Consider the following 144,179-nt stretch of genomic DNA (forward strand, 5'->3'; position numbering starts at 1 on the left):
ATATCTCACCAATATTGAAAATGGGAGTTACAACCCCTGGGTGAACTTCCCCAGTCTCATCATTAATTGGCGAAACCGTGTGACAAAATACGTGTAAATGCCATGTGGCTGATAACTTGAGTTTGGATTGTTGCTACAACTGCTGTTCCCATTGAAAAGAATTGGAACAAAACTTTCTTTTTTGGGTGAATTTACACTTTCACAACAGGCAGTTGGGTAGAAATACACTGATAATGGTTTTGCTGGATTATTCAGCAAAAATGTGTATTTTCTATATATACTTGTGACTACATGCTTTTGGCGGTTAAAAGGCATAATATGTGCTGTGAAAACCTTAGTAATAATAATAATTTGGCGTGTCATGTGTCTGGTTTTCTCGGGAAACATTGTAAATCATGTGTGAGGACAAGGAATGGGAAGACCCACATTTCAAGCTTCTCTGCATCTCCACCTTCCAAAAACCACCAATGATTGAGAAGTAAGACCTAAACATTAAAAAATATAATACCCCACAAAAATTAAAGGGACACACCAGACATCATATGGACTTTAATGCATTTGGAACCTCTATGGTCCCTTCAAATTTTTGGGGAGCCATTTTGTAAATGCATGGCGGAATTCTGCAGTACCCCCCCCATATACATCTGCCCCTTCCCCCGCCCTCCAGCTATTTGTAGGCCAGAAGATGTGTTTGGCCAAACACATCTCCTTGCACGTGAAATACTTATGCTGCCCCTTTAAGGCACAACTACTCGTATTATTTATTGAGTTAAATAGCGCCATCGTTCCGCAATGTATCACAGAGCAAGTAGGACTTCTAGAAACAAAAGTGAAGAGGGTCCTGGTCAAATCAACTTACAGTGCTAAGGACAAATAATAAATATATTGAAATAAAATGAGTCAGAAATACTTTGTTTGGACAATGTACACGGCTTATATATGATTGGCCGGGTGTTTATTACTGACTGTGGAATTTGTATGCATTCCTACGATGAACCGGAGGAGTAAGCATTTGTTTGTGTTCCTAACTGTCACCATCTTTAATTATCTCCCTACTGATATAATGAAACTGTTTTCAGCAGCTGCCGCGGGGAACGGGAAGATTTGGCAGGTTCTTTATAAATTGAGAGCAGAGACTTCTCCGGCGGTCGTTCCTCTATATCCATGAGGATTCTATAGATCCAGCTAATGTAGAAGCTCTGCTTAGATACTATACATTGTTCTAGCTATTTGGATTTATCAAGAGCTACCTTTTTCAAAAATCCAGTATTATTTGACAAAAAAAACTGAAAATTGGGTAGATCTTCCCAAAAACCTGAAAACTGGGTAGATCTTTTGGCTATTATTTGTAGCCACAAAGAAGGCTGGAGAGATACCTATTAGCGTACTGAATTTGATAAGCCCATGGGGAAAAGATCTTTCTCACTCCCAAAGGCCCTGTAAGAGTAATGTTGAGCGGAGCAGAAAAAATATGCTATAAAACTGGAAGCAATGAGTGAGTATTGCCTGCTAAAAGCATCTTTTATCGTTCTTTTATCAAAGTGGTGTGCTTGCATGTACATAATGCATATAGTAGGATGCGCTGCACATGTGTTTTTTAACATAGAGAAATATGTTATTTAAATAGGGAAATGAGATATTTTTACCATATTTTTTCGTAAAATTAGACTATTGATATTGCTAAATATGGAGAGAAATATGTAGTTTAATAAAAGTTATCATTGATAAGTATGAATTTTGTTTACTTAATTTATATATATTCGGTCATTCAGGTAGACTTAGGGCTTTTTCTTATTTTTAAAACCCAGTTATTATAGTTTTGGTTTTGCATGTAATATATATATATGAGTATATATATGAGTATATATATATATACTCAGAACACATTTTCCATGTTGCTACTATAATACACAATGAATAATGTATATCTAACATGGGATGATTTAAAAGAATGGGTTAGATGCTAAGCTTCAAAGTGACTAATGGAAGTTGTATTTTGGGAACGGATACCAGGTTTCATATATATATATATATATATATATATATATATATATATATATATATATATATACATGATGCACAGGGTGTGGTGTTAACCTGCGGTAAAGAAAGCCCAACATTTTAACTAGTCAAAAATAAAATGCCTTCAAAGTCCAATATTGTTGATTTTGGGGGGAAAATAGTATGTTCTCATTGTAGTGTCTTCATTGTATTGTGGATACGGAATCATACATCTAAAAATATAACAAAAAAGCATGCGTCCCCAGCCTCCTCCGCAGCCTTTTTGGATATTTGCCAAGGCGAGCGTTGCCGGTCCGTATTATCAAAAGCTACACAAAAGATTAAGGCAAACATTCAATTAATTAGCTAATTAAGGCCTTGGCCTTTTCACTAAAAAAACTACTTTAACCCTAGAAGTTAAGGAAGTAAAGGAACCAGTCCAGGACACGCAACGTTAACATACAAATATTTAACATTATTAATATTTAATAATGTGATGCGTGTTTATAAAGCGTATATGATTTCACACCTGGAAAAGGAAATAGAATAATTTATATATTGATATTTAACAATTAAACGCAAATTAAGATGGGGGGGAATACATTAATAATCCGATTTTTATCTTAATTATGGATTTTGTACCAAAAATATTGGCAATACCAAACTTGTGACACATGGTGATACCAATCATATAGTTAGTTCAGGTGTCCGTGGGGGTGTAATGTTTCATGGAATCAACCTAAAGGTATCATGCGGTTAACTTTAGTTAAACTTCAAATTAACCCCAGTTCCGGACAATACTGAGAACCGCGGGTGGCCTGTCCTTGTCTACCCTGTGTCTACACGGTGCTCCGCGCTTACGGTTTAAAGACTAGAAGGGAAGAAACAAAGGCACGAGGGTTAAAAGAGCTACAGCACAGACAAGTTTATTATTTAAGGTGACATTATCATGGAAAAAAAATGTTTTTGTGCCTTTAAATCTTGTATAGAATAGGACAGACTGGTTTCGCGTTGGCATACAGCTGTCTTTTATTTACGTTAAACCTGCCTATTCTGTTTGTTAATTAATCATGTAGCAAGTGTCTGGGCTTTCTTATCCGCTGTTCATATGTTGATCAGAGGGTGGCACAGCATTAGCGCTTCTTTAGAGGCAAATGGAGTAATTAAAAAAAAAACCATCATGGTTCTTTCAGGTTCTCAGTTACCTTTAGATGACAATATGCACCTCATTAGAAGAATGACTCTCAAGCGGCTTTTTGTTGACTAAATACTTATTGTCTCCAAGGACAAATGTGATATTCTGATAATTAGAAGACAAGAGCTTTACTTACTTATCACTGTTTTTCTAGGGTGTGATACCACATTTATGGAAAGAAGACTTTATGAGATACACAGACAGAGGGTCTACTCAGTTTGCTCTGCCCAAAAAAAAAAAATGGTGCCTCTTCACATATTGATGTTAATCTGGAATAAACAGGGTTAAACGTTCTATTCTGAGGCTAGTATTGGCGAGTACCGCGGTAGTGGACTCCGTGAAGAAGAGCAGACCAGAGCCCCCGGAAACAAACAACCGGAATGGGTTGAAGACAAGGATCAGAGTCCTTGAAAGGAAAGACGTAGTCCATCGAGCCAGGTCGGAGCCACGAAAACAAAGTCAAAGCCGATTCAGCAAACAAAGCGCCACTCAGAGTCAGAAGAAACCGGGTCACAACGGGTTAAATGAGATCAAAATTAAGCAAGAGCAAAACATAGTGTTACAACAACCAAGTGTAGCAGCAGAATGAAAGTCCCGAACTAATATAGGGCCGGAAACGAGATGATCAGACGGGGTCGCCGGAGGTCATAAATGCATGTCGCTGGCACACTAACGTGACCACTCTTTTTCTGTAGGTGATGGCTGCTTGGCACCCACAGCAAACCCGCCAAGGAGTCGTGGGCATCGGAGGCCAGCGGGACTTGAGCTTCGTGTGACGGGTGAGCAGGTACGTCGTTACAATAATATACGTGGCTTCTCTTGATAAGGTGGTAAGTACGCTGTATCTGGCAGTGCCATGATTTGTTATTCTTCCTACATTCTCATCTTTATGGACATTTTTATTCAGAATAAACAATATGCGATTGTAGCAAATTTTCTTAAGTGTTGTTAATTTGCCGGACACGGTTACACCAAGTTCGGCCCTTCTCGGTGTTTCCTTGCAGTGCTTCGTTTGCCGTGTTAGGTTACTAAATCTCTTGAGTGTTTTGAGTGTACACAAGCTGTACGGACATTCAAGAACTTCACTATTCCACAAGTTGCTACCATCAGCGCTGAGTTAACCCACGTTTCAGAAACGTTGAATTAAAACCACTTTTTTATAGACAATCTTGAGTATTTCGTTTGCTTCCAATGACTTCGTTATCAGTACTTTACCTAGAGTTACAGGCTAACTTGTTAGTTCATTTTCCCCTATTTTATCAGCTACTAAATCTGGTTCTCTTTAAAGCCACCTGAGGATCAGAGCTCTGTATAAACATGACAAACTTCACCCCCATCTCCTGAGGGCTCAGCAAACACAAGTTGAGTTCACAACAGTGAGCGGGGTATGGTTTCGGCACCTGGTAGAACTCAGCAGATGGTAACTGGTTGTGTGCTCGTGTACAGCATGCTTATAGGTATTCCACCTACCCTGTTGAATATTGCACCTACCCTGCTGAAGAAATACCCCACTGTGGAACTAGACGTATCATTATTAGTAGTGTCGAATACCAAAATAATCCCCCAAAATAATTCCTTAATCAGCTAAAACTTTACTTATTCATATGTTGTTATTTATTAATTAATTGTATTATTATTATTATTATTATTATTATTATTGTGGGGTGGGTGGCATAATTAAAATTATATATTTATATATGGCTCAGTCATCTTTTATGCAATTCTAAAAATAATCATAAAACCAAGACAAGCCTAGGTACATACCTCAACCACCCATAATATATTATATATATATATATATATATATATATATATATGATATATATATATGATATATATATATATATATATAATTTTATATATATATATATATATCATATATATACATATACTTTAAACAGCATTACGGAGATTTTTTTTTCAGCGTTCTGAACACCAAAATGTACAATTTTGAGAACGTGACAGATTTGCTTCAAAGTGAAACAGGAAGGATTTCCTTTTACCAGCTTCTACTTGATTGTTATTTTAAGAATGACTCAAAAAAGAGCTGAGATGATAAAGGTAAGGCGCAAACATTACATCACCGATGACCAACGAGGAGAGGGAAGGCACAGGAACTCACATTGACGTCACATGCAGAAAATGTATGGTTCTCAACTACAAAATGTGACAGCAGAGGGTTAACGTTTTCATGAAAAATGTTCAGGTACTCAAAGAGTTAAATGTACATTTGATAGTTAAAATAAATGAGTTAACCCTTTGTACAGTGCTGCTGTTACATAAGTTAAGAAAATGGATAGAATGGCGAGGGCAAGCAGACATTTGTCCCCTACGGATTTCATTGTGCAGATCCAAAGGGATTTTTCTAGAATTGGAGGCATAGAATGTTCCTCGACTCTTATACGCTCCTAAGAAGCTTCTGCGGAACAGTTCTCACCACAAACAGGCTTCCCATAGTGACAACATTTCACACCCCACAGAATCACTAGGTTCATGTACACACCTTACAATACAGTGAATACAGTACTTCCCCAATGAAACTTTGGCTTCAGTCCTATTCGGCCCCTAAAACCCTCCATCTGCTATCTTACAATCTCTTGCAAAGAGCCAACTTTTCCAGGATTCTTGGTCCAGTCTTAGGAGCTCTAATAAAGTTGCACAACTGTCCTTCTGCAACAACCATCTTTGATACACATACACATTATTATCACAGAGCCAACAATTAAATGAAGAGGCAGTCCCTACTTCAGACAAAACAATGAGAAGAAATCAGAGACCATGGAAGAAATAGTTTCTCTACCTTCTTCTGAGTCTACACACCTGTCTATCTCATCAGTAGTAAAATGTTACAAAATGTTCACAATACCGGTTTCACTTTTTTCCATTTGTATTAATTTTTATTATTTGTTTTATTTTTTATTGTATTCGAAATACTTTAAGGTTTAGATGAACTATATAAAAATTACATTTAAAAGTTTTATATCCAATAGGGATATGCCTCGTGTTTTAAGTCAATGTATTGCTCCTTTAGCACTGAAAAGGTTCTATGTGTCACTTGGCCTTTGGTCAGATAGATCCCTGTAAGGATTGTGCTTGGAACGGATTACAAATGTCAGGCTTAGGATCCCAATAGCCTGACCACAGTTTATAAAGCTGGTTACTATGTTCGCCCCCCCCCCCTGCCCTTTGCTTATAAAAGTGGAGGGGGTTTGGGTATCTTTTTCAGTGTTTTCCTGAGGTCAATGACCTACCTAAATAGGAGACATTAGGCCAAGCCTACCAGCCACAGTTTGACCCATGACCCATCAGGAAGAACCAGATGGTAAAAGAAAGCCATCAGGAATAGTTAAACAATAGCTTTATTTTGGATTCCTCCGTTATTGTCAGTCTAATGCTTTATGAAATTAAACGAAAGAATACGTATTATATATCTGAACTTGAGAAAAGTCCCCGATCCTTTCTGCAACAAAGCGATCGCATGAGTTTGGAAACACAAAAGAGGTTAATAAAGCTGTCAGATAGACAGCGCGGTATCATGTCCCGCTGAGTGAGATAAAACAGAAAGTTACCTTAAAACAACTTTTATTTTCTTTTTATTATTAGTTTTTTCCTTATGGTTTTGGCCTTTGGGAAACTGTCCTTTAAATACCACGGCGGGATTGATTCAATGATTGTTGCTACAAGGTACCTGAGTGCTGATAATGATTTAAATGTTTATCATAGGGTCACAAGTGTTATTTCCGGTAGCCCTGATAATCTAAACATTACAAGCACCAGTAGCCAATGCAAATCTTTGGGTCAAACAGTAAAGCATTGATCAAGGAGATTAATTGTATCTGTAGCCTAGATAACAATCCCGTCACTTCCAGCATAGATAATTGGAACAATTTTCGTTCTATTTCTAAGATGTGTTCTTAGAGAATATAGTATTTGGGTATTTATTTCTGAAGAATAAATAGACAGAAGTTCCATATAAATTAATTGTTTTTGAAAATATTTTTATTAGAATAATTTATTTTTTAATTATTAGGAAAACTCAGATTGAATTTTCCTTTCTCTGTTGGGATAGAGAGATACCTCTCCAGTCCGCAAAAGTTATAAAAAAACCCAGTGTGTTTACTGAAAACATAAAATACTTACATTACTAGCTGAAGGCTGTTTATAGTCAGACATTGGTCAACCTCATGAGGGCAAGTAGTCAAATGGTCCAGACGCATTTCTCTTTTTTATTTGTACTTCTAAGCGTTTACCATTTCTTCTCAATAGAAATATTATTTTACAATTTCTTTAATAGAATTTTGTTCTAATTTTCTTATAAATATGTCCCTCGTGAACTGTATTCAACTCCTTGCCATAAATAGATATAAATTATTTTTTTAAAAGACACTTTAAGCTTGGCCGTCTACAGTAGCCCTCAGGGTGGCAGACATTCCAGGATCCAGAACATTGTTCAGTGATACACACTGTTAATTGTTTCATTATATGTTCATTAAAGAATTCCTAAAACATTGACAAGATGATGGCTTCAGGGCACTGTTTTTTTTTTACAACACTCATAATATGACAGATATAAGGTGGACGAAGGCCGAAGGACACAGGTTAATCCTGTTTTGTGGTTTATAACCTCCTGTGACTCAATGTTTCAATGAATCTTAAACATGTCCTCACGAGTATCTTGGTCAACATCTGTGGTTGATGTCACTAAAAGGAGATATTCTTGCTTCATCAACCCAATGCTATACAGTTTGTAAAGGGGTACATCATTTGAGTCTTCAAGAACAGCAAATAGGCAACAGTTTTTGGTTATCCCAGTTGAGCACGGGCATCTACAATAAGAAAAATCTATTCAATGACCTGTTTACAGGCAAGGGTATAGAGAATTCCTTGTATGTTAGCGGCCCTTGAGGACTGGAGTCGTGCTGCTATGTGATAGTATGTCAGGGTAATTATAAAGATGTGTAGATGTGATCTATACCATGTAACTTATTTTAAAGTAATATGGTGGAGGTGACTTAAGGAATAGCTACTGAGGCCAGCTCTTTTTGGAGGAATGTAGGAAGGATAACATTGTCTTTCCCTGTACAATGTGCACGATTAGTGACAGAAAGTCTGGGCTGGAGTAGGGTGACCAAATGGTTCCTTCAGCCTGGAAGGGTTATAAAAATGGATCATGCAGAGAAACAAAAAATTAAACTCAGCCCTGGAACATATATTTTGTGTCCCCAATTGAAGGGGCCATCTGGTCACTGCTAGGAACCATCATAAAACCTCGGTCTTCAATGATCTTTAGTGGTGTTACATACACACACATTGTTGCAGAATACAATGAGTGTTCCACGCAGCTCTAAAGTGACCTCCTGATTTAGACACAATCTATATATCTCGACTTAGGGTCATTAATCACAACATAATTCAGCTATATTTTCTGTATATTGTTTGGTGAACAGCCTGGTGACTTCCTGATTCTCAGGTTAACATTTCCATAATACCTGGTCTGGTTGGAGTTCCTTACCTTATTGTTTTATTCTCCATTCATTCATTAGAAAAAAAGAATTTCCAAAGGCAAAAAAATACTCATTTTTGCCCAGCACACAAACCTGCATTTTTTTCCTTATCGCTAGGGAATACACGAAAACAACTTTTGATTTTTGAAGAAAGAACAAAAGGAAGGCAGTGACATTGTTCTGAATAATTTATAGGCCCTATTGTTCAGAACTAACAGTAGGACACTCGCTTTAATTATCATTGCACCCAGTTTTACAACATTCTCTCAACAGGGCTCCCTGGAACGAAGAATTCATTATTGTTTTTAAATTACGATTGTACTTGGTCCACTAACCCATCGCAAGGCAAAAGGACGTTCATACAATTTAACCCTTTATTGCGACACACAGAAAAAAGCAATGCCAATTCTTAGCACATAGCCCTTTGGCTACTAATAAGTAGGGTTGAGAGTAAACATTTTTGGCTTGGAGTCAAATTAGATTGCAGGCTTTTGAGACAACATGGTTATTTTTCAGAGGGAGCTCAATGTGTATATATTTTGGAGGAAAGAAGGGAGAGGGGAGATGTGATAGAAAACATTTAAATAGTGTAGACCTTATCTGTTCTAACAATGTTTGTGTAAGTATATTTAAGAGACATTGTAGAATGACCACATTGGCCATGTTTTCCAGGACACATAGACGTTTTTCATATCGATGACCAACAAAGATAGAGTGCTGCCCTGTATGTGGAATGTATAAACTCATGGAAGAGAACCAATTAGTCAGTTATACATCCCACATACTACAGGGCAGCATTTCGTCTGGGCTGGTCAGCAATATGTAAAAGAGGATATGCGTCCTAATAAACATGGCTGATGTGGTTACCTTACTCCGGTGGTGTATTTAGCTTTGGGGCTGCCCACGCGGACCTAGGACTAGGCCAGGATACATCACTGGACAACTTTAGACCTAATCTGTCTCGAAATCTTGCGCTCTGATTGTACCCAGCTAATAAAAATGTCTAACTCTCTACTCGTCTCCTGTATTTTCATGGCCAGCATCGCACCACACTCTACTGATAATAGTTTCACACGTCTAATATTTACAAGTGTTTTTCTATCACAACAACATTGTTTATTCCTGGCTATACATTGGCCAAGCTTGTAGAATTCAACTAATTCTTAAACTGATGCTGGCAACTTATTCACAGAAAAATAGAAATGCTTCACCCGACCCATCTGACGCGTTCAGGTGTTATATGAGGCACCCATCTGGGGTCTGTTACTAATAATTCACAGCGTTCCATTAATTTAGAAGCTCGATTCAAGATACTAGGCCCTGACATCTAATTCTTTGTCTTTTCACGGTTGTAATTAGCCTCTGATAATGAAACCCAATTCAAAGAGTACGAAATATCAATGACATTACCACAGAAAGAGCCATTTCAGGGATAACAATTGCTCCCAAAGCTCACATAGTGAGGTTTTCTTTTCTATTCTTATTTTTAATTACATTTCAACCCCTGGAACACGTCCTACTAGTATAAACGTTCTTTCGGTGTAGATACAGAAACCCAAGAGAGAGACTTGATTGTAAATAGTGAACTGTGTTTATATCTTAAAGGAACGCTCCGCTATCCCATACAGCCTCATGAGCAATGGATGCATGTGAAATGCGTTCATTAAACCTAAAAAAAAAAATACTTTTAGGAGAAGCTTCAGCTTCAGAGTTGCAGTGGAACACCTCCTCTGTGGTCTGACATTTAACTTTTAGCAACCAAAGCTTTCACATTAAAATCAGTTGAAGTACATTTTGCGCATGCTCGTTAGAGCAAATCTATAAACTACCATTAAGTGACCATTCCTTCCATACATGATGCAATTTTTAAGTATCCCCCAGTTATGTTGTACCTGAAGTCTAAATAATGTTTTTCTTTAACCCCTGAAGGACAATGGGCGGTCCCTAATCCTAAAAACAATGTATTTTTGAGCCCGTACATGTACGGGCTTTGTCATTAAGGGGTTAATTTTTTTTACCTATAAATGAGTAAAAAAATGTTTTCAGGAACGTGTTTTTTGGGGGGTGGAGGGTATTAAATCCTATACTATGTAATGATGATTGATTCATCTGTGTTTGTAAACCAGTCTCAAAGCAGCCAAATATGAATGTCGGTACTATGAGTGATTCCATAATTATTTATAGAAAAGTAGGGGGTTTTGGGGACAAAAATGATCTTGAAAATGACAGGATTGATAATAATGAAAACTAAACAGAATTGTGGAATATTTCCTTGAACTAGACTAATAGTGATGTTTCTTTAGTAGTTATATATGAAGAATTGCAATTTCTTATATTGAATGTATGCTTCCATCTTTTTTTCCCCTTTTTTTTTCACGCTGCCGTCTTTACGGCATCTCTCCGTTTCAAATTATTTTGAGAAGTTTAAAAAGTAATGAGATAAATATTGGAAGTGGAACGCTGGATTGTAAAGGAATAATGGCCTCAGAGCTACTTGATTTAGGGAGGGGGTTTTATTGCCAGTAAATCCTGAATGGACGGTGCCCTCGGTGCTTCCGTCCCCTACTGGTTTTACTTGCAGTTCATTTTGTGTTCATTCAGAACTTTTCTTTTGCTTTCTGCACAACGTCATTTTAAAGGTGCTGTGCCATTTAGGTAATGACACGTTGGTGCGCTTCGATTATAAACCGTAGCAGGTCTATAATTTTATACTTTCATGTAAATTCGTCGTTTCTGTTGCAACACCGTATCCGCTCTTGCTTTTGCGTTACGTGACAATTAAAGGCACAGTCTATGACACCCCCTCTAAAGGAGAATGCATATTAAACTACTTTATGAGCATTTTAATAGGCATTCTTCCAAAATGAAAAATAAATACAAATAAAACACTTATAGGGCACAGAAGAGGACACCCTGCTGCTGCAGCTGCCCTCCTCCTCCATGATCCCACTATTCTGCCCACTGATTGGCTGCTTGAAACATTCAATTTTTGACAAGAAATTGTTCCCATTGAAATCAACGAAACGACTTTCCACACATGCACCTAATCCCCCCCCCCTAAAGGCAAAGTTTTACGTTCTTAAAAATGTTTTATTTTTATTTATTTTTAATTTTTAGTCGAGTGTCTATTAAAGTGCTTGTAAAGTTGATAAGTAGCATTTAGGAAAAAACAAGTAGTATATGGGACATTTTAGAAAATTTGCCCAGTAAATTGTCAGAAATTGTTGTTTTTATCCATCTGAAACGTGCATTCTAGACTTAAATCCCTGACTCCATTTGGGGATTTTACAAGGCAATGCGAATACACAGAAATCTGCTGGCCCACATGTCCTCCCCGATACTTCAAAGAGGTTATGTGATTGATATGCGTGTTATAAATGGTATAGAAAATAACTTTGAATTATAAAAAAAAGTTACATTGTTATCTCCCGTATAATGTTAAATACAGGACATTTATCTGAGTTAACATCTGCATGCCATGCAAGATAACAACGGTGTTTAAAGGCTGCACCTGTATCATTTCAAAGATTTCTGAATGTTTTGTACTTTCCCAGTTAAGAGTAGTATGCCGTGACATTGTATCTGGCTGGTTGCCAACTTCTTTGGATCTGTATAGTAAAAACAGTTGAGTCCTAATCCTAATCGTATTAAGTATATTATTCATACAGATGTGGTATTCTGTTCAGAGGACCTGAAACCCCCCCGGATCATTCTTTGGAAGACAATCAGACCAGTACTGAAAGAATGATCCCCTCGAATGGATATGATGGACAGCCTAGTGGAGAAGCAGCCTTGGAATACTGGAGAGTTTAAGAAGTGGGGTGGGAAAAGAAGTCTATAGCGGCAACTGAAACTGGATCTTTCCTTGTTGTGATAGTCCTACGGCTCACTGTCTCCTTTTCTATAAACCGTGGAAATTAGGCTGACATATGTACATACTTGGCCACCTACAGCATGTCTCATGTGCCAGCGTTTTAACGCTGATTAGTTACTTAAGCAATTTACAAGCAGATCTGTATGGTACAGATTATTTACGATGTTTTCATCTCCTGATTAGCACAACATTTTCGTTTTAGGTTTACGCTCAACATAAACACTGCATTAAATAATAGCACAGCGGTTGTATATCTTTTATAAGTGCTACACAAGCAAATGTCAGTCCGGGAAATGATACAGATCACGTGTCAACGTTAGCTTAAGCCATATGATTTTTGAATGTCAGAGAGCCCATATGTAACCAATGTAAAGGTGCAGATGTAAGTCGTTACACACTGCACTTATACGGATATCTCTGCGCAATTAGCAGGACGTGGAGTAAAACGATACCCCAAAATGATTTCACGCCTGTTACTTCCTCGCTTTCCGTCTTATAGAGAAGTGCCCTAAGTCACAGCTGTGCCGGTGGCAGCTGGAAGTCTGTCTTCTTGTTTCAGATTGTCCATCATCTCAAAGGCATTGCCCTGCGAGATACATTGACGGGGCTATCAAACTGGTAACTTTGGCTAATGACTAGATGCGTCCTGATGTGCCCTACGAACACTGCTTTATCTACCACATTGATTGTCATTTTCAAACTTTCTGGGTTCATTTGGGTTTATTTCTATAACAAATTAAATGACGAGTTATCATTTTAAGCTAATATTTTTAATCTAAAAAAGTAATGGTTTATTTAAGAAAATTGATCCAATCATTCTGGATAAAAATTACAAATGTTATTATTATTATTATTATTATTAATATCTTGTATTTATATAGCTACTACTCTATTTATATTATTCCCATATAGACAAAAAATAGCTTTTTTTTTAATTATTTTTTTATGAAGTTGTCCAAATAGTAAAAAAAAATCATATTATATAATTCATATGTTAAAACTTGGAGACAAAAAATAAAAAGCAAATGTTTTATGCTTACTTTTGGAAAGTTAATGTGTTTTTTTTTTTTATCATTTTCCACCTTTGTTCTGTAAAACAACAGCAAAAAAAATCAGATACAACAAATGTAACCTGAGCGACCTCATAATTTTGTATATTTTCTACATATGACAGACTTTATGTAAATACATACATTTATTTACACATAAGATTGATTCATATTATACAAATGATTGCTAGTACTTATGAACCCACAAGTCATGCAAATGAGCAATCTATCAAACGTTATGGATATTTTGACATATTTCTAGAGATTTAGAAAAATCCCAGTAATTAGTACTTTCAAAGAAATCCTCTTTAGAAAACATGCCAACGCTGCGGTGAATGAAAAGCATTCAGCGACATAACTGTTTTGGAAATCACTCATTAAACACTCTTACAGTTCCATAATGTCAGTCAGCGAATGAATCATTATGGTGATTATAACATTCATTCACATTGTGGATTGTTTGGTCATTTCTGAAGAGGATCGCAACTGTTACTCCACAGAACAGCATATTCTTTATCTTAGTTCCTCGACATCAGAAAAATGTGTCAGGAAAGAAAACTTTAGAAGCTGTGAAGTGAAAACCTACAGAAGCCACACCTGTGCACGCACATTCATTTGGTTCTAGAATGCTAATGAGTGTCCATTCATTGTATGGAGCCAAGTTCATAAAGAAAAGACATTGGGGAGGACTGGTAACATTCAGCCCAGGGGCCATTCCAGCCAGGTGGCTGTGTAATTAAGCAGCCCAAAGCACCCTATGAAGACAACATGCCCAATGTGAATTGTACAATATGGTGTGAAACACATTAACACAAAGGAGCTGCATAAAATACATAAAAGGAACACAGAAAGGATACAGTCAATGAGTAGATTCTTTTTAAAGGCCTGGCTACGCTAGACACCCTGGTGGTTGCATATGGAATTGCAAGTACAACACATGCCAGAATGAGCGTGCTATGGCAAGCATGTGTTAAAGCTTTGTGTATTAGAGGAACCCAAGTATTGTGCTATAGGCCACTGAATAATATAAGTGGCGTATGTATGTGTGAGTTAAAAGAGCCGTGTACTATAAAATTTCTTTATGTTTAAGTATAGGCTTACTCCTTCTACTTTATTTGAGGTGAATGTGGTCAAATTGCAGAATAAATTCAAAATATGTAGAAACTCAACATCAAGAAATCGATACAAAACCCAGCCATATATAAAAAAAACAAACACTGATTTTTTTTATTATTATTATTTTTTTAAATTAGGACCATATAGTTTGAAGTGTAAAATGTTACCAGGATACTGTCTTGACAGCGAAGCTTTGATTTGAAGTTGTTACTTTTGTAGAGAACAGTCTGGAACTTTATAACCCAGATCAGGTTACAAGTTAAATGTTTTCCTTGGATTGCGTAGGGTCGGGATTGTGTCTTCTTTGTCGAATTCTACCAGTTTGAGGTCCTCATAACGTGGACAGTGATCGTAAAAGAGAACAGATAACGCAGCATCCCAGATTAGACATGGTTTTGTGAGCATTTTTATAGACAAGTATTTAAACTCTAGTTCCTGTCATCAACACTCGCCTAGTTTTCCAGTGTGGGCCGGAACAAATAGATAACATGATAAAGCAAAGCTTTATATACCAGAGGGGACAGATATGCATCAGTTTAGTAGAGATCAGGTCTTCTTTAATCTTCTGAAAGAGTAATTAAGCTTTTTTTTTATTTTGTTTTTTTTTTTTAGGTATCTCAAAGAAAACCTATAAATCTATTTGGGCCCTGAGGAGCTTCTAAAGATGTTTATATGATACAGCCAGGGAAGAGATATTCTAAAGGACAAGTAAAGTCAAAGAAAAAATAAAGAGACTTTGGATACGTGCTACTTTGTATCTAATTCAGGCCCTTCTACTTTAGACAAAATCTACAGCCAATGATTAGGTGTTGATGATGTTTTCTACTGATGAGGCAATTTACTGCTCGGTTATTTCAGCTGGCCAATGTGATAGTCTCTCAATAATGATACTACTGCATTAGTGTAGCCAGTGATGAATACCTGATAACAGGAGGCAGGGTTCTCTCTTGGGTGGTCACAGCCTCCATTGCATGCAGTAGAAGGTGCTGCGTGTCTTTAAGATATGGAGCGTTGGGATATGTTGATATTTCCCGGCACTCCGGATCGAGGACAGTGGCCTCAGTGAGGACAGCTGGGGTTGATGTCCTGGGTCAGACCTAGGTTAGCGTTCAAGATAATTACATCACTGGGCAGCATAGCTATTTTATAAGTAGGTTACATAGTAATGTAACTTAGCAGAAGAACAGGAACGTTGACCCATTTTTGGACGGGTGCCCTTAGTTCTGAGTGAATAGCCTGCAGTAAATCACATCTTTTCTCTAGGATGTTAAGTTTTAGCAGATCTTTAGCAGGTCCAAATTTTTATGTGAAGACATCAGTGGGGGGGTTTTGTGCCTAGAGGTGACTATAGTATATATTGGACCCTGGGCATCCGATATCAGCAGTGGAAATCTCCACCATTCTACTAGATTTTTGACAAGCTTCTAAACATTTACGTTAAAATGATTGGTTCTCAGCAATGCATATCTTGCCACTCAGCCCTGTAGCGTTTAATCAAATCAAAAATCCTACTAGTGCAACAAGTCTCTTTAACGCACGCCTGTTCTATTTCAGAATACGACACTTTGCAACTTCTTGAAATCTTCACCATTTTGACACCTACTCCTTGTTTCTTTCCGACTTCCAACATAACACTCGTGGAAACCATCATGCCCTCAAAGTATGAAGGACTGAAGTCATGTAACATGTAATACATGTGAGCTAAAGACTGCTGTGTGCAAAAAGGATTTTTTTTTACGTATAGAATATAAATAAGTTATCCTATTACCTTGGTTTCAGGTAGATTTATCAAAACGGTTTCTATGGAACCAAATCCATACGCCTTCCACTTATAAATAGAGTGTCACTCCAAATTCCACTTATGTGCCAAGAATCCAACCTTGAGAAATGTCTCCATCTATCAACATAGAAACACATTTTTCCCAAGTAACTATCTTTTTGCATGGTTTCATTAAATCAGGTAGGAACTGTAGCGTGATGCCAAAGATTACAGAAGACATACTTATCGTCGCTAGAGATCATTTAGCATTTTTTTCTATGTTGACCCAATAAAAAGTGTCCACTTCAAATAAGGACTCAATTTAACCAAATGGAAACCAATCTGTCAACATTCTTTAGTCTTCCCCATCCATGTGATTATAAACAGCGAGGTACATTCAACGATTGTTGCCTATCTTTAAATTGCATGTCTTGGAAATCCTGGCTTAGTGTGTATTTACTCCAGGTCCATCAGATAGTTCCTTAACAGCACCAGTATCTATAATCCCCCCCCATGACAGATCAAACAGTATATCAGTTCCTCCAATACTTTAATATACTTAAAAACTATAACATCATGATATCATTTTGGCAACCTTTGCCATGGTTGGATAAGGAGAAAGAGAGAGACACGAGGCAAGAAATCTACTAGTTGTGCCAATGTTGTCACCTTTTGCCACACACAATATTCCACACAAAGCTCCATCTACATGCAGTTTTCCTAAGGTCTTTGAAAGCAACAGATCTCCTTTAAGTTATAAACGTAGCACTGGTGTAACATTTCTGCGGATCTTGCTAATGGTCGTTTATTGACTTGACTTCGATAAATAAGGGATAATCCTTTTTATAAACCTCTGACTGTTGTTTGCTCCCGCGAGATAAAGGTATGAGACATTCTGCATGTCTATTGTTTGCTAAAGAAGTTTCCTTTTGTTGAGTACTGTGTTCTCTCACAAACACTTCAGTCGTTGACTCCAATGCTTTCATTGGATATAATAGCAGGTAAAACACTTTTATTTGTTAATTCCATTGATGAGTGAACCAGGCCTAGCACCAAATTAGAATACAACTAAGCGGGGATCGTGTTCCATGATGTCGCATTTTTCTGTTTAACTGTAAACACATTAAGACATCGCTTCTAATATTCATTATTCAATAAATATTTCATTAACACGTTTGTTTTTGAGTTCTTAAGGCATTTCACTACTAAATTAAATGTTTATATGTATCTCCAGTGCGCTAATTTAGAAACATTAAAAAATATAAGAAGGTCCAACACCTGTTCCATTATGAAGAACCTCGCTGCTCATGCTAGGCCGCTGGTCTGCGGGATGAGTGCTATAGGGGGTCTTATGGGTTTTATCAATCTTGAGGGATTCTAATGGATTAAATTAAAGGGGAACCAATATCATTTTTTTCCTAGGGTGACAACGTCCCCTTCACTGATTATAGAAAATCCCCTTCATTAATATAAAGAAAGTGCAATGAAACATGAGTTGTGTTGATAGCATGAATGTATGAATGTATGAATGTATGAATGTATGAATGTATGAATGTATGAATGTATGAATGTAGGACCTCTATTCATAAGAACAAGGCATTTGAGCCAAAAGAAACAATTGTGTAGCATTAGTTAAGGACTGCTTGGGAGACGATGATTTGAATGTAGTGAAAGTCAAGATCTTGAAGGTGGGGACAGCATATGGCTTCAGCAGGATACAGGTTGAGGGTATAGAAGGAGAGGCTGTAAGCTTCTCCGAACAGGTAGATTTTTTATTAATTGTAGGAGAGAGTCTGGGTCAGGATTCCCAGAGAAAAGGTACAAAGTTGATAAAATCTTAGATACGTGGTAGGGAAGAAATGATAACGGCTTAGAAGAGACGCAAGTTGTGGGCAGAGCAAAGAGAATGATTAGCGCTCAATATAAAGATTCATTTTAAACCTCAAGATGAAGCATTTACTACTTTCTTGTGCAAATTATCATTTTTGTAGTTCACTTTATGAAAAAAAAATACTAGTCATGGCCTTTCATAGCAATCTTGATCACCAAGAGTTCCGGCTCTGCATGCCTCTTCTGAGATCTATGTGTCCACTCTCAGAAACCATTAGAGTATTTCCTTTTCAATGCCGTCAGTATAATTAGTCACATCAGCGAAACATATTGTTTAGCCAAATAGCAATTAAGCCTTTCATAACAAGGAGGAGTTGGGAAAACATGTTGTAAACCCAGACAAATGGACAACATGATCACCAATAACATAAAATCCTATACCGTTATTTTGTTACTCAAACAGGCAACAGTGTAAAACTAGACACAAAAATATACTAACCAAAGAGAAGTATGAAAAACAATTAGTTTAAAACAAAAAAATCCCAAAATTGCATTTCTACACATGCGTTACATCTGTCTACATGTGCTTTGGCATATACTGATCTCGAGTTGAGACCACATGTGTAGCAAAAAAAAGTTGCTGATGGAATCTTAAGAGTTCTATTTATAAAAATAAATTTTATGTAATGTCTTCAAGATCTTTCTCCCTTTTTTTTCTCTTTACATATGTCTTGAGAACTTCTATAAACTTAAATACAGGTCAATAAATTGTTTGGCATCTGTACTCGATTATTTTAGAACTTATGAATTTAAATAATAAGTGTTAAAAAAATATTTTTTCAAAAAAAAAAAATGGAAAAGGGGGGGTTTATCCAGTTATAGAGCCCAATTTTTCAACCTTGTTCCACTTGAACAATTGTATATACTTAGGATAGCAAAAAACGTTGGTCGGATGTAGGTTGTGCTGTTTGAACTTTCTCCGGCCGGTTTAGGAGCGATCGGTATTCCTTTTTAATGCATGGCACACAGTGGAACGGGAATGATTTTAGGCATTTTGGACATGGGAGTCACTCTAGTCAGCCCAGCACACTTAATATTGAACTTCTGCTGTGTGGAATACACAAAATCAATGATTAATCTGAAATGGACATGGCTGGGAAGCTATAATTAGTCTTAATCAGAAGATGCTCTCACACAAATCCATGCGGTCAATAGATGAACGTCAACCGGGAGACGCTTCATTCTACCTACAGCGAAGAGATGACCCCAAACAGAACATCCTGTTTACCAAGTTCCTTGTCCTCGTCTTGTGTCTCTACGTGAAATGAATTTGGTTGGTTGCTTAAGTTACTTTCTTTAGGAGACATCATTAATCATCTCGAGGAAAAACCTTTAAATTCCTGCAGTTCACCTAGGTGTTCAGGGGTAAGAAAGCACTCAACAATCACAGTAAAAAATCAAATAGGACGTTAATAATTAATGGCTTCCCTGATATGTTAGACTTCTTAGCAAAGGGAAAATAGAGTCTTCTAAAAATATATATACTGGTTTGAGAAATTTAGGGTTGTGCAACATTCACAGTTTAGCAAGAAAAATGTATCTTCACTACAACCATTTACAAAGTCATAGAAATGGGAAAACGCAAGAAAAAGTATAGTATTGCCTACTTATACTATATGTATAATACCGTGACTACAGGTCACTCTTGTTTTGAAGGAAAAGCACATTTTGTCCATTGAAATAACATGAAACGGATCAGAAATACAGCGCAGACATGGTTATTTTTTTAAATGACTACTGTAGCTAGAAATGGCTACAATATGTAATATAATATATACATTTTCTTATTTATATATATTAGTATAGGGAACTTCTGTCACATCATTTGGAGAAGAGGTCAGCATTTGATGTTACAGGAAATACCATAACTTCAAAAAGTAAAAAGTAAACACTATGATGTCATTATTTCTCATTGTGATATAAAAATATGTACAGAAATTGGTTTCCAGATAAATCCAAAAAAAAAAAAAACGTTTAATCCTGTTGGTATTGTTTTTGTAATTCTTCGGCAGATTCTATACCATGAAAGAGTACGGTACAAATACCTCACATAATCCTTGAGCAAACCCTTGGCATGTGACCGAAACGCAACAAAACCCCTTATATAATAAGAAGTCCATCTGGTACTATATACATATATATAAAAAAATCCTGGCACATGTCCTGAGAGTTTGATTGAGGACAGACATAGAAATATAGAGTCTGATGGAAGATAAGAACCTTTTGGGTCAAGTTGTTATTTTCCTATTTTTTTTCACCTCAAGTCGTATTATGTCCTTATGCAAACCTTACCAGGTCCGCGTTATCAATCTGCGTAGGGACTGGTATGCACGGCATATGCCGACCAGTGCTGGAACTTTTGATCATACAGATAGGGTTAAACTGGGAAACATTCTTGAAATGTCTTAAAAATGCACAAGGTTCAGAGAAAATCAGCTCCGTTGCTTGTATGAAATACTAATATAAAATGCTGTTGCTCTAAATTTCCACTTTCGAGGGCCAAAGAAGAATTTAATCTCCAGGCTGCACCAAGTCACGTAGAACGAAGCTCTGAACAGATACCTCCTTAGTGTGGCAATATGAAAGTTTTAGGGGAAAAATATATATGGGGTGAACCTATGATGATATCCACCATTAAAAGATAATTTATTACAATATGCAGGGGCAGCCCAAGGCATAATGCCGCCTGGAGCGAAGTTTAAAATGCCACCCCCCCATTATCTGCCCTTCCTCTCCCTCCCTCCCTTCTTCCCTATTATCTACCCTTCCTCTATCTCCCTATTATCTACCCTTACTCTCCCTCCCGAGGGCTCGCAGAGGAGAGAGAGGCACTTTTGAAGCGGGCACTGACAACTTGATAAGCGAAAACCACTCGACGCCTCTCTCTCTCTTCCGCTTTAAAAAAAAAAAAAATAAAAAAAGGGCTTGGGGCAAAGTGCCGCCCCTTCAAAAGTGCCGCCTGGAGCAATTGCCCCACTCTGCTCCATGGTAGGGCCGCCCCTGACAATATGTTATTATTTTTATTAATTTCCAGCTTTTAGGTGATTCCAGGATATCCAGTTATGATATCACATCCCCCACGACACACATTGGGCATATATGCAAATATCATTTGAACTCCCATGATCCCTCAGTGACAATAGCATACGAATCATACATTTGGCCCAAGTTCTAGCATTCTTCATCATTATAATTGTTTGCATACTAATTACATTTCCATTTATCCCAATTAAATATAAAGTTAATTAGTTTTGCATCCTTTACCCATGAGTAAGTCTTGCAAACTCTTACAATGAAAGTTGTATAAAGCAATTTCCTGATTAACTTCATAACTTTCCACCATTCTGTCAACTTTTTTAAACATTTTATTTTCAATTTTTACTCTTTAAATTTTAGAAGGACTCTCTTAATTCCCAAACCCGATATGTCAGTGCAGATTAAGAAGTTAATAATTTAAACTAATTACTCATTTTTCTTTCTACTGGTACATAAACTATTTAACCCCTTAAGGACAATGGGCGGTCCCTAAACCCATTGATAACAATGCATTTTGAGCCCGTACATGTACGGGCTTTGTCATTAAGGGGTTAAGACTCGAGTGCAGGTGCCCATTTCGGGCAAACCTTGGCCAAGTTTCTTGTGTCGAAGTCCATACTGCAAACCCTTCGGCCAGCTGTCCTGTGTGTTGTTTCCCTCCGAAGAGGCTCTTGATAGATGCTTTCCGCATTCCAAGCTTCTCATTCATAAAGAATTTGCACAGGATGAACATAAGAGAGGGTTTCAGATGTGACGCTCTAGGATTCTTCCTCTGCCTTTTTCCTGTATTGCTGGATGTCTTGAAGGACGTTGAGGAAAGTGCTCTTTGTCTTCCATGTTTGACACCTGTTTCGGGGAGCTTTTCTTTTTTCTTACGTGTTCGCGTTTCCATAAGGAAAGCCAAGCTAGGAAACGCGTTTCTCATACTACAGCCACTTATCACTGTGAAAATGAGTTAGGAATCTGCGATCCGCAAAACATTTCTGTTGCCAAGAAAGTCAAATGGTATTCCCATCCTGTAATTATTTTTGTTGTGAAAATAATAATAATAAAAAAAAAGTTTTATTCATTAGTTATAAAAACATTGGTTCAGAAGTAGATTTTATCAGACATAACATGTAAAAGAAAAACATAATCAACTGCATTGTTTGTTGAACCAAAGTAAAGAAGAATAATAGAAGGAAATTCCCTGATCTCACTTTATTAAAGTGACTCTTTAGCCATCTTATACTATTATTATTATTTATTGTTTTATGTAGCGCCACAATATTCCGTAGCGCTGTACAATGGGTAGACAGGGCATAACAAGTAGTATGTAACAAGGTGAGGAGGGCCCTGCTTACCTTAAGAGCTTACAATCTAGACAATATACACTTTAACACATATAACAGATGAGTAGTGGTCTACAAACATATAAGTGGATTGCCTATATGCGTTTGCCCCTTTCTTTTCCGCCCCAGGTAGTTGGCTTGTAGGAGATTTGTTCAGCCAATCACATCTGCTGGCATGTAACACGCTTACCGCCAGTCAGCTCCACTACTGGCTCCTGGGAGCCCCACCCCCAACCCCGTGCACATGCACCGATTCGCTGCTTCCAGTAGCTAATCGTTGGCGTGAAATGTTGGACCAATGGGTTGTGCTGCAGCCTCTCCGAGAGATGATTTATTGATTTTCTTCACCTTTAGTGAATGCATATTACTTACTACATATAATGTACTTATAAAGTTACTTAATATGGGTTCTTTGCCTGGGACTTGGGTTTACCCAATTTATTTTGGGTAATTTTTTACCTTTTTTTAATATATATATATATATTTACCAGAAGTAGGTAGGAACATGTTTGTAATAGACATTTCACTAAATGCTAATTATAGGACCGTGAAGGTCCGCAAGCCCTGTCACAGTTTTAGGTTTCATGTATTGGACGTTTAGCCTTATTTATACTAAACTGAATGATTTGTAGGAAAATATCGTTTTGTGTTTTTGTATGTTGTCACTAACCTTTTATGATAAATGTAAGGGTATTATGCTTATTATTATTATTATTATTAAAGGGGAAAAAAAACGCAGAACTTAATAATCTGTTTTATTTGCCTTACAAGGCTACAGATATCTCTGCGTGTGGCTAGAGGTAATCAATCATTAAATAATGATCCTAAATGGAGTTTTGGAATAATATGACATTTTTTGGAGCTCTCACTAATGGTATTGTTGTGTAAAATGAGATTGACTTGTTTTTCGGAGTGAAGCGCCACATCTGCTGCTCTCCAGTCCGGTGGCGACATTCCAGATGAAAGAGAGACCTTGAAAATTAAAAATTGGGCTTTTCAATTACTGAACTAAGCACCCTAATTACATACAACAGTGTCCCATCTGGCCCAGGTAGTTTATCCACTCTAATCACTCTTGGACTTTGCCCTTTAACAGGCTGATGACTTCATTAAAACTATTATTTTTCGCAAATGCTCCTTTATTGGTAAATGTTTGCTATTCAACAAAGAAATTCATATACCGTACCTAGTATCTTCGATTTCATTCCGTCTCGAATAATCAACATACACATGTCTGTTTTCAAACATATCAAGATAAATATTATACCCCCCCCCCCATTAGCTAAATATCAGAGGAGTAACGGCGAGTAGAGGGACTGATGAGAAACTTTGGGAGTGATATGAAACAGAACCCACGGGATGTAGATACATGGTTTAACATATTTATTGCACGTCTGTTTTTTTTTTAGTAATTTTTAACAATGAATTTGTATTTTAAAAAATTATTATGTGCACAGCCTAACGAGCAAGAACATGCAGTAATATCCCTCGCATGTTTTATTCTAACGAGCAACCTTTATTTTTACTTTAGAAGTTTGTCCATTAAATACGCTGATGATTTTAATAATACTTTGCTAAATCCCTCTAACTCTGCCCTTTTTTGTTTCCGAATGCAGCCAGAACTGTAGATTTACAAAATGTTAAATGATTTCGTTCTGTGGCCAACTGGGATAATTCACAGCATATATACCATTCTTGCTGGGTTAAAAAAAAAAGTAGTTTCCAAAAGATGTGGTTTCCATATGTTTTTAATCAACCTTGATGTGTTTTCAGTTTAAATATCCCCCAAGGGCATAACTAAGGACTGCTTTTTATCTAAAAGGTGGCAGCAATTGTATCTAAACTAACCTTAGAAATGTACCTTTTTTATTTTTAGTAGTACTACAAGTAGCTAGTGCAGATCATCAAGCTCCCACATAATAAATATATGTATATATATATATATATATATATATATATATATATATATATATGTGTGTGTGTGTGTAAATATTTACCATAAGGTTGGGTCAAGACAGTTCATCAATACGTTCAACAAAATGTCCAGTTATGGGCCACTGCCACTCATAACATATCACCTTTACAGCATAATTCATGTAATTAAGAAACCCTTGGAGTGAAGTCTGTTGGGATTTAGAGACCAGCAAAAGTTAGCGCTAGGTATTTAGTATATGATTTGCTAGCAAGGAGAAAGAAAGTTAGTAACAAAGACCTATGTGCTGCTTCTAACTCAACAATTTAATGGTAGCCATATTACTCAATGAATTTAATGTCCGTCTGGGTCTATGAGATCAATCGTAGGCCATGCAATTTAATTTTACATTGTGACTGTACTGATCATTTCCACTTATTTGTGAAAGCATCAACTATCATTTAGTGGTAAAGGGTTAAAAAATGGAATTTAAGAAGAAGCAAGTTCCATAATGGTACTAATGAATATTCCACGGCCATTTTTTTAGGAACCACGTCTGGTGCATAAAACTTAGTCAGGCGTATCTAGAGAACAACTAAAGTGCACTCAGCGTCTACTCAGACCAATACTGAGGGTGAGAATCCACTCTTGACTTTAATCATTGGGGGGGAAACATGCTGGGGTTTCCAGAGGAGTAGAGAAGACCCTGGAATTGGTCAGTCCTGCTAGTCTTATGGGCCCCTAACCTTCTTAGTACATAAATAATAAATCATCTGTGCTGCTCATTATTTTAATACTTATTTATCAAACAGAGTAGTCTCTAATGGTAATGGGGCCCTAGGCATGCCTCCCATGGCCCAGGCTGTATTTGCATTTTGTGTTTAAAAGGAGGGCGGCAGGTTTAGCTCCCAAATTGGGGCCCGAGGCATATTTTGTAAGTCTGTGCAATTTGAGGTTTTGTGAAAGAAAGACTCAGAAGTGCTAATTTTTTCTCTTATGTGGCTTTTTATTTAAAAAAAGGATAATTCTGATGTTTAACCATGTGATGTTTGCAATGCCGCCATCTGACAGATGGCTTCATTTTGCTCATCAAGATGAATGAAAAAACATATCACTTTCTGTAAATATACTCGTGCCATTATTTTCAGTGTACATTAAAGCATATACATTACTGAAAACGTGCCAAATGGGATTGATTGTACCATGAAAAATTAAGTATAGTATTTTGCGCATATAATTCATGGAAATGTCCTGTTATATGTAGTAAATAAATGTACAATTTCAAAAAATATTAAGATCCTCAAGGAAATATAACAGTCTGCCGTTCAAAATAGATGAACGGGTATGAACCACAATCACAAGAGCGTGGCCGTCATATAAGACCACATGGCTGCCACCAAAAAAGTGTAGCGTACTGTCAAACGCAAAACAATTGCCCCGGCCCCCTGGGTGCCCTCAACACCGAATGTGAGGCATAATCATATCCTGGGAATTTTCCTGGTTTTACCCCTGTGGGTCAAGCTTTGTTCACCTGGAAATCCAGATCAGGTTTTTCTTTCTCTTAGGAGGAGAACAACCATTGGTGACACTCACTCCCCACCTACCCTGGTCTCAGGTATGGACGTTATCAGACACAGGGTCATTTTGGCTGGTATGCCCACCGGCCAATCCTGTTAATACAAATGGCCCTTTATTTGCCAATATTAATATTCCTTAAATTCCCTTCCATGTAGCAAGGGACGGAAATCCATGCTGAAATCAGTCCCAACAGGTGCACCAAGATATGGTATTTAACATTATTATGACCGTGACTGTGATAGGAGATCGCCCAAAATATCCATGTGCACATGCTTAAAGAATTCAGGAAGAGGATAAATATTTCTCTTTGGGCGTATCTCGTTTTTTCCCCTAACACATCCGTGGTATCCTGTTTGTTTATGCTACGTTTTATTTCTTTTCGTCATATTAATAGAATTCGTCTTCCAGGTGACGGAAGTCTATGATCTACACACAAAAGAAGGATGTTGCTTCCTCCTCTTCTTCTATCCAATACGTTGGGATGAATCTCGCAGGCAATCTTTGAGGAAACCAAGTTCTCAACAAGGAAATGCCGAATTGGTCGAGGGAAAAAACAATATTACGAAAATGGGTTTCCATCTTTCACATGCATTTCTCAATGTGTTTGGTCATGTTTGCCAGTGTTTTTGTTTGTTATATGTAGCTGTTTTTTTACCGGTGAGGAATGCAGAGATGGTGAAGTGATGTCCAAGTTCAAGTCTATCTGATGGAGATGGAGCCAAGATGGTGTTTTTGCTTTTTGGTGTTTCGAAGGCTATATCCCAACCAGAAATCCAAGAAGCTGGAATGCTGTTTATGTCAATGGTGCATTGGAATACATCTACCCTCATTAAAGAGTACAGCCTACAGGGACATAGAATTTTTGGAATGCAGCAAAACCTCCCAAGCGGCAATCAGTATTATTTTAAATTATGGAATTCTATGATCAGATAATGTTGTATTTCTTAGAAAATTGCTTCTTTTTCATTTCCAGTCTCGGAGGCTATTATGACTTATGGGGCTCTGGAGAGTTATACCGTTTAACGTCCTGGGGACATCATATTTCAACTGCTGAAATCTGAAGAGCTCTTGAGGAATAGGTTGTATTTAAAAAGTACAAAACACAAAAAAATGAAAACACAAAATATTTATATTTAAATGAAATGTAAAAAAAATTATTCTGAGCGAAGTAATACTGAGCTTCTAAATTCCAATGCACTTTGTTTTTTTTTTTAAAAAAAAAACTAATGATGTTAGTTTTGCTCTTCAGCAATAATTTACATAAAATGTACACGCACCATCTCATTGTTAGCCATAAAGTCTGGACACATGGATATCTTCACACAAGCACAGGTGGCTCACTGGAACAATCTATAAAGTTGACCCTTCTCATAGACCCCTTCATGCTAATGATATAGTCACATGTGGTCATGTATGAACCAGTTAAATAAATGTACTGAATTTTAAACATGAGTGTCTTAATTTTTTATAGTGATCAGCGCGACCATCAGCTTGTGCTCCACCTCCATTTTATTATCTTTTCCTCCCTCTCCTTATCAGAGCACCATTCCTCCCTTTCCACCACTCATTCTTCAATATCCGAGTATACTTTGAAAATCCCATCTAAGTATACATATTACATAGATAAATGACCACTTCTGAGCTCACGAGAAGTTCATGGACTCTTGACAGTTGGTAATTTCCTCCGGCCTTAAGGACAGTCCTGACTTTGCTTGGCTTCTAGAAATCCGGCAAAAGCGTATATTGCAGCAGGTCCTAAATCACTTGAGCATATCGTAGGGTGGCCTGTTAATTTAAAGAATGGCTAATGACAGCCTGAATGTCCCAATGTCAGCAGGAGCTAGCACCCCATCATGGCAATATTGTATCAGCCACGGAAGTACCTATAAAGGCTGTTAATTGTATTTATACATGCCATTATGCTTTCATTCTTAATTTCGGCATCACTGCACTTATATTACCTTTATAAATCACCCTGTGTTTGATAAACCTACTGATCATAACCTTTATTCAACTTAAAAATGTGTTAATGGTTAACATGCCTCTCGGTTTGCATTTTTGCCAAATTCGAGGAAAGAGCTCATTCAAACTGGTTTAATTTATTTATTCACATTTGCTTTCTTCTAAGATCTTATTTAGGAACGAAAGATAAACCGTGCAAGCCAACACGCCTGTATGGGTGAAGAACATCCCTACACATGCCTTATTTATGTACATATCTGTTTGGTGATCAGATCGATTTCTCTGCCAGCCAATGGGAACGCTTTCACTTTCTTCTTGTGGTTAAAGTTCATTATATAGGCTCTGACCTTGCTTTTCAAAATAGAATTCAATTAGAACTCACCCAGACACACAGCATTCCAGAAATTACCCATGTGTTACGAGAGCATGTTTTACAAACAAACATGGAAAAAAAAGTTCTCCAAAACCAAAACACAATCCCAACATACCACGCAACTGAGTTACTTAAGCGATAGCCTCGTTGAATAATATTCTGCAATGTTCAGATCTGAGAGTATTACAAAAATGAATTGTAATATTATTAACCCTCTAATTACCTCAACATAATCATTCTACGCAAAGTGATTAGAAGACTCAGTTAAGAACTAAAGGTGAACAAAACTTCGCCGAGTTACTTTAGGTGTTGATCTTCTGAAAGGAATGTGGATTTGAGGAGCCAAAGGATTTGGTTTAACTTATTGGTGTGTTGAGTTTGCTTTACCAGTTTAGGTACTGAAACAATGAGGAAAAAATAAATTTAGCCAGAAAAAAATGAATTTGTTACAAATTTTTTTTTTTTTTTTTACAAAACTGGGAAGAAAAAAAGGAGCACATCTTATGTCATCTGAAAACCGCTTTAACCGTGTCCCATTTGGCTGAAACATCTTACAACACGTTACACGCTGCTTTTAGATGCTGGTATCGTAATTTTATACACATTTTAAACAGGTCAACGTTTAGAGACTCCATGAAAGACTCCTTGATCTCCAGGAAGGCTTTTATCATCATTATTCCTATTGTCTAATATTTATAGACAATTTCAAGGAATCCATGTATAAAGTGGATATAGAGGCAAAGGTGATAATTGTTAGCCATATTTGCATGCGACTACCCAGAATCCCCTGTGGTTTGTCTGGTGTCTGTAGATGAGATGTGTAATAATGCGTCTACTACCCCTTAAATTTAAGCGGAAGGGTTTCCATCACCTTTACTCACCATAACTTATGTAATGGTATTTCTTGGCTACCCCGAGCCGCCGCCGGCTCCCATTAAGGATGGAACAGCTGTCCATCAGCAGTGATCTGGCTGTTGCACCTCTTACCCGAGTTTTATATAAAGGCTGTCTTGTATAGCAGGCAATTACTTTCAAGGGATCCATGTATAAAGAGGATATAGAGGCAAATGGTGATAATTGTTGGCATTATTTGCATGTGCCTACCCATAATCCCTTGTGGTTATGGCAGCACCATGAGATTTCTGAAGGAAAAACAAGCCTTCTGGCTTGTCTGGTGTCTGTAGATGAATGTTTAATAATGCTTTTATTACCCCCTTATATATATATATATCAAAATATGTGTGTAACAAACTGAGAAATTAATCAGCTATTTCTACATATGACATTCGGTAGCAGGTACCCTGCAACTTTCCAGCATTGACAGCCATTGAGAAATCAGTAATTCATATCGTGATGGTTAGAACTTGTAATAGATCAATGGCCACTTAATGCCAAAACCAAAGCCGTTTTAATCCTGCAAAACACACAACTATAGTATGGATGAATAAATGTGCCATTTGCAATTGGCAATAATATTATATATAAAAGACATGCTATTTAACCCCGTGAAACCTATAGATTCATGTTTTGCATTGAGCCATGAAGAATTTTTATGACTCCTTTGAGACAATTTGTTTGAACATATGCAACTATATAACACATTTTACTCTTTTGTGTTCAAACTAATAGACATTATCAGACTTTCATTTCATTCTACAGAGCACCATGATTTTTCTGGCTCTAATTTCCATTTAAAAAAAAAAATATATATATATATATTTAAATTAAAATATATTTAATATATCATTTAAAGTAGATAAAACTTACATTTAGATAACTTACAGGAAGATAAAAAAAGATTGTTTTAATACTGAAATAGTTAGAACGCTTACATTTTAATGTAACTTGATTCTCATTGTTGGCACTATATAAATAAAAGATAAAAAAAAAAAAATATATATATTAAAATGAACCTGAGACTAAACGATACATTAGCTAAGGAGGCCCCTTCTCACAGGATTACAATCTAGACGGAATGTGATTTTTTTCCTTATTTCCAATCATTTATTTTTTTTTTTTAAAAAAGGTATATACGCATGTTTCTAAGAGGTCTACCCTTTACAGTACAGTTTGATGCCAGAATAACAATGGAACTTGATCACTGCACCTAGAATTTTGTCAACTCTACATTTGAAAGGATCCGTTTATTACCTAACAGCGAGTAAATGTTATTTCTTTCCAATTGAGTAGATTGATTTCAGCAGCATTTTAGCAAAATTTACTAAACAGCAGAAGTGAGAAATAAGCCTGCCAAGGTGTGTTGAAAGAACCTCACGTGATACCTGAAGAAGAGCACTTTGATGTAATTGGAACTCAGGAAGGTATGTGCTCACATTACATACTGATACAACACGCCGTATAGGTACTATGGCTAACATCCAATAAACCCCCAACAATTAGTCAATTGGTATGCCACATCGAGTTTGTAGAGCTGGCCAAAGGCTAGCAGTTCCCAGCCCAAGAGCAAAGCCTAATAAAACATATAATAATCCAGCATGAGTACAAACACTAATGTTCCCCTGTAGTTATACCTGGGAAACCATGCTGGGAGGTGAGCATAGAGCATACATTACAAGAGGGAAGTATAATTAAAAAAGAGAACTCTTAGGACAAGAAGTCATAATCCTAAACTAGAGAGCAAGAGACATGGATGTAGTGTAAGGGTGTATATATTTGGAACAGCCTTCCAGGAGAAGTGGTAGAGGTTGAGCTATCCAGAATATAGGACAATACCAAGGGTCAGGTAAAGTATTTACAGCAGAAATAATAGACAGACTCGATGGGGTGAATGGTTCCTATGTTCTACCAAATTCTATGTTCTATGGCACTACAAGTAAAGGAAAAAAGGTAGCAACCTAAAATGTTAAAATCAGAGCTACAGGGTTGTAATCGCCAGCCAAGGGCTTTTGGAAAACCTTTTGTCTTTTAAGACTTGGAAGTGAGGAAAGTATCCACAGCAAATTTACAAAAGAGAGCCAATAAGGCCGCAGCATCACCATAAAATGTACACCTTGATCTTTAGTAAAGAGATACATTTTTTTACTGTTTATCTTTTCTGGATCATATCCTCGCCTCATAATTTATTCATGCCAATGAATCTAGTAGCACTGAGAGAATGACATGACACAATCTAAATAACGTGTCACGTTGTGGACATAACACACCCTTCTTTTACTTGCCTGCTTTCTATCCATGACTGAGAACCAATCACCCATGACACCCCTGACACATTCATGGAGTAGCACTTAATTCCAGAGCCTCACTTACTTACATCACACAATCTATTTTATGTATGGCATTTCCTCTTATGTTCAGACATTCAGATGTCGGGGCTTATATGATGGACTTTTCCAAATCCCTGAGTACCTTGGGTGCTACACTATGCCTGACCCCTGCTGTCCCCTGCACCTACTGCCATTGCTGTTGTCCTTACTGCTAAGTACCAGGGTATGATGTCATGCTCTGATGCGCCATCTCTTACAGACGTATGGCACCAGATTCAGCGTACCAGGAGGGCACAGTTTACCTGGAATACTTCAAGAGATCAGAGGTCTACATTGTAAGCACCCCATTCAGCAGTGACAGCACAGGGCGCTTGATCACCCAAAAGGGAGATCTGGTCCTGGTTTTAAGGGGCTAGGCCAAACTACGCTGCTGGGGTTAATTATTAATGGTTTCGGCCCGCAGTGCGATTCTTTGTTCTTGTCCATGTATGCCTAAGAGACAAACAAACTTAAAACTGTATCTTCAGTCAATAGGCCATCGTCAGTAGAGAGCGAAATCACCTCTTCTGCATTGTGGAGTCACAGTGGGTTTCAGTTGAGTAATTTATTGTACATTTAAATGTATTTTTGATCTAGAGGTATAGATCTTTTACCGAAGCAAGAAATGAGTAATGAAAACAAGGTAACCAAGCTTAACGTTTATTGAATTAAATTAAACAGGGCTCAGGAAGCAGGAATCGTTTTATAAAAGCAAGTTGAATATGAAGCACTTATATGTAGAGTGAATTAAGTCTTTATAAGTGGCTAAATTGGAGCCAATTCAATTCAAGGATCGGCAGACCGCCAGATAACTGAGGTATGCTTTTATGTATAAAGATAAAGCAACAATTGATAATGAGATTATTTTACAGAAACCAGCAACTAATTGCCATTCACTAGTAATGGAACTATAGGAAACCATGAGATGGACATGAAGGTTGGGACAACCGGTGCACTCCATTCTCTGTAGATCATGAGGGATCTTTAGGTCTGTTAGGAAGATGTATGGGACAAGCAGGTGTATGGGAATAGGCAGGAATATCTGGCTCCCTCGCCTATGGGTGCAGATTGTTGTCAAAGAGGGCTGAATGGGGAAGAGCTGAATGTTGAATGGGGAAGATACAGAATGAAGTAAAAGAGACTCCAGGAAGGAGTAGAACATCAGAGCCATATTATAAACTAGAAATGTTAGTTGTGTATTTGGGGCCATAGTTTCTGGCTCCCTCTTCTTCCTTCTTTCCCTGCCTAGAAGTCTCGGAGGGTTTTAACAGTCTTAATAGTTTGAAGTTCAAAAATTAGGGTAACTGAAAAAATATCTAAAGGGTTCCAAAGGCATTTCTGCATCAATGGCCCAATATTATCTATTCGTCCCCACTAAAAGTCAATGTTACTATAAATATAGCAAAAGTTCAGCAATTTGCCCAAAAAAATCAAATCTATTTTTTTTAAAACCAGTGTCACATTCTTTCCTTACTTGTTACCTAACTACATTTCTAAACCTGAGTCTGGACGCTTTCCAGTTACACAATGAAACTCCCAGCAGGTTAGTTACAGACAACCAGTGGCTCCTGTGAAACATGAACACCGCGACATCGGAGCGACAGATCTGTGGATAATACGCAGATATATTCGGCTTGCACCCAAGAGATCTGCTCTTTCGAATGTGAAGAAAAACATTCAAAATCTGAAAGAAGCCAAAAAAAGATTATGTTTAAGCAGTAGTAAAAATAATGTAATTTTGGTGGAAAAAAAAGAGAAAGTGTCATTGAGGACTTTCTGTGTAGCTGAAAGGTCACAGCCTGATAATTTAACATTAAAATGCCCCATTTTGAAAAAAAAAAAAAAAAAAAAAAGATATTCTGTTATGTGTAGAAATCAGCCCATTGTTAAATTGACCAAATGTACTGAAACTTTTCTGATTTCAGTTACTGTAATTACCAACTTTTATGGGCATACATAGCAGCGCTGTAAAAAGTACATCAACTTTAATTTGTTAATTCCCTTCATTAACCCTTCAAGGCTAAGAAAAACATTCCTGATTTCTCTAACAGTTAAAATGTGTGATTTGTTAATTTGAAACGGATATGATTTATTGTGCAGTTTAAATTGGGCAACATTTAGTTATATATACTAAGCGTTACAAAGCAGACAGCAGAAATGAATATCAAATTGAGGAAGGAAGTCTTCATAAAGACGCTATGTGGGTCCCTGACTAATCCACCATTAAGTAAAAAATGCCAATGGAGGAAATGTAAAGGAATTCTTATTGTATGATGTAAATGCCCCCTTCCTTTTAAGAAACTCTTTTTTAAAAAAATTTAACCCCTTAATGACAAAGCCCGTAGATGTACGGGGTCAAAATGCATTGTTTTCAATGGGTTTAGGGACCGCCCATTGTCCTTAAGGGGTTAAATAGTGCCCATGCTTAAAAGATTTCTGGTATCATCTCAAAACTAAGTCTTTTACAGTGTATGCATTTTTTTTTTAGCAAGAGCTAAATAGGAATAGGCAGAATAAATATTAACTATGGCATTTTTTGGTGTTCCCAAATAACAATTTTCTCTTGTCAACGAACTGATTGTATTTTGGCATTGAAATGAGTTGTTAAACGTGTCTTGATCAATGATGGTTCAAAGTATTGTTCTTCCAAGATTAGAGATGCGAAAGCTAATTTTGTAGTGTTTCCTTCAAACATATATTACTTGATTGCAGATACACTGATCTTCCATTAAGTTTGCATGATTTGAATGCTCAGAATGGTTTAACTTCTAAATGCTTTATGGATTCATTGATTTTTTTCATGTGTAAAGGACAGTTTTAGGTTCATCTAAACAAAAAAAAAACTCTGAGGCTATTTGAAGGGAGGACAGTTTTTAAATAAACCATTTAATGACAAAACATGTCTGTTGCTGCCCTCTTGTGGTACAAAGAGAACTCTGCATCTAATACTGAAAATCTCTGCAACATCTAGGAAATTTAGAGAATTTAACTATTAAAATGTAATTTTATAAAGTAAAAAACATTAGAAGTATATTGTTACATACGTAATATACACTACAAGCACTAAGCATGAAATAAACCTAATGCATTTGCAGATGGCGCAATTCCCCTCCACCCCAAAAAAAGAACTTTTTCCGAATGGAGTAATTTTGCTTCTTCTTTTATTATTACTGCTATGTATAAAATTATAGACCATGTTGATCTATAGGGCAATGAAATGTTTTTTTTTGGGGGGTTGTTAATATATTACAAAAGCATCAGCTATAAGTAAAGCAAAATAAAATGGGTCACAAAATATCCGCTTTAGTCCACAATTTCCACAAATCCTAAAACAGATTGTACAAAAAAAAAGCAAATACATAATGCAAATAAATAGACGTGTGTATATAATTTGTATAGAATTATATCCACTGTGTATGGAAGAAACAGGCTCAGCTTGTCCCAGCAAGTCTTTTCTCTATGGATCCCTTTAAATCTCGGCCTTCCTCTGGGAGAAAGACAAACATATTCCTTTTACCACCTGAATGGTGATAATGAATTACTAAGCCTAGAAAAAAGATGTTTGTTTGGAGTTAGCTTTAACATGCTTGACATTGATTTCTGCATATTTCATATCAATATCAGTAAAATGCTATATTAAAACTAGGTTTCAATTTATTTGCAATGGCTGATAAAATTTTGATCACATATCTTATTTCTACTGGCGTTGACGTTGCGGCCCTGGCACTTTAAGGCCAGAGGCCGTTTGATGACATACGTGTTTATACTGATGTTGCCGGTGACCACATTCTGCAGCAAACTCCAGCAGCAGATCAGGTTAGTGTATTATCCCTCGACCCACCGGGCATTTGAAACTGGGCATAGAAATGCAAACTATGTGGAGATATTGCATAAAACAGAGAAGCACTGTGCTCAACACACATATGATTAAGTGTATCCATGAATTTCATGTAATTGTTATGTTGTAGTTCCTTTGCTTGTGCTGCCATCTGGTGGACAACTGGTGGAATGTCCTAACAATAAACTTACATTTACCCATCAAGTACATACACATACAAAAGGCTGGGTTCAATGATCTAAAACATAATTGGTGTTATCAGTATCAAAACAGTATGGTTTGATTTCATCAAATATTCAGTTTCAGATTTTAGAGTACTCAAAGAACCAAAGTTCTAAAAGCTACATTGACTGCCTCAGAAGACAACTTCTACCAACCAGTCTAAGGGGTACACATGCTGCTAGTACTTCTACAATGAATCTGTTTTTTCACATGTACGTTCCAGGCCATTAAAAGAATGTGAACATTTTTGGACATGGCCAAAGCAATTTATCACAGAGAAGACACCTGAAACAAACTCTATGCATTTCCAAAGAGAGGTAAAAAAAAATGTGTTTCTTAAAAGCCAAGAAGCACAGGGTGGGGAAAACTGCTAAATGTAAAGAAAAGATTATATGAAATGCGCTTGTATGCAAAACAAAAAAAAGTTATGATATTAGGTGACACTCGTTAACGTGCATATGTGTGCTGGAGTGTCTCTTTAAATATATACATTCACCATGTTCCACAGGGGCTTCTCAACCAAATACAAAATAATCATTAATTACGTTTTAAGTACCCCTTAACTTTAACTAAAGGGAAAAGCGGTATGTAGCTTTAAAGCCTGTATCCTATTATCGAGAGTCTCACGGACGGTCAGGTGGGAGGTCCCGTGTGTAAATGATTCTTTTCTCATTTCCCCCGAAGCCCCAAGTGTGCCATTTAAAGCTCGGGTTACCATGTCTTGGGGCTGAAATGTAACAAGCCAGAGGCCAGTTACGAAAATATGTCCACGAACTTGCCCATCAAAGTAATCATTATGTCAGCGAATCATAATACTCTTCCAAACACCAGTATCCCACTTCTCTTAACCCCTTAATGACAAAGCCCGTACATGTACGGGCTCAAAATGCATTGTTTTCAATGGGTTTAGGGACCGCCCATTGTCCTTAAGGGGTTAAATAAATCGGTTGGAACCTTCAATAAACATGTTTCCATAGCAATGGCTTCATATATACAACTTTATTTTTTTACATTTATAAGTATAGCATGTGATGCCTGCATCCTTTATGCTGTTTATATCGCTATCTTGTTTCCTGCAGGTCACTGACCAGATGGGAACCCAGTGAACTTTAATGTCATACAGAATAATTGTGTTGGAATTGGCCCCAAAATCATAGAGTAGACACAAACAGCATTATTTAACGATTATGACAAAACTGTGAAGCGAGTAGTATATAACAGAACAATTTGAAGAAACTGTACTGGACTCACTAAACTTGGGGTGAGCCCCAAGAGATCCCTGAGGTCAGGCACTGATTTTGGACGAGAAGTCCTTGTCTTGGTCTGCTAAAAGGGACATACCAAGACGTTTCGGGCAATGCTCTGCTTCCAACTTTGTGGGAACAGTTTGGGGAAGGCCACTTTTTTATTTCAACATGCCCAAGTGTACAAAGCAAGGCCCATAAAGACACGGTTGGATGAGTTTGGTGCAGAATAACTTGTCCGTCCGCACAGAGCCCTGACCTCAACCCCATTGAACACCTTTGGGATGAACTGGAACGGAGATTGCGAGCCGGGCGTCTCATCCAACATCAGTGACTGACCTCACAAATACTCTACAGGATGAATGGGCAAAAATTCCCACAGAAACTCCCCAAAATCAGAAAGCCTTACCAGGACAGTGGAAGCTGCTGCAAAGGGGGACCAACTACATATTAATGTATATGTATTTAGAACACAATGTCATAAAAGCCCCTGTTGGTGTAATGGTCAGGTGTCTTAATACTTCCGTCCATATAGTGTATATTTAATGCATGGTTAGAAAAAAAATCCCTTTTCTAGAAAAGCAATATCCTAACAGAAAGATCTGAGATGCATTAAACTTTTATGTTTTGGTTTCAAATGGCAAGATAATCATAGCTTCAGGCCAGGTGCAATGTTATGACCTGGTTGAGTGCTGCCCTAGGTCTGACCTAATGTGGTGCACCGGCTGCCCTCAGTCGCTTGCCCCCTGTACATTTCACCCTTGCCAAGCCTGATTAGTGAGGTGTGATTGTCATCTCTCTTTTCAAAGAGAGCAAAATGTGTCAACATGAGAAAATGTGAAGTGTACTTAATGGAAACCTTCTCATCAGAGAACGATCAAAGCATGCCCCATGGTATGTGCTCACACAGGACCACCTTAAACATGTATCTGGACCTTTCAGTTCTATTGTGCAGGGTATATTTTCACTGCATTCACTGCATTTCACTTCATTTTAGATCCGGACTAAACATTTCAGATGCTCCAGACCAGAGAATCACAGTAGGATTGAGATTGGCCAAACTGATCTTAATTTAGAAAAATAAAACCACCCATAATCTGCAGACGTTTGTTAAGTGTACAGACCCTAAATGTACTGTGCCCATTTAATACTGATGTCTGATGAGACATTAATCAAAGGTGAGATCATTTTATAAACCCAGAATCGGTTGAAGAGAGATAAGTAAAGTATGATGTTTGCCAGATTATGTGCTTTCACGGAGGTCCCTTGGCTCGCTCTGTTTGACAGACGGCGTATATTTCCATTCATTTGTATCTGAACTCATAATCTGTGTTTCTCGGAGAGACTCTGATGCGTACAGCGAGTGCTGGCATGGGAAAACAATGGTAAAGGCAACTTGCTTTAAATGTGCGTGCTATAATATAGAGTTTTATTTCTAGAACATGGAATGAGAAGGTGGTCCTTGTCATCTCAGGGACCTCTAAAGAGGTAAGTGGTAAGAAGTGATGAACTCTATTACATGGTTGCCTCTCGGAATTTAATAAACACTAAACTGTTACCGCTGGAGCAGACACACTGTCTGTTACGTTCATTTACTGTAAGGAGTATCATAATCACCAGGAACAATTGATGATTCTAATTACTTGGGTGGCCTTGGTTCAACTCCAGCTCAGACAACAACCCTTCTGCAGCTCTTTCTTATTCTTATTAGCAGCCCCAATGTTTCAGAAACCAGTTCTTCAGCTTGCGTCGATTGCCGTTTTTTTTCATTCTTGCAATTTCTCTAATGATTCCGATTTTTGTTTCCGGCAACAATATTCAGAGCAGCCAGGAAAAACAAAATCCCATTTTTTTTCAGTAAAGAAGCCAACGTTTGTACTCAGGATGCAGTTAGCTGCTCACCGGTGTCAACATATTGGCCGCGGGAGCGAGAAGTCATTTGTCCGTCATCTCCAGAGGATGAAGGTTGCCTAAGGTAATTTAACCCTTTTGGCTCTGGATAGATTTTCTGATTGCATTTGTTGAAGGTAAGCTAGTTTACTTAACACCACACTTTTGTGGTAAAAGTAACTAGCCGACATGGTCACAAAATAAGAATTTATGATATATGGGGTATTTTCTTCCTTTAGTTATCAAAAAAAAGACCTATGAGGTCCTTAAACCTTACATTTTTCACATATAGGCTGGTCTGTAACGCAGACTCATGAGATAATCTTCTTTTTGCACTGTACTATTCCACAGGAACAAGTTGCTATTTCAAACAAAATCATGAGTGTACCATAATTCTCTGTTCCATTAAGATATCAATTTAATAGAATTCTATTTTTTTCCTCGTTTAGTTCTTGCAATGAAGACAATGTGCAGAGGTTACTATTCTGACATCTGCCACTCATCACCAGAACATCTCAGGTGGGTTCTACTTTTTGTCCCGCATACTCTGCGCATGTCTAAATATCTAGTTCATATTGAGAAACAAATGGATCGCTTGATGTTTATGTATTAAAATATTTATGGCAATAAACGGCCACATAGTGTGGCGGAACCCCCAATGCTTGGGTAGGTGTTTTTTTGGAATTCATGGGTTATGGAATTAATTTTTGCTTTGTTTGGTGTATTTATTTGGTTGATATTATTCTAGCCACAGCCGATATTTATATCCTTTAACCATAGTCCATAGATGCCTAATATTAACAGAATACCAGAATTATCATTATTTTGGAAACCCAAATCTTGGTTTTGTACTCTTGATTTGGACACCTAAGGGACCCTCTTATGGTGAGATGATATAGCTGAGAAGGTCAAATGATAGAAAGACAACCAGATTGTCCATCTCTTATGGTTTTATTAGAAATTGCTACAGACGTTAGTATGGTTTGTATATATAATGCAGCAGTAGAACATTTTGATCACTAACTCCAGATATTTATGTATATCCCTAGTTTTGACTATTATGGTTATTAAACTTATATTTCAGAAACATTTTGTGATGCAACACTACCCAACGCCAGGTCCTCCATGCAGAAAACCATTAAGAATAATCATTAAGACTCCCATTGTTTCATGCTTTTAGATCTGTTCTATGTCGGCCAAGCAGAAATAACTTTTAACGAGAGATTCCATTATCTACCGGTCCAATATGCCATCTTAGGAAGAATCATACCATAATCATTACAAACATGAAGAACACAAACTATGAGTTTTTGTATTGCATGTTTTTACACTCATTACACTTTATTCTGTGAGTTCTTCTCTGAAAACAATTAATGATTATACACGGCTTAGCGAGTACATTTGTATTTTACAACAGCCAGGCAACTTATTTTGGACAGTTGGCACTGTTGCTTTATTACACCATTTGTAATTAGAACTGTGAGGCTATTTCAAGTTAATCAGTCACTTCTGGAGAGGATCTTGAACCGTTCTCAAAGGTGAAAGTTTGTACTTTGTAACACAGAAGGTTCTTCTCCACCAATCTGTTAAACAGTTATAAAAAAATCAAATGTGAACCCAGGACACAGATCTGGGGGCGACAATGACCTTTATCGCTCTTAATTGGGAAATATATATTATTTTGATCCGTCAGACAACCAATGAATTTATAGGTTTACTCTGATTTGTACAAAAAATATAGATCGGGCGCAGACAAGTCATCTGATGTTTGTTTACTGTGATCCACCATAAACGTCAGCTTGTCGCTGAAAAGATAATCCTGTTCCTAACCGCAGCAGATCTTCCTATAGAGAAAATGCGGAAGTTAATTAAACGCAGCCAAGGTCCTGTCCTTTGCTCATCACTATTTTTTTATTATTAAATTGGGTGGTGCTGAGGGATGACTTTGGGAGGGCCGGTCTGAGATTGGAAATCTGATTACATTATATCCAAAGCAGATACAGAGGTTGTATTCTCTCCCTGCTGCAGGATAGATTGGTTGGGGTTGAGATAATGGGGTTCCACCGGACCTTTGGCACATGGATCTTCATTCAGCTTGGTATGCTTTTTTATATTTTTATATTATTTATATTACTTTTATATTTTTTATATTATATTATTTATATTACTTTTATATTTTTTTATATTATATTATTTATATTACTTTTATATTTTTTTATATTATTTTATTTATATTGCTTTTATATTTTTTATATTATTTTATTTATATTACTTTTATATTTTTTTATATTACATATATTATAACAAATATAGGTGATCTATGAAAAGAGGTTTTTATTCTGCATGCCAGCAAACTGTTTTAAAACGTGTAAAATAGTGATTTACATGCAAAGTCTGAAAAGTTCTCATCACCACAACCAGTGATGAAATGGGCCAATGAGCAAGGGTATTCCATATGTTGCCATGGGAATTACACCATTTTTCAAGTTTAGTACCCTTATCACTTTTTATATATAAACCCCAAAGAGTAAAAAGGATTAGATTTCTGTAAGTGCAGCTTATTTTTTCCTTTACATCCTTGATATCACTCATTTCAAGGTCCAGTTGATTCCTTATTGTAGCCATTTGGCGTATCCAGCCTGCCAATTTTTTAACTAAATACCAAAACGTTCATTCATCCATAGACATCCATAGAACTCTTTGTCTTAAACCTTGTGATGGAATGTAGGTATTTGTGTATTATCTGGGCATCACCTAGTATATTATAGGATTAAAAAAACAAGTATAGATGGTGCCCGGGCATTTCACGAGTACCAGAATTTCTATTTCTGAAGTAAGTAATAATGTCTTGTTGAAGTAAGCACATAGTTGGTACTGTGCATTACTTTGTTTTGTGCAGATTATATGAAAATAAATACAAACAAACAATAATTATAAGCAAACAAATGCAATATATATTAATTTGCAGGTTGTACAGTTGCTCTTCCAAATGTCGCTCGAGATGCTACAGTGAGGGACTGTTCCATAAACCCACCGGTGAGAGCTTCACTAATATTTTAAGATTAACTGTGACATACGATTAGGCTCTATAAATGGCTTTGTATATATATATATATATATATATATATATATATATATATATATATATATGCATAAAATAACAAAAGCACATATTAAATCATTTTAACATAAATGTGTTATTTGAAGGTTCACGTTGTCTGCAAATAACTATCTATGTTAGAAACGTATTCTTGGTTGGAAAAGGGGAAATGTATCTAGAATTGGTTACATTTTATTTTTGTCTTTTGATCTATAATGTATGCATATATATTTTTTCTACATTAAATTTAATTTTAAAAATGTTTTTTGCATGTGTATTCCAAGTAATAATGGCTTGTTGCTTATTCTATTATTATATTGTGACCAGTATCTCCCAGCCACAGCGAAGAATACCACACAAGAGCTTCACAACCTTCGGTGGCAAATGAGAACTCAAAATATCAGCGCTTATATTATTCCAGCTACTGATGCACATTTAGTAAGTGTCCCAATTCTAACAACGATGGTTCAGTAATTCTTAGTAGGTGCATGGAGTCCATTGCTTGGCCTTCAGGTAGACCTTTCCACATGACTAAAGAGTTAGACCACTTTCAGCTCATTTTCCTTGGGCTGTCTGGAGAAACCTGGAAGGTCTGGGCCAAAATGTGCATTGGCTTCCTGGTCTACAAAGAAGACTGCAAAGTACTTAAGTCAGATCTAAGGAACTGGAATTAGTCTAAAGAGTTCACAAGTTATTGGTAGTGGGATGGTTAGTAAGATAGTTAACATTAGAAAATTAAGATGACCCCATTCACCCCTAGCCAAAATCAGATTTATCCACAGCAAAATGATTCAGGGATTGTGTTGTAGAAGAGATCTTCTAGGGTCTATAGGTTTTCTTCTCCACGTAAGTAGGAATGGAGACAGACTGAAAAGGTTAGGGCTAGCCATAGAGAGACATGTCTAGTTATAGGTGGGTGGAAAGTAAATAGGACCATTCCCCCCGCCAGGAGATCAAAGGCCTATCTTAGAGTTCAATCCTTATACTAAATGGCACCAGTGAGACACTGAGATAATTACAGCTGCATCGGTATAAACAAGTGAACATCTGTTTTTAATCCCAGTTGTTTTCTATGATCAGGGGGAATACATAGCTGCTCGAGAAAAAAGGAGACAATGGTTGACTGGCTTCACAGGATCCTCAGGTATGAAACCCTTTGTACTTCTACCATTGTGCAGACATGGTGATATTGTATTTATTTATTTTATTTTTATTATTTTTATTATTATTATTATTATTATTATTATTATTTATTGATTTATGCCGTGTCAACATATTCCACAATGCTCATTTAACGTGAAAGCAGGTAATCCTGAAGATGCATTCAATGTTGCTTTGGAAGCATCTTGGGGGCAAACACAGGATGTTCTCAGGATAACATGAAACGCAGAGTCAATTGTGAAATTATTTGTAAGATGATAATATCTGGAAGGATCAGGATCCAAATTTCCCTGCCCGTCGTTAATACCCTTCTTTTTTAGCTATTCAGAATGCTTAATGGATATTGATGTATTACTGAACTCCTGCATGGACTTATCATTATCCATAACCATGATGCTTACAAAGCAAGTTAATGTATAGATTGCTAGCATTTTTACTTTTTACATGTTAGAGATCATTTAGTGACGCATTTAAAAAAAATAGCTGCAACTATTTGCAGAGTCCATGCGAAATTGCGTTCCTTTAACGAATCCATGTAATTCTTTGGGAAATTGAGATGGCTTTATTAGTGGAATATAATAATGGTGAATGATTACAGAGACCTGGAATGAAGCAGCACCTTAAAGGTCATACAAGTAAATTGGTTACAGTGTCATAAAAGAGAATGTTCCCCTCGACAATACTGATATGGAAATAGTTTGTAACTACGAGATAAGAAATATTACAGTCATTGGCATACTTCCTTTTGCTCTTAAATTATTTGTTTTCACAATACATTCCATGCGTAATGGCAGCCAATAATTGGCCGTATCATATGACCCATGACATTAGCAGCTGTGTCCTTTTTCACAAAAATAAAATGACAATGGGCTGCAATAATAAAAACGGCAGTCTCTACACAGATGTGAGGTCTTCTGTTTCATACAGTAGATCAGAAAAACTCTCTCTAGTTTGGCTTGTTTAATGTGGATTATACAGGGCGGGTTTTATGGGTTAAAAAAGTAATTATCGGCCCAAAGGTTTGTCTGAATCAGGTAGGGACAGAGTCTGACGAAGGTCAGGTAAATGAAGCCAAATGATGTCCATCATGGTGGGTTTTCAGTCAACAATGAATCTACACTCTGCAATTTTGCTAGCTTTCTTATCTTTTCAGTTAACGTTTTTAGATTTATAAAACACTTACCATCCTGGCAGGGATATAAACAGATTTTGGGTAGCAGCGGCTGTAATTATTTAAATATTGTGAGGTTGGGATTCCCAGTGGGCCATCGCTTATTGGTCTGGTTGGGTCTTTCAACTCTCCTGACCTTCTGAGGTAGAGCGTTGGAATATGACACCGTGTTCTGGAGCTCTGTTCATGAAGAAGAGGACAGATGAGTCAGATGAAGCACTGACCTGGTAAATACATGACAGGGTGCAACCAAAGGTCTTAGGGCTCCTTCCAAGGTTTTGCGACACTAATGATATTTACTGCCAATGATTTCCAGACACTTGTATGTTGCGTGCTATAATATTATATATTAGTGCAGGATTAGAACATTGAATTAATTTGTATCCATTTTCATTCATTGCTATCCTTCATGATGACCTAGCTCCAATTTACTATTATATATAACGCCCTTTTGATTTTAGGCACTGCTGTTGTGACTCTCACTCGAGCAGCGGTGTTTACAGACAGTCGATACTGGACGCAAGCAAAAAGAGAGATGGACTGCAACTGGGAGCTCCAGGAGACAAGTCAGTGACTCAATAATTATAATAAGTATAATTACATTGATGATCTCTGGGTTACAGATAAGCTGAAGGCAGAAAACAAAGTGAAAAGTCCACTATGTATAGTACAGCAGCCAAGAAATACCCTTACAATGTGGGCATGTCTACAAAGGATATTGCTGTGAATTCAAGAGACATGTAAATAAGAACACAAGCTGGATCATATTTTTGGGAAACGTTCTGATAACCTTGGCTAATTTTGGATGAATGTATTTTTTTGGGGTCAAAAATGCTCGTGTAAAACAAGAGTTCTAGGTAGACCGATTGATACGTCATTGGATTGGTTCCAAATACAAGAGAATTTATTGTGGCTAAGGTGAATCCTTTCAGATATTTGATCCATGCATAAAGCATTAAAATGGGTTTGGTTTTCTAAAGAAGATGAGTTTTATAACACAAATAATTAAGCTGCATATCTACAGAGCAAACCACACTTTTAAGTATTATAATTGCACAATATTATCAAAGTATACATTGTTTTCTTTCTTTGTACAGTATCAAATAGTGCAATTGTATCGTGGATCCTGGAAGAAGTAAAACATGGAGAACAAATTGGGTTTGATCCCTTCCTGTTTTCTATCGGTATGTTTCACGTGTTACAAACGTAGCACACTAGGGGGCACCAAAGGGTTCCTTTGAAAGTGATTGACACCTGCATTGGCAGAATGGGCAAAGAAAGTATGTTTTAGGTAACCTGCATATTCCATACCTATAATAAATAAAACAAATGCCTGCAAAACGTTGCTTTATCTGTGTGGAGGTGGATTTGGATACTGTGGGGAATGATGGGCAGGTGAAAACTAGAATTTTATGTCATGTATTTGCATTTTTCTCATATTACTATCTCTTTTTTGTTTGATAGATGACTGGGGGAGTTACAACAATATTCTACAAAATTCTGGAAGGTTTCTGCTTTCGATACCAACCAACCTGGTGGAAATAGTGTGGGACAGTCAGCGTCCTCCTCTCCCTGACCATGAAATTTATTCGCTACCCGATGAGTTTGTAGGTAATGTATTTTTCACATGTGTATGGGTAGATAATCGATTAGACAGTGATCGGACAAGTGAGTGTGGTTTAATAAATTAGGAAGTGATCAGCAGGTAGTTATTTGTAGAATTTGTGAAAATATTTGTCAGGCTACTTTTGTCAGTTCCAACTATTGTCTGTTTTGTATCTTTTTTTAACAATGTCTTACTTTTTCAGGAAGTACCTGGCAGGAGAAAGTGGCAAACATCCGCGACCAGATGGACAAACATTCCCAGAAGCCCACCGCGTTGTTATTGTCTTCTCTAGAAGAGACCGCATGTAAAGTAACACAACTTATTATGAATTCATTAAAACACCATAGCTGGTTTGGCACTATGCTGAAAACCAAGGCTGGAGGTCTTAAGGACCGGATGAACAAAATGGCTCGGCCTTAAAATGTTGTGCTTCTGTTGTGTGTTCTGATCTATTTCCTAGGGCTTTTCAACCTTCGAGGGCAAGATATTTCCTATAACCCGTTCTTCTACTCGTACGCACTGTTGACTGTAGACACCATCAGGTACAGTATGTCAGCCTTTAAACGTCTACCTAAACAGACAGGCACTATATGTATACATGTCTTGGAGAAAATATATAGTATAACTAGAAATAACTGAACGCCAAAGATGACCTTCAATGAAACTGGATAGAACGCTGAAACTTAGCTTGGGAGTACGCTTGTTTGCTTGTTTGTTTGTTTGTTTGTTTATGTAAATCAATGTATTTGAACATATTTTTTTAAATAAAACCGGGATTTGTTGGATTCATCTAATTTGATAACACAACGAAAATATTAATTTATATTTTCAGTTAGCATACATTGGCCACCACGAGTCAATATAATTTCTGGTTTCATCATTCCCTCCAATTGGCTTCGTAGTGCTCTTATTTAGAACCATGTTGTACATGTTTTGTGTCGTATGAGATGGACAGGAGAACGGATGTTGGAGGACGTGTATTAATCCCTATTTCTCGTATATATTTTTCTAGCTTGTTTGTTAACAATATGACCCGTATTACCCCTGATGTTCGATCTTACCTGAACGCCAACTGTCCAGGGTCCTGTGTGCAACTACTTGACTACCATTCGATTCGGGAAACTCTGTCGGACTATGTGAAGGGAAATGTCAAAATATGGGTTGGGACCAAATACACGAATTATGGACTCTATGAAATAATACCAAAGGTAGGCAAGATGTCCGATATTCTTAACAATGCCATGCACAGTATAAATTAGTTAGCGCTTTTATCCCTATAACTTTAAGCAATGCTTGCTCGCTGAAGTTAGTTTCAATCGTAATCAAGCAGAAAAAAAGTATCCAATCGTCAGACATATCCCTTCATTTCCTCAATCCTTATTTCAGTGTTTTTTTTGGTAATTGTTTTTTTCCATAACATTTCCAAAAGCCAAATTTTTGGTTAATTTGCCCTGCTTGATAATTAGTAAAGAAAGACATTTCATACTGCGTTGAATGTCCGTAAATGTGTGCTTTTATGGTTCGATTTTGCTTTTTTTTAGGGCTTCTAATTAAATCTAAGAACGGTAGCAATATAACTGATTCCAACTGTATTTGTTTCTAGGACAAACTCGTAGCTGAAGAATATTCTCCGGTCATGAGAACAAAATCTGTTAAAACACAGAAGGAACAGGAGTTACTGAAGAACTGCCATGTAAGTGATGGGCGTTCTATAATTATTTTTTGGCGGGAAGACAGCAGATTTAACAGTTCAGTGTTCAGTTATTTATTTATTTTCCTGAAAATGACCTATTGTTGTGGTGTTATACACTCTACATTTTTGGTTGTGTTGAATTCTATGAAAAATATAATCTGAATCACCTGAAAATAGATAGATATGAAAGAAAATGTGTCTTAATTCTTATGGATATTGTGTGGATTTAGATATCGTTTGGCAGCAATTTTAAATTGTAAGCTGTGACATTTTTGGGGGGTCAAAGTGTGAGATTTGATTATTTTTTTTTATCTGTTTTTATCTATACCTCTCATTTGGAAAAATTAACCAAACTATGAATTTAATCTCATATGAATGGAAAAAGCGAGAAATCAGATTGACAGCATAGTGTGGAGTGGAGTAAGTTCCAGGTGACAAGCTCCCAATCCCCATGATACACAGAACCCTTCTAGAACCCTTCTAGAACCCGTCATATAAATGCATTATGTGTAACCGATACAGTATCTGGATCATATGAAATCAATAGCAGAACCTGACTCTCGATTCCCCCTAGATTCGGGATGCTGTAGCAGTAATCCAGTACTTGATTTGGCTGGAGAAGAATGTCCCCAAAGGAACTGTTAACGAGGACAATGGGAGTAGATATGTGGATTGGCTTCGAGAGTAAGTAACGTTTTTCTAATGTAATAACATATCACCGCGCATGTAGATCAAAGACAAACAGGATTATGCAAATGCTAACAATATATAGTACATTTATAGAGCGCTATTACTATAAGGGAAAGTGGAATTAACTATATCATTACAATTGACGATAAGGTTAATACATGTTAAGACATACTGCTACAGAAGCAGAAGAGGACCCTGCTCGTGCACATTTACAATTTATTACACACATTTCTTTACTGAAAATCATCCACCCCATAGAAACTCCTCTAGAAAAGATCAGGTTTCATTTCTGTGGTTATTCGCATCACAATGTTCAGGTCATGTGACCACTTGTGATACCAGGATGCAAAAAATATTTCAGGAGAAGTCGTGGGCGGAAACAGCAGGCGATAAATAATAACTCCTACTGGAGAACTTCCCATCTTTCCACTCAGCTCTACATATAGTCCCGTGTGCTGTGCCAATTATTTATTGCTTCATTAACTCCAATAATGATTAAGACATCTACGCACCTGTAAGAATCTCCGCATGTATGTTCTCTTTATGTTCTAAAACTGGAAGCATATTGCATGACCTCTATTTTATTTCTAGAAAACAGGCATATTTTAAGGGTCCAAGTTTTGCCACTATTTCTGCCGGAGGTTTGAATGCAGCTCTTCCTCACTATAGGTAATATTATCATTTATTGATTTATATAGAGCTTCCAGTAATGACTTCAACTTCAATATATGTACTGGTATTAAGTAAGCAAGAGTAACTATTGAGGTTTCACATTAAAAGGTATTTAACAGTCTGTCCTACAGTGCTGCTCTGCTTGGTGGACCCCAAGAGCTCTCTAAAGGACAAAATACCGTACAAAAAAAAAAGGTTTGAGGTGAATTCACCAAGGACTGGCAGAGGCTTAATAGCCTGTTTTACTCTCTGGAACATCTCAAAATGTACCTATCTAGTGCCATTACAAAGGACATCTCTCCCTCAACATACTAGTCCCACACCAATTGTCCAGACATGGACCTCCTTTCTCTCGAATGCCTAGAAGAAGACCAACCAGACCTCCATTTAGAAGAAATTTGCCTCACATTTTGCATCTGGACAGCCATTATGGCAGGATGAGACTGATATGTCAGTGGTGATTGTTCTTTCTTTAATAGCACAAGCAAACTAAACTTTGAGATACTTCCAAGGATAGATGCGCTGTAGGACAAGTGGCTGCCTATTCCTGGTGATTTAATCTCAAACCTTTTTGTATGGCAAGTCACCACCGAGCATCAGCTCATTTAGGTGAATGAAGGTATCTGTGATTGAACCATTATTTATATAATTATATAATTAATAGAATTATACATATGAAATACAGTTTTTACAGGTATACATCACATCAAACCCCAGCTCCAAATGTGCCATACAAACAGCTCACATGATGTCATCAACCCATTTGTGATATTTCCATTATTACTAGCGTTCCAGATCCCACTTATTATACTTTGGCACCTTACAATAAAGTGCATGTCTTTAAAATGTAAAACAGCGCATACATATTAAAAACCCAGCCACGATCTTAACCACTTTAATTTAGTGGCAACAAATTGGATCTTGCCGCTCTGATAAGTCTTATGGTGAGGTAAAGGATTTTAGGATATACCGCTACTTTGCTAGTTTTGACACTGAGCTTGGCTTTAATGGGGTGATTACTCCTTTAAATCAAATAACAATTTGTTCAATCATTTTCTTCAAACAGAGCAACCAATGAAACCAACCGGTTATTGTCCGTAAATGAAATGTACCTCGTTGACTCCGGGGGACAATATCTGTGAGTACTTTTATTTTTCAACTTCTCTTTCCATTATTCCCCAAAACGGAATAATACATATAAGTAAAAATACACACTTAACCAATACTGTATTATACAGTTTTATACATTATTTTTATCCGTATCATAAAATGTATTTCTAAATATTTTTCAGTGATGGCACGACCGATATCACAAGAACCGTTCACTGGGGAAATCCAACGGAGTTAGAAAAGGTTTGAATGCATTGTTTCCTTAGATATATATAATCGAAACAGGAAAATTAGGCAAAAGGGGCATTACAAGGAATACATCACATAACAAATTGGGCAAAAGAAACAAAAGGTATGGAGGGTCACTGGCCCAGTGCTTGATGGATGGCGGATGTGTTCATATAACCCCTCGGCTATCCTAGTCTAACCCTTATCATCTTCATCATCATCATCATTTATTCCCCAATGAAATTAATAGCGTTATGTAAGTCTGGTATTTGATAATTAATATCGAAACAGAGTAACGTCATAATATGTTCTAAATGTTACCTATGTTAGTAGCAAGACCTCACTTTTTAATGATCAATCGCACCAAAGGCATTTTTTACTAACCCTATGCACTGACATTATAAACGTATCTCAATAGGAGGCGTATACACGTGTCCTGATAGGAAACATTGAATTAACCAAGCTTATTTTTCCTCCACGAACATCTGGTAAGTATAAAAAAAAATCATACGATACTGCACTATTTATTATTATTTTTATTCTTATTTCCCATGTATATGCACCCTATGCTGTGTTGATATGTAACCAAAAAAAAAAAAACGTTATATTTTATGTAATAACCGTAAAGGCTTAAAATTGAAATGAGACTCTATTTATTCTTGGTGAGCAGCTCATCCTCTTTTGTATGAAGTCTGTTCTTGGTGAGCATGTTAATTTTTTTTTTATGTATGGTATTTATTATCCTAAACAATGTTTATTGTTCAACAGTGCAAGGTAAATTTAATCTAACCTTATTATTATAGAGCAACACATACTTCAAAATAATACATCCATTTTTGCATTATCCAGTTTTTCTTATTATCAGTGCATCATTGTTTATTACAAGTACTTTGTATGTGTTATGAATTTTTTTCCTTTAATGTAACAAAATTATTATTAGTACAAGTCAGATGAGGCGTAACAATCCTCTGTATGCTCTTGTCTGGTAGGAAGGGTGATAGAGACGTTTGCCAGAAGAGCTTTGTGGGAAGTAGGGTTGAATTTTGGCCATGGTACAGGGCATGGAATTGGCAACTTCTTTTCAGTCCATGAATGTAAGTAACTTTTACTCTGTATCCTCTTAATCCTTTAGATTAGAATCTTTTCCACTTTTATACTATTTCACTGTAACAACAGTGTCTGCAGTTGTTTCTCATGACAAGTAAGTGTTCCCTGAAACATGAAATTAAAATATTCCATGTAAGGATTTGGGCATTCAAGTAGTGTCGCTCCTGTTACATTGTTTGTTTGTGAAAATTCTTAATTCTGTAGAATGGATGAAGCAGCACCTTTAAATTAATCCACTATTAGTGTAATTTATTACAATCTTACGTTCTTTTATTTATTTAGGGCCTGTAGGATTTCAGTCCAGTAATATCGCTTTCACTAAAGGAATGTTCACATCCATTGGTAAGTGTTGAGGTTAATATATATGAGTTCATGATGGCAATTAGTAGCTCCACAATGCCAACCAAAGTACCTCTAAAGGAATACTGCTTAACTTGTGTCATTGAGGGTCAAAGTCATTATCCATATATCTCCACACATATGTGCATCCTGTGTCGCGTGTTCATGGTTGTTCATGGTTATACTTTTTTATTTTCCGATGTTTTCCTTTGTAGAACCCGGATACTACCATGATGGACACTTTGGAATTCGTATCGAAGACATAGCTTTAGTAGTAGAAGCACAAACCAAGGTACTTTAGTTTCTGTGTATAGTACAATTACCAGTATAGAACGTGAAGAGGTGAAACACAGTGTCAAAAAAGTGAAAAAAATTATAAAGAAAGAAACCAAAATACTTTCCTTTCTGGCGGTCGGGTCTATAGCTGCAACCCTACAAAACACTCTCCACGGAATGTTGAAAGGGGGATACAAAATAGACTTCTGTCTAGGGGCGCTTAAAACCGCGATCACGAATAGCTCATATACCGATGTGGAAAAGAAAAAAAGGGAAAAAGAAAAAATATATAGTGTAATAAAGTAAAAACAATATGACTCCGGCACAACGCTTCAATGAATGCACTCACAATGTGGATAAGCTTTTGGCGCGTATATCACAACCACTCCTCGGTATATGTGTTGTTCCCTTGGCTTCACATATATGCAAGAAAAGAAAATCTAATAGGGTGATATCTTTACCATCAATATGTGTGCTATGCAGTAATGCACTCACATTTAGTAGAGGGATATCAAGCTCATCTGGTTTCTTGTCCTGCAATGGAGCCGATCCTTTGATGAGGTTCCTGAGAAGTTATGTTGGTTTCCACAAAAAGATTTCTTCAGTATTCCGATGTAAAAGTGAATAAAGTGCAAGTGCTTATGTATATGATAAATAATATATATTCTTAAATATGTGCCAAAAAATAGATCAAAAGAAGCGGGATAAAATAAATAAATAAATGATTTAATCTGGGACTAAGCCCTTGCCACACATTCGTCGGCAACTACACCATATAGGTGTTTACAAAGTTGTCCCGACGTGTTAAAAAAGTACTTGGACAATTAAAAATATAATGAATAAAAAATATATATAAAAAAGTAATAAAAAAGACGAATCAAGTCCAAAATAAACGATCCTCAACGCGTTTCGCCGTATATAGAGGCTTCCTCAGGAGGTATGATTGTGGCCGAGTCGTGTTCATCCTTTTATGCTTCCCCCGGTCGCATCGTCTGCATGCTTTTCGTTCCGTCCGTCTGTTGCCGTCACGTCATCACGTATTCGTTCTGCCGCATGCGTGCATGCTGTATGTCCCATCTGCGTGTCGTTTTTCATACTCCGTATCTTCCTACCCATGCAGTGTATCGGGTATGTATTTCTTGTTGAATCTACGTGCAATGAGGGAATTGTATATCCCGGGAACAAGATCAAAAATTAGATTTGTTGATGCAACGGCGTTTATTTTCTTTAAAATTCGGAGGGACGGATTTCGAGGGGGGTAATTTATATATGGGTAAAATAAACGATCGGCTAGTGGAAATCACCAATACCCATCATATGGATGGTTCATCATAAAAGACATGATTTTATACGTTTAGATAGGGGTAAAACATAATCTATAGCCTAGTATATACATGGCTTATATAGATGAGCTATATCAAGAGATGAGAAGACACTGGAAAATTTAGGGATAAGGGAATAAAAATGCTATTCAAATTATTAATATGGTTCAGTTTTCACTTTCTATATAAATACATTAGATATTCCAGATATGTGCTCATAAAGAGAAGGAATGAATAGGAATAATAAAATATATATAGAGTATAAATTGTTACAGTTACCTACAGCTATTTAAAAAATCTCATGAGGGTGACATTTTAGAAGAACAAACTATAAAAAAAAAAATAGTTTATTTCAGCTTCCATTATTTTTTCTTCCTTTTTTTTTTACGTAGCATACATTTGGAGGTGAGAAGTATCTGACATTTGAGACTGTATCCTTAGTCCCTTATGACAGGAACCTCATTGACACCAGTATTATGACGGAGCCTCAGGTAAGAAACCGTAAATTATAAAAAAAGAACAAAGTTAATACTGCTCTCCATAAATGATAATTCCAATCAACCATTAAAAAATACTTTATTCCAAACATTAAAGCTACCATAGCTACAGAATGTGATTGGGTTCGCAAACCAATAGTTAGTATTAGTTTTAAAGTCAGGATCCTGGGCAGCTATCAATTGTCTTGTCTTCTCCAATTAGATCAGTTATGTGGATAAACATTATGAGAAAATCAGAAATGTTGTGGGACAGGAACTGAAGAACCAAAAGCTTCAGGAGGAATACGACTGGCTGGTGAAGAACACAAAGCCTTTGTCCAATGGATCGTTCGTTATGGCCTCTCTGGCTTTGTTATTTTCCACTTTGGCTGCAAATTTGTTCCTACAGGAGGCATCTGTATAAATAAAACTTAAAAGAAGGCTTAGGACTCCTATTAACAGTGAAGTAGATCCTGATGTGTCTTAAATAAAGTAGCAACACTGGCACTACTCAATATCGCTTTAAATATGTTTTTATTGTATTTATTGTACATGTTTTCAGATATTGTATCCTTTTTAATCTTTTAATTGCTGCTTAATGTGTTTTTAAGTGTTAATTAACTTCAAGAATGACCCACCATGCGGTTATCAATGGACGGATCACACGATGCAGCCCTTGCGTGATTTACTGGTGACATTTGTCAATGGTGGCACATTTTTACATATATCGTACTTTGACTACGCTACATACTATTCCCTAAACAGTGAACTGATCATGTAACTAACTTTTATTTCTAACAAAAAGATGATAGCAGTGACCCCCAAATATATATATAAGGTGAAAATCATGACGCATCATGTGCAATGTATGGAAATGACACTACGGCTATATGTGGCCTATTTGGTGTTTGTCTTTGGCAAAATAGCAATCGACAGAACATATAGGGAGCAAAGATACTAATTTCTTACTACAGAGAAGGCAACTGGAAGCCCACAAACCCAATAGAGCCGTCACATAATGCAGAGGGTAAGGGAAGCATTTCATGCTAAAGTTGGTATGTATATATATTATAAACATTGGTCTCAAAGGATTTTTTCCTTTAAAGTTGTCTGTCACACCGAACTTCCTAGTTCTTTGGAATATATCATCAAACGTGGATCACAGGGTGGATGCAGCTGTTATGGGGTATGTGTCTGGCATGTAGGGAAGGTCATCCACTGAAGGCCAACCAACTTCATCTGGTGCCCAAAAGGCATACTATGGATTTGCCACATTTTGCAAGTATAATGGCAGCCAAGTGGATGTATATCAGCCGTCTCTTGCCCATGTCCGCTGTCTCTTGGGATCCCTCCACTGTAGCAACTGTCGGCACAGCCCTCTCCACCACGCAGAGCGTCGGGGTATGACATCACATTCCAGTGCCAAGAAGCAGACACCACGCGGCATGTAAATTTATATTGCGGTGATGCAATAGAAATCATTTCAATGTAGGAATGGTCAATCAATGAATAAATGGGTGAAGAATTGATCTATGATGGTGTCCTGGATTTCCCCCTTCCCCACTTACACTAATTCCCAGAAGTGTTACCCAGATAAAAATTTGCTTTTGATATCGCCTTTCAACTCAGTACTGTAACAGAAAATGAGTTATGTAGTACAATTTCTCCCAAATAGCTGTATTCTTTTTGATTAGCTAGAATGTGTTGTGATAAGCATTCTAATAACACAGGCAGCATAAATATAAATATATATATAAAATACATATAAATATAAATACATATAAATCAATCATTATAATATTAGGGGGCCAGGCAATACACCGCTTATAGTAGTAGCATAGAAAAGCTAAAACATAAATTATTAATAGGAATAAAGGTTACCGGGGCCTTCAAAGGAGCTTGCAAAGAAAAACAGACAAAACCCTGGTTTCAAATAAAATTTACACTACACACAGTATATTAAACTAGAGCTTTAATGAATATTGGATGCGTTGTTTATTATTTTAATGTGTTGAATGTAAAGCAGAGTTAAGAAAGTTATATGATATTAGTTACCAAATAACAAGAGTGGCAAGGTACATTTTTTTGTGATGGCTGGCAAGGGGTGTAGGAGGCTATTTGCCCCTCAGGCCAATATCCCATCTAAAATAGCTTCTTATTATTATTATTATTATTATTATTATTATTATTAATATTATTATTATTATTATTATATATTATAATTATTATTATTATTCTTAAAACATATCTACATGTCTACTCTTTTATTTACACAGAAGGGAGTCTTTTAATTTATTTTAGTGACAGCCACAGAATAGCAGAAAAAAAGCAGAAGAAAAAACTGGAAGTAGAAGATAGTCTTTAGTATGTAAGGTACAGCTGCACAGGAAGATGAAGATCACAGACATCACAGAACCTTACAAAAAGTGTTCTTCCTGTCAATAGTTTTTATACTTGTTTGTTTTCTTTTTGTCCTGATCTCCGCTAACATAAAACGTGTGGTCCTGCAGAAAAACAGGAGCAGAAAAACTTACACAAAGTTTTGCACAGGGGTCCATTAGACTTTTCACAGTTGATCTTCAGACTCTAGTTGGTGATGCTAATCTGAGCTGACGTCAGAAGTTCCTTGCATGAAACCAGAGCATGTTTGCAAATAAAGACACTTTCTCACATTTCGCAATTTTTGCAACACTAGGTGGTTTGCTAAAGGACATTGGATGCCATTTGTTGCATAAATATTTGAGGGATTATGTCGCATGCCGCGCCACATAATGTCACCAAAAGCAAAAGATTACGGATAGGCAAGGACTCAAATAAAACATAAGGATAAATGAAAAATTATAAAAGTAATCCCTCTTTTATAAACCTTCCATCCCCAAAGAGCTCAGCTGGATGTTGTTAGCATCTTGAACAAAAATGCAAGGTGGTCCATGTCTGGACTCACCATTAAACCTGGGGTGAAAGGCGGGAAAGGAGAATTTGCATACAAAGAAGCATTCTGGGGTTCCCTTATGCAATTTGTCTCACATTTGGTTCTGAACTGCTGTTGTGGCAGGATCAGACTGATATGTTTTGAGATTTTTCCTCTGCAATGGCGTCAGTGATCTGAAACTTGAGAAGTTGCTGGATTAGGACGCACCATAGGGCAGACTATTAAGCTTGTTGCATTGCTTTCATACTTCTTTGTGTGCTATTACACTCCTTGGAGCTTTCTTGAGTATAATGGATTTCTTAAGCTTTCTTAAGTATAAGAGTGTCCAGACATGGTCTTTCTTGCTCAGTTGTGTTGCGTGCTACTAGCGAGGCTTGTGAAAGTGTAAACATTACTCTGCGGGTTTCAAGTGAGTTCCTGTGAGAGGAAAAGCTTAATTTTCTGGCTTTAAGGCTGAGCAGGTCTGAAGAGTCTTTATAGGGTTATATTTTTAACACACGCTGTGATAGGACTGATGAGTGCACCATGAACATTTGGTTGCTTCTATTACCCTTTTTATATTTCTTAGAGTGCTTGGTGGTGAACAATGTCCCTTGTGTTTCAGTTTTGGACGGCCCTTGTGGTCAGGAAGAGAGGGATATATATAAGATGCTGCCCGGTGGGGGGACACTATATGGCAGGCTATCTTGGTTGAGTTGTTCTCATACTTCATTCCATTTATCAAGAAAACCAACTGCTATTGGTGGTCATAAGCGGGCCAAACCCATCCCGTTTAATATGTTGGCGTGATATGAGGCTTTCCTGTTACCTGACATGACTCATGTATTAAAACTCCTTATCTTGTACAGAAATAAGTAGTCATTGCGCAACAGCAGTTGCTTAAAGCAGTTAATCACCTTGTAATAGAATGAAAATAAAAAATGCTGTTGTTCCTTAGTCATTTCTTTTCCTTAATTCTGGGTTATTTGTGCATTATTTTGGAACACCTACGAAGTAATTAGACAATGCGCACAGCCCGAATGTAGGCCACACCCCTAAAGTTTAATATTAATTTAAAGAAAATGTAAGTTCTAGGCAGTATTTTCCCAAGAGTGAAGAACGAACACACGGGGACAAGAGGAATACAGAAGGCGGAAGAAAGAAGACAGAACAAGAAGATACAAGAGAAGAAGTACAGCTGCGTAAAAGGAGACAACCACCCAACTGGACTTTGGGGTACATGGGGCCCACTCTGTTGAACAACTTCATCATGGCCTGCTCCAGAATTGCACCCAGACTCAGACACATTTTAGCTTTATTACCCCTGTGACTCTATTAGAGAAACTTGCAAAACAAATTTGCCACATAGAGAAACAATATAGAATTTGACGGCGGTTAAGAAACATTTGGCCATCTAGTCTGCCCATCGGTGTCTGAAGATCTCAGTGACATTATATTCAATATATGTGACACGTCCTCTGGGGACGTTAGCTTTGTGTCTGATGCCGTGGTTTCCTTCCTCATTCACAGATCCCCGTCTCATCTCATTCTGCTACACGCAATACGCTCTGAGCAACCATCGCATTTCGTCAGGCCATGTGACTCGGCTTCCTGTAACATTTCAGATGTCCCTTTGAACTGAAGCACAAATCAACAGTTACATGCACCGAAAGCCTGACACCTAAAAACATGCTGCGCAGGAAGCCCTCCAATGCATCGGACAAAGACCCCACACAGAAAAAAAAGGTAAGGCACGTGGAATGGTGACCAAAGGAGTCAACGCTGTGACTTAGCAAGGGCAACCATTAATTAATGCAGTAAGTACATTATTATACCCGATGCCATATACATTAATACACATTCCCTCAATATTTTACTGATTTGAAAATGTTGCAATAAGGTTTTTTGACGGTTGTATTGAATCGTATGATGATCGCTATTTATTTATTGTATGTCCACATTGCCCGAAATACTTGTTGGATTGAATGCTACAGAGTTTCAGAACCTATGCTACAGAAAAACCACAGACTGGTTCAGAAGACTGAGGAGGTGGCTTCGTTACCTGCTTTACATCAGGTGTTAATAATAATATTTGGTTGGAAGCCGCTCCTAACTTGACGAAACAAAGGAAACGATATATTACGGTATCAAGGCTAGAAAATTAGTCGTTAATATCTATGATTCTTAAGAAACATTTGACGGCAGATAAGACCCATTCGGTCCATCTAGTCTGTACATTTCTTCCTGATGTAAAGAATGAGACTTTAATCAGTCCTTGGTCTTTTCTTAGATTTAGGATATCTTTATGTCTATCCCATGCATGTTTAAATTCTCTCACTCTATTAGCCCCTACCACTTCTGCTTGTAGGCTGTTCCACTTCTATCACCTTCACGGTAAATAAGAAAAGGGACTTTAATGTAAATATCTAGTCTGAAAATGTGGTTGTTTATCAGCTATTTACACAGCACATGTAAAGGTGAATGAATAAACTATTCAGTTTCAATAATGAATGATGTAGTGGCTAAAGCGTCAAAGATACGTTTTTCATTAAAGTTAAAAAATATAGAAATATTACATTTAGGAAGCATTAAATTTATTCTGCAAAGGGGTGCAAAATATTAAATTCACAGTATCAGAATATGGCATATTTTAAGTGTCCCCTTCACCCTGTTAATGTATTAAAGGGACACTCCAGCCATTCTACGCGCTTTACTTTTATTTTTGTGGTGCCCCCCTTGTAAATGCAGAATTCCCTCGTATGCATTTGCCCATTTGCACAGCCCCCAGCAATTTTCCATGCGCGATACATGTTCAGCCGATATATATACATATATATATATATATATATATACATATATATATATATATATATATACATACATATATATATATATATATATATATACATATATATATATATATATATATATATACATATATATATATATATATATATATATATGTATATATATATATATATATATATATATATATATATATACATATATATATATATATACATATATATATATATATATATATATATATGTACTGCCAGTCAGCTCCAGCGCTGGCTTGGTGAGCACAGAGGATCTGTTTAGACCCCCATGCGCATGCACAGAGAATTCTCCCACTGATTTCAATGGAAGCACCACTGAAGAGTAAGGCAGTTGCAGCTAATACTTCCGGTAGGGGCTTTACACACGTACACAATGGGGTGTAAAATGCGCAAAAGGCAAGTTGACGTGCTGGCGCCATGCTGTTTTGTGTCTGTTCTCAGGAGAATGGCTGTGCTGCATGTCCTTACTCATGAGTGTCCTGAAAGGGAATCTCCTTCACTCCCTGTACCCCCAGAGGGGCCATTTTGGTTTAGAACCGCAGCTGCTCCTTCATGGTGTTGGACCGAATGCATTATGTGAAACACGACAAGAGAAGAGCTTTACTCCGATAAGGAAAGGCTAGGGTATTTTTTCACGAAGAACACTTAAGGCCACATGTGGGGCTACCATTCAAGGGGAAAAAAAAAAGATCGGCGGGGATTTCATATAAGCAATGATTTGACAGAATAGCAAAAATCTCAAAAGTGGCATCAAAATGATCTTCTGATTAAACAAATGATTTAAAAATAGAACATCATTTGAGGAAGTTGATATAATTAAAGGCTTCGGTGCATTTTGTGGTGTCACTAGTGGCCTGTGACCATCTGAAAAGCCTGCCTGCATGGGAGGATCCCGGAGGGCCACTTGTTACATTCTCATGTAGAGAACCCTAAACAGGGCCACCCAATTCTGCCTCTGCCCTGCTTCATGGACCTCTAAGGCCATGTGATCATCAGCAGCGCATTAAACTTACTAGATCCATTTTAACCATTAAAATAACATGAAATGTATCAGAAATCCAGTGCACACGGTGTTAATGTAGCTGGAAGCTATTTTTAATGGAATCTCTTCATAAGCGTACAGAGGCCCTTTATCACTCCCATCACTCCTGTGTTCCAATGGCCCTTTATCACTCCCATCACTCCTGTGTTCCAATGGCTCTTTATCACTCCCATCACTCCTATGTTCCAACGGTCCTTTATCACTCCCATGTTCCAACGGTCCTTTATCACTCCCATGTTCCAACGGCCCTTTATCACTCCCATCACTCCTGTGTTCCAATGGCATGTTGGGTTCGCTAATCCAATGAAACCATTGCAATTATGTTACTCTGGAAAACCAGCTAATTGGCCCCAAACCTTTAAACCGTAATATCATGTTGACCAGAGCCGGCCTTAGGTGTTCTGGCGCCCTGTGCGGACTACTCGTCTGGCGCCCCCCCATCCCAAAAAAAGAAAGGAATCAAAACTTGTAACAAAACCCCAATCACTATATACTACACCAAACATTGATGTGGTGTAGGCCTACCACTTCATTGTCTGGCTTAGTAGTAGGGATGCACCGAAACGAATTCTGGACTGAAACCAAAAGTGCAGCATTTACCTGGCCGAAACCGAATATGACCCCCCACACACACCATAACACATAACAAAACAATTAAATAACAATATTTTTATATATGATTAACAGCAATCACATTCTTATCATGCCCGCAGATTCCAGGATGTACTCGTAGACTACTTGGCATGATAGGAGTATGATTGCCCTATGTACCCCGTCTCACTCCATTCTCCCTATCTACCCCCTCCTAACTATCTACCCTCTCCCTCTTTGAAGTTCACTTACCTTTCAGAAGTCCTGCGGTGGGGGTGCAAGGCCTCTGCCTCCCAGCTCTGCCACTGTATGGAACAGTATAGAGTGATGGGAGTTATGATGTACTTTAGAGCATAATTATATAATGAAAAATACATTGGAAATGGTACAGAATAACACCCATCACTCTCACACACTTACCAATCCACACGTATACCAATCCACACACATACACCAATCCACACACATACACCAATCCACACACATACACCAATCCACACACATACACCAATCCACACACATACACCAATCCACACATATACACCAATCCACACATATATACCAATCCACACACATACACCAATCCACACACATACACCAATCCACACACATACACCAATCCACTCCACACATATACACCAATCCACACACATACACCAATCCACACATATACACCAATCCACACATATACACCAATCCACTCCACACACACCAATCCACTCCACACACACCAATCCACTCCACACATATACACCAATCCACACATATACACCAATTCACTCCACACATATACACCAATCCACATATATACACCAATCCACACACACACCAATCCACACATACACCAATCCACACATACACCAATCCACACATATACCAATCCACACATATACCAATCCACACATATACCAATCCACACATATACCAATCCACACACATACACCAATCCACACATATATACCAATCCACACATATACACCAATCCACACATATATACCAATCCACACATATACACCAATCCACACGCATACCAATCCACACGCATACCAATCCACACGCATACCAATCCACACACATATACACCAATCCACACATATATACCAATCCACACACATACCAATCCACACATATACACCAATCCACACATATATACCAATCCACACATATACACCAATCCACACATATATACCAATCCACACATATACACCAAACCACACATATATACCAATCCACACATATACACCAATCCACACATATATACCAATCCACACATATACACCAAACCACACATATACACCAATCCACACATATACACCAATCCACACATATACACCAATCCACACATATATACCAAACCACACATATATACCAAACCACACATATATACTAATCCACACATATACACCAATCCACTCTCACTGTCACTCTATGCTTTCCTACCTTTCCTCTTTCAGTTTCTTTGCCTCCTCTTCGCTCTTCTTCTTAGTTCTTCTGTCTTCTCTTCTTCCGGGTCAGAGGGCACGGAGACCGGTGGGCGCGGCTTCAGTGCTGTGCGCCAGGATCTGACAGCAAACCCCGGCGCACAGCAGCTGTTACCGCGGGGATCACAAGGGAGCGGTATCGGAGGTCTGTTAAAGACCTCCGATACTGCTCCCTTGCGAGCCTGCTCCTCCAGCGGCGGACATTACTGTCCGTCTCTGGAGGGGTGCCGGGTGCCCCCATACTGGCGGCAGCGGACCCCGCGGCGGCAGGGGCGTCGGACCGCGCTGCGGCGGACCCCGTGGCGGCAATGGCGTCGGACCGCGCTGCGTCGCACAGGTCGCACACCCCAAAGGCCGGCCCTGATGTTGACACATGGCTTATGAATATTGCAGTTTATAAAAGCATACATTTATTAGATCCACATTTATTTGTATATATGAGCTAGTATTAAGAAAAAACAGCTCACTTTGAGACAGTAAATGTACTGTAACAAGAAGCAGTAGTATATATTTTAGTTTTTCCTGTCCTCATTTGCCTGTTTCTGGTATCGTGAAACAATCATCTAGACATTAGCATTTCCCTGAAGCTACCCAGGCGTGAATTTGCTGAATTTTACAGACTGTAAGCGGTTTCTACAGCAGATCAAGGGTTAAAATAATACATATATATTTTAGAACGATATTTTTCAGAGAATGAGGGTTTAGCATCCTGTTGAAGTGAGACTTTTTTTTTTCTCTGCTAACCTACAACAAAACCACATTAAAACACAAGATTTTTACGTTGAAGCGCTCTTCCGCCATGCATGAAACCTGTTTTGAAAGGTGTTAATGTCTCTTTTTTTATTATTATTCAGGTACAGATTTCATTTTTGTATTTTCCTCTATAAAGTTCTGAGTAGTCAAAACCATAAAGTACAATACTCTGTTATTCAAGGTTCTTCTGTTTTGATAGAAAGATATTTTTAAATATGGAGGATAAAGCCATAATTGTCCATAAGACATATAGGGCAAAAACCCAGTGAAACAATGGAGAATGACACCGAAGTGAGCATTTTCTTAGGACACCAGAAACAAATGGATGTGTCAGAAAATTCTAAGTGTGTATGCATATAACTGTATTGATCTAGATTAAGATAGAGTCTTCATGGGTGATTGGTTAAATAAGCAACCCTAACTAGAAACCACAGGGTATCAGTGTGAAAATTGCCCTAGGGCAGCTTATCAGTGCCATCTTAACCCCAAACAGCCTGCCTGTGCCATCTCTGCCCCAGCTTTAACACACACACTCCATCTCACACCACTTATACATACATGCTTACACACAAACAGTTACACACACACAAATGCATGCTCACACACACTTTTAGATACACCTCCATGCTCACACACTTATACATACAGATTCATGCTCACATGCAGTTATACATAGACATCCATGCCCACATACACAAATCCATTCTCACATACACATTCATGCTTACATACACTTATACATAGACATCCATGTCCATATACACTTTTACATACACATCTATGCTCTCACACACACAAATACATGCTCACACACTTTTACATACACATCCATGCTTGCATAAAACACCTATACATACACATTCATGCTCACAGACACATCTATGCTCACACACACACAAATCCACCCTCTCACACACTTATACATACACAATTATGCTCATATACACTTATACATGCACATTCATGCTCATGTACACTTATACATGCACATTCATGCTCACATACGCTTATACATAGACGTTCATGCTCACATACACTCATACATACATACCCCCTCCCCTGGCCATTTCAATATATGTATATGAAAAGACATTGTTGGAAGTGCACAAAAAAGTTTCACAATCTAATTTAAGCAATTAATGTTGGTGAATATAACTCATGAAGGTCAAAGTGATACAGTGTATGGGTTAATTGCAGCAGCAATAGTTGACATATATACCGTATTGGCTCGAATATAGGCCGCACTTTTTTCCCCCACTTTAAGTTTTTAAAGTGGGGGTGCGGCCTATATTCGGGGTCTAGCGCCCGACGCCCGGGACATGCAGTCCCGGGCGCCGGGCAGGCAGCGGGGTTAGGATACAGATCCCCCGCAGCGGTGCAGGGGACCCGTATCCTACTCCCCGATACGCTCAGACAGCCTCCCCTGCCAGCACTTCCCACGGGAGGGGGGGGGCTGCCGGCACGGGAGGTTGTCTAAGCGTTTTACCTCTGCCCACCCCCGACTTACCGGAGCAGACTCCCGGGTGTCTTGCAGGGCCGGCGGGAGACATCTACGCAATACGCGTATGCAACTTCCGGTACCGGTACCGGAAGTTGCATACGCGTATTGCGTAGATGTCCCTCGCCGGCCCCGCAAGACACCCGGGAGTCTGCTCCGGTAAGTCGAGGAGGGGGGGGGCAGAGGAGGACAGTGGCAGCATATCTCGGGGGGGGAGGAGGAGGAGGACAGTGGTAGCATATCGGGGGGGGGGACAGTGGTAGCATATCGGGGGGGGACAGTGGTAGCATATCGGGGGGGGACAGTGGTAGCATATCGGGGGGGGAGGAGGACAGTGGTAGCATATCGGGGGGGGAGGAGGACAGTGGTAGCATATCTCGGGGAGGGAGGACAGTGGTAGCATATCTCGGGGAGGGAGGACAGTGGCAGCATATCTCGGGGGGGGGGGACAGAGTGGCAGCATGTTTTTTTTGGTGCTTTTTTAAAGAAAAAAAACTTTAAAAAAGCACCAAACTTTTAGGGTGCGGCCTATATACGGGGGCGGCCTATATCCGAGCCAATACGGTATATATATTTTGTTAATACAACCAAATCTTAGTAACTTTTCTAGTAGTGACAACAACATGTAAACAAGCTTTTTAAATGTGGTTGTTGCTGAAATCCAATGTTGAAATTTTACGTGAAATTAAGTATTTTAAATACTTAAGAATTAAGAATGAGGAACTGATTCAAATGTATGGAAAACATTAGATGAAACTAAAAACCCAAAAGACTATTTTTGGAACACCACTAGTTATGAGATTTCACTATTAGTATGTAATAATTCAAATTTGTTAAAGCCATCCCCTCTATAATGTAATCATCAATAATTTGTGGGATACCATGTTATTAATTATATTATTTTGAAGGATAGCCTGTCATATAATAAATGTTAAAAAAAAATACTTTTTAACTTAGGATCCTTCAGGGAGATAGGAGCAAAATAGTGATCCTTGAGGTTTGCACCAACCTTCATTTCGTTAACAGATTATGATGTTAACAGTTTTTAGCATCAGTAGTTTGAACTTCGACCACCCTGAAGAAGCCTTGGTTAGTTGAGGAGGAATTAAAATCCAACAGTCTTGTTAGATACCCAAGGATTGACTTTGAGAAGCACTTTGGAATAAGGAAGACCAGAATTACCATTGGGAAGATCAGGGGCCCCTATCTGTAGGGATGGAGTAGGAATTTGAAAGGTCCCGGGTATAGCAGCAGTTGTGTCAACGCCTGTCTCAGCTCTGGCCATTCTTGTCCATTGTAGCCTATGCCCTACCTATTTTATGCCCATCCTACAATCTTACAAGATCCAGGGGGAGCCGGTGGACTTTGTGTCCAGAGGCACGAACGTTGCAAACCAATAATTATGTTGTTATTTTCCCATAGTTGTCTCTGCAGCGTTCCAGTAGCTTTAAGGATTTTGGAAAATCGAAGCCAAGCTCGCCAGTTGTGTGTGACAAGGAGTTCAACTTGGAGAATGATGTGAGTTCTTTTAATCATATTTCTTTGAGATATTGTTATGGGTCTGTTGCTCAGACTTGTACAGTTTGGTTTGAGGTTTGTCATGATTGGTGTTGCATGCAAGGTTATGTTAGATATTAACATATCACCTTGCTTGTTTTTAATACTTTGAAAATATTATTAAACTAAATTAGACTGGTCTAAGTGGCTAAAAATTGTTAAACAAGTTAAGGGTTAACACAACTCACGTGACTAAGCTTACAAAACCCCAAAGTTGCTCTGCAGTCGAGTTGGTGTGAGTCGAGGATAGTTAGAGGCAGGTGTGAACGTAAATTTATTAAAGATATTACATTCAGCAGTTGGAACATCACCTTTGACGGTATTAAGAAGGCATAGTAAGCAGATGGAATTGCCGTTTTGTACATAGTCAAGAATGTAAAGGTCCAAAATGTAAAAATATATATTTCATAATTTTGAAAGATTCCTGAAGATGATGTTGGACTTGGAAAGCATGGATCAGAAGAAGGGAAACACAATGGAAGTAAAATCAGCAAGAAATGGAAAGCTGTCATATCTCGGACCATGAACAGGAAAATGGGGAAAATGGTGGCGAAGACAATGACTGATGAAATGGTGAGTGTTTTCTTTTAATAAGTAAGCTAAATAAATATAATATCTGTAATATTTAGATAATGGGGGTGTGTGGGTAAGACTATATTGATACAGACTTTGGGGTCCACCATCAGTAAAGTGTTTAGGACAATATTTTTGAATATTTTGTCTATTTTGCTGAAAGCTACTCGTCTGATAAATGAGAAGCTTTCCTTTACACGATTTTTGGTATTGTGTTTATAGGCTAATTAGCATTGGTGATGATGATGAGAAGGCAGTTTGAATCCTTCAGACCCCTTGTATATTAATTTATTTCCCCAAGCCTGGTTGGGCTATTATGAGTTGTTTTTACAGCATTCCATACATGCAATTAACATTTTAATAGCTTTTTCGAGGTCTCGTGGGGAAATTAGCTTATCAATGATACCACACCATCATACAAAGTGAAGCTCTTAATGGTTTATTTCATCCTTATTCTCTTTAAATGATAAACTGAGATGCGGTGTACAATAATACAGTAATTACATACAGATTTCACTCAATTATTAATCACGTTCATGATATACATAATCCTCATGTGTAACATAATTGTTACTGAGCGATGCTTCTTTCCTACAGGCAGAGCGAAACGACCATGATCCCTCATCTCCAATATCTTTGGATGGAAGTGTGGATGGAAGTTTGAATAGGAAAATGTCCGATACTGAGGAGAATTCACATATACCTCTTGGCAGGCAAATATCTAGTGGTGAGTCCAGTGTCCACCATATTGGTAAGATAGCTGACTACCTTAGGAGCTGAGCTGATGAGGGACAACAGTACCAAGTTCTTTATAAAATGAATACACAAATATATATATAGGAGCCATAATTTGCCTAAGGTGCCAAAACCCTAGGGCTTCCCTATTTTGTCTATACCTATACCTATGGCCTACACAGTGTGTTTGTGAGTTCTAAAACGAGCCATGGCTCGATAAAGACCCTAAGGTCAAAAGGTTGCTGAATTAAATACACCTCACTACTGGGGTGCTGAGCGACTTTATTTGTGATATTTTGGGGTGCTGGTGAAGCTCAGTTCCAGCACCAGAAATATTGGAGTGCTGTTCCACTATCTCTACTTTGGTTTAATTTTAATAGTGGGACAACATAATTATTTAGCTTCACCCATGGAACAGAAAGAGTTCCTCCACCAGAACAAAGCCAGCTTTTGAAGCCCCGGAATGCCTATCTTGATCAACTGTACCAGCACAATCGTAATTGTGTTAGCAATATAGTACATAGTATACTTTTGCATATTTATCCCTTTTTCCTTTTATTCTTCTTTATAGGAAGTGAGAGCGGCAGCCCCTCATATTTGTTTACCAACAGAGACAATGTCAATATGGAAACCACGGCTCCTCCTTATACCGGACCATTTTGTGGGAAAGCGAAAGTCCACACCGACTTCACCCCAAGCCCGTACGACAGAGACTCGCTCAAACTTACAGTACGAGCATTTTGTTATGGAAATACCCATGTTTATGTTTCCAAACGCATCGTAGGCACCACAAGGATTTAAATATCGTTTTGAATAACGGTTTGCGTCTCGGCAGCTTAAGTAACACCTAACGGAAGTTTCGGTAAAATTAAAATCAACAGCAAGGAAAACGCAGCTTAAATGCTTTCCGTCATATAAAATCTCATAGAACTGGTTTCTCGTTATAATGTACTGTATATCGAGAAGCCAAATGTATTATTGTAAAAAGTGTTAACCTGACCACGAATTGAAAACTATTAGCGGTCCTTGCAATGACCACCACTTCCTGTAGACGCAAGCCCAAATTCAGTAAAACATGCTGATCAAAATATATTTTTTACGCAATACAAATAATGCAACTTATTTTAATCTTCATTTTGATTACTTACATATTATTTGACATGTTTAACCCCTTAATGACCAAGGCCGTAGATGTACGGGCTCAAAATGCATTGTTTTCAATGGGTTTAGGGACCGCCCATTGTCCTTAAGGGGTTAATACACAAAGTGAAATGAATACTCTGTGGTTCTGCTTTTAGAAAGGAGATATCATTGAGATCATTGAGAAGCCACCGGTTGGTACCTGGACGGGATTGCTTAATAACAAGATGGGCTCTTTCAAGTTTATCTATGTCGACATTCTGCCTGAAGAGACAGAGCCGCCGAAGAGACACAGGACACCGGGAAGAAGTCAGCGCTTAAAGCCCAAGTCCTTGCAGGAACTTCTGGAACGTATTAACATGCAGGTCCGTACAAATTCTACGTAATTGCAATGATATGAAAACGTTCTTGTTATGGTTATGTAAGAGTATCCTCTAAACACATTAATTATAATTATATAATTTGTACGGCCAACTCTGACCTTATTAAAAGATAGTCACTAAGATGTTGACCCTTCAATTTACTTTAGCGAGATGTTAGTAGATAAATAAAACAGCTTCCCAGCAGAGGCTAATACAGAGAGGGAGTCTAAAGAATCTAAGACAACACTAGACCAGACGGGCCGAATGATTATTTGCTGTCAAATTCAATGTTTTTTCATGTTATATAAATAATGCAGGGATATGAGACCAACTCAAACATCTACTCTTGGTCAGAATTTGTGCCTCAAATACATCCATCTGCTCAAAAGGCCACTTTTACATTCTATAAGCCAGTGGCGCGTATGGAGAATACGGCAATCATTGTCAAAAAAAAATAATAATAATAATAATAATTCAATATTTCCAGACACAACATTTTTCTAAACCTTTTCTGGTGGGTTCTTCTATTGGGTCTAAGAGCCAACGTTTTCCTTTGTCCCTTGTGTTCTTAGGAACATATAGCAACGCTCATGCTCAACGGTTATCAGACAACAGATGATTTCAAGGACCTTAGAGAAAATCATCTGATTGAGCTTAATATCACAGACCCACAGCACCGCGTCAAGCTCCTCACAGCTGCCGAATTTCTTTTGGACTATGACAGTAAGTAACATCAAATGTGCTTTTTCTAAATAACATCCCTATAAAAACAGCACTCTTTGTATTAAAAATAAAATAATATATATATATATATATATATATATATATATATATATATATATATATACCATTAAACTGAAACTATATAATTTTTTTAAGCTGATGTATCGGTTTATGCATTGCTGGAAACCTTGACCTCATAGTTGAGCTACAAGAGAATCCAATATTCCATTTGGATTGATTTAGCAGATAACAGAGACCTTTTTATTCCAATCCATGGAGGATGGAGCTATATTTATCTAAAATTTGGCATTAAAAACTGTCTTTATATAAATATAGACTAGTGGAAAATAATTCTAAAAAAACCCAAAACACATAAAAGCTACATATTTGAAGCATTATTAATTTTTTTAATGGAAAGATATAAAACCAGAATTTCAAAAACTACAATTTTCACGTTTCCTTTTTTTTGGGACGGTAACTAAGGTAATTAAGCTTAGGTTAGAAGGCACCTTTTATTGATCTAACTATAATGGAAGCGATGAAGTTAAGTTGCCCATGAACTTTTTTTAGTTAGTTAGGTTGGAGAATAATCCATTGTTCCAATAATCCTATTTTAGGCCTATTCAAATACATTTTATTAATTTATTTTTAGAAATATTCATAAAATTGTTACTTTGTGGAATACTCTAGGTTTCGTTAATAATTTAGCGCATTTCTCTTCGATGGTTCGTCACACAATAATGGACATTGGCTAACAGCTGCAAAAACATTTAGAACGCATTAGGTCTGCATCATTTAGTATGGGAAATGTTAACACCTTCTGTGCTAGTCTCCCGCAGATTAACATCCAGTGATTCACTTACATATTTTTTATAACTATAGTAAAGTGGATATGGTGAAAAATTCTCATTTTCTTTGAATTTGTGTATTGCAGCTGGCAGCGAATCAGAAGAGGTGTCCATGCCGGGTTCTTTGACCCACATCTTCGATATTCCCAGAGATTCCGGCTGCTACGAGGACTCGGAAAACCTTGATAATAGCCGGGACGATACAGAGTTAAGCCCTATAGAGGGAAACCTGCAAGTATTGACATTGGAGGAGTCAGGCGTAAAGAAACACACGGAGATCGAACAATCGGTGTCACCTGACCAGACAAATACCAGCAATGGCTGAAACGATGAGTTCCTGGTTATTCCACTCACTCCAAAAATCTTCTAAAGCAACAATGGGGACAAGCGGCCCAACGCTGAAAGCATTTCCCCCATTGCAGATGCAACTTTTATCAGAAATAACAAATTTATAAATCCAAAGGGGACCTGAACAATATTTTTTACAAATTAAACTGCTTTTGCTTTTATATCCCCCCCCCGTTTTGTTTATTATGTGGTATTGGCGTGTTTTGCGCTATATGTGCGTTTTTCTTGAAATGGAAAAATTAACACAAAATTAGAATTTTTAGGTTGTGTTGCTCTGCTTCATTTTTTTAACGCCCGTTAAGGATTTTAAGGTGTTTTATGTAGATTTGACGAGTCGGATGGCCTTGGACCCTTTACGTTGCACGCTTGTCTGATGGTATTGTTGCCTTCAACAAAATCACGAGGGAAGCAGACTTCTAGAGAGCTTCTTAATTTGAAAGACACCATAATGTACAGAATCCCAACGCCAGCTAGGTAATGTTCTGTATTTCCGGGGTAAGTCTAGTTTTTGGGGGTGTTGGGCATTGATACAGATAACATAATCATACATTTTTGGCGGGATTTTAAAGCTTTCATTGGTGTCTTTTACGTAACTGTCTAAAATGTTGATACACGCTCGCCAGAAGACGTGCATAAACTGTAAATATTTTATAATACAATTCATAATAAAATTCATCATGAAGTACAATTGTATGCGTTTTAAATTTCTTTTCTACATTCCTTTTGGGAATCTCCGTGCACCCCTGTATGCAAATGAGCTGTGGTCACTGGTAAAAGGATAAATTTGTATATAAAACAGCATTTATCTATTTTGTCCTATTAATATGCATACATTTGCTCATATTCCTGCTATATTGTATTCAATATTTAAGAGACAGTTCACAGCTGCCAATAGCCCCACTAAAGAAAATGTTACAGTTCTTCTAAACCAAATCTTACCTGAGGTAGAAGCTGCAGCTGCCATCATCCTTCATTCAGCAGAGTCCCTCCATGAAGTTCGATGAGGAACAGTACAATAATTTAAAAAAGGGACCACACAATATATTTAAGTGCATATTATAGTTGTCGCTTTCCTTTAACCAAACACACCACCAACTGTTGATTATGGTTGGGGGGGGTAACCATTCTTTTCCGCCTTTGCAATAAAATTAAAATTCCGCAAATAATTGTTACATTCATTCAATGTGACATTAAAAGCCAGCGGGTGAACTGGAACTAAGTGTTCTTTCATTGATGAGCAGCTGACAGGGATATATGTATATAAATATACACAGAGTATATCCGGTATGACAGAGTAGCCCAGGGCTGCTCAAGAAAACTCTTAGATTTTGGTTTTCATTCCTAAAATTTTTTATGATTATAAAACCTTTTTCCCCCTTTAGACATTTTCCTTAAATAAGTTAATATAGCACCCTTGGAGGCTATACATTTTATTTATATTGCACAAAAAATATAAATCTGTGTCTAATAGGATTTCCTGTGAGTAAAATTGGAGGATAGCAATTAAAAAAAAACAAAATAATAATAATAATAATCTTTATAAACATGTCCAGTAACTGGAAACAAAAGATCCGGAAGATGCATTTTAAATGATTGAGTGGTTTAATATGCATTTAAAAAAATCCCCCCCCAATGCATTTGCAGGAGGGGCACCATAATAAAAAACATTTATGCAAATTATTTTCTTCTACGGTATATACTGCATTTATTTTGATGGTTGTCGATGGTCTATGAAATAAATAAGAATCCACGATCCCTCAAGGTTGAAGAATAGATTGGTAGGATTCCATATGATCTCGTCTACAAGGAGTCAATAATGTGAACGTCACACCAGGAACTATTTTCTGGCAACACTGCCCTAAGTCTCACAAAATGTATAATTATGGGTTACTTAATTTAGGATTTTGGTCGCTCTCCGCTACGCTGCTGCAATAGGAAGCCTTTAGGATCAAATCCTCTTTTCCTACAGTTAACCAGAAGCTGCTTGGATGTTCTAGATTGATATTAGAAGCAGTGAGGGCTGTAAAGATATGCCAGAGTACAATGTCTGTGTCTTTTCCAATAGATAGTATCAGTGTGTAGTTTTGAAATAAAACCCATCGCCACATGAGTGTTTTCGTTTTTATTAATATTTTAAGTAGACACAATCAACCAGTTGTATGTGCCCAACAGAAGATCCAAATTTTAAGGAGGAATCAGGTTTACAAAAAAAATAAGGGTTTGGCATGATGTTCTGTAGCAGATATCTTCTCAGGCATCGGAAACCTAAAGTTAAGACATCTAAGGGAAAACAAGGGTCCAAGAACATTTGCCTTCATGCAGTAAGAAGATAATAAGAACAGATAGGTAAAATACATGTTTTTTTTTATCGTCCAAATTAAGAGAAATGGAAGATTAGAGTTTTGGAGGTGCAACATTCTAGACATTTCAAGAGAATGAATAGACCAACCACATATAACAGCCATAATTACAATATTAATTTTTAATCTGATTGCACTTTAATTTCAGTGTAGCATAAAAAAAAAAAAATAATAATAATTACATGGTGAGTTAAAAAAAAATAATAAAAAAGTACATGCCTTTCACATCGAACGATAACTTGGAAACAACTTTTTTTTTTATGGCTCAATTGACGTTTTACCCTCTAACATGGCTTTTACGGTGATGTTATGATAATTTAAGGATTCATGGCCACTGATTTTTGCTACCGCTACGGGTGGATATACTAATGCACAGGATTGATAGTCATACAAAGCCCTTATCCATTTGGTTCATGAGTTTAAAAGACAGGGGTGTATAATTTGGGAAGCACATGATGCAGCTCACGACGTATAGTCATTTCACCCCCGTATATGGGTTAAACCTGAATTAAAAGAGTGCTCCAGAAATATTCCACATTAACTCATGGAAATTAATACCTGAGACAAAGAATTAAAAAAAAAAGGAAATCCCAGTGGGATAATTAAACCGGAATTAGAATCTTGCAGAACAAAAATTAGTCCTTTGTTTAACTTGACCCATCTATATAATAGGAAATTATCTTTTTCTATGGATATGTGACAATATGCCAACAGGACCCCCCTATTTATTGTACTAGCAAGCAAATAAATTAGGAAATATATGCCTTTGCAAAAATATTTTAAAAAAAAATTACACAAAAAAAAAAAAAAAAAAAAAAAAGCCTGGGTTTCTCTGATGCTCCTTCAGACCATTTACAACTCACTTGGTCCGCCGAAGCTATAGATGTAAATTTTAGGAATATAATCACCAATCCCACATGATGTACACACAACAGGTTTGCACAAACCTCTGTGTCTTTTTTCGTACAGAAAGGCGATAGGCCGGTCCCTATAATAGGGCAAAGTTGAGAGACACAAATTCACAAGTGTTTGCTTACAGTAGATAATGAAGCAAGTGTCTCAGATGGAGGAACTAACCTAAGGGATTTGGCTGAGACCGGATTTGTAGTTATATTCCCATTAAACCATACGTGGAGAGCCATCGGGCCAGGTATTTGTGACATGACAATACGACATATACACCAGGCAACCACGGCAACATTACCTATTATTTAAAACCCAAGAAAAAGGGGAATAAGAGATTATTCTCACTGTGCCAACATTTACCACCACTCGGAAAGCAGAGGTGTTAATACCGGACAGACTAGATTCTGCGTTTTAATGGCCGGCCACATCTATGCACTTATCACATATGTTCTGTTATGTACTAGAACATACATGTTGAGTTGGGTTAGGAGTCGTATCTGGCCTGCAATTAAACTCAATAGTGTGGCCACCTTCCATCACAGTTTTGGAACATATATGCCCCATAAAAGTCAGATGCCCTTCCACATTTTAGCTAAAAGTCAACAGACCATTGCATACATTTAATACGAATACCATGGGAACCATGTAGAAAGCACTAAGTGAGATTAAGACCTTTTTTTCCACCAATACATTTCAGAATCCAGGCAAAATCATTGTGCAAACAATTAAAAATAACACTTGTTGTGTAAATAAATCTAAATAAAAATTGGCATTTATCATTAAAATTAAATTTAAATAACATATATATAAAACATTATATCAACAATTAAATAAATTAACTAGCACGTTGCCGTTTTAATGCCTTCTGGCATTAAAATGTAACCGGGGATCGGCAGCAGGTTCTTTTTTTTTTGCAATTTATGAGAGATGCACAGAAAACCCCCAAATGCGTTGGGTACAAAAATTGCCATTTACTGGCCTCTACAGTTCCTATTCCTACAAATAATTGTGTGTGGCTGCAGCATCACTAACTCTATCTTCTATAATTAAACAATATAAAAAAAAGGAGAATATTGAAATGACCACATGACAAAAACCTTAAACATTTACCCCATTTTCATAAATACAAGAAAAGGGATGGTGTATATTATTATTAGTGTAACGCTGGATTCATCTGATTGGGGAAGAGCTTTAGTTCAAAGTATTCATCAGTAACACCATGTTCCGATCCTCTTGATATATAGAGGACTAAGGAACCGGGAGCGTTGTCCGCGCCGCCTCTTGCAATTAGGCATGGCTAGCAAAATAAAAAAAGCGATGCATATTTCTTTTGTTAAGGTGTCAATTATATGACACAACGTTGCGAGTATACAAAAGAACCGCTCCCCATCTGATGGACTACAACTTCGCAACGTCCATTCCAACGGGGAACGTCCACTTTCATTTATTCCCCAAGGGCACGTAGAATAAATGCGAGGATCAGATACGTTTTTGAAGAACCAGCTCCATTGAGGGAAAAATGCACGGCCCCATTGGGCCAACGTCTTTGCTTTACCAAACTTTTCCAACGCATGTCATTGGCGTATTCATCTAATACCTGAAGTCTGTTCAAATGACCTTTAATTCCCCAGGCCAGTAAAGAGGACTTTCCATCCCACAACACATCACCGTCATAATTAACACAAGCATATACTAAAGAAAAATGGCATATGGAACCAGCTGTCACTTTCCTGTTACTCTTCTGATATCTTGATCATTGGCCTTTTCATTTTAAGGAAGCGGGTGCCTCTACTTTTCACTCTCCTTCGTTTCAGCTGGATCTTCGGGCATCTGAACAGACATCTCAATAGCGTTCTGCGGTGGCTTATCCTCTTGGGGACCGGGATTTTCAGCCGGTTCAGTGGACGTCAGCTTAGCAGCGGCAACAACCTTTAAAAAGAGCAGAAAATAAATAACTATTCCATGCAATCTGTTTTTCCCCCAGTATTAAAAGCTGAAGAAAGTCAACAAGATGTATTTAAGTATTAACATTATTGAAAGATATGTCAGAGCCCTTTTTACCTAATTTAACAATTTCTCTTAGTCTGTCAATTCTAGTTTGCCATATCCTTTGAATATATGTATATATATATTTTACACACACACACACACACACACACACACACACACACACACACACACACACACACACACACACACACACACACACACACACACACACACACACACACACACACACACACACACACACACACACACACCTCTGGCAGAAAACCTACCGGATCCTGCTGTGAGGTGCAATTTTCCTGTTCGGATTGCCCCTGATGCCCAGTCGGCTCCTGCAATATTCCTCTTCTGTCAAGCACACTGCAAAAAAGAGTAAATTAGCTTTTTTAAGGGGGGGATTAAGTAAAGACAATGTAAAAAAATATTTTCATCTTAATGTAACCAGAGTCAACAGAATGAGCGAATGGACTGGTTAACTGTTGGGCACTGGTTACAGAGCAAATCGTCTTTATAGTTATAGGAACCACGGCATACAACAAAAACAGATTCAGAGATGAAATCAGCCCTCAGTATAAAAGGTATCACCCCTCAGGGAGCACTACGGTAACCTTAATAAAATATATATATATATATATATATCCATATATCTTTTATTTCTTGTCAGTAATCAAGGAATATTTCTGCCAAAAAGCTACGCTGTCAGAGGATCACTCTTTCTTTTAGCGTATGTCAGACTCATCCCCGGAGCAAACATCTTACAGCAAAGATGACAAAACTCCAAGAAGGAAAGAACTACAGTGCTCTGGATGTTAAATTACAAAAAGGTGGACAGTTGCTTTGATCACTCGATCAATATACACGTTTGAATCTTACAGGCCAACCCAACTGATCAGTACCTTGGCTGGACAGGCCCACAAAGAACTTCACAACAGTTCTTCACCAGATTTCCATGACTGTATGGGTTCTGAACTCTGTTTTTACCAGTCCAGGAGCCTTTTATCTGTCAAGAAAAAAATAAAAATAAAAAAAGTTGTGCTATAAACACAAATGAAACAAATATTTACAAAACACTACAGTAAGGATCTTCTGTAGGATCTTCCAGGGAACCCTTTGATTTACACAAAGTTAAAATCAGGTTGGAATTTCAGATTGTGGCTTCATATATTTCAGTTGAAGGAAAGTCAAAATATGTAAGAAGCAGCGAAAAATACACAAATAAGAAGTGAATAAAAATCAGATTTTGAACAAGACTTACATCCTCATTGGTTGTCTGATTCAAGGAAACCAAGAATGTGTGGAAGCCAGTTAATCCTACGACGGACCACAGTGTGAAGAAGCAAATGAAGACCTCCAGAACAGTGAAGTAAAGATTAAGAAATAAAAACACTTTGTTCGGTCAACAACTGCTCAAAAACAAACAAAAAAACCAAAAAAAAAAAACAAAAAAAACATTTGGCCAATATGTGCCAAGACTTCGCATTTTATGACCAGTTCTTCCCCCTTTAGAACCCAATCACATTCTGCTTTCTCATGTATCATCTTTCATTACATAAAGTGTATTCTTCTTCTTATTGCCTTTTCCAATTTCATTATTCGGTTTAGGCCTAGGCTAACCTCCTCATATCAATTCCATTCCAAGATTCTCCTTTTCCCATTTCCTTCATCCGGTTGTGTAAGTGGTTAATGACAGGGAATTAAATGTGCAATAATACATTCCTTCTCCCAGACAAACCAGTTTCCTGATCAGAAAGAGTCTAAATACAAAAGAAGTTGGAACAATCGCAAAATAAATGATACATTTGGGGGACACACGCGGTCACCACAAGTATAGTTTTAAATTTTCAGGGGGGTTGTTCCTTTTAACTGTTCTAATAAACATCAATGAACAAGAATCTACTCATCACCGAATATCAAAAGGATATGTCCCTGGGCTTTCTTTGATTGTATTCAAGAAACCAACTTGCAAAGTATCTGTAAAAGCAAAAATAAAAAAACGACGTTAGAAAAGAAGCTTTGGCGTTTTTCAACATTTGTTGTAGATACGATAAAATTTGGAAGATCAACTCACTTAGAGCAACATATACAATGTTGAAGGAGAAGATGTAAATGGTCAGAAGGGACAAAGACAGAATGAAGAGGTAGAAATACCGATAATTCCTCTTTCCAACACAGTTTCCAACCCATGGACAATGATGGTCGAAGCGCTCTGTAAAAGAATGGTACTCACGTTGAAGCAATTGGGGTTTCCAAAAAAAGTATTGTTTGCGTAAAACATCTATTCTAATAAAATTCAATAAAACACAGATTAGGGTGAATGTCTCCCAAGAGGCGATTAAAAAATGTTTTTATTTAAAAATAAATAAATACCATATCCTTTGTTGATTACATAATGTATAAATTATATAGCTTTTTGTTGATGATGTCCGTTTAACACTTTCACCCCCATTTTTTCCTGTTGGATGTGCTAAAGCACATAACATTGGATACAAATGACCCAAGATCAACAGATAATAAGAAGGCTGCTGTTACATTCGGGAGACAACCTCAGAGTTTGTAAATGACCCACAAATATTAGTTTGTTATCTTGCGGTCCATGATGCAGGATCTTGAGCAGAGCATCCTGAGCCATGCAGTCCGATAGATTTCCCCCAGCGAGTTACTCACCCACGCAGTTATCACAGATACTGCAGTGCGAGGCACGGGGAGGACGGAAGATTTTGCAAGTGTAACAGTATTTCAGCTTCACAATCTGATTGTTTATTTGGACGTTTTTTATGCGAGGTGGTGGCCGTTGACCCTGGGGGACATTCCCATTGGCTGCCTCTGAAAAAAATAAAAAAAGAAAGAAAGTTTATAGACAAAAATATTTCGAGATACAATTTGTATAAAGTGCTTAGCGCCATATCTTTTTTTTTTTTTTACTTTATTTTTTATAGTGGAACACACTTGCAACATTAATACCCGTTGCCACTGGAAAATTGATGATTTATCGAGGGTCGGAAGTTTACCTTCTTTCTATGCCTGCCTTGGTAAGGAAAATACAAAAACAAGTAACACAACAGGGATCCACATACTGTAACATATTTGTTCCAGAAAAAAAGGGGGAGGAACACAATGAAAATATCTGCCGTCTCGTTCAACTCGTTCCACATCATGCCAGCTAAATTTAGACGCCGGTCATATAAAAAGACTCATTCCCAATTCTTAACCCTGTATCCTAAGGCACGCTGAATAATATGAAACAGAGGCCGCGTTTCAGAATCTTGTGGTTACGGAGATTCCATTAGTCAGGCGGTGAGATTTTCCTTGTGTGGGACAGGCTATTTGAAAGTACATACTAAGAGGAAAAACGAATATGGTTATATAGCTCCAAAGATGGAGTCATTCGTCAAAATTTTATAAAGATGGTGTGCTATACACTTTGGAGACCTTGGAGGTCTTTTCTGCAGAAGACAATTAAGTAATTCCATATGAAGAAGACCTATAAGCACCAAAACACAGTGTGACTCTACATATTCTTCTGTGCTAGGCCAAGTCTAGAGACTCTCCATACAACACAGGAGGCACACATAAGGAACCTAATTAGGTAATGAGGTATGACATACATGTACCATAATGTACATGATTATAATACAATCTTTTAAAGAAGCAAACGAAAATACAAGTGGCCCTCACACTTACATCACGTAAGATTCCAAGAAGACGCGGTGTAAACCAAAAAGGACTCAAGTCCAATCTGATTTTAAAGTAAATAAATAGCATCAAAGGTTATATTGACCTAAGGTCTGGCCAACAATTTTCCTACAGAAAGTATTTAAAGTACATTTTTTGGGGGAATATTTCCATTTTATTTCTAGGCTTTTCTGCCTCTATGATCAATACACGTTATTCAATGTTTAAATCCTAAGAAACAAATCACAGAAAACAAGTTCTAGGATTTACCGCTTTATTAGCATGTGATTGAGACAGGGAGGTCCGAGTGAATTTAAGGCTTCGAGTAAATCCGCAGCTTATGATAAAACCGAAGGGTTTGTTCCGTTAATGTGCTCCAAACCCGGTACATGGCCGGTGTCATTCCTTACCTATCTCCATTTCAATGAAGGCTGCTTCGTCGGGCAGGGCGCGCGGTATAACGCCGGGATCACTGAAACTCGTCCGCAGCAAGGTGGCCATAGAAAAAAGGAAGAGCACGGCTGCAAAAACCGGGATTGCTGGAGAGAGGTGGACTGCTAGGTAACGACACCTTCAGAAACAAGGAAATAGATATCAAAAATAGGAAGCATTGGAAAAACATGTAGCGGTGCAGTCACAAAAGAAACTGTGGGCCTTCAGTGGGATATTGATTTGGTAGCATTTCTATTAAATCGACTGTATCCACACACCGTGTACAGGCCCGGACTGGTCACCAGGCACACCAGGCAAATGCCCATCTATCAATAGGCAGATTAGATAGACAGACACATTGGTCGGGTCCTAAAAACAGGAGGATAACATGGCGGCTCCCATGGTATCCATTACATAGGTGTATGTTTTTGTACCCAGAACAAAAGGATCTCTTAAAAAGGTTGTAGCAACACAAATTACCTAATTGTGTGACCTAATTAGCCAGCCTTCGAACAAATAAACGGTGAAACCGGTCGCACCTCGTTGCGGCTTTAAAAACTGCCTCTTAACAGGACAATAAAAATTATTCACACATCATAACACAAACTAAAGCAAACAGGCCTGTTCCTGGTTGTGGCCCAACAACCCCATGTTATTAATTATTACTATTTGGTGGAAGCTTCTCTCACTTTACTGGTTCAGTTTGAAGCATTATCTTAATGTCATGGGGATTGCGCAAGCTCTGAACTTTAGAAAGTCCAGCTGACAATGGCTAAAATAACATGCAACATATTTTTTGTACGGGGATCACTTACACTCAGAACCATAAATTACCAATATTAGAAAGAAAAATACAAAGTACACAATAATAGTAACACTATCCGCCTGCAAAATACTAAGTTTAGGATGTGTGCCTAAAGGTGGCAAAACGAGTATTCCTGCCCTAAAAATATCTGTTGTCCACACCCCACCTCTACAAAGCCCACGTAAACCCATCAACAATGGGTAGGTTAACAATAGAGGATCGCTAACCTACGGGGAGGAATACACATGCAGCTCCTGACGACAAGAGGATTTGTGCACAATGTTGTTAATAATACTGACTTTTCAATAGTACTACTATATCTGTTTATGGAAACACAAGCTTGCCAACCTTGATTGCAAAAAAACCGGGTGGGGGGGGGATCCGCTGTCCCAATAGGTCAACAAGGAATAACTCTGATGTGCCCAGCCGGCACACATATACTATGGAGGACTGTGCCCAGGTGGCACCGTCTCTACAGAATCCGGTACCTGGCGCTTCCCATGAGTTTGGAAAAAAGAACCACCAGTGGCTACATAATTGAACACCCGCACAGGTACCATTCCAAGGTACGCAAATATTTGTAGGTGCCAGACAAGTGTATTCATGCCAAACCATGTTTAATAACGTAACAAGGAAGTAACATAACAAGAGTTTACAATAACAACAAAACACTCAATTCAGCTTGGCTGGGTGGTATGAATCAGTAACAGGACTTCAGCTGAGGCAAATCATAACTTCTGATTCTGATATACACTGATCCAGGGAAAAGTAATATTGATCTGTAATCTATAAGAAGTCTCCCGAGTTTTTGTTTTTCCCGCCACAATCTTTGCAAAGACACACAGTTTCCACTGATCCATATAACAGTAGATACGACTTGCAAATGTATAGAACTTACTCAAAAGCAAAGAAGAGAGAACACGTGCCCAGTATAAGAATCAACGTTAGATAGAAGATGCCTTTCTGCCTGGCCATCATCACCCGGCCATCGCAGCAGAACGTGTTCTTCCCCGGAAGCTTCTCCCATTTCCGCGTAACCTTCTTCCTCACCATCATCACCGACATGGTTCCACCTCTGCTTTTCGAAGCCCTCTCTGAATGCAGCCTACGCACAGCTCCAGATATGCTATCCAAGGGTCTCCGTCCCAAGCCTATGTGTGCAAGGCTTCATAATCACGCCGAACAACGACCTGGATGCGATAAAAAGAAACGTAAACATTCCAGCTAAAATCACCGTCTACATTATCTGACACATGATATGTGGTCAAAGTCTTGAAAATCTGAAAGCTTTTCTACAAGGATCACATATTTTAAATCACTGCATAAAGTCTCCTGAATAGGTGGGGTTCTCAGGATACTCACATATACAGCCAACATATTAATATTAATGAGGTCAACAATATTTTCGCAGGAGGGACTGGTATTATTCATGCCTGCAAATTGTAGCTCCAGATATGTTAATATTTGCATTACACTGCGACTGGCACAATGGTTACTTAAAGCTTCTCTGTCACACCTGAATCCGCCATAAACTAAATTCCTAGGACATGCTGTATAGTCAAAAGGTCATTGGTTAATCGAAACCGGGAGTCTTCTCTGGAATAGACTTTGGAAGAAATATTTGACGTAAAAAAAAAAAAAAAGTGTTCCCCCTACCACTGAGATTTACAAGATGCAAAACGTATGGAAGGAAGGGTCTACAAGAAGGTGACTGGCTGACCGGAAACATTAAAAAGATTAAAGGGCAGCAATAAGTTTAACCGTGGTCCTACTCTACTCCTTGTCGAGAAGCGTCGCCCGTTACAGCAGAGATCTGGATATCTTACCCTGGGTCCTAGCGGTTTAGCGATTTCTACCACCGCAGGCAGTCCAGGCTCTTTGGGCACCGCTAGGTTAATTTGGGAAGTAGGGAAAAGAAAAAATGTCGGTGCGCTGAGCTAGTCACAGGCTCAAATAATACAAATGTGTAATACGAGGCCTACCAAACAGGTGTAAGCATGCTGCAAGAAACAGTGTATTGGCTGTACAATGTATACAAGAAACAAAAACTGTCTGCGCTTCTTACCCTAATAAAGTTGGCAACAAATATATAAACATAATATAAATTAGAGGTTTTGGTTATATGAATTGGCCAAAGCATAATTAAGCTCACCCGCCACGTCAAGGCACACTCTCAATAGGGTGAGAACCTATAATTAAGCTCACCCTATTGAGAGTGTGCCTTGACGTGGCGGGTGAGCTTAATTATGCTTTGGCCAATTCATATAACCAAAACCTCTCATTTATATTATGTTTATGTATTTGTTGCCAACTTTATTAGGGTGAGAAGCGCAGACAGTTTTTGTTTTTTGTATAATTTGGGAAGTAACAGATGTGGACAGAGAGGTTCCAGCGCTGCTTATACTAGGTTCATTATGCACATGCTTCCTGCTTTGTAGGAGTTAGATAAATAAAGTAATCCACATTTGTTTACACAGCGCTTTAATGTTATATGATAAAAAAAAATAAAACTCCACATTTCCCGGCATATAGGGAAAAAAATTTTTTTAGCTGCTGCTAAATCTACATTAGGGCAGCAACTATCGATTATTTTCATAATCTATTAGTTGGCAGATTAATTTTTTTAATTGGATAAAAAAAATAAATGTACATTTTCCATTTATTTAAAATAACTGGATGTTATAAACAAACAGCAGACTTACCCCCCCTTGCTCTACGTAAATTGTTTGATTCAGCAAAGTACGAATTCATATAAGGAAAAATCAATATATTAAACCCATTTCTTTTCCATTTCTCTCGCAACCTCACTTGATGAAAACTTCTCTTGACGGAAAAGAGATTATAATTGAAAACTGCAGGGTAAGAGGCTTAGATGTAATGCGAGGAAGTTTCGCTTATAATGTATATTGATATAAAGCAGTTGAAACGATTGTGAATTCACCTATTTGTGAGCAGTGCATGAGAGATTCATATTCTAAAGACGAACGCGTTCTCTCTCATTTCACAAAGACTAACTTGTAAAAAAAAAAAAATCCATCTCATAACTCTGGCACACAAATTGTTAAAAAAAAAAAACGTTAAAAAAATAAAATAATCACTATACGTCATCTATAAAGGAAGATCAAAATCATCCTTTGCACTGAACAATGTTACATCTGTGCCATTTTAGTATGGATAAAGCAGAATACATGAACTGGTTTTCGGGTTATTCGTTTTATACACAGACTTTCTAAATGTGGCGTTCTACTTTAAAACCAGCGCAAACACAAGAACTAGGTCAAACGCAGCAAGAAATACCATTCTTCCAATACTGAGGTGTGCTAGAAACAGCCTGCCTGCGTTCCTTATCATTCAATGTTGATTTATAGATTTCTTTTGTGTTTTCTTATTCGTTGGACCGACTTCAAAGGTCACAGTAGCTAACGCTCCACAACACGTAACTCAATTGCAGAATCTCCAATGCACATGCTTAGTACATATGATCATCGGTTTAATAAGATTGTTTGAAAACCCTGGCTACACAAAGACATGTTTCTACCGTTAATAAAATGAGTCCCCGTTTGATCGCTGGCCTCCTTTTAAAGTCAGGAATCAAAAGAGGGACATCAAGATCTAAAAAGAAACGAGGCCATAGACATCAATACGTCCCGCACATTCTGTCCTTGGAAAAAATATTTGCGGATATGTTCTATAAAGCAGTTTGGAAACAGCCTTCTCCTGGATCTTCTGAAATTTTATATATATATATATATATATATATATATATATATATATATATATATATATATATATATATATATATATATATATATATATAATATTATACTTACACTATGACAGTGTTTTAAATATATTCTATTTTCCATTTTAAAACAATTACATTATTTCCCAATTCCATAAAAATCACATTAAAATGACGGAGGTAGAATTGCACAAATTTTTTAATGCAGAATATATTTATAATCAAGTCACTGGTTTACTGTTCCAAGTAATTAGTAGCATTATTTTTCATATATTTTGTTAAATGATATTAACTTATTTATGGCTACTTTATTGTTGAGGGTATGCATGTAGAACAAGTCTATAAAACAAGGGTAAAAAGCAATATTATTATTTGGGATAATAATATGTGAAAGCCCCCTAAAAGTAAATCACTATTATAATAACCAAAGTGTCTGTCATGCATTTGTATAAAGAATGAAGACGGAATGTGGCCACACTGAAATCTTTGTTTTTACAAGGACCATCCCCCTTCAACTATTCCAGCTGTCAAGCAGATCTTAAAACCAAACCTACCATTATATCTAAGAATAGATCTGAAGAAACATTCAAAAAAAGAAGCTTCTTGGAAAATCTAGCTCGCTGTTAAAGGGGAAACAAATGAAATAACTGTAAAAAAGCAGAACCTCATGTCTTATGATCAAGGGCAAGTACAGGCTTCCATAAAGAACTGTCACCTTCCTAATTATGTACAACATACTGTATGCATCCCATAGTTTCCCTAAATAAACAATAAAAAATATTTTATATTTCGGTTCTGTATGTATACATGTTCCGATTTAATTGAAACAGAGCCAGACGGCAGATCCAGACCCATTTGGCCCGTCTAGTCTGCCCGTTTTTCCTGCGGTAAAGACTCAAACCTTTATTAGCCGTTGGTCTCGTCTTAGATTCAGGAGCCGTATGCCTATCCCATGTAGGTTTAAATTCCCCTACTGTTTAAACCTCTACCACTTCTGCTGGGATGATGTCACACATATCTACAACCTTTCCAAATACTCTAAACCTTCCTTGCTTGCTTTGGACGCTCAAGTTTTAGACTATGAGTAGTATATAGAACTATAAAAGGTGCATAGAAATCAGAGAAGACAGGGATACATGGTTTTTAAATATCAGATCACTTAAGTGTTAGGAGCATTAACAGAAATATATCTTATAAATTAAACTTTTCACAGCTTTTATTGGGACCGGAGGAGAACTGCCTAATCTGCTGATCTCCTGATCCCGCTGTTGACTGACAAAGGTACCCAACCTGCTTGAATGGGCTTGTACGTGTTATTCTTCCAGCGCCATGTTTACATTATGCGTGTTTTACGAGTCGCCAGGGTTCCCACTGTTTTCAGTCTTTTCGTACAATTATTCTAAGCAGACTCAATAACCACCTTATCCACAAGTAAACAAACCTCATATCATTCTACTCCTTCCCCCACATCTAATCTGTGCCGTTCTGCATGAATATTACTCTACATTTTAGTCAAAAAACATGATTTGAGCTCTCCTGCTGCTAAATAAATAAAATCAATTGAAAAAAAAAATCCTTCCAATTCCCTCACAAAAGTTGACATGATTAAATATTTTTTCTGCGTAGGGCTTCGGCATTCAACAGTACTTGGAATACCGTTTCTAATGCTGAGCTTAATTAAAAAGTGTTCCATTTATGTAAGTCAATGTAACAGAAGATCATATAATGTTACGCTTATTCATTCTGAATTCACACTGTTTTAATTATGACGGAATCGTTCATTCATATTTTCTGTAGCCACGATTAGCGCTAGCCCACTGCCGTGCGGCACAAGACAACAGAGCTGATGGGTTTAAAGGCTCTGTTGCTATAGCGCTTCTTTCGAGAGAGCTCGACATACAAGCTATTGGGGCTCTGAATGTTGCAGCACGGCTGTACCCTCAAAATAAATGGCATACAAATTAAACTTAAGGTAGATATATGCATTTTTCACCAGCGCATCCGATCAATTATATAAATATATATAATAAAAAAATGGGACTATGGGAAGATACCAGATACGAAGGAAAAGGCATTCTGCCAAGACGTGAAACCGCTGTTGCCATATTGCCAATTTAAAATATTAAATTTTTTTTTTTTATTTTTTTTTATAAAGAATAAGTTTCAGGATTCAGTGCTATCAGCGCTTTCCATCCACCAGCAGCCATTTAAAAGTAATTATTTTGCCAATATTTCCAGCCATCTGTCCCAGCACTCACAATATTTAATGATGTGTCCTTACAGAATCGCAGGGCCTTTCTCTCCCGTCAGTCTTATAACAGATGTAACATTACGGAACAATGTACCGCGGTCACCCAGGTGTGCAAAGCCGAAGCCTTGCTGCCGTCGTTACTTTGCGAAAGCAAAACTTATTCAGGGGGATTTAAATAAAATAAAATTAAAAAAAAAAAGTTTTAAACCTTGGAATTTAAGGCATCTTAGCAACGTTAAATAGTGAATTTTAATACTTTTTCGAACCATGGCCGGATTGTGATCTAGTGGCCTTATTAGGAAACTTGTTCATGGTAACAAACTCAGCTGAAGCTTTACAGTCGGGTATTTATAAAGTACATTTCTTGTTGGAAAGTTTTAAAAGTGGTGCAGTCTCCTTAGCAACCAATGCAATATGAATTTGCCAAATTACTACAGTCATACCCTGGACATCATACGTCAATACACGGCATGGTGGTAAAGTAGGTGGACTGTCCTGCCCCTTTAATGATCTCAACTAACCGCACCCTCAGACCGCTTATGTCCTACCCATCAAAGGTGGCCCACCTTTGACATCTGAAACGGAGAAGCATGTGTAAGTTCATCTTTCAAGTACCCAATGTTGAGGTTGTAAAAGCCAAGTATAATGGGTATAGCTGCATGGGACACAATGAATGTTGGCATGACAGTACCCCAAATCTGAAGGGAGCCCAGCGGTTCTGCATTACGTCTCTGGGACATCTAGCGGGAGAGTGCAGTGGATCTTGGTTTCTGTAGCAGTGGCTGCTTTGAAGTCAACATCGACCAAAAGAGCAGCCAGCAAGATCACAGACATGTAACTCTCTAATGAGGACATCAGGTAGACCAGAGGCTTCTCATTGGTTTATGCATGCGACTCTTCACCTCTCCAGCCCACTACTCCTCAATCCGCATGTGCTTTTACACCATTTAATGAACAGACCAATACACCCTTCTCCTGTAAGGTTTTACCCAGTCATACTAGAATACATATACAAAATCTTGAAGCCGGTGAATTACAGAAGTTTTCCTATACTGCTCAGCATGTTTGATTCTTTCGCTCAGTTTTATGTTGCTTTATGTCTCTGACCAGCCATGTATTCTTGGCTAACAGTTTAGGATAATGTATGCAGGACAATAAATCATTCTGCGGTATTCTGCCGACCGCCTCATAGCGGATTGAACTTTGCTCATCCTGACTAATGAATCCCAAAAGCTGCATGGATTTTCTGGAAATTAGCTGCTCAGCATAAATGCCTGGTAGTCTTTTCTTAGCCGTGACAGTATTTCCAGCCATATAGGCTCTTGCGATAAGGGATGACCAGCAACATATCTTGAGTTGCGTGGTGATGCTGGTAATGGGCACCAGAATTAATATGTACGTACAGTGTTGTGTTCAGAGGTTATTTAATGTAAAACGAGTTAAGTTTGAGGCCTACCAACACACAATAAAGTCGATTCCCAATTAGAATAGTAAGAGCATCCTGCAACTGGTAAAGAAAGTAGGCTAAATGGGAGGCACAACAGCAGCGATGTTTTGGATGGAGATGCTCTCCTAGGCCTGAGTATCCTCAGCTGCCCACACGCTCGGACCTACAAAATCTTCCTCTGTCCGTGAGGAGGAGTCCTTGTGCTATGACGTCACATCCCTCCACACTACCTCCAAAGGAGAACCGGTGTAAAGGAGCAATACTACGGTGGTCCGTGCTAGATAACCACTCTGTAGTGAAAATGGATGGGTTAAAAAGGAGTTTAGCGACCTCCTGGTAAACTGAATTGTGGCCCACCAGGAAGCCCGATCGCCCAATAAGAAGTCAATCTTCAGCACATTTGTGGCAAGTTAATAATAAATATGGAAACCTTTCATATATTGGGCAAGCATCTTACAAATAACCTGTAGAGGTTGAGATAAAACTCTGGAAACGGAAAAAGTAATAAGTTATGATTAAAGTCTTCAGAAATATTTGCCTATAACGAATAGCTAAAACAAACATAATTATTAATTAGCATAATGAGGAAGTGGACGATCACATTAAACTTTCCAGGAAGGTCTGTAGAGAAAATAAAACATGTACGTCTTTCCATTAGTAAACGGAACCGTTCCACTGTTGATCATAACCCTAGCAATGAAACCCTGAGGGTAATTAGCTGTCGTCTCGTATCTATTACAGCACACACAAAAAATATGTCTACTCCCAAGAGATCCCAGAGCAGTAATAAACGTATGTTAAATTATGCAACCAATGTAAATAGTTCCTACATACTAAACGGTGAGGTGATTAAAAACCAGTACCCATTTATAATTGGCATCCGAGACAAGATCTCTAGCCATTGACGCCCTAGCTACTGTATACACTATGTATACGCACTTGCTTGTTATGCGATGCAGTACTTGTTCTATTATCCTTTATTTATTAAGCGCCAACATATTCTGTAGAGCTCTAGAATTTCAAAAAAGGTGGTGAACAAAAAACATAACAAAGATACATTTACACATCCAGATTGCCACCTAGCCTTATGACAATTTCATATAAGGTTCCTAGAAAGAATAGCGGGCTTGTAGGGCTCTGCTAGCGAGTTTAGTACGCGTCCCGTTTATCCATTGTACAGCGCTGCAGAATACGACAGCGCTATACGAATCAAAACAATAATAACCTTAGTGATGGAGGTGGATGGCTTGGGGTCATAGCCAGAAAAAAAGTCAAATGGCAGCTGGTTTGGAGGGCATTGGCATCACCCACCCTGGTACCCATCAAAATGTACTTGCATTCCATAACCAGAAAGATGGATGACGAGGGCACCCAGAGGCAATCTCAATGGGAACGGCCACCTTCGCAGCATTTCGCATTTAAATTCACTTATTAATGCCAGCCATAATGTGTGCTTTGCAATCAGTGGCGATGTTTGGTTTCAAAGTCCAAGGACTACGTTAAGGAACCTAAATAATACGGCAGATAGTATAACACTTTACTCATTATGGCGTTATCACCTGCTATAAAAGATGGAGAGTAACACAAGGAGAGCGGTACATGACGTGAGGAGCAGCCACGCAAATCTTCAGAACAGGAAGGTAAGATGGCGGCTCTCCTGATATATTAGAAACTTTCTCTGTGGTTATACCGCAATCTGCAAACAATTAACATTATATAGCAGATGTTTGGACAAAGTCATATATTCCCTTAAATATTTCTCAGCAAAATTGTCTGTAAACATTTGACCTGCGCATCATTAATCCCTAAAGCGCAGAGCAAACGTAGCACAGGCTCTGAAGGACAGAGTTCAACAAAGTGTCATTTACGTGATGTTATGTACATGGAAACAATTACCATATGTAACAATCTAAACATAACAGCATTTTCTGCCATCTTTACTCTTCTAGACTACATTCAGGGTTATCACAAGTAAAAGCATATCGGGTTAGGTTGATGCGACTGCCTTGCAGTCAAGAAGGGATTTTTTACCTACTTCTGGATCAAACAATATGGCAGAGGTGTCCACATTTTATTCTACAGTGGACCACTTCATCAGAAATGTATGTGTGCGTGGGCCACACTCACTTTTCATTGAGAAAAAATATACAGAAGGACTCATATCATTATACAGCGATCCAGACACAGATTTTCACTGAGAAGTGGACGAGGAAAGAAGACATGGGGAGAAGCAGATGAAGAAAGAAGACAGAAGAACAAGAAGAGGAAAGAGAAGAGGAAAGAGAAGCGGAGCTGCAGAAAACACAGAAGCGGTCGGTGGAGAAGTCAGGGAGACTCCCTGTGCATCTGCCTAGGCACAGCTCTGGTTGGAGGTGCCGTTACCACTGCAGATCTCATGCGGGTCGCAGCTCAATGTCTAGCAGGCACATATGGCCTGTGTGCTGCACGTTGGACGCCTTTGTTATATGGGTTTGTGGAACGGTTAAACTTGATGGACTATATGTCTTTTTTTTTTTTCAACCTAATTAACTATGCAACTGTGTTACATATAGAAATTTCTACAACTATAAATGCCAAGATGTGACATTTTAGAAAATTATCCCCTTACTGTAAAAGTTAAGGAAATCAAAGAGCTGCTTGTTTAATTTAACATGTAAGATACATTGTCTAGGAGCTGATAGATGCGTGTAGAATTCAGGTACATGCATGAACATACGTGTAAAATATCAAAAAGTGATAGCAGTGGAACATATGTGAATTTTTAGCTTTAACCAATCCTTAGAGCTATAGGGTTCATAGTACATAAGGAGGAGGTACCATAAGTGCAGTTGGACATTAGAAACCATCCCTTGCTCAATACCAGTTTATCTCCTTTAAAATGAACATAAAGGAACATACAAGAGAAATCTTGAGTCTACCTGAATCTGTACGACTATGGAACTTACAGGCTTTAATAGTGAAATTACACTGCCCATCCCTGGTATAAGGAAAGGTAAAATAACTGCCAACTGTTCTATATGGGGAAATGGCACACCCACCCGAATCATAAACCAGCCCTGACCTACCGTACAAAGAAAATCATACCTCCAAACGCACATCATCAGATAATTACCCCACCATCATTTACATGGGACTGAACCCCCTCATTCTACCGTACAAGAGAAGGTTAATTCCACGGCCTTCCTTCCAAATGGAACACCCTGATGGTGCATAACGAACTCGAGAAACAATGTCATTTTGTCTGCTTGTCAGTAAATCTACCACCTGGGTGGTGAAACCCCAGACAACCCCCAGTGATACTTAACAAAGGAAACCGTAACACCTCTAGGACACAACATTAATGGGAACAGAGTACAAGAGAAAAGGAAACTATCAATACTCCGACATGGAAAAATACACCCTTCTTCCCAAAGTGAGGAGAAAGACCACCCATCCCACCATAAACAGGCCTTCTTCTAGGTCATCTCTTACCCTGCAGATACCCTCCCTACAACATCATCTACCATGCAGACCTCACCTGCAGCACTTGGAGAGGAGGACACCCACCATTGTATATGTGTGGACCATGGAGGGACATACTGTGAAAGGAAAGATCAGTGGGAGAAGAAGACTCACCCAACATAGATGGGAAGACATATACTCCACCCTATTCCCTTTGTCACACTGATACGGACAGGCAGCCCCTGGCAGCATCCCTCCCCGTATCCTGCCTCTCCCACACTGTCAGAATGATGGCTCGCCTTCCCTTTAATCAGCCCAGCCATGCTGCAGGCTCTGTCCCCACACACGCAGGGTCTGACCTTTCCACGGCGATCTGGGATCACGCAGGCAGAAATCACAGGCTGTCTCTGGGTGATTAAAGCCCCACATTCTCTGCATGGGGTCAGGCCCCAGACATGCACCGGATTCCAGAGATTTCACAGCCAAGTCCCCACCCTCCGTAAGCCATGAGCAGCACACTCCGTGAACCCCACCTGGAACCTCCGGGCCCCCCACTCTCCCCTGTCCACCTACATGCCTTATGCACAGCTACTCGTATACTGGATACAATGCAGCACGGTCGCCACAACCCATTTACCTTCAGATCCGGTCTGGTCCCCGGTCCGCACCGCATCCAAAGCTTTGATCCCGCTCACACCCCGTTAAATCCAGTACCGTGACCCCCCCCGATTAAAAGATCCAGTCGGTCCCTGTTTAAACGATTGGGGGCATCCTGTTAATTATCACCGCTCCACTCTGTTCTAGCCAGTGCTCCGGGGAATCTCGGTTTCTTTAATTTCACTCCTTTGACGTCACGCGCTCGAGACAGTGATCAGCGCTATTGGTCCAACAAAATCATTAGACCGACTTCTAGCCATTGTCCTAGATTCTGATTGGCCAATATTTGTGCCAGTCGTTCATACCCATTCTACGCCTGGGTCCTAGCGCCGCCCTCAGCTTGTGCTCGCAGCGCCTTCCATCCAAAGTCTGCTATCACGTGAAGTATATTCGTGATAAGCAGATTCGATCCATGCTAAGTCTTTCCCCGGGGGCGGGGGGACCAGGCACGCACAGGCTAATGCAGTAAAAGGGGGCAACATCAGCAGGCACCAGCCAGTAGTTAAAGGGTCACTAACCTTATATTAAATAGAGAGTTCCACTGGTGCTGTACGAATCAACAAACAATAATCAAGGCTATCTACAAAAAGAGAGCCCCTAAGGGGCAAGAGCAATAGAGCATACCTGGGAACTCTTGTTGCCCTAGTCTCAGGGTGAAGGGGCAGATTCTCATGGCCGCACAGTGTGGAGCTGACTCATTTCTATTGTACCCAGCTGTGGTCTTATATAAAACTCCCAATTGGTGCTTTTCCTACCAGTATGTTATGGTTTATATCCCTGCTTGAATGCAGGTGATTCTGGGGAGGGCGGAGTGGCATATCTGGGGTATAAGGCATATCTGGGAGGCAGTGTGGCAAGCCTGGGCTCAGATGTGCATAACGGGGGGGGGGGAATAACAACAAGAAATGTATTTTTCTCAAAGTTTTTTTATTCTGCTGTTTGTTTTTAACATCCAGTTTGTTAATTAAATTATTTTAAATAATCCACAAATGTACATAATTTTTTTATATGATTAATCAAAAAAATTATCAGTCAACTAATCGATTATGAAAATAATCGTTAGTTGCAGCCCTACAGCCAGTCAAGTTCTTCCACACCAACCATGTCTTTATGGACCTTGTTTTGTGCCCTGGGGCACGGTCATGCTGGAAATGGCCTTCCCCAAACTGCTCCCACAAAGTTGGAAGCACAGCAGTGTCCAAAATGTCTTTGTATGCTGAAGCGTTAACCCCTGAAAAACAGCCCCATACAATTACCCCTCCTCTTCCAAACTTTACATTTGGCACAATTCAGTCAGGCAGGTAATGTTTTCAAGGCATCCGCCAGACTCGCCCATCACACTGCCAAACAGAGAAGCGTGATTCTCCACTCCAGAGAACCCGTCTCCACTGCTCCAGAGTCCAATGACGGTGTGCTTTACACCACTCGATGCGACTCTTGGCAATGTACTTGGTGATGTGAGGCTTGCACAGCTGCTCGGCCATGAAAACTAGACTTGGGCACCAGGGGGCTCTTCGTGCTCGTCTTCGGCAAAAAAAAAAACTTCGTATTCCGCGAATATTCGCCTGGTCCTGTCTTCTCTTCGGGCGAATATTCGCGGACATTCTTCGTGCTCGGGTTTTCTTCGTTTTCCCCGGTTAAGGGGTTAAAACGGAGTTAAAGCCGCTCTGGCGCCAGGAGTTTAAATGTCCGTATGAGCAACTCTATTGGTCGTCAGCAGGGGGCTCGTCTGCCATTGGTTGATGGCAGACGAGCCCCCTGCTGGCGACCAATAGGGTCGCTCGTACAGACTGTTATACTCCTGGTGCCGTAATTGTTCGGCAGATCCCGCTGGTCTCCCTGTTCTATCATTTATTAACTGATAGAACAGGGAGACCAGCGGGATCTTCTGGGTAAGTTGCAGCATTGGGATTTTAAAAGTCTGCACGAGCGACTCTGTTGGTCGCTCGTGCAGACTTTTAAAACCCCAATGCTAGAACTTACCCGGCACATCCCACTGGTCTCCCTCCCTGTTCAATTAATTAAATGTCCGTACGAGCGACCAATAAAGTCGCTCGTACGGACATTTAACTATCTGAACAGGGAGGGAGACCAGTGGCATCGGCAGGGTAAGTTGCAGCATTGAGGTTTTAAAACCCCAATGCTGCAACTTGCCCTGCCGATGCCACTGGTCTTTAACTAATTGAACAGGGAGGGAGACCGATGTCACTGGTCTCCCTCCCTGTTCAATTAGTTAGTCCGTGCGGGGTTAAATGTCCGTACGAGCGACCAATAAAGTCGCTCGTACGGACATTTAACTCTGTACAGGGAGGGAGACCAGTGGCATCGGCAGGGTAAGTTGCAGCTGCAACTTGCCCTGCCGATGCCACTGGTCTTTAACTAATTGAACAGGGAGGGAGACCGATGTCACTGGTCTCCCTCCCTGTTCAATTAGTTAGTCCGTGTCGGGTTAAATGTCCGTACGAGCGACCAATAAAGTCGCTCGTACGGACATTTAACTAATTGAACAGGGAGGGAGACCAGTGGCATCGGCACTGCCGATGCCACTGGCCTCCATCCCTGTTCAATTAGTTAGGGGTTAACTTTTTTAAAGGGTTAAGGGGCCGTGCAAGTGAGCCTATTGGTCGCTTGCACGGCCCTTTAACCTATGGATTTCCGCTCCCGTTAACCCCTTCGATGCTGCCTGTAGGCGACCAATAGGCTCATTCGCACTGCCCTGTAACCCGTGACGGCGAACCTGCGGATTTCCACTTCCGGGAACTGCCGCGATGCCGCGAAGACAAGGTAAGATGAAGGGGGGGGAATGGTAGACGAAGACGAAGACAATCACGAAGATCTTCGTGGTGTGTGTCTTCGTCTTCGCCTACGTTTTACCGCCGCCGTCTTCTCTTCTTCATGTCTTCGGAACGAACACGAAAACGCACTCTTCGTGTTCGTTTCCATGTTCGCCCGAAGACGAATGCACAAGTCTAATGAAAACCCATTCCATGAAGCTCCAGCCGCATGGTTTTTGTGTTGATATTAATGCCAGTGGAAGTTTGGATCTCTTCAGCTATGGAATCGGCAGAGCGTTGGCGACTTTTACGCACCATGCGCCTCAGCACTTGGTGACTTTACGCTCGGTGACTTTCCGTGATCTTCTGCTTCGTGGCTGAGTTCCGGCTATTCCTAAACGCTTCCACTTTCAATGGGTCTAATTGAAACACTTGAAAGTTGGTGCTTTAAGTGACTTAAGGTAACTTTTGTGATTGCTGCTACATTTCATATAACATGGACAAAAAAAGGAACTCGAGTTTTCCTATAAGTGCTTGAAAGACTTCATCGCAGATGAATTTGATTTCATAAAAAAAAGGCAGCAATGCATAATCTGTAAAAGAACCAGGCAAAGAGGTCATTAAGTTCAGTGGGCATATGGCACATAGAAGAATAGAGCTGAAATTTTAGTTTTGACATGTCTGCCTTTCATTACAAAAGTCCTAGGATAAAATGGAAAATCTAAAGAAAAAGTTGAAAACCAGGCTTCTAAAGATCTTAGGTGACACGTAACATGGAAAGAAACCATTGAAATCTTAGCTTCCACTTGCTGCCATTCCTTGATATGGAAGAACAACAAACTCAAACCTTCAACCACGAAGGGACTCAAACCCTCAATCTACTGATCCCAAGTCAGGCACCTTATCCATTAGGCCACGCGGTCTAAAGCCAAAGCAAGGTCACAAAAAAATTATGCGCGTGTAGATACTTTGCAATAGCTGTCACGTAGAGTTCTTTGGGCAACGAGATTAGGAAGCGTACAACAGAAAATCAAGGGTGCCCTGTGACTCTATGGAGCTGCTTTGAGCCAAAGTCTTCATAACAATAGGTGGAGAAAGAATTAAAGTTCGCAATGAACTTTGATTTCATCAAATGTGTTAGCAAAGCACAATACGTAGAAGAACCCTGCATGCCCAGAGAGCGATAAGTTTGGTGGTGATATGACACATCAAAAAACACACGTGAAATCTTAGCATTTACATGCAGGAACTCATTTGTGCTTACCCTGTGACTCTAATGAAGCATCTTTAAACCAATGAAACGGCAACAGGTCTTCCAATAGCTAGTCCCTTGCCTTGAAACCATGTCAACATATATCATCTTTCTCAATGGTAGTAGCTTGTCAGGGTGGCTGAGTGGTCTAAGGCGCCAGACTCAAGAATGCTGTCGTCTCCCTCCAAGGGTGTTCTGGTCTCCATTTGGAGCCATGGGTTCAAATCCTGCTTCTGATGGTGTCTCTTTATTGAGCTTCGTTTCATTCAACAACACTTGGACAAAGAATCAAATATTGTCTTTTAGTGTTGAAAGAGTACATTGCAGAAGACTCAAAAGAACAGTAACCTGCAGATCCAAATCTCCAGCAACCTCAACCACAAAGGGGACTCAAACCCTCAATCCTCTGATCCAAAGCCAGACACCTTATCCATTAGGCCACGCAGTCCAGACAGAAAGCAAGGATCTTATTCCGCACTTCGGAGAGAAGACATACCTAAAGAGGCGAAAATAACAACCCAGGTGCAGATACTTTGCAATAGAGATTAGGAAGCGTACAACAGAAAATCAAGGGTGCCTGTGACTCTTATGGAGCCACTTTGAGCCAAAGTCTTCATAACAATAGTTGGAGAAAGAATTAAAGTTTGCCTTAAAGTTTTTCAAAGAGTAAATTGCAGACAACTTTGATTTCATCAAAACCCGCAACAATGCACTATCCGTAGAAGTACCTTGTATGCCAAGATGGAAACAAGCCGAGGTCACGCTCAACAGAAAAGTAGCAAAGTCCGTTAACAAGCCGAGGTCAGGGTCTCCAGAAAAGTAGCGAAGTCCGTGTAAACAAGCCGAAGTAATAATCAGGAAATAGGAATTTACGAAACTGGAGCTGCAGAGAAAATACATCAAGCAACAAGCAGTAGCTAAGATGGAGTTTAAATGTTCCCGGGCTGATGACTTCATCGTCAGCGCACACAGCTGAGAGCCTCCCGACGACGGAGAAAAAGGGGCTAAACCCGCACGCCAGCTGGATCAGTGTGGATGCGGCAGAGGACTGACCCGCGGGTACTCAGGTGAGTGGCTGCGGTTCGGGTTCTGACAGGCACATTGAAAAAAAGACTTGAAATCTTACTTTTTACATGTCTGCCTTTCATACCAAGAGGGGCTAAAGATCTTGGGTGACACATAACATGGAAAAAAACTGTTGACATCTTAGCTTCCACTTGCCTGCCATTCTTAGAACAACAAATTAAAGTCTCTAGCAACTCCAACAACTGAGGGACTCAACCCCTCAATCTTCTGATCCGAAGTCAGAATATATCATCTTTCTCATTGTGTACAACAGAAAAACAAGTGTGCTTACCCTGTGACTGTTATGAAGTCTCTTTGAGTCAAAATATTCAACAATACTTGGAGATTGCCTGACTTAGTATATAGTAATGGGAGTTAAGCAGTACCATCGTCAATGTCTGGCTCAAGATTTAGTGATAGGAGTCATGCTGTACATCCATCAGTGCCTGGCTCAGTATATAGTGATTGGACTTAATCTGTGCCGTATGTATGTCTGGCTTGCTATATAATGATTGGAGACATGTTATTCTACTGTCTTTGTCTGGCTCACTATTTAATAACAGAAGTCATGTGTACATTATCTGTGTCTGGATCACTATTTAATGATAGGAATCATGCTGTAACACCGCCTGTGGCTGGATCACTACATAAAAATAGGAGTCATGCTGTACTACCATCAATGGCAATGTACTTGTGAAAGTAAGTAAGAAAGTAAGGGTCCGAGAATGACAGTTAGGAAATGTGGTCACCCTAGCCAAAGGTCATCTGAGAACTTTTTTGTACATGCGTAATGCTGCCTCTGCCCAACCCAGGAAGACAGGAATTACTCTGTCTAACAAACATTTCAAAATGATTGCAATCGGCGTTAAAAGAAAGGAACAAAAAACTCCCTTGCCTCATTTGTCACTGATATTTTCTGATTTATTATTTATGTTGTCCAAAATTAAGAGGTTTTCTTGGCATGCACAGCCCAATTTCAAATTTTCTCACCAATATTTACTGATTTATCGTTTCCTTGTCCAAAAATATTATTTTTATAAAATTTTTAAATTGAAAAACAGCCCCCCCCAACATAAATCAGTTATTACAAAAAAAAAGGAAATGAAACCTTCTGCTGCAGTGCCAGTAAATAAATAAAATTAACTATAGTTGTACAGCATCTCCAATACACCCCACCCTTTGTAGATAGATCAACTTCAATCTCCGACGAATCTAACACTATCACTGACACTCCTGACTCCCTTCAGTCTGTGGCTGCTACTCAAAAGTTAAAATGGCATCAGCACAGGGCTCTGAATCGGAGGTTTTGGGATGGCCTGAGGGAGTCCAAGCGCTACAAAACAAACAATTTCTCAATTGTTCTGGTATATTATGTGTGTGCCCATACGGATGATCTGATCTTTCCTCTTCTGGTATTATTTTACTGTAATAGTCGGTCTGATCTGATTTTCTTACCGTTCTGCCATATTGAATTCCATTCCGATGCTTTGCTGCCTTTCAATTTATTACCAATCATAATCACTTTGTTATAATGCTGTTATAACTATCTGAAAGCGCTCGATTGATGTTGTATAGCGCATATGTTGTGACTTTGCTCAACTATGCTTTCTCCTGCTAATAAAGAAACGTAGTTTAAAAGAAAGGCATCAGCATATATAATATAGTTCAAAGTTTTGGGGTCACAATGTGTGTGAAAACACACACAAAAAAAGTTGTTTGTGTGTGTTTAGCGCCATGTCATGTGATCGTATGCCTGGTTTACCTTGAACTAAGTATTTATGAATATTTTAACTTGTCCTGAATAAATAATACACAGGTTAGCTGAGTTAAAGTGTAAACCGCTAATATAGTGCCCCCTATGGCTAATTATAGGCCAACTGTGATAACTGACTCAGTCCCACGAAGAAAAATGTACCCCAACCCCCCCAGACCTTATAATTTATATGACAGACAGTTGTTGGAGCCCTAGCTCATTTTATACAGTATTACCTGGGTCACGGTGTAGGCTGTCTCTCTCCATCTCCATACGCCATACATGTATCATACGTGTACCATACACAAATATACCCATGGCCATAGTGGGTGTGATTTAGGGCGTGGCCAATTTACACACCTGGGAACTTGTGGGCTCCGGCTACTCCGAGCCTACCCTGATGTCAGCGAGCGTTCCAGCTGATGTCAGGGGCGTTCCAGCTGATGTCAAAGGGGTATTGTCATCGACATCATCGCGGGAAACATTTAAAGGGCGTGTCAGCACCCCATTCCCGTAACCCGGAGAACCAGAGAAGTGGCGCTTCTCCCGGAGTTCTCTGGGCCAAACCCGGAAAGTTCCCAGGTATGGTTATTTACGTAACCCAGTAAGGTATTTAGAAGAAAATGAGAGCATTTTAAACACATTTCCTGCTGTTTCTACGCACATTATGGTGACTTTTAAGGCTTTTGAACATCACGATACACATATTCAAAGCAAAACATTCTGCAATACTAGAAAAAAACAATCTGGGGGTGAGCTACATCCCTCCCAACATATGTATTTTCGGATCCACTGGTTATGTTTGCTTTAGTTTTTTTTTTAGTTGTTTTTTGTTTTGCTGCAGTTAGTTTTACTGCCCTGCACGATATTGTGTTGGAATCGACGTCTGTAGGCATCCGCGGAAACCTTTATGATCTCACTCGGCCGCCGTAGAGCTACAGGTCGCATGTCACTACGGGCAGGAGAAGCTTCCCGACGACATCAATCTACTGGCAGAGGAAGTGGATTGCTTTATGGCTGGTGTGCGCTCCCACGTGTTGGGAAGTGAGTGTGGACTGGTGAAGGGTTCTAATTGAGATATGAGTGCTGCAAAGAACGGAGGGTGAGTGCGTTTGCCACGGCCATGCGTTTTCTATACATTTTAAATAGCTCTGAAAACGTGTTTCCAAGATACATTCTGCAGGGTGTCGAGTGTGTACCGGAAACACGAAGGCTCTGGTATAAGCAACGAGCATAACGGAGGAAAAGAGAATAAAACAACAATGAAACATGAAATATGTCACAAGCATATGCTGTACGGACACGAGTTGGGATTTCGATTCGCAGAGGGGCAGCTGTTGTTTTCTTTGGGGGGGGGGGGCAGATTGCCTGGCGGAGGTATCTGGAGAACGGTGAACAAGACAAACTCGAGGTTGCTTGTGGAGTGACAATAATACTGCCTGACATGATGAAGCACTGGGCTAGTGACTGGTACATGATGGGTGTAGTAATGGTGATTTATAATTTTATATATTTATTTATACATATAAATATATATATATATCTGAACCAGTGTGGAACGTGCAAAGAAGGGGACAAACAAGCTTGGCAGGGGTCTGGTAATGAGCACAGGGACAGATGTTGGGGGGGTGACCAGTGAGACATGATGGTGGGTAAGTGCGATGACAGGACAGTAACAGGCAGTAGTGGGTGTGTAATGCGCCGTCAGACAACCAAAGTTAGGGATGTATGGAGCTAAATTGTTTCCTTTCGCCAAAACCTTAAAGGTCCTGTTCCTCATAGAATATTCATTGTGCCGTCTTTACCTTATGCGAGTAATCCGTAGCAAATATGCCGTGTTTAATTCCTTTGAAGGATTAATCGCAAGTAGAGTAGCGGAACAGAACAGCAACTTTAAGCCTTTACCACGTGAAGCACTTTTCATCGTTTCACAGCTATTGTTGTGGAAAGCGGTAGCCAAGCTGTTTCGTTCTATATGATCTTGGTTTACCGGTATGGGATTTGTAGCTGAAAACCAGCTGTGCTTAAATGTTGGTGATCCTTTTAGGTTGATGCATTATCCTAATCGTAGATGAGCAGCTTTCGAGCCATATCTTTTGCTTTGGACAGTCAGTCTGGGACTGGCAAAAGCAAAAGATATGGCTCGAAAGCTGCTCATCTACGATTAGGATAATGCATCATGGGTCTTGTAGTTCTCAAACACCCGAGGAGGCACCTGTTTGCTGTCCCTAGTGTAGCGTGTTCTCCCTTCTCGCGCAGAGGACCGTAGACAGACAGAAGCCCAGCTTATCGGGAAGAGATGATCGCAAGCCACATCTGAAGGGGCTGAAATGTATTGTTTAGGTCCGGGGGGGTATGCAAGGGCTTACTTTATTGGGTAGGCAAGCGAGCCAGCTGAGCCTCTCCACCTGCTGGTTCCTTTACCTCTAGTAATGCAGAGAGCCCAAGGCTGTTACCGGTCACTAATTACATTGTATGGAAGATATATATAATATATGTATATATTAAGGATATTCTATGCTCAGTATGCACCCTCCTATTGAAATTCTTGAGAGGCCTGCATTAAAGGGACAATTTGCTGCCCCATGCAGCCTCACCAAAGAAGAATGCACGTTAAAGTGCTTTAAATGTTAGAATAAAAAAGAAATGTGAAAGCAAGTTACCTTTAGGAGAAGCTGCAGCACCACCACCACCTCCTCTATGGTCCCTCATATCACTATTTATTACGCAGGGGCCTCGCTGGCAGGTTTCTCAAGGAGACTGAAGACATTGAACTATGCATTATACAGGGCCAGGAGTACAAGCAATGATACTGAAGTCAAGACATTGAATCCGCAACTTTCCCTTTGTGAATAAACCCCATTCTTACCTCTTTTTTGAATTTTTCATCATGTTTCGCCCACATACGTTTCTTTTTGTCCCTATATGTAGTTGATTGATGTTACTTTATGTAGTAACGTTCCTTACGTTTTCTAACATCTTGCTTTTAAATTATTCGTTTAGGGGCGCTCTCCTCTTGGGGAGCAAAATGGATGAAGAGGAAGATCTGTTTGTTAAAGAATACGCAGTGAGCGCAAGCGAGGACGAGGTAGGGAACTCTTTAACCCCTTAAGGACCAGGAAAGCGGCAATTATCGTGTTTTTACCATCTCTGTTAAATTGTGATGTCCCTCTTTCTCAGTTGGTGAACCCACGCAAATTATTATTATAATAGTAGGGCTTTATTTTGAAATCATATTTTTAAATATAAGACATTATTTTGTATGATTCAAATAAGAGTGCCAAAAAAAAAGAATCACAGTTCTGCACGGCTAGACCCTATGGGGAACAATCCCCCGGGTATATTCTTAAACTTACCCTGATTTGTATAACATTTATCATCTATTATGTGGTTGTACAAACATAGTAAACATGTCAACGCTGTGCTTTCCAAAAAAAAACCCCAAAAACCTGTATTTTGACTATTGCTCGTGCGGAAGTCCGGTGCATTATTTGGTGAGCGATAAAACTCCAGTGTTGCTCTTTCTGCAGGGAGACAGCGTTACGGAGAGGAAGCATCAGAAGCTCCTGGATGCCATCACATCTCTGGATGGAAAGAAAAGGTCAGCGTCTATGCACTTTGCCGATGAGTGCTTTCTAAACTGAAAGGCTGGTGTTCATTGGAGATCTTTATCTTGAATGTTATTTTTTGGCCGCATTTCACCTTTTAATACGCCTCTTTTCTAGGAGGAGGGTGGCTGAACGCTCAGAGGCCAGTCTTCAAGTGTCAGAATTTGGAATCAGCTCAGAAGGTTAGTACCGGTTCTGTCACCTCTGTCCCACTTCTCCTAAATGTTTGAGTGAAGGTCAACTCTCCCTTAAAACTTGTTTTATTGGGTTTGATCTTGTTCATCATCAGCTGGTCAAGGATTACTTGTTCCTTCAGACATGCTTGTCTATACTAGACATGTTTTAAATTACTCGCATGCGGTGTGTCTTATATAAAATGGGGGGGGGGGGTGGATTTTGATAGGTTATCTAATCACTCACAAATTCCAGTCGTGTACTTATAGTTCCCAAAAAAATGTTGTTTCTGAAGCTAGTAATTTGATTTCATTGCTTGTGTAGGTACCGGCGAGAAGCTCACACTTTCGGATCTCATCGAACCAACGCAGAAATCTGCCTCCCTATCTACTGTTAGGAAGCAGCTAAAGAAATTGAGTCGGGCCCAAAATGTAGAGGTCCCTCTCACCAAAGAGGAAACTCAGAAAGTAAGTGAACGTTCCGATTGTAGGAAACTTTTAATGGGCTCTCTTTTTTGAATTTCTATCCAGCTAGGGTTCTGCCCGGCCCACCTTAAGGATAGTTAATTTCATGTTTCCACTTTCACCAACCAGTTGAAGATACCCCTTGGGTGAATTTTATTTTCGTCTTTGTTATGTGTGGAATAAAGTGTTAAAATTCACCATTATCGAATCAAATTAAGATTATGGTTTTTCCTTTCTTTTTCTTTTTTTCCTAGATACAAAGAGTTGTAGCTTACGAGAAGGCCTCTGAAGAGGTTACCAGATGGGAGCATATAGTAAAGCAGAATCGAAAGGCCGATCAGCTAGTGTTTGCCGAGAACGATGACACCGTGAAACCTGCGCGGATTGAAGATGTTGTAACGGGCTGGAAAGTGAGTGATGGAAGAATCCTATGCATTTGTGTTGCAATAAATGGCGTACCGTTTTAATGAAGAGATTTGTAGTAGGTATGAACTGGCCGGTTACAAAGCATTAGCTAAGTCAACATAAGGAAAGACCGAGGTAGCATCCATATGTTATGTATGGTTTCTAGCATCTTGTGTTATGTTCATCTGTAGTGTTCCAGCGAATGGTTTACATTAGTTTTTTTCCCTCTCCCTTCCTTTGTTTGTGGTCCAGTTCCCATACTCTATTTATCAATGTACCATAGGCAGCCGTAATAGGACAATCGTTACTTAAAAGTGCTTTTGTGGACTCCGATATGGGCGATTTAATGACACCCAAGGCAGCTACAGCCTACTGGTGCACCATGGCTGCCTCTGGTAAACAAGTTTGAGGAGCTTTGTGAGTAAAACAGACCATGCTTGAAAACTCCTTATTTTACAGATGCTGCCTAAGGATTTATCGTTTTATAAGTCATATCCCCTCTGCCATAACATTTGCTTCAGGCCGTCAGTTAAGGTTGCAGAGCATAAAGAAAATAGATCGGAATTGTTAACTCTTTTTTGCGTGTGAATGATAAAATGATATTTGAGGAACTTTTGGGATGTAGCTTACATTAAGCTTAAAGCAGCGCTCGTCATGGAGGAATGATGACTGCACTTTAAAGAAGGAAGTATTCCATTTAGTAGACTGTTGGCAAACTTATAATTGCTCTTATATAATGTTTCTTCTTTTTATAACTGTGTGGCTTCCCAGAATAAAAAGTGAGTGGAGTATGCAATACGTACTCGGCCCCTCACAGACATCTCAATATAAATCAACAAACTTTAGCGTGTAGTTTTATCTGTAACTTGGACGGTGGTTTGGGCGAGATAATTATATATTAAACCTTTTAGAGTATATACAATATTTTTATTGTGACACACTTAGTCACGTGGGTACTGTTGGTTTATTACAGGGATAATGACTGAAAATGCTTACCTTTTTGTGCTTTTTACGCCCGTTGTTTTTGTTTTTGTAGGCGCGTACATCGCTGGAAATGGAGATATTTAATATTCTTCATGAAAATAAACAGCCATTGACTGATCCGTTATTGACCCCCGTTGAGGAGGCATCGCTGAAAGCTATGAGCCTGGAGGAGGTGAGAAACCAACGTCTTCTATGCATTCGATAATATGTATAAATCAACCAGGTTGATAGCTGCATGTGTTTGTCTTTGCTACCCTCTGCTGGTTCATGTCTTGCTGCATGATGCCTCACTTGGGATATTGGGATCGCGGTTCTTCACAACAGCATATTAAACTCCCTAAACTCTGTTTTATTTTTAGGCCAAGCTTCGTCGTGCAGAGCTTCAGAAAGCGAGAGCTTTGCAGTCCTACTACGAGTCAAAAGCTCGAAGAGAAAAGAAAATTAAAAGCAAAAAGTATGAAGAGCTGATAATCTGCTTCCAGATTGTGACTTGTCCTTGCCCTGTAAACTGTTTAGAGCAACATTTAAGGAACAATGATACTTGGGGAATGATGAGTTTCTTTCTATTCTTTTCCATAGTATAAATGCTGTCCCTTCTGATCCTTTTACTGTATATCAGCTCATAGCTTGGAAATGCATCTAGAATTCTACTTTCCACTCTTTTGTGTTTGTTCTCCAAAGGGAGAGTTGTTTCAGCTCCTTTGCGTCACCGTTCAGCTCCTTTGCTTCACCCAGCGTGAAGGGTGAAGCTGGACCTTCATAATGTATAATTAAATAGGCGAAGAGACCTGGGAGACATATCACTTATGTACTTGTGCATTATATAGGGAAACCAAGCCCTGTTTTGTGCTACTTTGTATGGATTGCTGTCGCTCTTTCTTTCTCACTGAAAAAAATCAAGGGCACCCATTAATTTTATATTCTTCGTTAGCCTACCCCTGGGAACCTTTTTGACTTTTTTCCCCTCTGCCATCGTGCACGTCAATTAATACACCCATTCAGGTGAAGTTGATGCTTCTTATTGGGCCAACTTAGTATAAAAGGTAAAGTCACATAAGCTTTCAGTCACTCAGAGGGCTCTTTCTCTGAGTGTATGGTGTATTTGAATAAAAACGCTATGAAAATGTATACCAATGTGCTTCGTGTTTTGTGCTCTTTTTGTAAATGTAACAATTTGTTCTACAGGTACCATAAGATGTTAAAAAAGAGCAGGCATAAGGAAGCTTTAAAGGTGTTTGAGGAGTTGAAGAACACTAATCCAGAGGCAGCTTTGGAGGAATTGCAGAAAATTGAGCGAGCCAGGATGGAGGTGACTGAGACAACAGAGCTGATGCCTTCATGGTATTGGTTTCAACCCTTCGCTGGAGTGGCAAAGTCTGACTATTGAATACTCTGTTTTACAGGAGCGAATGTCCCTGAAGCACCAGAACAGCGGCAAATGGGCCAAATCCAAAGCCATCATGGCCAAATATGATGATGAAGTGAGTGCTTTCTCCGACAGAGGAAAATGCAACATTTTCAAGATGTTTAAGTTTCTGAAGTGTAACGTGATCTTAAATTGGAACTTTCATCAAAACAGCCATTATCTAGAATTGTTTTTTCGTTGTTGTTGTTGTTGTTGTTGTTGTTGTTTTTTATGAACTCAGCGAGAACAGGAGTTCTTTAGAGCAAACCTTGTGGCGCTCTTACCATGCTAGTCCCAAAGAGCTTCTCATTCTACTGCACCAGACCCATTTACTAGTCATGCTTTTTTTTCTTCTTCACCAATCTTGCTCCTAAACTGTAAGATTGCTTAAAGGTCTCTGAAAACAGCCGGGGCCACTATGTTTTTTTTTAATTTACTGGAGAACAAAGATGATTTCAGTTCACGGTGGATCAAGGCGATTTAAATCACTAGTCAGTAAAACTCTATTTAAATCGTAATTTAAAACAGTTATATCAGAACTGATTTTAGTTTAATAGATTCATCACTCATTTATGGAGATCTGCTTAAATAGTTTTAAGTAAAACAACATTATAGAACATACATATTCTAGTGTTTGCTTAAATGTCAAAGTTTATTAACTGAGTGTGGATGTTATGTTACTTTGCCCAAAATGCAAATACTGCATAAATATACAGCCTTACACTACATAACTAAGCTCTATCTAATGCTCAATAAGTTTTGAACTATAATGTGAATCGAATAGAAAACTATCTTTAGTTAGATTTTTCCTCCAAAAGCATCTGATTAAAATCAAAGAAATTAGATTTAAATAATTTGCTTCCATCCTGTTTAGATTCACCTCCTGTCATCAAACATTTTTAGAACTGGATAAGCCAAGGAATGAAAGTATGTCCTGTCCATGTAGTGAAGATTAACCAATTAATTTGACTTTTTTTTTTATGCGACTCCAATAGGCACGCAAGGCAATGCAAGAACAGCTGCAGAAGAACAAGGACTTGACTAGGAAAGTACAAGTTATATCGGAAAGTGAGGAGAGCGGGGAGGAGGAGGTCATACCCGACTTTGTGAACGATGCACAGCTAAACCCGGATGGCCTGAATCCCTGGATGACCGGCAAACTGAGCAGAGAAGCCAAGGAATCTGGGAATCAAGCAGCCGACGTAGACGTTGAGACTGAGGAGAACAAACAGTCCTTGGACCAGGACGAGGAGGATGATCCTGAGGATGTGCGGTCGGAGGAAGAGGTCCTGCTACAGGAATTTGAGGAAAAAAGACGCTTGCGAAAAAATCAAGATGACTCTGCTGTAATCCAGCCTGGTGAGCTTTAAAATGAATATCGAACTTACTGCCAACAATCCGAATAGCTTTAAAATGAAACATTTAAAAGTAACATTCAGTGCTGTGTTTGGTTATGGTTTTATCTGGGATGTGACGGTTCTCATTAACCAGTAATAAAACATACTTTTAGAACGGAGAATGATGTACAATGTTTCATTCCTTTGATGTACATACACAGTTTGTTCTCTTATACTCCATCTATTTGTTACTATAACCCACAAAATGATCAAAATCAATGTGAAGAATATGCAACAATACAGAAAATCCTTTCACTGAACTCTATGTTCATACAAACCCTCGTATTGCCTTTTAATTCATTAGTACTCGCTGTATCCCAACCAGTTTGCAAACAACATCATTTGGTTGTTTTGTATGGTACTTGTTTAAAAAAACATTTTAGTTTAACAAACCTTTCATCTATAGTTCTAGAACCTTTCCGTAAAGTCTTTACTTCCCAGTTTGAAAAGGGAAACCCTTTGCTTGTTAGGTTTTTAATACTATTTTACATGGATCCCCTGTATCGTTCACTTATGTCTGAAACCACTTTTCTGTGAAAAGAGACAATTTATATTGACCTGCTCCATTGGAAATCTCTTGTAGTAGTGGCGTGCGACATCGTGAACGAACCTGAAGATGAGCAAGTGTCTGCTTTCAAACACCTTTTCCAGAAACTCTTGGACCAAAATAATCACGAGAGTCGTAAGAGGAAAAGCACTTTCCAGGAGCCTGAGAAGCCAGAGGTGGTAGTTCCACAGGAGGAAACAGAAGAAGAAGGACCTTTGTTGACGGAGGGCTTGGAAAGGAGACAAACCATAGAAGAGATTGGTGCCCTGGCGCAAGAAGAGCATCAAGACGTGCAGGTTGCAGAGTCCGTTCCACGTAGTAACAACCAACCAGGAGATAGGACCTCCGCAACTGTGAAGGAGATAGAGGCCAAGAGACCGAAGCTTATTGACCACAATGATGTCCTTCCTGTTGCTGCGCAGAAAATTCAGATACCGGTGCTTCCAACTACTGTAGAAGAAGAGGAGGTAAGTCTGTATTTGAGGCATATGGTGAACTATGCAAATACGTTGCCAGTATTGTACTGAGTAGTGGAGATGATGCCCCATGGATGCTTTTTTAATCAGTTAGATAAAGAATATATAGTAAGTAACAATAAAAAAAGTTAAATATGAATTGTGAGTGGATCATGATTTTCTTTGGGGGAAAAATAGCCTAAAGTTGTGTTTTTGAAGCACTGTGCGTCTTCTAATAGTACTAATTAAAGACGCCGCTGCTGCCTTTTACTCTAGCACAGAGTAGGGATTGGTTAAAGTGTAGTAACAACCACAATCTCGGAATTTTGCATGTTAAAAGTTTCATCTATATCGTCGATCAGGAGGAAAATGATGACACAGATCAGAAAATGATTATCAAAGAAGCATTTGCCGGAGATGATGTAATTAGGGACTTCCTGAAGGAGAAGCGCGATGCGGAGAAAGAAGATAAACCGAAGGACATCAATCTAATCCTACCGGGATGGGGAGAATGGGGTGGTACCAACCTCAAACCCAGCAAGAAAAAACGGAGGAAGTAAGTTCTGCTCAACTTAACATGAACTGTGCTTTTGTTTGCAGGCAAGCGTTTTATTCCTGCCTGCTCCAAATGTGTCATGATTTGATTTATCTTTTTTTTTTTTTAAAGTGCTGATGTCTTATTCATTCACTCATGATTAGATCATTTCTGTTCAATTTGTCTTTCATTCTAGCAGTAAGCATTTTAACGACTGTAACACTTTCCTGATAAGACACACAAAAGTTGATCCAGACCTTATGAGCTTGCAGTCTATTTTTACGCACGTTATGCAGAAGCTGTTGTACCACAAGTTTCCATTGATTTCATTCCACTTCCCCTTGGGCTTCTATGATGGAGCACTGGCAGGTCATGTGATGCCGGCGCATGGTCATAGAAGCCCCAGAGGAAGTGCCGGCAGCAGCGGAGGTTGTCTGCGTGCTTTTAATATTAGTTTTTCTGAAGTATCACTTGGACTGTACTGTTACATTATTAATTCAACTGAAGGCTCTGCTTGATCGTGGAAGCTATTGGAACAAAAAGTGTCTATTGTCATTCTACAGAGTATTCCGGAGTGTTTCAGTATCTGCGAAGTTGAAATGTCTTTGGTGTTTTTTTTTGTTTTGTTTGTTTTTGTGTCTTTGTCTAACATGCATAAATTATGAATGATAGTTCTTGTAGAAACATTTGGGACAGTAAAGAAGCCAGATGTGTTTCTGCTTTCAAAATAACTTGAGGAGCATGGTTTAGAATAATTCCCTTGTTACGATTATGTGCTGTGCTTCACTAAGCAGAAAATATTATATGGACTTGCTTGTATGATGCTAGATATACTGAGGGATTTTTTAATTAATCTACAGGAATTAATAAAAAAACAAAACATTAAAACCAGTATGTCTGCAACACATACCCCAAACCATCCCCATTGCCCTCCAGAGTCGAAATGCATATCCAGAGGAGTTTTTGATGTTTTTATTTTGGTCACTGTGCATGAAATATTTAATTAACTTTCATCCCCAGGTTCATTATCAAAGCACGTCCTGCCCCACCACGAAAAGACCAATGTCTTCCCAACGTCATCATGAATGAGAAGAGGAACATCATAGCTGCTGCACATCAGGTAAGAAGAGAAGTTTACATCAGGTGTTACAATATGCCATTTGTATTTTTTTTTTTTTTTTGAAGCTAAGAATATATGGGGTAAACGGCGAACTCGGCTAAGTCAGAGGGTCCCCTGGGTGAATAAAACTGCTCAAATGTATTGCATTGTTAACAACAAGGCCATATCAGTAGGTACGCGATCATTCTGCCAGGGCGGCAGTCAGTTGGATGCTGGGATACTCAATAATCTCAGTAGAAGAGACAAGAAGGACGTTTAATTTGTTTTACTGATTAATATGTATCATGTTCTCTTATGCATCACATTTTTGGTTCATGTTTTAAAAGACAGCAACCGGTTTGTCATGTTCCACAGGTGAACGAGCTTCCTTTCCCATTTAATAGCCGTCAGCATTTTGAAAGCACCATCCGTGCTCCGGTGGGCAATACGTGGAACACAGAGAGGTCTGTGCAGAAGCTGACAGCTCCTCGGGTCATTACAAAACGAGGCCATATCATCGAACCCATGACCGAAGAGGTTCTCAAGAAAAACGGCTCATCTAAAAAACCTGCAATAGAGTTGAATAAGCCTCACTCAAAACACACATCCCACAAGGGAACCAAACAGAGGAAGAAGAAATAGATTAGAGAAGGGCGAACAGCATACTAAGAAAATGATTCACTGCCAACAGTTCAACATCAAAGATATAGTGGGTTGCCACAGGTGTAATGTTCTTTAGAGTCCTACAAGAAGTCTCCATGTGGATGAACCTGAAACTAACTGGACCACGTTCTGTTATCACCTGCTGGTTTTCCCATTTTCCAATGGGAAAGATCTGAGAGTTTTTGCGATCTGTTTTATGTTGGCCTCGGGGACATGAAACACCATTCTTATCGATTAATCTTAGAAACGCATTGCTGTGCATAACTGAAGTGGTTTTTATTATCTATTTACAGAGCAGTTGTGCAGCTTTTTAGTAAGTGGCCATGTTTAAATGTCTCAGTGTTTAACGGTGGGGATCTGGTGCAAAGCAGGGTATTCAGCTTCTAAATTTCTTTGGTTGCTCCAAATGTAGTTCTCCTCAAAGTTTTGGCTGCATAAATAATGGCCCAGCGTGTTCTTAAGGGTTGGTTTCTTGTATGTTGCACATCTGTTTTCCTGTTGCCGGGACATGCATTATTTGTGGTTTCCATGAACCCCGGAACAAAAAATGGTGACCGTTGTTCAATAAACAGCGTATAAACTTTGATCCGTCATTATCTTTCATCCATTTTTGCTCTCTGTGAATCCATCGTACAAGAAGAGCTTATTATTTATACAAAAGAATAAGGCAGCCTTTTCAATGAGCAATATGGCTGCAAACTGAAAAAAGTTTAGACCCAACCAGATCTAGGAAAAGAAAGGGAAAAGAAAAACGCGGTGCTTGTCTTATTGTTTTGCGTCGTGCATTTAATCTGAACTGGAATTTCTCTTTGGTCATTTAATATAATTTATTTCATTTGGTTTCAATAAACTTTGCAGATATGGAGGCTGCCACTGTAGGCAGCCATGTGATAATTTGGTGGCTTTCCCTGCTCAAGTCCCATATAAAGCTTGGTGTTTATGACCGCGCTCATGAAGTCTGTTCCAACATAGCGATTAAGACCAAGCCATTCATTACCACTATTGGATTGGAGTGGAACAATAGAGCTGGAACAAATACAAATGGCTATAACATACAAACATATTATGCCAAACCTAGAATGGTTTAAAATAAAAAAATAAAAAAGCCGGGAGTCTGAGTTATGATTTAACATATGGAAAAATACTAAAACAATACTTGTATTAGTCCTCAGTAAACCACAATGACATTTGGAAATGGCAGTTTAGGGAAATAAGAAAAATCTAGAAATATATGTGACAGAATAAAAACCACTTTTAATAAAATCACAACTGTCAGTCTAAGAAACCACAGGGCCCTTGTGGCTAGACTCAGTTGCTTAATTACCACAAAAATAATAAACAGAAAAAAAAATACCAAAAAATATATAGTAAAACATAATAATATAACACTCCTGATCAATATTGGTACACGGTTCAGGCTTAATGAGTATAAAGTCCCATATAAGAAAAACCTATAACAAATGTTATGGGTTGTTGAATATAACTCACTTATTTAACTATGTGTTACATTGGTCAGGCCAAGTTCTTCCTACAGAAGAAGCTGTCCTGGTTTTGCATATATAATGCTAGGGCCCTGTGAAGATTTGATTTTTTAAATGGAATCGCTTCTGCCAATTTGAATTGGGTTCAGAAAGTCCTTAAAGATTCAATAATCTTAAATCTCATGGGCCACTGCCCCCCGTTCCATTGACCAGTCCCTCCGCACACGGTAAAGGCACCATTAACCGATCCATTAATCGCCTTATAAATTAAGAAAAAATAACGATAAGAGCAAATCATTCATTGCAATCATTGACCAGTGTAAGTAATGTAAGAGATTAATACCTTATTTACAGATTTATTTATATGCACATGATTGTGATGAGTTGTCCAGCTATGGACAGTCCTTTCTAAAATCGGGCCCTTGGGTGGTACGGTAATGAAATGAACCTTTTCACACAGGTTGGGGCTGTACAGAAACCGTAGTATCTTGAATAGATTGAATCTTTTTTTTTTTTTGTTTGAGCCTGACAGTCGCTCTTGATTATTACGTCTGGTCAATTTAGAATGATATATTATGATCGTGTGTTTGTAAAGCGGTAATATTTCCCTCAGCTTTGCACAATGGTCCTCTTTTTAACAAGCCATATTTTATTTCATTAATGAAAATGTGATCCTGTAGAGCAGCTACTTTGGTAAATGAGCAAGGAATAATGCAGATGTGCCGTGTATTTTCATCCATACAAAAGATTCTCTACGTGATAAATATTTTGGGAACTTTTTTATTTATTTATTTATTTATTTTTTATCATTTTTCAAGTGCTGGAAATTTTGGATGAAATCTAGTTCCTGATTGCGTGCGTTGCCGTGTCATTGCATTTTGTATACTGCTGTTACACCGTTCTGCCCCATCCCGTTGGCTTCTCGCAAAATTGAAATGGTGTTTAAATATGAGCTCGATGCCGCATGCTATCAGATTAGAGTAATCGCAGCCCAAGGCTTATAGAGCCCATACGCCAGCTTGATTGGCTATTTGTAGCATTTGCAGAGTGGAATAGGATTTTCGGTTGAAAGCAGCGGTGAGAGGCGGCCAAAAACACAGGTCAAGTTTAATAGCTATAAAACAGCAGTGCGGCTGAGATAGACCTGTATCAACCCGCAGCTGGTGTCTAAGCAGATGGAGATAATCTCCGCTTCTCGCTAACGGTACGGATTATTGTGTACGGCCGTACCGCTGCGGAAATAGCCGTGGGGAATGTATCTACCATTGCTACCTATACAAAACAGCCCCTATTGTTCCTTTGTTTAACTCTTTCATTGTCACAATCGGCCATTCTTTTTACTATGAGAAATGAGAAAATCAGATTTTTTTTTTGGTTACTTTATTACCTATTTTGCCGTTAATCGGAGGAAGCAAAAAACATACTTTTTGTGGCTTTTAATTGGAAGAATTAATAGAAAAACAGGTTGTTTGTTACTTTAATAGCTATGTAGCCTTTAATTTAAGGCAATTAAAAAAAACGGATTTATTCAGATAGTTTTGAAAATATTAACTCTTTCAGTGGAAGGTGTGTTTATTAAAACACAAGGTTCTGTGGCATAATTAGAATGCTTTATTTCTGGGAACACAATGTTATGAAGGGACCTTAATGGATAGCAAGCTGCCCACTGTTCAGTAAAAAATAAAGTGGATCTGTTGCCTTTGAAATGTTGGTCTCGTTAAATTTACGTTCAGAAAACGTCCATACTTGTTTCTTCAAACAGTGTATGTGTTTTGAAGATATTTTATAGTCGTTAGTTAAGAGCAATTTCCCCTCAGATGAGCTGTGCTCTGTGTGCTAAATTGTAAATAATTATTATTTGCGTTATTGTCCTGTTCTCATGTTATTTCTGCTCGCTCTTTCTCCCGAAGCTGCCAGAAGAAACATCTAGGATGGCGCAATAAAAGCCACCTCTGGAAAGTTTCCCACGCCACAGGAGAAACGTTTCTTTTCAACCACGTCTTTCTAATATATACACTTGTATTTCCAAAATACTATATGTATTATACAATGCGTGTCCCAGTAATAAATGTCCTACAGTTGATTGTAACCATGTTCAGTTTTTCGGTATAAACACCAAGTGACAGGTTAAGCATTTCCCGTTTGCAGTATTTCTACCGAGGTCGGAGGAGTGCTAACAATTTACCAACCTCTGCAGACCTGCATCACCGATGCTGGATTTCATTGTGTGACCCCTGAAATTCATCATCAGCTGCAGCCTGTCGTATGATGAAGTCATACAGCGAGATTTCTAGCGAAGTCGCAGACTATCTAGTATGAATGGGCATTTTGGGTAGAAAAAAAACATATTACCATATTTTTGCCAAAGGACAAATAGGGCCACATTACCAAAATTAACAAATGTAAAAAAAAAACCCAAGAACGGCTGTATTCGTGTTTCCCCCAGTCGTATGAAGAGAGTGGATGAGCTTCAGTGCAGGACTGCAGTGGAAACCAGATGCGCAATCTTCTTCTGCTCGGGCTACACTACCCATGTGGGGATATGTAGCTTCATCATTCCCTCCCTCTCCAAAGCCTGAGGTGAGCTGGATCTTCTAGGTTCTCCTTCCAAAACAAAATTCTGAGTCTTCAGAGACCTACTTCCCCATGGTATTGACAATGCAAAAAACTAAATGTTGCCTACTGTTCACCATAAATAATGCCCCCCCCCCCCCCCACACTCTAAGTTGCCACTGGGCTTCTTGCATTTTGCGAGAGGCAGCCAAAAGGTAGCGCCTGCAGACACACAACTCCTATAATTCTTCTACATTTTACAGTCAACAGCCGGAGAGATTGGCGTAGCAACAGAACTACCTGTTACTGCCCGTTACTTATCCCTGTGCTAGAAAGTCCCTTCATAAGTAACCACAGACATGTATCTGTTAAAAAGATACATTAAAGCAATGTTACATTATTGTAAATATGCATTCCATTTGCATAGGTTTCTACGTTGCCTGCTATCTCCAGAAGCTTATCAGATCCAGAGCAAAGCATTTCTTATCTTTTCAGAAGACATCAGTGTTTTGTGGACAACATCTGTTCCCGCAGCATGGGGTGAAAGGCCTTATCATTAGTGTGAACGGATTCTGCAGATTCACTTAGTTTTTTTCCCTTTCATGTCTGCTCACAGCAAGATACCTCCCTTTCATCTACTTTTATTGGTGATGAATTATGATGAGATTGTTTCTAAATCATACAAGTTAAAGGGGGAAAACTTGTTACGAAATCAGCATTGGATTTTACTGCAAAGTAAGACAGTAGTATCTCATTGTGTAGGCTAGACCTGCTTTGGCTAGTTGCCTTATAACAGGAATATTTTTTTAAATTATACAACTATACTAAATTTACCCAGATAGCCCTGACAACCATGTTCAAATGCTGGGTTATTTTGGAAAATGTCCTAAACACAGATTGGTAAGCTTGAGCAAAGTGAGGGTGCTGTCATGATATCGGTCTCACAGTTGGTGATGACCTTGTGCCATTGTAATAGCCCAGTGGGAAAGTGGGACGCGTGTCTTCTTCTGGGATCACACTCCCTGGCCAGCCCACCTCAAAAAGCCGGGGCTCGTCCTCCGACTGTATACTTTCCAGAAAGAAAGAAAGTAGTCCCTTGCCAGGCTGTGGATGGCACCCTCTGTGTGTGTTCATAACATACAGACTGATAAGACACTTTGATACAAGTGAAGGAGTGTCTCTACTCCACTATGCATGCATGAATGTCCTTGGTCAGCCTCCTTCATGCACCATTAGTCCATTCAGCCTTTGCTTTAGGAACAGGGAGCCCTAAAAGGCTCTCCACAGTGTCTCTCCAGCGATCATTTATTTTTATTGAATATGTTTAATAAAAAATCATGATAACAATATCAATAAAACACATAATGGACTGCGACTCATCAGTGCAAACCCCTCGTAAAGTCAGGAACACCGTGTGAGTACTGTAAAGCGGTGCAGGGCAATTCACGCACTACACTTACCCCAATCATATGGTAAATTTAAATTAACAATAACAGGATATTACAATCTCATTTCCAGACGAGGCACATGAAGTATGGTTTGACACATTAAGAACATATTTCGGGAAATTGGGTGGTGGTGGTGGGACATGATGGGTGAGTTGCCCAGGACATAAAGTTGAGGAATAGCATTAATGTGCTTCATATGTCACTTCGAATCTATCCCTAAAGGAACCAACTCATAACGTTGGAATGTCCTGGATAACATCAGCTCTATAATCCTATAAATCCATTCAAATTTATCCACAACTCATTGTTAAGTTTTTGGTCCTTGCATCCTTTCCTCTTCTTTCCTCGTTTCCTCCTGTTTGCAGTACATCTAGCTTGGCTTGTCTGTGGCTTGGGATCTGGCTTGGCATCTACTAAAAAATAGCCAGCTTGACAGCATTCCATTTGGCCCATCTAGTCTGCCCATTTTTCCTGATGTAAGGACTCAAATCTTAAATAGCCCTCAGTGCCTTCTTAGATTCAGGATAGTTTTGTGCCTATCCCATGTATGTTTAAATTTTGTCACTGTATCAGCCTTCTAACACTTCTTCTGGGAGGCTGCTCTATTTATCTGACACCCTCACAGTAAAGTAAACAACGGTTTATCAATAAAGTATGACTCTCTGTGTGTTTATATAAGAGGGGAACAGAAAGCATCAGATTTGGCAAATCATTTTACATTCCAAATAACTCGCATTAGAAAAAGAAAATACTGAAACAAGGAGCCCTAAAGTGGTTGTAGAGTTTCACAAGAAAATAGATCCACAACTTGTTTTTCAATTCAGTGTTGCTATTTAAATGTATGGTCAATCTACTTGAATATCAAGGGCCATATTCCTTGAACTTCAAGAATCCTGCAGGCTGACTGCACATTCCTTGTGATTTTCCACAATATCCCATGATAAATAAGTAACACCAAACTCCATAAGATGGCAGTGTTACTCTTTACAAGAAACAAGCTATACGTTTCCAGGAATCCCTGCTTTACCAATGGGCCACATCGCACTAAGGTGACTTGAATATACAAACATAAGTGTGGTTATAAAACTAGCCATAATTTTTCATCCTAACTAAAAACTCTGGGTTAATTGTGCCATCACAAGGGAAAAAACAATGATTTTTCTGAGTCAACAAACCTTCTTATTTTCTATACAAATTCACCATTTTATGCACTGAAATACAGTATATTTTTGGGTTCTAAGAATGCCAAGCAGGTAAATGCCATCTTTTATTTTATATGTATTATGTAAATATTATGTTCATGATTTGTGCTCTCAGAGCAGATTGAGATGGAATGGTCTTCGAGCCTTGGAGACCTCTCAAGGCATTCTTTATTTTCCATTAGTGGTTCAAGGACATGACTCTGTTCTCTTATAACTTGTTCTTTGCGGACTATGTTTTTGTTTTTGTGCTTCCATAATTTAGACTCAATCTTTTTCTCTATGTATGGATGACTCACTTGTGTGGATTCTTCTGCACAAATATCACCTACATACTTGAAACTACTTTTTTAATGCATTATTTTCCTACAATTATTCGCATCATGTTTCCTGGTGTAAATTATTCAATACTTTATATACATTATATGTTTATCCAAACACGTTTAGCAATGAACAGTAAAGAGGACAAGCGTGTTATAAGAATTTTTGTCTCTGTGTACCTGCAGTCTCATCGGTGCATTGATCTGCTTTATATTTCACACATCAACAAGCTAATATATAAAAAAAGCCAGAAAAATCATATTGTGCTCATATGACCATCAGTGCAACTCTGTTTCCTAGAGTGGCTTTAAGGCACCAATGCCTAAATGACCTAAGATATGACATCATACACTGGTATATGATATCATACCCTGGCTCACTTTGTCAGTTCCACGGAATATCATGAGTAATCAGATTAAGATCTGTGCGCGGCTGTCAACAGAATTTGCCAAGTTAGCCGGAATTGGGTTCCTACTGTAGGCTCTTCTGTCCAGTGTCCTGAGTATCAGGGCTCTTGGCAGCTCAGGATGTATTATTACCAAACTGGCCATTACATATCCACATGTTGGGAGGAATGCCCCATGACGTAAAGTGTGGAGAAAAGCCTGTCCCATAAAATACAACTAAATGAATGGGGGCTTCCTTGATGCAACTTAAGTTAATAAATGTTATAAATATAAACTATAAATCAAGCACCACAAAAGTGTTGCAACAGTAAATTAGATTAAGGAGTGTATGGGGCAAACAGAAGGTATCTAGATAATCTTCCTTGATGTGGATTTCTGGTAGTCTATGTTTTAAAGGACCATCAGCACAAATTATCTGAAAAACAAATCTGAGATTTTCTGAGAAGTACTCTGCCTTTCTTTAGTTGTTTTTTCTTTTTCTTTATGTCAAGAGCTCCACAAAATACAGCAAATGGATCACTTTAACTTCAAGTAGATGGTAATGTTTGCTCCCTGGCCCTCTGTTGTGAACATAACAGTAAAGGGCTGAGGGGGGGAGCATCAGATTTTTAACTTAAATCTGAGCTATTACAAAGATTTTAAAAAAATCCTCGTTGCCCTCTCTTTGTATTGGTAAAGCCTTAGACAGACCTCAGGATAAATTAATACATAATAAATGAATAGAGTGTAAGTTTTCAAGAGCAGGTCCTTTTTTCTTCTGTACAAGTATGTCTTGATGTTCTTCTCAAATAGTATAATGCTAGCTTTAACATTATTGTTAACGTTCACTGTCCCCTTATTGTAATAGTGCTATGGAGCCTGTCAATTTTCTATAAATAAAAGTAATATAATGTAATCTGGGTTAAAAAGGAGTAATTGTGCATACATATGCACCTGCCAATTCCATCTTGCTGTGGGCATGTTCTCATGTGTTTGTTCACCTGAAAGACAAAAAATGGTACTTTCCACAAGCAATGCTCGATTAGGGGAAAAAAGTATTTTTGTGCTTTTATATCAAAAAATTTTGGGGCCCCTTGCAGAACAAATAGATTGGGCTCTCCCTACCAAGATGACCCCCTCCCAGATGACCCTCCCACACACCAGGATTTTCTTTTCTACTCATCTTTTTGGTGGGAAAGAGGGCACAGACAGTATGTTTGAAGACAATGATCTCACAGGCAAGCTTTTTGGGGGGCACTGACAAGCTGTTTGGTAGCAAAGATGGCACATACAGTCTGTTAGGGGACACTGAGAAACTGGGGACAAAGATTGTGTAGACAGAAAGATGGCACAGACAAGCTGTTTGGGGGCAAATATGGCACTGGAAAACTGTTTGGGGGCTCAGCTGCCGCTGAGTTTTTTTTTTAGAAGAGAGACTTTGTCTCTCTAAGCGCCCCCCAAGACAGCCAGGCCTCTTTAACCTGTAATAGTTGTACACCCTGGTCGTGGCCCTGGCTGCCCACCATTAAAGCCACTGGACGAATCTTCTGTGATCTAGGCCTTTGTGACACTGAATCTTGCATTTCATTTTTGAAGCAGAAAAGTAAAGGTAAAACTTACTTTCCAAGTATTTCTATATTTCAGCTGCCCAAAGTCATGAACAAGTGTATATTTGCATTAAAATCAGATAATAGAGAATAAATTCTCTTCCCTGGTGACACGTGTCTGGTAGTAACTGTGGCAGTGTGCACCATGATCTATTAGGATTGGGATACTCTATTATTGATCCGTGGATGTAATTGTTCTAAGATTTAAATGTTTTGGATTAATTAGTGACTATAGGAGATGGATAGCCCTCCGTTAGGGAACAAAAAGCTTTGTAATTGCATCTCAACTTAAAAAAGGGAGTGGAAACAATTTAATCATATTACTTTTTAATGCTTTTAGTGTGAGGGTATATTTAAAACCTTTAAAGAAATGTTTACTGCTTTTAATGGATCTTGCTTTAATGTAATCTATTAACTCATAGCTGACGTTAAAAGTTTCAGAGTAATTCACCTCAAATCAAATCAAGTACTTTATAGGTCGGAATGAAAACCAGCTGCCCTGTGACTACAACTCTCATCATCCCTAGCCAATCCAGTACTGGTTCTGGATGCGTGGGACTACAATTCAACAATAGTTCTGGGCTCTCTGTGCACTTCCACAAAAGGGCGGAACCATGGGGACAGCCTCTCCGTGGTTCTGCCAATCGGGGGGAAAGCTTCACCCTTTTGCAGAAGTGCACCAAGAAGCCATGTCCACAGAGCAGCGGACAAAGAAAGAAGACAGAAGAACAAAAAGATACAAGAGAAGAAGCAGAGCTTCGTGGCAAGGAGACTGGAACACAGATACGATAGTCAGAGAAGGTAGGTGAATGAGAACATGAGAGAATGTGAATGAAAGTGTGAGAGAGTATGAGTGAGAATGGAAAAAACCCAACGAAATTCAAATTAAAATTCAGAGCTCCCTCCTCATTTTCATTGATTCGTACGAATTGGGGAAATTTTGTTAAAACTAAAATTCATACAAATCTGAAAGCACAGGTCTACCTATTTCTAGGTGACTACTGTACCTGGGAAATTTAGCAAGCCTGTTAGTAGGTAACTATGCTGCCCAGAAACAGCCTTGTTATGCTGGCCTGGAGATCTTCCCAATATAGCAACTAGGAAGGTGAACAATGGGGCTGTTTGTAAAGACTGTGGGTCTGGGGGGAAGAAGAAGTAGACAGAAAAAAGTGCAAGATTCTATGCAACTTATATAGATGGCTAAGAGACTTTATAGCTATAGAGTTCCTAGATGGTTATTACTGTTGATATGATACCATTATTTTGCTTCATTTGTCCACCCTTAAAGGAGTTTTAGACATTGCCATCACCTCAAAGACAAGATAATTGCTCATAAGGACCAAAAATAAGACAGAATTTCTTTAAAGTGGTCTACTGTATATACATTTTTAATCTGTAAAGAGAACTCAGAGGTTCCTAATTCGGAGGTTCCTAAAGTAATAAGCTGGCCATCAGTATTTGTTTAAATGCAATCTTGAAGATCCAAATGTATATCAAGCCATATGGTGTCTGAGGATCACAGAAACTAAACCATGTCTGCTCTTCACTCAAATAAATAAGCATCATTGGACATCCAACACAATTGAACACCGTTCAGGGAATTTGGACCTGCCAGTTCCTTGGATTTACATATAAAAGACAAGACGTGGCTAAACTTACAAAAGTATATTGATTTTACATCAAGGGTTTTGGAACGTGTTCAGAAAATCATCTAAATATTTCAGTTGCTAATTTATTTACATCAATAATTGATTTTGATGCGTCAAAACACTAATCTATTGACTCTTAATTTTTATTTGTGGTTTCTAAAGAAAAGATTAAGTAGATTTACAGCTGCTCCATGTTAATGATCTATCGGTAAATACATTTCTGTAGCACTGCAGAACGTTAAACACCTCTGATTATAATTATAATTTAATAATCATAAATTGGATTTCATCAGTTATGAAATCTTACAACAATAGAGGATAACAATAGAAATTAATCATATAACCCAATTCTTGCTTGTTTAATGGTATTTTTTATAAATCTTAACCAAGCTTTCTATAGAGACTAAGATTTTTTTCTTGAAACAAAAATAAATGGAATGCTTAGCACTTTGGGGTCTATTCACTAAAGAGTGTGTTTGCAGGGTTGTTGCATTATGAAGGACCAACGCAAGTGAGCCCCTCCTGAAAGAAGGGCTGAACTGACCATGTACAATGTATAATGAAATTGGTGAGAATTCTCTCCGTATTAAATATGAATTGTATAATTGGTTGGTTCTGCCTTGTTTGCAGGAGGAGTTCACAGGGGTTGGCCCTTCATAATGGATAATGATATTATAGAGTTGATATGTTCAATGATCCGACTTTAGTACATATACTCCTTAGTAAATGATTCCCATTCTCACTATAAAACGTTAGATTTTTTGCCATTACACTTTTTAAAAGGCGGCGTTTGGTTCCAGTAGTGTTACATCACTGGAGTCTAAGGGGTTTACATCCATCTCTGGATGCTGAGGGCTCATCTTAAGTATTTACCAACTAAACCAAGAGTTGTAGGCTAGACAAGAACAACCTCTATTTGTTTGTAGTACAGGCAGGTTGATTCTTCATGATCCACAGTTAAATTGGTGAAATTTGGCTTTCGCACCTCAATCTTGGACACACTCACGCTAATACACTTACACATACACATTCATGCTAACACCCACTTTCACGTATACACACGTGCAAATAAAAAAAAGGAGAAAAGAAGAAAAATATTACATATGATGCAATTTGGGAACAAGCACTCGTGAACTCGTGAAAAGATATACTGTAAACTTCCAGATTCTCTGACACAGTAGCTAAACTATGTATTATTATTTTATATTTTCATGTAGATTTAAGCTTGTACACACTGCTTTGAATTATGGGGATACAAATTATTTAAAATACTATACAAGGGAATGATAAGCCTTTAATGGGATAAGAGCAGCAGGAAATGATGTACGGTGAAGTTCCAGACCTAGGTAAAGAGCATTATTATACCTAATGAGTAATACTTCAAATAAGGCAGACTTCACAGGAAAAAATGTTCTTCTATAGTGTTTTTATGCGAGAGCACTAAGGTTGTTACAATTATCTATGAAAATGTATCTCCTAATTATGCACAACGCCAGTGTTCTGGTCTAGTCGGGGATTTCTATTCAATAAACTAATTTAAAAAAATAGCCTGGCAGGTATAGAGAAAAGAGGGTCATGTACTCTTAAAGGGGAACCATCACTAATTAAAGAGTAAAAATACTTTTTGTCAAGCTAAGTCCTGCCTTATTCATAACATCTATAAATGTAATTTTTCCGACAGAATAAAAGTGGAATTTCTGTGGCGCACGCTACTATACCGCAAGATTCTTTTGGAAAAGTGCATTTAGAAAAGCTTTTCAATACAACAAGGCTACATGTTACGTTAGTTGCCTTCTTTTATAAAAGGTTTTGTACAGCTATGACCTATGACTTAACATCCTATGTCCATGTGGAGTGACTACACATAGATAGTTTGAAGTATCATGTCATATATCATGTGTTGGGGCAGGGAATTGGAGTGTTCATCTTAAAGGACATCTGTCCATGTCACACATTTTTGTTAGTATAATTGTTTTGGAAGGATTCCCTTTAAAAGATAATCCCCTGAAAGCTCCAATCAAGGGTAACCAGTGGTACAACCGGCGTTATTTTATCAGGTTCCTGTCATTAAGTTCTCCATCAAAACCCACTCCCAAAACCAGTGGCAGAACTACCGGGGTCGCAGGGGTCGCAACTGCGACCGGGCCCGGGAGTTCTGCCAGTCAGGGGGGCCCAAGGGCCAGTTAGCTAGAAGTGAGTTATATGCCTCTTTTCTTCCTGGAAAGCAACATTGTAGTTCATTGAGGCAAAGAGCCATTTCCACATGTTACTGGGCCTAGCTTTTTAAGAGCTCATAATGTCTTTAGTGTTATACAGCTCCAAAAGTCACAATAATGTTTAGATGAAACAGCAAGGCAATTCAGAGAATATGTTAGCACATATGAATTGTTGCGGTTGCAGTTTGGTTTAGGAATGGGCTTCAAAAAAACTTTTTGGGGGCCTGCGCACAAGTCAAGATTCCGTCCAAGATCCAAGAAGGTTCTAGTAATCAACAGCCAATCTTGCGCATTGGCAGCAGAAGTTGGGATGTCAGGAGCCCTCTGGTACCTCTATAATTATCCAAAGTCACATATGTGTATTTTACAGCTAGCCTTACTTTTCAAACCACATCGGAGAAGGACATTACTGTAATCTTACAGAATCCCAATCATGTGTTCTGTGAATAACTACCTTCTTGCACTTGTTCATCCATCTGGCCCTGTGACCTTTGACTCTTACTCTTCTGTTATCCTCATTTTTCTTTTACCAAAAGACATCACTGCGCACCCTTTAATTTATCCACACATTGTCAGCCTGATTCCAAACCACTGAACGAGCAAAGCATTGGTCAGAATTATTCTCCAATGTAAATTCTATTAAGCCGCAATTAGTATGCAATGCGCTCCATACTGTACAATTAATTTAAGACTTTAATTAAATCTTTTAATGTTTTAAAAGAAATGAGTCATGAAGTTTCAATGGACAAAGGGGGGGGGGATTATTTCTGCTTGATAATGTGTAAGGGAGCCTATTTTTAAGGCTAAACAATACATCACAAGGAATATTTATCTTAACTACTTCAATGCTACAGAGAGCTGGCCCTCATCTCACTACAATTATCTCCGGCCCCTTCTGACACTTTGAAGGTTAATCTGTTCTGCACAATGCTGAATACAGAAACGGTAATATATATCCGAATGGAAAAAGAAAATCATTTAGTCATTAGCAGCGTTTTAACATTTGTATACAGAGACACCGATATTTTCGGCCACGGATAGACTCGAGCCTCATTTAAGATATTTATTTTTGCGCAAATCCATTTAGTTCTTTATAATATGCATAATAAATTCCAGTTATTCTCAAGGATTTCCAAAGTCTAACTGAAATGTGTCAGCTGGTAGTTACATTAAGATTATCCATTGGTTAACTCCATGCTTATATTAAAAACATTGCCGTGTAAATCATATTTATTTCAAATGACTGAATTTTCCCCCTGCATATCCATACGTTCCAAAATCAATTTCGTTCATGTGTTTGTGTTATTCAAATTCTTTCATCTCGGCTTGATTTGATCATTGGCTGATGTCAAATCCTTCAACCGGAGCCCGTGATGGCAATTTCTGATTAAAATGGCGTTTGCCGCAGTTCTGTTTATGATTCATTAGAACACAGGTTGGTTTGTTAAGCAACTTTTATTTGCTAGGCTAGTAAGTCAGGCAATAAACAGAAATAACATGACCTTATGCTTCAAGAGAAACCAAAATATACAGTATATTTCATCTAAAAAAACAAAGTATTTGTGACTTAACCCCTTAAGGACAATGGGCGGTCCCTAAACCCATTGAAAACAATGCATTTTGAGCCCGTACATGTACGGGCTTTGTCATTAAGGGGTTAACACAGAAAAGAATTGCCTTTCCAGGGCTGAACGCGTGTGTGGAGTGCGGACTTCAGTGGGTAAGGAGAAAGAGTTGTCAAATGCCATGTCGTATCCATTAACCCCTTAATGACAAAGCCCGTACATGTACGGGCACAAAATGCATTGTGTTCAATGGGTCCTTAAGGGGTTAAACACACTAACTCTGAGTCCTTAGGGATATTCTTGACTGTGAGCTACGAGTCTGCAACTGCAGTGATATTTGATAGGAAACATTTAAACACGGGATTATCCCCAATCCTAATTATTATTATACGTTAATGCTAAATTTATATTATGTTTTTCTTTTCATGTAGTATCAATTTAAAAACTTCCTTTGTTATTTTGCTTCTGGCTCCTTACTTGGGCTGACAGTAGGATTCCAACCCCTGTCTTCACCGGGGAATCCTGGGAATGAAGGAAAATAGATCATGCATAGTAGTTATACCATAGACTGTCTGTACAAGATATATCATTACATGTATAATGCAGAAGCACAATTATTATACTGTGGTCGCACCAAGCAGCTCTCGGAACAAAGATGTGCGTCCAAATACACAAGGTCAAGCCTCTCAACATGTAATTTATGCGCTGCTTTTCTTTTCCATTAACTATATATAATTTATTTATCAAGCTGTGGGTATGAAATATGCACTTAAAAGTTCACAGAAATGGTCAGACTGAGTATGTATTTGTTTACCATTTGCATGATGAATTTAAATGGACTCTGGAATTTTGCTCGGTGATGCATGCAGAAGTACATACGGCTTTTATAACATAGATTACGTGCATAATGGTATAACATATTCAACAAGTATATTTGAACTGTACAGCAGCTATGGAATGTGTACTGCTAGTCTAAATATTCAAAGATCTTAGGTCGATTTACTAAAAAATGAACTACTAGTTACTCAGACGTTGGACTCCAGCTCCAAATTAGAGATTTTCCCAAGACTGAGCCCATTTTGGTTGATCTGGACCAACATACATTTCATGCATCTGGCCATGGTTGACCCTTTATTCACTGGCCAAAAAAAGTGAAAAGCATATGTATTTAGACATTAAAATAGAGGTGGGATGAAATCTCAGGGAGGGTACAAAGTGACAAGGAGAAAATCATACCTCCGTCGCCTACACAAGATAGCGGACAAGTTGAGATCGACTTGATCTACAGATAGAATGTAGGTCCTCATAAATGGGCCAAATTACAAAAATTGGGTAGGATTAAATAACCAGCTCTGGTTTATCTCAGGTTTCTTTTCCACGGAATCTTGCCAGAAAATGTTTTTGGTTATAGAAATGCAAAGTAAACAAATTGTTAACATTACCATAGTCATTAAATGTGGCTCAATAGATAGTTGTTCATTTTGGCCTAAAATAGGACGCATCCTATGAGTTTTTGTTACCATCAATTGGTGGGAATATTTTTCTTAACATTTTAAAACACTTAAAATCCTTTATTTTGCAGGTAGTGAATGAATTATGACACATTTATGTAATTCTTGCCTCCCCGATAGGGCCACATAGAACACGGAAGGGATCCTAACCAGTTGCTTTTTATGTAAAGTGGTAGTGGGCTGAACAGCACGGCTACGTCTTCATCAACATATGAAAAAAATAAAAAATTGCAAACTTAAACAGAAGTGTAAATGGGAGCCGGGCAAAGTCAATCTTTCTGACATTTCGAAGCGAGAGATTTATCAAAAATAACAGGAGACCTCTTGGTGGTAGTCACACAGATAACTTAATTAAGCTCCATCTTATTTATTCTACTTGTTGATACTTAATGATAATCAACTGTCAGCTTCTCATAAGTATTCGCGTATTTCTATAGAAAAAGCCAAAAATAAAAAGATTGATTGCTTTATGCAAAAAAAGGTCTAGAAGAATAATTAAATATAACAACCCAGCATACGAGATACGAGATTCATCTACACAAAGTAAGCTCATAATGATAAGGGGCAGCAGGTAAGCTAGTTCATTTTTCATATGAAGTGCCTGTGATGGAAAATATGTCATTTGAAATATATACATTGATTACACCGAAGCAGTGCCTGTAACTGAATGCATTTTCTATATTACCACGTTGTGTTATATACAGTCTATACCGAACAAAACCTTAACAAGGTGTCATAACACAAGATGCCATCACCATCATATTATAACATGATTTAATGATTTATTTCGGAGGCACCCAAATCCCCCTTTTGATCCTCTTTTCAAGAGGCTCAGAATGTTAGCTGGGTATTGGTGTACCATAGTGTTCTACATCCCTAAAAGTCATAATAATGAGCGTAGAAGAAATGGGTTTACAAATAAAATTGTGTAAATAAAAAAAAACGATTCTTCTTTTAAAAGCCTTCTTAGTTACATAGGTAGCTATCACCACGCAATCAAATAAAAATTATTGATAAAGCTCGCTAGCCATACCCCTAAAACCTTTACTTTTTAAATTGTTGCAAACAGGGAAAAGAAAAAATGTCGGTGCGCTAAGCTAGTCACAGGCTCAAATAATACAAATGTGTAATACAAGGCCTACCAAACAGGCGTGAGCATGCTGCAAGAAACAGTGTATTGGCTGTACAATGTATACAAGAAACAAAAACTGTCTGCGCTTCTCACCCTAATAAAGTTGGCAACGAATATATAAACATAATATAAATGAGAGGTTTTGGTTATATGAATTGGCCAAAGCATAATTAAGCTCACCCGCCACGTCAAGGCACACTCTCAATAGGGTGAGAACCTACTCTCACCTCCTACATAGTGGGCACACAAAGCAGTTTATACTGCTACCAAAACTTTATTAATGTGTTGGGGGAGGTGCAATTAAACTTTTTAAATTGTTGACGGGAATGTTTTGCCAGGGATATGTCTCTTTGACCCATAATGGGAAAACACTCAACTAAATGCAGTGTTCTATCAATCCATAAGGGGCTCTATAGGAGCGACATATTGATGTAATTGAGTAAAGCCTTGTATTTACCCATTTTAATGACATAAACCAATTTTCTGCTATTTCTAAATCTGCGGAAGAAAGGGAGCAGAAGGATTTGGGTTAGGAAGGGAGGGGTATCTTTCCTAAAAGGGGCGCACCTGGTAGATACAAGAAAGTCCCCCGAAGGCTATCACTCGCTGAAGTAAAATGCTGTTACAAACGACCCTTGGCGGTTGGGCTGCATTTCCTGTAATATTTCTCCGGTCGCTGTAAGTAAATGGGAAATGATTCATGTGTTTCTTTTTTGTCGGATGATACATTATTAATTTTAATTCCCCGTGCCAGTGGGTACGAAAGAGGTTTACGATTAAAATCAACAATTAGATGTCTATTAGGACGTAATGCAATATTCAAAGCATCTGAAATATTTTCGGTAATGCTGCCCGCATTGTTTGCCCGTACACGTTGACCGGTTTTCTCTTATTTTTTTTTTCATTTTACTTAATCTACGCTTGGTTCCTATAATGTTACGCTCTGATTTTGCACGGCGCGTGTTTTATTATTTTATTTCCTTTATTCTGGGAAATCCAAATCAAAATGTTTTTCCTTTGCGCGGCACTTCGTGAGAAGTTTCTGTTGAAGGATCATTTTGATTGACTGATCAATAGTCATAATGGTATTAAGTAGCAGAACTTTATTGTAGAAGGTTTATTGTAAATTGTTGGAAAGTTTACCCCTTGATGCTCTTCTTGTAGAAATGTTTGCATTTTTCAGGAGTTACTGTATGCAACTTTTCTCGGGAATCAGGCCTGGACTGGCCATCTGGCACACAAGGCAAATGCACAGTGGGCCAGTAGCACGTGGACTTCCAATATTGCCAGATCCAGCAGCAGATTGGGTCCTCAATGTGCGGCTGCAAGTTGCCTTCCATATTAACATTTAGTCAGTGACTGAACAGATGTCATGCGACGGCAGCTGGCCTTAAAGTTCCAGGGCTAACTAATCATCCCCAGACTGACCCTGATTGGGTTCAAGAGTTTTTCAAGTATTACAAACTACAGGAAATATTCTATATATTCAGCATGTGTAGGTATCTCATATCAGGTAATTACGCAATCTTACATTTTACGTAAAAAGGCCAATCTTCTACGTAGTGAAAGCTTCTGGATACGAGCTGCCTTTAGACTTAAACTTTCAGCCTACACATGACCTAATAAAGAGCCTGAAGCTACGTGATCCCCCCATCTTACATTTAATCTGAGTTTGACCCATTTGATACCTTCTTAATCGGATATGCCTTGGTGATCTGGTTAATTCAGTTAACGATGCATCACATCATCAACTCGGTTGTGGCCAATTGGTCCCCACAGTCTAAACAGATGGATTTAACTCCATTCATTCCTTCATTTCATTCATTCAATGGGTTAAAGTATGCATTCAGACAATTCCCGCATTATTTCAGATATGATATATTGCAATCTATAGTAATTATAGACCAGTCGGAAACCTATGAAATTGACAAAATTTAGGCAGTTCTTACATGGGAAGCTGTATTTAGATACTGTCGGATTTGTTAGACTATGGTTCCCATTACTCTTATGCACACATTGCTTTGCTCATGAAGTTTAGTCTAAGCAGATGGCCCATGGATGTCCAAATTCTACATTAAAATATCAGTAAGAATGTTAAACATATTTGGAATCAGCCGGTATGCTAACATCATACGTGTGATCCTACAGAAGCCGGGAGCTATAGTAGAGGACTTTGTAAGAAAAGTGAAGATCTCGATGTCATATCTCTCATGGACAGGGCCCTATTCTCTTTCTGTATTAGCATTTCTTAACATGATAATCTTATTGTCAAATTGTATATTTTCAATTTTAATGTAAATTTTCACTGTCTCCCTGTTGCAATGGCATTATGAAATCTACGGGTACCCTAATAAAACTGTTACCGTGATTATCTATACAGGCAGCCATTAAAATGCCTATATTTTCTTTAAGATGCTGTGCTATCTCTTTAAGGATAAGACCCGAGATGAACAGATACAGTTTTGGATTCAATGACACATTTGTTCCTTGCAGGTGATACAAAGCCTGTTTCGAATTCTATATTAGTATTTCAAAGTAGCCAAGAAAATCTCCTTTGCTTTACTACAAGATAAAATTTAATATAGCAAGGGACTCTGGAAAAATCCCCAAAGCCAACAAAATATTAATTACACCAAGAAATTGAAATGTACCAAACTTTTGGAAGTAATTAAGTGTCAGAGCTAAGTCAAGAAATGTGATATATTGAATAAAAATCCTAGAAACTCCAAAAATGTAAAAAAATAAAAAGGTTTAGAAATTGTGTGCTAGGCAAAGGGGATTTTTACAGCAAATCGAGTTACTTACTAAAACTACTGGAGACTACAGTAAAACTACTGGAGTTTTAGTCTTATTGGAAGTACTTGACCTTTTTAGGGCAACCGGAGGAAATTTATTTTTTGTGTTCATTGATGGATATCTGAAATATGAGGCCATAAAAATGAAAAACATCTGTCTAGAAAAGGTTACCAAGGATGGTCCTGATAAGAGAAGGTGGGTTTAGGAAAGCTTATAGAATTGTATCAACAGATATAAGAGATGTATTCAGTCTTGAGAAGTGTTCAAGAACCACTTGTTTCATTTTTGACAAAGTAACTCTTTAACTCTTTATCATGGCCAAAAATCACGTAACGCATTGTGTAAGTCGGATCATCCGGCCTGGACTAGCCATCTGGCAAATGCTTGGTTTGTCTCTGGACGACGGCACCGCACACTCACTCCAGACGCTGGCTGCTGCAGCTTACGGATATGCCCAGCCGCACGCTACGTGAGCCATCCGCCACACTTATGTCATCGGATGACTGCTGCAGGTTGTGAATATGCCCAGCCACACGCTATGTGAGCCATCGGCCACACTTACGTCATCGGGTGACTGCTGCAGCTTGAGGATATGCCCAGCCGCACGCTATGTGAGCCATTGGCCACACTTACGCCATCGGGTGACTGCTGCAGGTTGTGGATATGCCCAGCCGGACACTACGTGAGCCAAAGGCCACACTTACGTCATCGGGTGGCTGCTGCAGGTTGTGGATATGCCCAGCCGGACACTACATGAGCCATCGGCCACACTTATGTCATCGGGTGACTGCTGTCCCTCACCGAGGCTTTGCACCTGGTTAAAGGGTCTAGAAAATGTACCATTTGGGACTGTTGACGTCAGAGCATAATAAGGTACATGCGTTAAAACCACATGCAAATTCATGTGCGACCACTTTAGTGAATTCTCTCTGAAACGTCCTTTTATTACTACAAGGTTTATTCTTTTAACACCCTATGCTGTCTGCTTCCATGGATTTCCAACACATTCAGTATAAAAGGAACCGTCTTTTTATGTATATGGAACTGAAGCCAAAATAAAATGTACAAATAAGTTTAATCTGTTGAGTACTATGAATGTCAAAGATAACGTGCTCATTTCTAATAAACCTGTCTGAGATGCTTTCGCTTGTATTATGTATAATTGCTCCCCACATACAACTGAGCCTTAGCGAAAATGTATGAAGACAACCTTCTGTATAACACCCCAGAGGCGTTGGAATGTATGATATTGCTGTGCCCTTAAAGTTTAGTTCACTTAAAAAAAACTAGTGCCTTACATTATGTTAGGGAAATATTAAACATTACACCTTTCCAGATTGTGTTATTATAAAACTTTCTGTAACCTCAACATTTTATCATTATTCTCTAAATCCCTATTGCTTTTCAATATACGGAGAAGGCCGTTAATATGGCAACTTCGGTATGCTCTAATTAATATGAGGATATAAAAATATACTTTATACAGGGTTTGTAGGATTTTTTGTTATGCTTACAGAACTACAGTAATCAAAAGCCAAAAATCGTATGTACAGGTACCATTAACGACTATAATGTATATATGAAAAAAATATTTATTATATTCTAATTTTGAAAACTGTGTAAATATCAAATCCAATACATTGCTACAGTTTTATATATATATATATATATATATATATATATATATATATATATAAATAATAATAATAAAAAAAAATAATAATATATATATATATATATATATATATATATATATATATATATATATATATATATATATATGAGAAGCAGTCTTTCAGGGTTAAAATATAAAATATATTCTGGATATTCATCTATATTATTATTTTTTTTAATATGGACTGGATATTCTTCTTACATCAAACCTTAGCTGAAGTCAACTTTTTATTTTTGCTTCCTGTGAGTATAGCTTAGCAATTCAAATTTTGCAAGGCCAAGAAAATATTTTCTATATTATAAGTACCGATAAATAGACTAGTTCTCCACCAGGAATTGCATATCAATGTTGAAAAATGATTGGGTGCATGCATAAATGATTTGTCAGTAGGCGCATTTAAATGTATTGCATTACAGCCACACATTCACTCCGTGTCACTCAAACCTTCTCGGTATAACAGGCAAGGCTTTGTCACTTTAATGTCACAGTGACAAAAGTCTTGAGAACTAATCGCATCTGTCACAGTGTGCAGTGGAAGCATATAAATGCTAATAACGTGTTTTATGAGTAATCAGCTGCAGACATCCTAGTCAATTATCCTTTATTTTAATGTTTACCCAATCCTCCCTTTTTATTTACTAATCACACTATGGGGCTATGTTCTACTTGAGAGAAGTCTTCAAGGGGATGTGAGAGCGCCGAAAGGTCAAGTCATATCACCATCAAAAACGGAGTCTTTGGGGACCCGGTTCCGTTGTAGCGTTTCGAGTGTGTGCACATTCTGTGAAAAAATCCAACAATCCTTCAAAAAAATAAAAAAAGGAGCAACTAAGTGCCATCAAGGCCCTAGCCTATGGCTGGCTTCCACCAACGACCAGCAACAGGCAACAGAAAGGTCTGGGTGTCCATGGTGCACTTAACGGCATATACAGATGATTTTAATTAACAGACAAGTAATATTGTGCAAAATTATGCTAAGTCTTTGGATGCTAATGCGAACATGTATGTGTTTGTAGCTAGAGCTGACAAAAGGTGAGTGTTTGTACCATGTTAGCTGTAGAAACACAGGAGACAAGTAGAGTCAAGTAGATACCTTTATTGGATAACGGAGCAACAGTAAGTTCTCAGGTAAGAAAGCTTACAGTCTAAATCTACTCAGTTAGCCAATTAATGTATCAACTTGACTCTACTTGTCTAGCTGGAGATGGACATTCCAGTGCCAACCCTCTCCAAAGCTCATAGCTGGTAATTTCCCCACCATGTTCTGCTTTTAGGATTTTAATTCCATTACCCCTTCCTCAAAGGAGAGCCAGAAAGTTTGAGATATCATTATGTATTATGCATAGCATGACACTAAAAGTCACATGATTCTATTAATAGAGGATACATTGGATTGTATGTGGCTGGAGGGCTACATTTCATTTTTCCAGGTTCCATGTTTACCAGGATTACAATATAAGTGACCATGTATTACTGTAGCAAACTGTGCTATGTTTGCCAATAACAGAATCTGGCCGTCACAGTGGTCTGGGCACACACACCCGTGCTGCTGTGTCCCACTGGAGAGCAATCATACGTTTTCTCCATCACCCCTTATCATACTGAAGACAAGTGACGTGCTTATGTATCTAAGTAAAATGATGATGAATCAGTGTCATACTTCCATAATCCTGTACGATAATCCTCCAAATAGGGTCCCATAAACAGTCTGCATTTTACTTTAAGTCATTAGACTTTTTGTCCTGTCATTGCCACCACTAATGGTGGATCTGTTCATTACCAAACAGGAGAGCTGTGTCCATCTACGTCTTAACCCTGCTGGGGTTTTATTTTATCAGTGTCATTCAAACCTTACCTTTTTAAGATCATTGTGATATGGGGGGGCGGTGTCAATAACAAAGGGTTTTAAAGGAATTCCATTCGCTCAAACACAAAAAATAATATATATATATATAGATATATTACACAGATCGTGTCAAGAGCTGTGCTTTTGTTCGTGGGGCAATGAGAAAAACCTCTGTTCTCTTATGGCTTTTGAATAAAAGGACAGTTTATTGAATTTTGCTTCACAAAACACTGTTTTGTTTATTTCTGTGCTTACAGCTGTGAATGTCTTTGCAGTGCCCTTTCGATGGCTTTCTGGGTTAAAGAAAAAGAAAAAAAAAAACGCATCCTGCTAATAATCCCAAATGCCCCAGACAGTGGAGGATTAGAATTGAATATAACAATATGGAAAAGAATGAAGACTTTTACTATGTAACACTATTTTTTCCTCTTGAGGCTCAAAGCGCTTTGTGCTTCCCATAGATGATGAAAGTGAACTTGTGCTCCAAGTGATAGGACCACAGTGGAAACCAGGTCTCTAATCTTCCTCTCTTGGGGCGGAACTCCCCATTTTTTTAAAGAATAAAAAGCAATAATAAAACTACATTTTAGACTGAATATGAGGGTGGGAATTCAAAAACCTTTGATCAAGGACCCTAGTTGCCTCCAACAGAGCGCTATCAGTTCGGGCTTAGCTGAAGAGCAACCAAGGGAGACTGGGAGGCAAACCCCTTAGAGCTAAGAACCGGACTTATAAGATCTCAAAAATATAATGCAAAATGCAAGTGTTGAGGTTATGTATAAAGAGAGATTTCATTTAAAAGCTTAAAAGGTGCTCAGATCACCATAGCAACCAATGGAATGGTTCATTCGCCAAGAACATGCCATTGGTATATAGGAACCCTTAATATGGTGTATAAGAAAACAAATGTATATCGAGGTTAAAAAGAAAGAACGGCCAAGAAATATTTTACTGCAAAATTATACTCCAGCTCCTTTCATCCCTGACCGAAACTGAGGAAGGGCCGGATCTTCTAGGGCACCCCCGAAGAGGGGACCTACTGAAGTTTTCAAGGAGAGGTGGCACAGCCCCCCCCCCACCAAAAGCAGAGTCTCCAGAGACCGGGCTCCATTATAGAATTTTTCAGCGCAAAAAAAAGCCCCAAAACAGGTGAATTACATTTAAAAAACAACGTGCGCCCAATACATGACTGCCAGGACATACCTGTTTATATTAGGATTTGAAAGGCCCTCTAGTTTTAGACCATGATCTCTTGTTCTTACAATAAAGGAAGCAACGGTCCCTAGGATCTTACGATAGAAGTTTTGAAGCAGTAGCCAGCGGACCTGTAAAGATACATTTTCTAATTTGCTTCTACATTTCTAATATGAACTTTTAGAACAGAGTTCCTGAGTAGCCATTGTAATGAAACCAGGCAGTTTTGAGAGGATGTTGTAAAATAAAAACACTATTTTACGCATGGTCAGGTGGTTTAACAGAAATACTCTAATAAGCAGTAAGACTTAAGGCAATTATTCCAGCTCTTTAATGGAAGGTATTAAGTCTTTCGGAATCAGCAAATGTGTAGCTATAACATAATGGCGACTTATTGTCCTGTACCTCTTAGCCAGGATTATTCAAAGCATTTTAAATCATTATGAGCCAATACTAAACTTTCAATAGAAATTAAACACCGCTCACTAATATGCACCCTATACACACCTACACAAAAACTATATACATGCTAAGTGTACCGCAGGCTCATCACGCACCCGTTAGTTTCAACTTGATTGTCCTTTTATCAATTTATGACTTTATATACATTGATTGTCGAAACAAAAAAAAAATACACACAAGATTAAAGGAAAACTTGTTTAATATATTTATTCAATTATACGTTTTAAATCAATATTTTTTACAGAAATCAAGAAACAAGAGGTGCGTTTTTGTAATGGTGGTTTACAGTGTTTCCATGATGCAAAAGTTTATATTACAAAAGTTATTAATAATGATTATTCTCTATTTTTTTATTGTTTGTAAATTATTGTTTATAGTGAGCTAGGAATCTTTTGATTGATACTTGGATGGCTTGGTATTTCTTCTCCATCATTCTACATGAAGAGCAGAGGGACTAGAAGAGCAGATGATAAGAAGGTTTGACACGTCTGAGAACAGCAAACAGAAAATAAAATATATACATAACCTGTGTTTTAGACAAAATGTTACTAACTTTTTTTTGTATTGTTATGCTTATAAATATTTGTAATTTCACTTGAATGAGTCTTTGGAAATGTAGGTTTCTATGCTTATATCTTTTAGGCATATACCTGGGAACTCTCTGGGTGAAGCGCTGCTTTCATGAGTCTCTGGGTCACTGTCCTCATTCTCTGGGCAGGGGAGCGATATTGAGCCATGCCCCCTCCCCGCCCAATTCCCCTCCCACTCAATATGATACTTGGGTCTAGCCCCACCCCTGTCCATGGCTAGCCCTGCCCTGGTCCATGGATAGCCACGTCCCACGCAAAGCCACTTCCACAGAGAAGTTAGAGCTCAGGGTAGCCCATTGTCCAAATTTCCTAGGTATGGGTACCTGGCTTCGCCCTGCGTCCTCAGGATCATACAGTCTGGAGATGGCTTCTTCATAATGATATCTGAGCACCTCAAGTGGGGATTTTGTCATCGTATAGCCCAGCTGAAATCCCTGCAAGTAATGGTTTCCATAACGACTATATTTATTTTAGAACCATTGGGTAGGGTTAGACTTAGGGGGTCTCTTTGTGACGGATCAATAAATAGTTAGTATTTGAAGAGTTTCACAGTCATCCCACCCATCAAGTTCCCAGGCATGCCATCGGTGTGTGTTTGTGTGAGGCCATGTGCAGGCTTTAATTACCTAAAGGTACATTTTTCCAATTATACAGCGAATGGCATGCATACACAACACAGCACATCATTAAATGTGCTGCCTTTTATTTACCTTAAAGAAATCAGGGCTCTTTATCACCTTTAATATCCCCAAGGTCTGTTTACATGTCAGCTGCATGCTTATTAGTGAAGTCAGCGGAGCAGACGCCGGAATCTGCTGTTTGAGAGATAAAGCTCCATTCTACGAGGCAGCCGCATGTCTGATTCTGTCACCGCGTGAAACAGAATACATTTCTAAGCTGTGGTTAAGCATCCTTGTCTGCAAACAGAGACCCGTTGGTCTATCCCGACTTCCTTGTGCGTGTAATTATCCACAACACCAGCATGTAAGACGCGCGGCACCAGCAAATGTCCTTCAGCCTTCGTTCGGCATCAAGCCCTGCATCAATTAATCCAAACAGTAACCGGTTAAAAAAATAATAGATTGATCAGAAATATCCAACATATATTATTTTGGAGACAGAACCGCCATACAGTTACCTGTTTTAATCTGACTGTGTTAAGTTACAAGGATGCTGCAGATAATATACCTCCCATCTCTACTAATACAGCGGATGAACAAGGCGCTGTTCTTTTTCAGTACCGTTATATATTAACTTATGCTTATTATATTGTCATAGAGATATAGTATCTGCCGGCACCTTTTAAATAAATGCAATGAAATGTTTCTGTCTTCCTTTCTGACTCTCATTCCTCTCCTCATGTCCTTTATTTTTAGGGAATGTTTTTTAGATTTTTTTCCATGTATTATTATTATTAGTTGTTTTATATAGCGCCATCATATTCCATAGCACTGTACAATAGGTAAACAGGACATAACTTGTAGAATAAAATATCTCAATTTGACTAACAGAAACAAGGGGTAAGGATGAGATTGTAAACTCACAAGTGGGGGCCCTAAAAGCCAGGAACTTTATATAAATGTACCATAAGAGTAGATGGCAGCTCACGGGCAGGGTTCTCAACACCCGATGTGTCTCTATGTAGTAATGTATTTATTATGCATGTGTTAACTGCTCCACTTTAATTGTACAGCACTGCGTAATTTGTTGTCGCTCAATAAATAAAAGGTAATAAAAATAATAAAAAAGTGATCTGCCCCCCCCGGATGTGTTGTTAAATGAAATAAAGGGGAAATGAATCAGATATTCCTTTTTAACACCTCACTCAAAGACATAAATGGCTATCAATATGTTCTAAAGTCCTGCCTCTAACAACATGTCCTAAAACAAAATTGTCCCTCCTTGGCCAATTGAAATCCTGGAATGGGGAGGTACCTGCTGTTTTTTATTTTAATATTCTGTGTGCTGTACAGCTTATACATAGTACATATCTATTATTACAGCTAAATAAATATAATATATATAATATATATTTACTAAATGTAGCGAAAATCCTGGAGGTATTTGGCATGGTGAGGATCTGTGTGGAGCAACTAACAAATAATAATAATAATAATAATAATAATAATAATAAATATGCTAACCATGTGCCTAGAACACAAATATCTTTCATTTCATACTCTTCTACTCAGACACAGATAAATACACACCTTTCTTTGAAGATGGCAGCACTCCTGATTTAGAGACTTCTAACATTCTAAATAAGAACCTCAATTAAAAATATTGCCAGCCAAAAGAGCTCTGGTAGTTTTTACATTAGTTCAAATTTATGTTGCTTAGTTGCACCTAAAGCACTTCACGCTTGTAACACCAGAAGAGGTTAATCACACAAAGGCTGCATTTAATATACGGTATTGTAAGAAAAAAAAATGCATTGCGGATTAAATCATCCACTAACTGCAGCGCTGACAGTTTTCCTGTTCTTCCAGCAGATGTCCTGATTGCACCAGCAGGGTGTTCTCGTAACATATCACTGGCTGTATATCCACTCTGGAACTACTGAGATGCGCTGAAATACTCTCAATAGAATCATTCAATGAACAAGTTCCATTAGTCTTGTTTGCACAGAAGAATGTCAGGGCTTCATTCAGCGCGAATGCCTGTCAAATTCTGATTTGGCTTGTCTGTCTCCCTTACACCCTGCTTGCTATTCTTTCTAAGGTGTACAGAGCAGCTTGGAAACAGTTAAAACATGTTACAAAAGGGGTTTCGATTGTATAACATGCCCTTCTTAAAGGGTATCAGGAAAGCAAACTTTGATGTAATAATATTTGTTGCCATAGAAACAAAATAAGAGCCCTCATCAAGCCACCTTTACACAGAAGCTTGGGGTGACAACGGGGTGTGCTCTCTATAGGGTAAATGGTGTGTTGCAAGGTGGCCACCTGGGAGCTGCAATGGAGGTCCATGCTGCAACACCAAAGACCTCAATTGATTGTTCATCTCACAAGGAGTGATCAGTAGAGATCACAGGATCTTCCCAACCGGCCCATGTTCCCCACTCCCAGCAAAAGCAACTTTCCAAAAATCAGGAATGTCCCATGAAAACTAGGAGCGTTGGGAGGTAGACCTAGGCCAGAAGATGTCTCTGATTATACTGTCTTGTAGTATAACAAGAGATACATTGTGCCTGCAGTGCAGTATAGCTTCATTGAGGAGGTGGATTTATTACAATCAATTCATTCTCTTGTGTTGTCGTGTAAGCCATTGAACTGTCACTGTTCCAAACATGTGTGATAATAAACATCGCTGCTTTCAACCTCAGAGCAGAGATATATTGTTTGCCAGCAGCTGACTAACAGATCTGAGCAACCAAATGTGAGCAGCCACCATGAGATTTATTGAACCAGCCATTGAAGAGATATAATTAAAACATCAACTAATCCCAGTCTGTCTGTCAGAAGTGAATCCGATACATCCCCACAGGGCACCGGGAGACCTATGTTCTATTAGAATATTAGTTTTACTGGAATTTCTCTGGGCATCGTTTCCGCCTCATTTACACTGATGTACACTATAGCGCAGCTGGATTTAGTTCTAATATTTTTTATATATGATACGAATATGTCAATATTTTCACATTTTGGAATTATGTTATACACATGTAAAAAAATGCATCTTTCTTTTTAGTTAATAAAAATGAATATTGTGGGTTTAAAAAAACCCCAAAAAAACATTTCAAATCAGTCTTTTGGTTTCCAGTGATTTATGGTAATGATGATGATATAGCGGTATAAAAATATTTTTTATTTGTGCAGAACAGTAGAAGATGCAGAAAGATAGCTTGGTACGACTGGATCCAGTCCTCTGTGGTTTTGTAGCTTCTACTGTTCTGGTTCTTGGATAGGACTGGTTCTGGCACGTAAAAGCATCTTCTCCAGGTGGCGGATGGGTGGTATATAAAAGCTTCTGAACACACTTATGTTGCCCTGGTGGACAGAAGTACCCTGATAGGTGCAGGGATGCTAAAGGGGTATGCTTTTTATTTTTTTAATTAAACACAGCAGGGTCAGCCTTACCATTTCGGTAAAGTAGGCGGCTGTCTATGACTCTGAGCTAGAGTGCAGTTCAACCATGAGAATCTTGACAAATTATCCCTAAGAGTGAAGGTGAGCCCTTACGTGTTAGCTATTTGGGCTATTTGCCCACTGGACATTCATGGCCATGAACACCAAGCCTTGTAGTTTACATTCTAATCATCCCTAATGGATGGAAGTAGTTGGAAATGCTGAAGGAGATTTTCTCACTGTAGTGGCACAAATGAGCCAAAACTTGTCTGCTCTCAGCCAATATAATGTAATACTTTTTTGTTGTGTTCATTATAGTACCAATAGAGGAGTTGCAGCAGCATCTGCCCTAAGTAAAAATACTACTTTACCAAGTACTTTACCTAGGATGCTTGGAACCCAAGACTCAACCCTAAAATGTTACAAATATTTTATTTTTTGAAAACTTGGTGTTTCTCCGCAAAACATTATAGTTTTATATATGTAAAGAGGATGTTAATATAAAAAAGCTTAATTCCCCATGACACTGTCAACCTCAATTTTTTAACATTTTAATAGAAATTCTGAAAAATATATATTTGATTTACGGGGTATATTTCATAAAGGCTGTACTTGCCTAGTTAGGTTGATGAGAAACAAATCCCATCTTAACAAATTGCACCGGGGAATCCATTAGCCCTGCGGCCATTGACGACTTGTGTAATGCACTGTGTTTATGTCGTATCTGTTTTTTTTATGCCTCACACCAGATACGTTATTTATTTAATGTTTATTTTTTTTTTCCAGATACTTCCCTGAAAAAAATATAATAACATAAAAAATAAAAGGTAATAATAAACCTGGCAGATTATAGCTTCTAAATTCATACCGGCAGCCAAATGCGGTTTGTTGTGCACAGATATAATTACAACTGTCCAATTCAGGCTTTGTGTGTTTGTCAAATTAATTCTGAAATCCAAAGGAGAAGCCGTTTGTTGCGGTCTGCACAGTTATCAATATGTCTTGCGTGACAGCGGGAGAAATATTATGGTTCAACAAAGTAGTCCTTGTTCAACTAATTTTTTCTTTTTTTTTTTTGTTTTATCATTTTGTAGAAAACTACAAATTTGGAACAAGATCGAGCAAAAGTTCAGTAACGGTAGCACATAAAACTTCCGTATCATACTGGGCAACATATTTTTTAAGGCTGAAATCGCAACCTAGATGGGGGGAATTCTTGGGTTTTACCTAACTGAGAACGTGGTGGATAGGTATAAAAATTATTACTATTATTATTAGTATTACTATGGAAAATTCAGTGTCAAAAGATTCTGTGCCACTTTAACGGCGAAGGAAAAAGAGGTCCGATTTAGTTTTCACTTTTTCACTGATAGGTGGACAATACCTATCAGGGAACCAGGGCTTGGAATTAAAATCAGCCCTGGCACTTTAAGGCTAGTGGCCAGACTGGCCCAGAACACATTCTATTTTGATGCCTGGTTTGCTCAACGGCTCCTCTGGAGATAGCTGTTTTGTTACATGTTTCGCTGAGTTTAGAGCATGAGTGTTGATACATTTGTGCACCCTTTTATTGATTGTAAATATGTATTTGTATCCACTAGTGGTCATATGAGTTCTCCACGGATGCATTAAAGCCCTGCAGTGGAGCCACATCCCAGCTTTGTAATGGACATTGGGGGCTGGATTTTGCTTGCCAGTTTGCCACCGCCTCTGAAGATGTCAGTACTTTCCCTTGGAGAGGAGCCATGGAGAGCTGGAGAAAGAATAAGCACCATGAAAAACAAGACGAGGACCCAATCACAGCTCTTCACCTTTTTAGAGTCACTCAACTCAAGCTTCACTTTATTGTCTAAGGTCATAAGAACACTTATCTATTTATTTTTTCAGAGATGTCAACTTTTCTGTCTTTGTGGATGGTGAAAAATATGGTTTTCAATTAACTTAATTTAAATGGAAAAAATTTTATGGACTAAAAGCATCTGTTTTACTGACTCCGATGTTCAAGATTGAGTTACTCATACAACATATTAAGAAAGTTCTGGAAATTAAATGAGAGCGTGCAAATATACTCAACATAACTCAAGGTGTTTTTCTCAAGGACGTGGGTCATTGGCTTAAAAGGATTTAACAGAAGGGAAAGTTATTTCAGACGAAGAAACATTTTAGAACAAGAGGTCAGGGTCAGAGGTTTAGATATAATATAAGGAAGTTTTACTTTAATTAGAGGGTGGTAGATAAATGGAACAGCCTCCCATCAGAAGAATTTAAACACGTGTCTGATGTAGAAGAGCTCTTTGTAGCCTTTTAGTGGTTGTAGTCTAGGATCTACAGCCAAAATGTTGGGTTTAGCGAGGGGGCTGCATGGCAGATCATGCATTTTTAATCACCGTTAATACCACTGGTTATTAAATCAAGGCTCCGGTTTCCTTTCCTAAAAGTTTAAACGACCATCATCGCTTACGGTCATTTTTCTCAGACAGCATTTACAAATGTTGACACGACGATACATTTCCGTAGTGAGCAGAAACCAGAGTGTATTATTATAGTGGAGACTGACCCAGTAAGAGTGAGCTACTGAACCAGAACTGGACATTTACTTTTGCTTTATTCTCTAGTGGAAAACTCTAATGCCACTTTAATATACATTATGATAATGAATTTCAAATTAATAGATCCACGGATCATTGGTTTTATTACTTCTGCCTTGCAAGAGCATTACAAAAAGTGCTTTTTAACCCCTTGTCTGCCAGTAGGTTAGAGAGTTAGTTGACCTGGGGCTTCATTTGATGGC

The 144,179-nt window shown here is 38.5% G+C and overlaps 4 protein-coding genes across 4 annotated transcripts; 3 read left to right on the top strand and 1 right to left on the bottom strand.

The window, feature by feature from the left end:
- Positions 1-41,013: 41,013 nt before the first annotated feature.
- Positions 41,014-54,425, top strand: XPNPEP2 (X-prolyl aminopeptidase 2). Its single transcript, XM_053473908.1, has 21 exons — positions 41,014-41,135; positions 42,006-42,073; positions 42,465-42,575; positions 43,218-43,281; positions 44,931-45,035; positions 45,567-45,653; positions 45,934-46,080; positions 46,278-46,379; positions 46,536-46,617; positions 47,088-47,283; positions 47,679-47,768; positions 48,343-48,452; positions 49,050-49,127; positions 50,197-50,268; positions 50,423-50,483; positions 50,887-50,956; positions 51,458-51,562; positions 51,858-51,917; positions 52,130-52,206; positions 53,905-54,003; positions 54,212-54,425. Exons 1-21 carry the CDS (start codon positions 41,090-41,092, stop codon positions 54,410-54,412), a joined length of 2,031 nt encoding a protein of 676 aa, XP_053329883.1. The 5' UTR covers positions 41,014-41,089; the 3' UTR covers positions 54,413-54,425.
- A 4,123-nt stretch (positions 54,426-58,548) lies between these two features.
- Positions 58,549-71,676, top strand: SASH3 (SAM and SH3 domain containing 3). The gene is made up of 8 exons (XM_053473910.1): positions 58,549-58,645; positions 66,527-66,622; positions 67,082-67,234; positions 67,832-67,961; positions 68,541-68,698; positions 69,268-69,474; positions 70,044-70,194; positions 71,129-71,676. Exons 1-8 carry the CDS (start codon positions 58,589-58,591, stop codon positions 71,365-71,367), a joined length of 1,191 nt encoding a protein of 396 aa, XP_053329885.1. The 5' UTR covers positions 58,549-58,588; the 3' UTR covers positions 71,368-71,676.
- Positions 71,677-75,556: 3,880 nt separating this feature from the next.
- Positions 75,557-93,292, bottom strand: ZDHHC9 (zinc finger DHHC-type palmitoyltransferase 9). The gene is made up of 10 exons (XM_053472985.1): positions 93,091-93,292; positions 82,471-82,762; positions 80,746-80,906; positions 79,328-79,486; positions 78,732-78,869; positions 78,586-78,634; positions 77,919-78,021; positions 77,560-77,663; positions 76,936-77,023; positions 75,557-76,585 (listed from the first exon to the last, which is right to left on the bottom strand). The coding sequence occupies exons 2-10, from the start codon at positions 82,635-82,637 to the stop codon at positions 76,445-76,447; spliced, it is 1,110 nt and encodes a 369-aa protein (XP_053328960.1). The 5' UTR covers positions 82,638-82,762; positions 93,091-93,292; the 3' UTR covers positions 75,557-76,444.
- Positions 93,293-100,918: 7,626 nt separating this feature from the next.
- Positions 100,919-112,276, top strand: UTP14A (UTP14A small subunit processome component). Its single transcript, XM_053472876.1, has 15 exons — positions 100,919-101,056; positions 102,958-103,042; positions 103,485-103,555; positions 103,680-103,744; positions 104,061-104,203; positions 104,455-104,610; positions 105,642-105,761; positions 105,949-106,043; positions 106,775-106,898; positions 106,993-107,070; positions 107,990-108,353; positions 108,975-109,405; positions 109,756-109,949; positions 110,949-111,048; positions 111,403-112,276. Exons 1-15 carry the CDS (start codon positions 101,034-101,036, stop codon positions 111,667-111,669), a joined length of 2,316 nt encoding a protein of 771 aa, XP_053328851.1. The 5' UTR covers positions 100,919-101,033; the 3' UTR covers positions 111,670-112,276.
- The last annotated feature ends 31,903 nt before the right edge of the window (positions 112,277-144,179 follow it).

Source organism: Spea bombifrons, chromosome 8, assembly GCF_027358695.1.
Source record: "Spea bombifrons isolate aSpeBom1 chromosome 8, aSpeBom1.2.pri, whole genome shotgun sequence".
Lineage (NCBI taxonomy): Eukaryota > Metazoa > Chordata > Amphibia > Anura > Pelobatidae > Spea > Spea bombifrons.

Bases quoted from the DNA above. Each gene is read 5' to 3' on its own strand.
- XPNPEP2 (XM_053473908.1), top strand. From the start codon at position 41,090: ATGGGGTTCCACCGGACCTTTGGCACATGGATCTTCATTCAGCTTG. The intron at 50,957-51,457 runs GTAAGTATAAAA...CTTGTCTGGTAG, and splicing joins TTTTCCTCCACGAACATCTG to GAAGGGTGATAGAGACGTTT. The intron at 54,004-54,211 runs GTAAGAAACCGT...TTCTCCAATTAG, and splicing joins GTATTATGACGGAGCCTCAG to ATCAGTTATGTGGATAAACA.
- SASH3 (XM_053473910.1), top strand. From the start codon at position 58,589: ATGCTGCGCAGGAAGCCCTCCAATGCATCGGACAAAGACCCCACACAG. The intron at 66,623-67,081 runs GTGAGTTCTTTT...TAATTTTGAAAG, and splicing joins AGTTCAACTTGGAGAATGAT to ATTCCTGAAGATGATGTTGG. The intron at 67,235-67,831 runs GTGAGTGTTTTC...TCTTTCCTACAG, and splicing joins AGACAATGACTGATGAAATG to GCAGAGCGAAACGACCATGA.
- ZDHHC9 (XM_053472985.1), bottom strand. From the start codon at position 82,637: ATGTCGGTGATGATGGTGAGGAAGAAGGTTACGCGGAAATGGGAGAAG. The intron at 78,635-78,731 runs GTGAGTTGATCT...TTGCTTTTACAG, and splicing joins CATTGTATATGTTGCTCTAA to ATACTTTGCAAGTTGGTTTC. The intron at 78,022-78,585 runs ATATCCTTTTGA...TCTTTACTTCAC, and splicing joins ATCAAAGAAAGCCCAGGGAC to TGTTCTGGAGGTCTTCATTT.
- UTP14A (XM_053472876.1), top strand. From the start codon at position 101,034: ATGAGTGCTGCAAAGAACGGAGG. The intron at 103,556-103,679 runs GTCAGCGTCTAT...CCTCTTTTCTAG, and splicing joins TCTCTGGATGGAAAGAAAAG to GAGGAGGGTGGCTGAACGCT. The intron at 109,406-109,755 runs GTAAGTCTGTAT...ATCGTCGATCAG, and splicing joins CTACTGTAGAAGAAGAGGAG to GAGGAAAATGATGACACAGA.